The sequence below is a fragment of the Dipodomys spectabilis genome, unplaced genomic scaffold, assembly GCF_019054845.1.
Source record: "Dipodomys spectabilis isolate Male_0828 unplaced genomic scaffold, ASM1905484v1 ptg000002l, whole genome shotgun sequence".
Classification (NCBI taxonomy): Eukaryota; Metazoa; Chordata; class Mammalia; order Rodentia; family Heteromyidae; genus Dipodomys; species Dipodomys spectabilis.
The window spans coordinates 18,531,211-18,637,375 of NW_024870679.1; the positions used below are offsets into that span (position 1 = coordinate 18,531,211).

Consider the following 106,165-nt stretch of genomic DNA (forward strand, 5'->3'; position numbering starts at 1 on the left):
GCGTATTCCACTGCCTTCGTCCCCTAAGCCTCCTACGTGACTGTGTGTGTGTGTCTGTGTGTCTGTGTGTGTGTGTGCTGGTACTGGGTCTTGAACTCAGTGCCTGGGTGCTGTCCCTCAGCTCTTCAGCTCAAGGCTAGCGCCCTACCACTTGAGCCACAGCACCACTTCCGGCTTTTTTCTTTTTGCTTATGTGGTGCTGAGGAATCGAACTCAGGGCCTCAGGCATGCAAGGCAAGCGCTCTACCACTGAGCCACCTTCCCAACCCCCCTTAGCTATTCTTGCTCAAGGCTGGTGCTCCACAACTTGAGCCACTGCTCTACTTCCGGCTTTTGGGTGGTTAACCGGAAGAAAGAGACTCATGGACTTTTATATAGCCAGGCTGGTTTTGAACTATCATACTTTGATCTCAGCCTCCAGAGTAGTTAAGGTTACGAGTGCTAAGATTAGAGACATGAGCCACCTGTGCTTAGCTAAGGGGTCCAACAGAAACAAAGGAAGAGTTCAGAATGAGAGGCAATGTAGGTATCAGTCAAGAAGAATATTCCTCTACTCTGGGAGGCTGTAATAAATAGGTATAGGGACGTTTTGGGGATAGGAAAAAAAAATGTGTAGCTTTGGAGAACCTTCTTGAGGTTGTAACCTCATGCTACAAGAAAATAGTAACTGATGGGGCTGGGAAGGTGGCTCAGTGGTAGAGCGCTTGCCTTGCATGCATGAGGCCCTGGGTTCGATTCCTCAGCACCACATAATCAGAAAAAGTTGGAAATGGTGCTGTGGCTCAAGTGGTAGGGCACTAGCCTTGAGCTGAAGAGCTGAGGGACAGGGCCCAGGCCCAGAGTTCAGGCCCTATGACCAGCAAAAAAAAGAAAAAGAGAAAAGAAAATAGTAACTGAGTGTCGGTAGCTCATGCCTGTAATCTTAGAAATGCGGGGGACTGAAAACTGAGGATCTCTGCTCAAAACCAGCCTGGGCCAAAATGTTTGTGAGACTCTTATTCCTAATTAACCAGCAAAAAGCTGAACATGGAGCTGTGGCTCAAGAGATAGGGGCCAGCCTGTGAAACCTTTGGGTGAAAACGCTAAGAGATGGGGCCTAATAGCGTAGGCCCTGCATTTAAGCACCAGTACTAGCATGTGCATGTGCGTGCACGCACGCAAGCACGCACCCCCCCCCCACAAACACACACGCACACACAGGTTATGGTTCCTATCTTGTACAGCTGTGTGAGGATTAGCGATAATATATGTAAAGCACTAGGCTCATAATTGGCAGTAACTAGTAAAAATAGGTAGTTTCCCTGCAATATTTTCACTCTTCATTCCCCAGAAACATTATTTTTAGTATCTTGTGTCTGGCGGCCTACAGCCTCTGACTTATCTAGGAGCTTAGGTGAGCTTTCCAAATCCTGTTTTTGTGTGTGTGTGTGGTTTTTTTTTTCATCCCCCACTTTGCTTGGTGCCTTCCAGCTGGACACAGATTCACTTCTAAAATATGCAGATGGAATCTATGGTAACCATAGAGACAGGGCAGGTGACAAGAAGAGCCAGAGACAGTATGAGATACCAATAGGGACAGTACAGGAACAGAGAAGACAGAAGGAGTGATTCGGACAAGGACCTTCAAGCAAGACAGAGGATAAAAAGACAAGATAGAAAATGAGTTTCCGCAACAAAGAAGACTAAAGAAGCCAAGCATGGGGGTACATGCCTAGAATCCCAGCACTGAGGAGAGGGAGGCAGCAGGATCATGAGGTGGAGTGCTGCCTGGGCTATAGAGCTAGGCCTTGTTTGTATGTATGTATGTATGTATGTATTCATTGTCCCTTGTGGGCCTTGAACTCTGGGCCTAGGCACTGTCCCTCAGCTCTTTAGCTCAAGGCTAGAGCTTTACCACTGGAGTCACAGTGCCACTTCCGGCCTTTTCTGCTTATATGGTGCTGAGGAATCGAACCCAGGGCCTCATGCATGCAAGGCAAGCACTCTACCACTGAGCCACCTTCCCAGCCCGTAGGGCCTGGTTTATTTTTTGTTTTGTTTTGTTTTTGTTTTTGTTGTTGGTCATGGGGCCTGAACGCTGGACCTGGAGCTGTCTCTCAGCTCTTCAGCTCAAGGCTAGCACTCTACCACTTGAGCCACAGTGCCACTTCTGGCTTTTTCTGTTTATGTGGTACTGAGGAATCGAACCCAGGACCTCATACCTGCAAGGCAAGTATTCTACCACTGAGCCACCTTCCCAGTCCATTTATTTATTTATTTATTTGTCATGGGGCTTAAACTCTGGGTCTGGGCACTGTCTCTCAGCTCTTCAGCTCAAGGCTAGCGCTCTCCTATTTGAGCCACAGAACCACTTCCGGTTTCCTGAGTGGTTTATTGGAGATAAGTGTCTCATGGACTTTCCTGGCCTGGGCTGGCTTTGAACCATGATCCTCAGATCTCAGCCTCCTGAGTAGCTAAGATTACAGGTGTGAGCCATGGGTGCCTGGTTTAGGCCCTGTATTTATAAAGAAAAAGAATTAAAAAGGATGAAGAGAGATGAAATGAGAAAGAGTATATTACAAGGTTTGCTCATCTCTCTGCAGCTCTCCTAGCTCCTCCCTTCAGAAATAAGAGAAACTGCTGGAAATGTCCTTAGCCCTATCTAGAAAAATGCTCCTAGAAGTCGGGCACCAGTGGTTTACACCTGTAATCCTAACTACTCAGGAGGCTGAGATCTGAGGATCATGGTCAGTGAGACTCATCTCCAGAAAACTGGAAGTGGGTTTGTGTAAAAAAGTGGGCTTGAGTAAAAAAAAACAACTCAGGGACAGTGCTCAGGCCCTGGGTCTAAGGTCCACGACCTAACCCCTCCCATCACCGTCCCCCCCCCCCCCAAAATGCTCCCAGGATATCTACCTTCCTCACTCTTACCTAACAGGTTCAAATATGGGATCTCAGATCCAAGTTTCTCTGTGCTGTATGTTTGTTTTGGGAGAGGCAGGAGTGGAAGATGTATGGCTTTATCTGCTTCCACACTGGCTTGTGCTTTCCCTGACAGCTCGTATTTTATTTTGTGCCAGTCTTGGGGCTTGAACTCACTTTAGCACTCGAGCCACAGCTCCATTTCCGGCTCCCCGCCCCGCACACCACCCTGCCTGGTTAATTCGAGATGAGGCTCACAGACTTTTCTACTCAGGCTGGCTTCGAACCTCTTGAGCAATGAGGAGTGAGCCACCAGCTCCCAGCTCCCTGACATTTCAACCAGCAGCCGCATCATCTCTTGCTTCTCCCTGCCCAACGTGGACGCCGAAGTGGATCCAACCTTCTCCGGATGCCCCTCTCTACTAGCCAGCCATCTGCCGGGCGTGGCAGCCGGGTCTGGCTACTGGGGCTCGTAAACACGGCGAATGCGGGCCATGGGCTTCAGGAGCCCGGCGGAGCCCCCGCTGGTCCCCGATGGGTCTCCTAGGAGCCTGCTTAGATTTGATGGCGCTGCCGAAGGAGGTAGGTTAGGAAAGGGAAGTCGGGGTTTAAGCGCCTGGGTTTTTTAGGGTTTATGTGTGCACAGTTTGGTGCGGGACGCCCCCACCCCGCAGAGCCCGGACTATAAATAGCAACGCGAAGCTCCGCCTCTCCCCCCCCCTCCCCCCCGCCCCGCGCTTCTCTCCTCCGGAGCCGGCGCGGTGCCCAGGGCGCACCGGGAGGAGGAACCGGGATCCAGTACCGGGGCGCAGACACTGACACCAAGGGAATCTGGGTGCGCCCCCCACACCCCACACCCCCGACACGCCATGTGGGTCTCCAGGCATCCGGCTCCTCCACCCCGGCGGCTCCTCGGCCCGGGGCTCAATTCTGGCCAGCCGGAGATCCTGCGGATATTCAGGTATCTATTTGGGCTGACAGTCGGGGGGGGGGGGCTGGGGGGGCTGGGGTGGGGAGGATGGGGATCAAAGCAGAGAATATCGCAGGGGGGGGGGCAGATGAATCCCCCAATTCTTCCTCCGCTCCCTGGCAGGTTCCCCCAATGCGATCTGCTTCCTCCCCCCCACCCCGCCCCCGTACTCAATATTGGGGGTTGTGGCAATCTAAATGAGGTTAGGAATGAAAAAAAAAAATAACGTGTGACTGACGCGAAGAAGGGTGCATGTGGGTGGGTGGCATCCCGGCCCCTGGAGAAAGGGGGAGGTGGGGGAGGTCTGAGGAGCCGTGGGGTGGGGGTGGGGGTCGCGGGTCCCTGCGCGTGCAGGTCCGCCTGGGCAGGCGCGTTCCCTGCCCACCGCCTGGGGCGTGCGCTGGGGGGGGGGGGGAGGGAGGGAAGGGGCAGCTCACAGGCAGGGGCTCGAGGAAGGGCTGTGTGATGTTGGAGACCTTCCCCTTGCCACACGCCGGGCGCCTCCAGGCGTGCCTCAGTTTCCCCTGCTGCGTCCTTCCCTACGATCCCTCTCTCTCTCTCTCACTCTCTCTCTCTTGCAGGGATAGGCTTTCCCACTGAGACCTCAGGCCGGTGCCAGCCAGCACCCCCCCTCCCCACCGACCTTCCTCTCGCGGTCCCTGGCGGATCCCCCCACGGTGCTCCCGGCCCCAGCCGCAGCCATGCTGCATACCGAGGGCCACGCTCTTCTCCGGGCCGTGGGTCAGGGTAAACTGCGCCTGGCCCGCTTGCTTCTGGAGGGAGGCGCCTACGTGAACGAGGGGGATGCCCAGGGCGAGACCGCGCTCATGGCGGCCTGCCGGGCCCGCTACGACGACCCCCAGAACAAGGCGCGGATGGTCCGCTACCTCCTAGAGCAAGGCGCCGACCCCAACATCGCCGACCGCTTGGGGCGCACGGCGCTCATGCACGCCTGCGCCGGGGGCGGCGGCGCCGCGGTGGCCGCGCTGCTGCTGGCCCACGGCGCCGACCCCTCGGTCCGCGATCACGCGGGGGCCTCGGCGCTGGTGCACGCCCTCGACCGAGGGGATCGCGAGACCCTCGCCACGCTGCTGGACGCCTGCAAGGCCAAGGGCACGGAGGTCATCATTATCACGACCGACACATCGCCCTCGGGCACCAAGAAGACGCGGCAGTATCTCAACTCGCCGCCGTCGCCGGGGGTGGAGGACCCCGCACCCGCACCCCGGAGTCCGGGGGTCTGCACGTCGCCCTCGGAGATCCAGCTGCAGACGGCCGCCGGAGGCGGAGGCGGAGGCGGAGGAGGGAGAGTGGGACTGTTATCCCCTCGAGCTCAGGAAGAAGAGGAGAAGCGGGACATCTTTGAATTCCCGCTGCCCAAGCCCCCGGACGACCCTTCCCCTTCGGAGCCGCTCCCCAAGCCGCCTCGACACCCCCCCAAGCCGCTCAAGAGGCTCAACTCGGAGCCCTGGGGGCTCGTGGCGCCCCCCCAGCCGGTCCCCCCGGCCGAGGGCAGGCCGGGGGCAGAGCGCCTGGCGGCCGAATTCAACGGCCTGACGGTGGCCGGACGCCCGCGCCTCTCGCGGCGGCACAGCACCGAGGGCCCCGAGGATCCTCCCCCGTGGGCGGAGAGAGTGGCGGGCGGGGGTCCGCTGTCGCGCAGGAACACCGCCCCCGAGGCTCCGGAGGCCCCAGCCGGGTGGAGGCAGAAACTGAGCCGCCTGGAGCCGGTGGAGCCGGACGGCCCCGGGCACCTTGGCTCCGATTCGCCGGAGCCCGGCCGCCCGGCCCTGGAGCGCCGCCGCTACAGCGCCTCCCCGCTGACCCTGCCGCCCGCGGGCTCGGTCTCCTCGCCGCGCCAGTCCCAGGAAAGTCTGCCCGGGGCGGTGTCGCCCCTGAGCGGAAGGAGGCGGAGTCCCGGGCTGCTGGAGCGGAGGGGCTCGGGGACGTTGCTCCTGGACCACATCTCGCAAACCCGGCCGGGTTTCCTGCCCCCCCTCAACGTCAGCCCCCACCCTCCCATCCCCGACATTCGTCCCCAGCCCGGAGGTCGTGCGCCTTCCCTGCCCGCCCCTCCTCCTCCTCATGCCGGGGCGCCAGGCTCGCCCAGGACCAAGCGCAAGTTGGTGAGACGCCATTCCATGCAGACGGAGCAGATTCGCCTGTTGGGGGGCTTCCAGAGTCTCGGGGGGCCTGGGGAGCCGGGGCGCTGAGGGACTGGCTGGAGCCGACAGGACCTGGACCTCCTTGGGGGCAGGTGGGAGGAGCGCCAGCTCCAACCTCGGACCTGGGGACCGATTGCATGTGTTCATGGCACCGTGCGCGCGTACACACACACACACACACACACACACACACACACAAAGGGCAAACTTGTCCACACAAGCACGGTAGATTTTTTTTTGTGTGTGTGCCGGTACTGGGGCTTGAATTTAGGAGCCTGGGCGCTATCCTTTAGTTTCTTGCGCTCAAGGCTGCCTCTCTACTACTACTCGAGCCACAACTCCACTCCCTGCTTTTGGGTGGTTTATTAGAGATTAAAAAAAAAAAAAGTCTTAACAGATAGTTCCTGCGCCGGCAGGCTTCCAACCGGGATCCTGAGATCTCAGCCTCCTGAGTAGCCAGGGCAGCACAGGAGATTTTTGAGTAAGGAAAGATAAGCATTCCATTTTACTGGGTATAAAAGACGTGAGCATTCACGTCCTGGTCATTTCACATGTACGTGGGATTACTTGTGTACCCACAGACACAGCAGACCAGTAAACACAAGACCACTTCTGCTAGGGTCCCAGACTCAGAAGCAGGAGAAAGAGCCTCTAAAGAAGAGGTGTCCGCTATCTTTGCTCTCCTGCGGAAGCCAACCCTTGCTTTCCATGTGTTCCCTGCAACCCAGCCTATCATGATTCGGCACACTTGACTCCCTCTTCATGAAAAACTCACCCCATTCGGCAGGCCTTGCTTCTTTCTCCAGGCCTGGCTCCCTGTTCACACCCTGCTTACACCTGCAACCCACTTGTTCAGGATGTCTTCTTCAACTCCTAGTCTCAATTGTGCTGCTGCTCCTTCCTGCTCTCAACTTAATTTCTCAACTTCCTGATTTTTATTCCCACCTGGTTCCACTAAGCACTACAACAGGTTGTCTTGTGTTCTCAGGAGGTGGATCATGGGCTTTAAGCTGCTCTTCAGAGCTAAATGAACACCTCCATGGGGAGAAGCGAGGAGGAAATCTAAATCACTCCTCTCTCCACGTGACGTGTCAAATAAATGTGTTCAGAAGTCTTTGTTTGGTCACTTCTGCTTGGAGGTGTAGGATGATGGGAAAGAGGGATGGGGAGTGAGGGTCATACTAGGGTACCCCTATATAATGATCCATGGGAATGTGTGTGTGTGCTCATGCCAGTCCTGGGGTTTGGACTCATGGCCTGGATGCTTTCCCTAAGCTTTTTTGCTCAAGGCTGGCACTCTATTACATGAGTCACATCTCTACTTCTGGCTTTTTTGGGTGGTTAATTGGACATAGGAGTCTCATGGTCTTTCCTGCCCCAACTGGCTTTGAACCATGATCCACAGACCTCAGATTATAGTTGTGATCCACCAGCACCCAGACAGAGAATTCTTTTTTTTTTTCTTCCAGTTATGGGGCTTGCACTTAGGGCTTGGGCGCCATCCCTGAGCTTTTTTGGCTCAAGGATAGTACTCTACTACTTTTTTTTTTTTTTTTTTTTCTGGTTGTGGGGCCTGAACTCTGGGCCTGGGCACTGTCTCTCAGCTCTTCAGCTCAAGGCTAGCGCTCTACCACTTGAGCCACAGCGCCACTTCTGGCTTCTTCTGCTTATTGGTGTTGAGGAATCGAACTCAAGGCCTGATGCATGTAAGGCAAGCACTCTACCACTGAGCCACCTTCCCAGCCCAGCACTCTACCACTTGGAGGCATAGCTTCACTTTCAGTATTCTGGTGGTTAATTGGAGATAAGTCTCACAGACTTGCCTACCCTAGCTGGCTTTGAGCCACAAAACTTAGATGTCAGTCTCCTGAGTAACTAGGATTACAGGCGTGAGCCACCAGCGCCCGGCCCAGCTCGGAATTCTTATAGATAGCTGCCTGCTTTCCAAGTGGCCAACTGGCCACTGTAGTACTAGAAGAAGGCAAGTTGTCTGTGTTTTGAAGGTTTTTAGACATTTACTAGGCCTTATTTCCTCCAGCCCCCTTTATGTCCACCCTTAAATTCTTTACAATCCCTTAAAAAAAGTCTCTCCCTTCACCATCAGCAGATATCTCAGAAGATTAGCGGTTCTATTTTCAAACTTCTGATTTCTTGACCACTCACAGGTTTGTTTTTTTGTTGTTTCTTTCTTTCTTTCTTTCTTTTTTTATTGTGTGCTAGTACAGGAGCTTTAACTCAGGTCCTACAGCTTGCTCAGCTGATATCCTACCATTTGCAGCATGCCTCCACTCTTTTTACTGGGTCTTCTGAGGATCCATGATGATTTTTCTCCCCGTGCTGGCTCAGAACCACAACCCTCCCGATCTGAATCTCCTGAGGAGCTAGAATTACAGCTGTGAGCCACCAGCCAGCTTTGTTATCGTAATTATTAAATAGCACAACGCACTAAAGTCCACTGCATGTATGCTCACTTCAAGTCAGCCTCTTCCCTTGCTCCACTGCCGTTGATAGGTGATCTTGGACAAGTCACACCGCTTCTTTCTCATCCACGATCATAAAATGAAGCGGTCGGGCCCGTGATCTCAAGGATCACTCTGCCCACGGTTCTCAGCCTTTCATCCAGGCCTATTTTTCCGTTCAAGCCCCGCCCCCCCGGGGGTCTGGCCAGATTTCTAGTGTTCTCCCCAGGATCCCTAGGATTCTTAGAGGCGAACGCTTTTTTCCTTCGCAATTGGTTCTCAGAATCTCCACCTTCGTCCATTATTTGCCTACGGCGGCGAGGAAGCCCGCCCCTCCCCGCGCTCTCGTTGGTGATTGGGTCCGGGACCCGGCTCGGCCACGCCCCCGCGTGACTGATAGCTGGCTCCGGACCCCGCCCTCCGTCCCGGGGTGCTCCCGACGCGGTGGCGCGGACCGTTACTTGGCCGGCGGGGCTGGCGGCTCGGGGGGCCTCCGGACCGCGCCCGAGGCCGCCATGGAGACCCTGCGGGCGCAGCGGCTGCAGCCGGGAGTGGGCACCGGCGGAAGGGGCACGCTGCGGGCGCTGCGGCCCGGGGTAACCGGGGCGGCGGCCACACCCCCGGCGGGGCCCCCGCCCGCCCCGCCGCCCCCCGCCCCGCCCCCGCCGCCGCCGCTGCTGTCGTCGGGGGGCCCCGGGCTGCCGCTGCCCCCCGGCGCGGCCGGCAGCCCCGCCGTGCTTCGCGAGGCCGTGGAGGCCGTGGTGCGGAGCTTCGCCAAGCACACGCAGGGCTACGGCCGGGGTGAGTCTGGGGCGCGGCCGGGGCTGTGGGGAGCCTCGCCCCGCGGCCCTCCCTCCTCGGTCCTCCCTCTCCCCGGTCCTCCCTCCCTCCTCCTCGATCCTCCCTCCTCCTCCCCCTCGGTCCTCCTTTCTCCCTCCTCCTCGATCCTCCCTCCTCCCCCTCGGCCCTCCCTTCCTCCTCCTCTCCGGTCCTCCCGCTCTCCTCCTCCTCCTCCTCCTCTGTCCTCCCTCTTCCCTCCCTGGGCCTCCATCCTCCCTTCCTCCCTCCCACCGTCCTACCTCCCACAGTCCGCCCGATCGTTGTTTTCTTTTTTCCTGGCGAGGCGCCCTCGACAGGCATTTGTTCCCTTTTGGGGAGTCGACTTCTGGGCAGCGCAGCCGTTGGTCCCCACACGTCGACGTCCCCCCTCCCCTGTATTAAGTGCCTGTCCTCCCCTCCGGTGAGCCACCCCCGCCCCCAAGTGTCAGATCCAGTCTTCTTCCCTGTTCCCACCAGAACTGGAGTTCTTCCCATTGTGTGAATCCCGGCCTTAGATCCCAGGCAGTTCCCGTCCTTCCCCAGTAACTCTGGGACTTCTTCTTTACCCCATCTCCTTCACCTACCCCCCCCCCCCCCCCCGGCCACCTTTCATGCCAGTACTGGGACCGTCCCTCAGCTTTTTTCGTGCAAGGCTGGCGCTACCCTTTGAGCCACAGCTCTACTTCCGGCTTTTTTTTGCTGGTTAATTGGAGATCGGAGTCTCATGGATCTGTGTGTCCCATCTGGCTTCGAACCAGTATCCTCAGATCTGAGGTTCCTGAGGAGCTAGGATTACAGGCATGAGCCACCACCAGCACCTGGCTTTATTCACGAGGTAGGACAAGGGATGGAGGCAGGGTCTTGACTATATAGCCCGGGCTGGTTTCAAACTCAAGATCATCCCGACTGTGTCCTAAATGCAGGGATTACAGGCAGAAGTCACCATGTCTGACTTTCCAAACTCCTTTACTTATTGAAATGTCCAAGGCAACTTCAAACTTGCTGGGAATGAAGCAGGAGCCTTCACAAATCACTCAATAATTGTACCTTCAAATCTGGACTGAAACCACTGAGCTCATGCCAGCTTCCTGTGACTTAGTACTTCACATTGGTGTCTTTAAAAAAAAAAAAAACCAACTTTGGAGCCTTACAATTCCAGCCTCTGTCTGTCTGGCTCCGTTTTCCTGGCCCTTGCCCAGGAACTGAGGGTAAATCCCAGACCTTGGCTCTCTCAGTGTTGAATTCTGTGGCAGTGAGCCAGGTAGAAACCCTATTTGTTAGAATCTTCTGCTTAAAGATGCCTAATTTCCAGAAAGGGGGCTTGAAGACTTTGTTATTTTCTGTTTAACCAGTGTAAAATTTCCTGTCAGATTCAAATTTGTAGTTCAAGTAAACAAAAAAATCTGTAGTGAAGAATGTGAGATTCAGAATTTAAGTGTGGAGTTTGAAACACACCACTTCTGATGTTTGGTCAGTTCTGCTTGAGCTGAAAGTGACTCTATTTCTAACTTTTTAGTTTAGCAAACTAGAAAGTCTTCTAGTCTAGAAAAGTTGCAGGGTTTTCTCTGTGGACAATTGCTTGCCTGCCTGCCTGCCTGCTTTCGTTCCTTTGTTCCTTCCTTTCCTTCTTTCCTTCCTTCCTTTAATGTTAATAATACTGGGGCTTGAATTTAGGGCATTGTTCCTTAGTTTTTTCACTCAAGGCTGGGGCTCTGCCACTTGAGCTCCACATCCAGCTTCTTGCTGGTAAAGTGGATAAATCATGGATTTGTCTGCCTGGGCTAGATTTGAACTGGGATCCTCAAATCTCAGCCTCTTGAGCAGCTAGGATCACAGGCATGGAGCCTCTTTTGCCTGGCTGTCCCCCCCCCCCTTCCTCTCCTTCCCTCCCTCTCTCCCTCTCTCCTTCCCTCCCTCTCTCCCTCCCTCCCTCCCTCTCTCCTTCCCTCCCTCCCTGCCTTCCTTCCTTCCTTCCTTCCCTTCCCTTCCCTTCCCACACTCCCTTCCTCTTCTTTCTTTCAGAAAGTGTAGTGGAAAAAAAAAAGCATGTATAAGCTCTTGAGATCTGTCTCTTGCCAGCTTAGTCTTTGGAAAAGGGTCTTAATCTTACTGAGCGTAAGTTTCAAGGGTTATGAGATATTGCAATTAAGGCATAATATGTATTTCAAATTATTGTCATCAAATTAGTTGGCTTATGCTTTCTTTTTTTTTTTTTTTTGGGTCCGGTTGTGGGGCCTGAACTCTGGGCCTGGACGCTGTCCCTCAGCTCTTCAGCTCAAGGCTAGCGCTCTACCACTTGAGCCACAGCGCCACTTCTGGCTTTTTTTTTCTTTTTGCTTATGTGGTGCTGGGAATCGAACCCAGGGCCTCAGGCATGCAAGGCAAGCGCTCTACCACTGAGCCACCTTCCCAGCCCTGGCTTATGCTTTCTTAAGGAAGAATATAGGTTCCATTTTCTCCCATTGTCTTTCCTTTTTTGGCAATTCAGAGCCTCCATTGCAAGGCAAGTCTCTCCCCCTTTTTCCTTGGTTACTTTTGAGACAGGATCTTACTCTTGCCAAGGCCACCCTGAATTAGGGCTCTGCCATCCCCGTGGAGGCATGGTGACAGGTGTGTACCCTTGCACCCAGCCATTGAGACAGAACCTTGCTAACTTTTTGCCAGACGGTCCTGTAACTTTCCATCCCTGATCTCTGCTTCCCAAGTAGCTAGGTTATCAGCTTAAGCCACTGTTCCTGGCTTATTTCCACATATTATTAAATATTTATATCTCTAAATCCAAAGATTCTCTGAAAACAGACCTTCAGGGGACTTTGCTGTATGTGTCTAATGATGTACTTACCATTAATTTCATTTTTTCAAACAATTTGCATTCCTACCATGTATCAGGTGCTCTGCAGGGTGCTGAGGATACAAACACTAAGATTTAAAAACTCTTCATGAAGTTATTTTTTCAGTTTAATTTTTGTTGATTTTTGTCACTTTTTTTTTGGGGGGGGGTCTGGTCGTGGGGCCTGAACTCTGGGCCTGGGCACTGTCCCTCAGCTCTTCAGCTTAAGGCTAGTGCTCTACCACTTGAGCCACAGCACCACTTCCGGCTTTTTTTCTTATGTGGTGCTGAGGAATCGAACCCAGGGCCTCAGGCATGCTCTATCAATGAGCCACCTTCCCAGCCCCTTTTGTCACATTTTTATTACAACTTTCCATTGCTAACTCAGTTCAATTCTTAGATTTGTGTGTATGTGTGTATGTGTGTGTGTGTGTGTGTGTGTGTGTGTGTGTGTGTGTGTGTATCTGTGTGTGTACCAGGACTGGGGCTTGAACTCAGAGCTTGACACACTACCAATTGAACCACACTTCCACTTAGTATTTTTTACTGGTTAATTGAAGATGAGAGTCTTGCAGACTTTCCTTCCCTGGCTGGCTTTGAAACATGATCCTTACATGCAGCCTCCTGAGTAGCTAGGATGACAGGTGTGAGCCACCAGCACTAGGCTCAATTCTTAGATTTAGCAAGGTTATGTGATAAAATTGCCTTTAATTATTATCCTGCTGCTCTGAGTCTTTTTAAAGTCAATATCAAGGGAAACTGTCAGAAGTAGTCACCCTTCCTCTTGGAAACTTACATTTATTAAAATTATATGGAAATGGGACTGGAAATGTGGCTTAGTGGTAGAGTGCTTGTCTAGCATGCATGAAGCCCTGGGTTCAATTCCTTAGTACCACAATACAGAAAAAAGCCAGAAGTGGCACGGTGGCTCAAATGGTAGAGTGCTAGCCTTGAGCAAAAGAACTCAGGGACAGTGCTCAGGCCCTGAGTTGAAGTCCCAGGACTGGCAAAAACAAACAAACAAACCCAGAAATGTACTCTTCTTCTTGTCTGTGTTTCTTGGTCCTGACAGCCTCCATTATAGCTTCTAAATAAATACTTTTAGGGGCTGGGAAGGTGGCTCAGTGGTAGAGCGCTTGCCTTACATGCATGAGGCCCTGGGTTCGATTCCTCAGCACCACATAAGAAAAAAGAAAAAAGCCGGAAGCCCACTACCGGACCCCCCCCCCCCCAAAAAAAAAAAGAAATACTTTTAAATTTCCTTAGAAAAGATGAGGGAGGGGCTGGGAAGGTGGCTCAGTGGTAGAGCACTTGCCTTGCATGCCTGAGGCCCTGGGTTTGATTCCTCAGCACCACATAAGCAAAAAGAAAAAAGCCAGAAGTGGCGCTGTGGCTCAAGTGGTAGAACACTAGTTTTGAGCTGAAGAGCTGAGGGACAGCGCCCAGGCCCAGAGTTCAGGCCCCATGACTGGATCCCCCCCCCCCCCCAACAAAAAAGAGAAAAGATGAGGGAACAGAGCTGGGTACCGGTGGCTGAAGCCTGTAATACTAGCTACTCAGGAGGCTGAGATCTGAAGATCATGGTTCAAAGCCAGCCTGGCCAGGAAAAGCCGTGGACAGCACCCAGGCTCACAGTTCAAGCCCTATCACAGCAGAAAGAAAGAAAGAAAGAAAGAAAGAAAGAAAGAAAGAAAGAAAGAAAGAAAGAAAGAAAGAAAGAAAGAAAGAGGAAGGAAGGAAGGAAGGAAGGAAGGAAGGAAGGAAAGATGAGGGAACAAAGGGATCATGTTGACAAAGAGCAAAAGAGCAAGTAGTCCAGCTTCAGGCCTCGTGATGGCTCTTTCTGCCCCTCCCTTCCCAGCCCTCATTATTCTTGAGTTTCTTATTTCCAGTCTGGGTGTCCAGCCAGGACTTTGGGGGAGCTTGGCAGATAGCTCAGTTTCAGGCAAGCAGAATCTCTGCTGATTTGGCTCAGAAGGCCTTCACCACATGGACCAACTTATTCTGCTTTCATTAATAGGCAAAGCTGCCATTGGCATGTACCCACATAACCTTGTGACTGATGGCATGATGTTTGGGGGATGGCTCTATTCCCCTAAGTATGATTTACTTTGGTCTCTGTCCAGATCATTCCCCTTCTAGCAGTGTCTTTCACATTATCTTCAATTCACAATCTTTATGTACCTCCTGATAACTCCAAATGTACCATTTCTAGTATAGTCTTTAGATTTATCTTCCTTTCTTTTTTTTTTTTTTTTTGGGTCTGGTCGTGGGGCCTAACTCTGGGCCTGGGCGCTGTCCCTCAGCTCTTCAGCTCAAGGCTAGCGCTCTACCACTTGAGCCACAGCGCCACTTCCGGCTTTTTTCTTTTTGCTTATGTGGTGCTGAGGAATCGAACCCAGGGCCTCTGGCATGCAAGGCATGCGCTCTACCACTGAGCCACCTTCCAAGCCCCTCTTTAGATTTATCTTAACTAATGTTGGATTCAGACATTTGTGCTCAAAACTCTTTGTTTTGGTGCTAGTCCTGGAGTTTGAATTCAGGGCTCGCAAGGGCTGTCCCTGAGCTTTTTTTTTTTTGGGTCGGGTCGTGGGGCCTGAACTCTGGGCCTGGGCCTATCCCTCAGCTCTTCAGCTCAAGGCTAGCGCTCTACCACTTGAGCCACACTTGCCACTTCCGGCTTTTTTCTTTTTGTTTATGTGGTGCTAAGGAATCGAACCCAGGGCCTGAGGCATGCAAGGCAAGTGCTCCATCACTGAGCCACCTTCCCAACCCCCTGAGCTTTTTTTTTTTTTTGCTCAAGGCTAGTGCTCTACCATGTGAGCCAGCTCCACTTCCAGATTTTTGGTGAATAATCAAATAAGAGTCTTATGGACTTTCCTGTTCAGGCTGGCTTTGAACTGTGATCTGCAGATCTCAGCCTCCTGAGCAGTTGAATGACAGGCATGAACCTGGCTGTCTTGTCCTTCATCTTTACCCATCTTCTATCTTCCCCCATCCAAGAGACACAGTTTACTGTTGGATCCTAATCAGTTTATGATGTTTAGGATTTGGGATCAGAGGACTTGGCACTTTGGGCTGCCAAGTACTGGCTATGTGATTTTGAAGAAATTGCTTAATCTTTCTGTGCTTCATCTGTTTACTTAACTTTATTTATTTATTTATTTGGTGGCACTATGGAGTTTGAACTCAAGGAGGCCTCATGCTCCATCATTTGAGCCACTGTGATAGTCCCTTGGCCCTGTCTTTATGGAGCTCACATTAGTTTTATAGAACAAGTATGAAGATTAATGATGAAATACAGCAGGATAGTATAGCAGAGAGAGGACTGGCTTTGGAGCCAAATGAATATTGTTTCTAAGTCCTAATTCTAAGATTGGGTGCTGGTGTCCCAAACCTGTAATCCTAGCTACTCGGGAGGCTGAGATCTGAAGATCACAGTTCAAAACCAGCCTGGACAGGAAAGTCTGTGAGACTTAACTCCAATTAACCAGCAAAAAGCTGGAAGTGGAGCTGAGTTTCAAGTAACAAATGCCAGCCTTGAGAGAAAACAATTTAAAAAACCCTAGTTCTGCTACTTCTGTCCTGTTTCTTAACTTGTTTACTTTGTATGATACTCTGTATGATACTTTGTATCATACTCTGTATGATAGCTGTGTGGATTAAATGAGATAAAGAATATAAAGCTGGAGGCTGGGAAGGTGGCTCAGCGGTAGAGCGTTTGCCTTGCATGCCTGAGGCCCTGGGTTCGATTCCTCAGCACCACATAAGCAAAAAGAAAAAAGCCGGAAATGGCGCTGTGGCTCAAGTGGTAGAGCGCTAGCCTTGAGCTGAAGAGCTGAGGGACAGTGCCCAGGCCCAGAGTTCAGGCCCCACGACCGGACCCAAAAAAAAAAAAAAAAAAGAATATAAAGCTGGGGCTGGGAAGGTGGCTCAGTGGTAGAGCGCTTGCCTTGCATTCATGAGGCCCTGGGTTTGATTCCTCAGCATCACATAAGCAAAAAAAAAAAAAAAGCTGGAAGTGGTGCTGTGGCTCAAGTGGTAGAGCTCTAGCCTTGAGCTGAAGAGCTGATAGACAGCACCCACGCCCAGAGTTTAGGCCCCACGACTGGACCCAAAAAGAAAAAAAAAAAGAATATAGAGCATGTAATACATACTACTCACAATAGCAATGGGCGGTTGCTATTATTATACATTTAGAAATGCTTTGAAAGCAGTACATGCAATTGGCATTGTTACCATTACCTCTTTTTTCCACATGGCAATTAGATTCCCTCTCATGCTTGGCATCTGGCAATCCCTAAGCTTGTATAACCAAGAAGTCACTTGCCCATCTCCGTCACTGATATGTTTCCCTCTTACTCTATCAGGCTTAGCTTTTTTTTATTTCAATTTTTTGTTTTTTCTCCAGTCTGGTGTTCCATCATTTGAGCCACACTTCTACTTCTGACATTTGTTGTTGTTGTTGTTTGCTGGTTAATTAGAAATAAGAGTCTCATAGACATTCTTGACTTCAAATCTCAGTCCTCAGATCTCAGCCTCCTTGTGGTTAGTATTACCAGCACCCGACCCAAAGTATTCTCTTTTGTGTTTTCAACCGGGTGTAATAAGCACTTATATGTTCTTTGCTATCTTGGTCTTCCTTATCTAAGGCTGCCTCTGTCATGTGCCTCTGTCAGGGTCTTCCATGAAGCAACATCCAATACACATATTTTCCACATTCTTTTTTTTTTAATTTTATTTTTGTCAGTTGTGGGGCTTGTACTTTGAGCTGCTCTTCAGCTCAAAGCGAGTGCTCTACCACTTGAGCCACAGCACCACTTCTGGTTTTCTGGTGGTTTATTGGAGATGAGTCTCGCAGCCTTCCTGCCTGGGCTGGCTTTGAACCTTTTTTTTGGGGGGGGTCCAGTCGTGGGGCCTGAACTCTGGACCTGGGCGCTGTCCCTCAGCTCTTCAGCTCAACACTAGCGCTCTACCACTTGAGGCACAGCGCCACTTCCAGCTTTTTTCTTTTTGCTTATGTGGTGCTGAGGAATCGAACCCAGGGCCTCGGGCATGCAAGGCAAGCACTCTACCACTGAGCTACCTTCCCAGCCCCTGGCTTTGAACCTTGATCCTCAGATCTCAGCCGTTTAGGTAGCTGGGATTACAGGTGTGAGCCACCAATGTCTACCACATTTCTTTTTTTTTTTTTTTTTTTTGGGTCTGGTCGTGGGGCCTGAACTCTGGGCCTGGGCGCTGTCCCTCAGCTCTTCAGCTCAAGGCTAGCACTCTACCATTTGAGCCACAGTACCACTTCCGGCTTTTTTTTTTCTGTTTATGTGGTGCTGAGGAATCGAACCCAGGGCCTCATGCATGCAAGGCAAACGCTCTACCACTGAGCCACCTTCCCAGCCCTGTCTACCACATTTCTATTCCTTATATAAACCATAATGTTCAGGATCCTTCACTGAAAGTCTAGCTGAAACTATAGGTATCCATAACATATGTATGAACATGCATATGTGAACACATAACACATAACACCTTAACAGTTTTAGGGGCTTATGAGCCCTCACCAAGCCCAAATTTAGATTGGACCATAGACCTGTGGTTATAACTCCTAATTGGAAAGGACACTGACTTTGGAATGTCAGGATTCATGTTCCAGCTCTGTTGTGGCTTTGTGACCTGGAGCAAGTCATTTGCTCTTCATTAGAATAAGCTGGACAGCTTGATTTATAAAGTGTCCCCACCTCTAAAAATCATACTAAAGGTGGGCACCTGTGGCTCACACCTGTAATCCTAGCTACTCAGGAGGCTGAGAGCTGAGGATCGAGGTTCAAAGTCAGCTCAGGCAGGAAAGTCAGTGAGAGACTCTCATCTCCCATAAACCACTAGAAAACCGGAAGTGGCACTGTGGCTCAAGCAGTAGAGTGCTTGCCTTGAGCTGAAGAGTACAGGGACAGCGCCCAAGCCCAGAGTTCAAGCCCTACAACGGACCAAAAAAAAAAAAAGTCATACTAAGATGACCATTTCCTTTGATGTTGCATAATCATTAAATAGTCCTGAGTATGATAGCACACACCTGTAACCCCAACATTTGGGAGGCTGAGGCAAGAGGATTTTGAGTTCTAGGCCAGCCTGGCCTACATAGTGAGACTATTTCAGAAAACAAAACAAAAAGTCCATATTATATGCAAAAGAGATTTAACTGAAATAGAATGGATGTAAGCTTTCTGGTAGGGTCTTCTCTCTTATGTGTTATCTTCCCCTTTGCTTTATTCCACTGTCCTATTATTTGCATGTCAGGACGGCTGTCACCCAATGCATTGTGCTAAACTGTCTCAAAGAGGGAAGTGGGGCTGAAAAGATCTCAACGGAAAGAACAAAGATGGCAAAGAATTCAGGCAGTAGTGACCTTTCAGGAGCAATTGCCAAAAGTGAGGGTGGGAAAGAGTTTCTTTTTCATGCTGTCTTTTCTCAAGACCATCCTTTAAAAGTCAGTTAAATATAGCATGTTAGAAAAGAGCTTATGCTGCTTTGCAAACTCTAGCTGGTATCTGAGGTCCTTGTTTCAGCTACTGAGCAGGCCAGACAACTTATTATGGGCCACTAGATTTTGAGCCTCTTGATAGCAAGGACTGTGCTATTCTTTGTATTCCTAGTGACTAGAATGGAAGTACTTACTGAAGTTCAAATGCTTGCTTAATTAAAATGTACAGATCAGATGACTAGCTCTGGGAACCTGGCTGACTGACAACCTCCTAAGTAGCTAGGATTATAGGGTTTTTGTTTGTTTGTGGGTTTGGGGTTTTTGTTTTTGACAGTACTCAGGGCTTGAACTCAGGGCCTGGGCACTGTCTCTGAGCTTCTTTGCTCAAGGCAGGCACTCTACTACTTGAGCCATAGCACCACTTCAAGCTTTTTCTGTGTATGTGGTACTGAGGAATCAAACCCAAGGCTTCATGCATGCTAGGCAAACACTCTACCACTAAGCCACGTTCCCAGCCCAAGATTATAGGTTTGAACGACCTGTGCCCACCATCTTTTTTTTCTTCCAACTTTATATCCACTGCATAGTTCCACGTACAGGAAGCAGATTGTCATGGCTCTAAGCAGTTCATTAATTACTGTATCTGTGTAGTGTCTGGACTAATCAAAATGTGAATTAGAGGGTTGGAGGAGGGCAAGCATGGCCTTCCAATGTAAACTGACTTAAATCACTGTCTAGTTTTATTAAAACAAATGTTTTCAAATGGTGATAGGAAACCAAGGAGCTCTAAATGTAGGTATGGATTGTAGTACCGCGTTGAAATTCAGCACCACTTGGAGGTGATCTCACTGCCAATGGTAACTGTTTCTCTGTTCATAGTGAATGTGGTAGAGGCCCTCCAGGAATTCTGGCAGATGAAGCAATCCCGCGGGGCTGACTTGAAGAATGGGGCTCTAGTGGTGTATGAGATGGTTCCTTCCAACAGTCCCCCCTATGTCTGCTATGTCACCCTGCCTGGAGGAAGCTGCTTTGGGAGTTTCCAGGTGAGAGTGGAGGCAGCAAGGTGAAGATAAAGAACGTTATAACTTTGGCCATTAACTTTCTTTTCTTCTTCTTCTTCCTCTTCTTCTTCTCCTTCTCCTTCTTCTTTTTTTGTCAGTCCTGGGTCTTGAACTCTGGGCCTGGGCACTGTCCCTCAGCTCTTCAGCTTAAGACTTGCACTCTACCACTTGAGCAATAGCACCACTTCAGGTTTTCTGGTGGTTAATTGGAGATAAGAGTCTCCCAGACTTTCCTGCCTGGGCTGGCTTTGAACTGTGATCCTCAGATCTCAGCCTTTTGAGTAGCTAGGATTATGGGCATGACCACCGGTGCCTGGCTGGCCATTAAATTTCTGCTTGAACATTTCAGGACTAAATCAATTCCAGTAAATTATTTGGGCAAGCATCCGATGCTCAGTAGCTTACAAAATAATCTCAGTTGCATACTTTTCTTTCAACCTTCAAAATTTCAAACCCTTGCTGGCATTACAGGCTTATGTCTGTAATCTTAGCTACTTCATGATGTGAAGCTAGCCTAGGAAACAAATACAAGAGACTCTTATCTGCAATTAACCAGCAGAAACCTGAAAGAAGAGCTATGGCACAAGCTCTTTCTTAGCATTCTTGCTCAAAATGCTAAGGGGAGTTTGAGGCTCTGAGTTTCAAGCCCCAGTACCAGAAAACAAAACAACAACAAAACACAACCACCCTCAGATCTCAGCCTCCTGAGTAGCTAGGATTGCAGGTATGAGTCATAAGCATCCAGCCTTTTTTCTTGCTTCTACTGGGAAGAAATTTTAAAAGACTGTATGTTTGTTTTTAGTGTTAGATTCTATTCAGGAACAGCTCCTTAGGTACACAGTATTATTGGGGAAAATGCTATTTACAGCTAAATGTGAAGCCCAAGAATCTCAGAAATCCCTAGCAGAGGCAGCGTAGACACAGCTTTGTTCTAATCTTGACTGCCTAGAGGAATGGAAAATACCTTGCCTGTCCGGAGAACAAGAGAACCAAACCATGATTGATTTCTAAAATGCTAACTAGAATCTGGCTTTTGAGTGATCAGTTCTGTTGACAGTTTAAACCGAAGCATAAGCATTTTTTACGTCTAATGATTATATGCTGATGTCAGCAGGCTTCCTCATTCTGCATTCAATTTAGTATGTGTTACAAACCATGCCCAGTTCTTTAATGACTTCAGGATGGTGAATCAAAATTACATTTCCAAGCCTGGTGTTTGGGGCTCACGCCTGTAATCCTAGCTACTCAGGAGGCTGAGATCTGAGGATGGTCATTCAAAGCCAGCCTGGCCTATGAGACTCTTTTTTTGGTCCGGTCGTGGGGCCTGAACTCTGGGCCTGGGTGCTGTCCCTCAGCTCTTCAGCTCAAGGCTAGCGCTCTACCACTTGAGCCACAGCGCCACTTCTGGCTTTTTTCTTTTTGCTTGGGGTGCTGAGGAATCGAACTCAGGGCCTCAGGCATGCAAGGCAAGCGCTCTACCACTGAGCCACCTTCCCAGCCCCGAGACTCTTTTAATTACCAAAAAGTGGGAGTGAAGGTATGGCTCAAGTGGTAGAGTCAGTACTAGCTTGAGAAAAAGAAAAAAAAAGGAAAGAAAAGAAAATTAAAGACAGCACCCAGGTCCTGAGTTCAAGCCCCAGGACCAGCACAAACAAGTGGAAAGTGGAAGCACACAGGAGGATAAGGAAGGAGGAAGGATCTTGAATTCTAGGCTGACCCTGTCACAGACAAACAAATAATGGTGTAGGCAGCACAGGGAAAGAAAAGAGGTCAAGGTCAGCTCCCAAGTGGAGGGTCCAGAGGCCTGTGGACCAGAGCCATCCTGCTTGAGCTCTGAAGTGAGGAATACAACAAAGATGCTCAAGGGAAGACATAAACATTACACCTTCCAGTCCCAGAAGACTGAACCATGCTTGAGACTCCAGGAGGGGAAGAAGATTAGAAGGATGGAAGGAGACACCCTGGAAGACATAGCCAGTCTTCTGCTCCAGGGCCTCTTCTCAGAGAGTCTGTTCCTTCAGCTTCCAGCCAGTGCCACTCATAAATCTTATACTCCTATTCTTTGTTTTGTTTTTTTTATTTGGCATTCTTTAAACATCTCCTCTAGACTATTCAGGCCTCATAGAAGATAGGCGGCCCACCATGGCTCCAGCTGGGGATTTATACTGACCTGCCAGTTACCAAAGGGTAAACTGTCGGGGACTTTGCTTCTTGCTAAGCTCTCAGCTTCCTTAGCCTATCCTCCTGTGTCCTTTCCTTCAGTTCTTTGTTGGGTTGGAAACAAACCTGACCTGTAGACAATAACACAAAACAACGAAGCTACGCTTCCAAGCATCCCAGCTACTTACAATAAAAACTTTGGAAAATGTGTTGACCACAACTAGTTCATGCTGTTGTTTGTCAGTGTCTTTTACCTCAAGTGTTTCCTTCCCATGGTTTGTTCCTCTTTCTAAATGGACATATGCACATATGTCTCTTTCTCTTGTCCCTGCCTAGTTTTGCCCCACCAAAGCTGAGGCCCGGAGAAGTGCTGCAAAAATTGCATTGATGAACTCTGTGTTTAATGAGCATCCTTCCCGAAGAATCACCGATGAGTTCATTGAGAAGAGCGTCTCCGAGGCCCTGGCGTCATTCAATGTAAGGAAATGGGAATCGGAACAGAACTCTTTTGTCTGTCTACATTTCTGTTCTTCTGGTTTATTTTCTTTTACTTCTGGTTTACTTTTTTTTTTGGTCTGTGTGTCAATCTTTAATTCTAACTGGATGCTTATGTGGCTCAAGTGGTAAAGCACTAACCTTGAGCAAAAAAAAAAAAAAAGTAGGTCAGGGACTGGGAATGTGGCTTAGTGGCAGAGTGCTTTCCTACCTTGCATGAAGCCCTGAGTTTGATTCCTCAGTACCACATACACAGAAAAAGCAGGAAGTGGTGCTGTGGCTCAAGTGGTAGTGTGCTAGCCTTCAGCAAGAGCAGCTCAGGGACAGTGCCCAGGCCCTGAGTTCAAGCCCCAGGACTGCCAAAACAAAAACAAAAACAAACAAAAAGAAAGGAACAGTGCTTAGGCCCTAAATTCAAGCCCCAGGAATTGCGCACGCATGCGTGAGCGTGTGCACACACACACACACACACACACACACACACACGTTACCATTGCCTTTATCCTACTTCCCAACAAACTCATTGACAGAGTGATAAAGTCAGCCCAATTTTCTGTTTCTCTTCTCTTTGTACTAACATGTAATTATGTATACTATTCATTTATCTGCCTTGTGTATTAGATGTTGCACTTTTTAAAATCATAAAGTTGCTTCTCTTTGTTGCTTAGAACTCATTCTTCTTTGCCTTAATCAATATTCTGTGTGTGTGTGTGTGTGTGTGTGTGTGTGTGTGTGTGGTGTGTGTACTGGTCGTGGGGCTGGAATTCAGGACCTGGGTGCTGTCCATGAACAGTTTTGCTCAAAGTTAGCATTCTACTACTGAGCCACAAATCTGCTTCCACCTTTCTGGTGGTTAATTTGAGATAAGAGTCTCGGGGCGGGAAGGTGGCTCAGTGGTAGAGCACTTGCCTTGCATACTCGAGGCCCTGGGTTCAATTCCTCAGCACCACATAAGAAAAAAGCTGGAAGTGGTGCTGTGGGACCCCCCCCCCCCCAAAAAAAAAAAAGTCTCAAGGACTGGACTCCTGGGCTGACTTCAGCTACTCAGAATTTCCCATGCTTGCTTTTACCAGCTCCCTTTCAAGTATATTGTTTTGTTGTCCTTTTGGTTAGTGAAATAGAATCTTGAATTCTTACCTCATGCACTCACTGTTATTTTGGCTAAATCAGAGTACCTTTTATTCAGTATTCCCTCATTGTGAAACAGGGAAAATCAGATTAGTGTTTTCTTTATGAGCCAAGATAAAATGTGTGATGTCCTGTAGGCCTGTGATGACTAATAGAATTGCCACTAGCAACACAGAAATGTGGTTAGCATGATGCACTGACATGTGCTCTAATAGACCTCAAAACTTTAGTACACACATTTTTGTTAGTCTGTGTGTGTGTGTGTGTGTGTGTGTGTGTGCATGCACTCACGCATGTGCTAGAACTGGCTTGAACCCAGGGCCTGGGCACTGTCCCTTAGCTTCTTTGGCTCAAGGATGGCCCTCTACTATTTGAACCACAGCTAAACTTCCAGCTTTTTGATGGTTAATTGGAAATAAGAGTGTCATGGATTTTAATAGCTGTGCTGGATGTGAGCCATTGGTGCCCAGAATAAAATATTTTATTAATAATGTTTGCCGGGTGCCAGTGGCTCACGCCTGTAATCCTAGCTACTCAGGAGACTGAGTCTGAGGATCACGGTTCAAAGCCAGCCCTGGCAGGAAAGTCCGTGAGACTCTTATCTATAATAAAACACTAGAAAAGCAGAAGTGGTGCTGTGGCTCAAGTGGTAGAGCGCTCACGTTGAACTGAAGAGCGCAGGGATGGCACCTAGGCCCAGAGTTCAAGCCCCAAGACCAACAACAACAACAACACAAAGTTTATACTTACTATAATGAAGAACAATATTTTACATAAAATATTAAAACATACTACTTAAATAAAATACATTATTAGGGACTGGGAAGGTGGCTCAGTAATAGAGTGCTTGCCTTGCATGCATGAGACCTTGGGTTTGATTCCTTAGCACCATATAAGCAGAAAAAGCCAGAAGTGGCACTGTGGCTCAAGTGCTAGCCTTGATTTGAAGAGCTGAGAGACAGTGCCCAGGCTCAGAGTTCAAGCCCCACAACTGGCAAAAAATAAAAAATAAAAATATATATTAAATTTACCTGTTGATTTTTATTTTAAGGTGGCAACTGGAAATTTTGAAATTAAATATGTGGCTCACATTTTATTTCTGTTGGATAGTGCTGCCTAGAATGATAATTCTGTTTGGACAGCTATTTGTCTTTTCCTTTCCTCTTACCAGGGAAACAGGGAGGAAGCTGACAACCCCAATACAGGAATTGGTGCCTTCCGATTCATGTTGGAATCTAACAAGGGCAAGTCAATGTTGGAATTTCAGGTACTCTTATACTACTTCTCTGGCTCTGATAATAATAATATCTAATATCTAATAATATCTCTAATAATGGCATCATATGTATATATCCTCTTACAAACCTCAAATTTATTTATTTATTTATTTATTTATTTATTTTTTTGGGTTTGGTCGTGGGGCCTGAACTCTGGGCCTGGGCGCTGTCCCTCAGCTCTTTAGCTCAAGGCTAGAGCTCTACCACTTGAGCCACAGCGCCACTTCTGGCTTTTTTCTTTTTGCTTATGTGGTGCTGAGGAATCGAACCCAGGGCCTCATGCGTGCAAGGCAAGCGCTCTACCACTGAGCCACCTTCCCAGCCCAAACCTCAAATTTATTGATACTAAACAAGAAGGGAAAGAAAGTGATTAGAATACTTTTCCAAAGGCTGGGAAGGTGACTCAGTGGTAGAGCGCTTGCCTTGCATGCCTCAGGCCCTGGGTTCAATTCCTCAGCACCACATAAGCAAAAAGAAAAAAGCTGGAAGTGGCGCTGTGGCTCAAGTAGTAGAGTGTAAGCCTTGAGCTGAAGAGCTGAGGGACAGCGCCCAGGCCCAGAGTTCAGGCCCCACGACCGGACCCAAAAAGAAAAAAAAAAAAGAATACTTTCCCAAATATACCTTTGTTTCCCCAAGGTATATCAGAGTTCATGATTAGAGATGCTACCACAAATACATTTTGTATAAAGTTCCCCAGTGGGCTGGGAATGTGGCTTAGTGGTAGAGTGCTTGTCTAGCATGCATGAAGCCCTGGGTTCCATTCCTCAGTACCACATGAACAGAAAAAGCCAGAAGTGGCACTGTGGCTCAAGTGGTAGAGTGCTAGCCTTGAACAAAAAATTCTAGGGACAGTGCCCAGACTGTGAGTTCAAGCCCCAGGACTAGCAAAAAAAAAAAAAAGTTCCCCATGTAATTCTGATGCAACCTCCCAGTATAAAATTGTTGTGCTGGGGCTAGGAAGGTGGCTCAGTGGTAGAGGTCTTGCCTTGAGCTGAAGAGCTGAGGGACAGCGCCCAAGCCCAGAGTTCAGGCCTCACGACCGGACCCAAAAAAAAAAAAATTGTTGTGCTAGTATTTTATATATTCTCCCTCCAGGAACTAATGACAGTTTTCCAACTATTGCACTGGAATGGCAGCCTTAAGGCCATGAGGGAAAGACAGTGCTCTCGGCAGGTAAGAGATTTTATGAGAGAGGGGAATGGAGAAGAAGAACTATTTTAAGGTAGCTGCTTTGCTAGAAATAAGTTGTTCTATGTTACTGGCTGTGACTACTGAAAGCCTTATTTAAATACCACTTCATTCCTGTAATACTTCCTATTAAAATCTTCACAGTGATTCTTTTATATGCCAGGAGTCTCCCTTAAGATTCCCTTAGAATAGCCAGGTGCTGGTGGCTCATGCCTGTAATCCTAGCTACTCAGGAGGCTGAGATCAGAGGATCATGGATCAAAGCTAGCCCGAGCAGGAAAGACCGTGAGACTCCTATCTCCAATAAACCACTAGAAAACCGGAAGTGGTGCTGTGGCTCAAGTGGGTAGAGCACTGGCCTTGAGCTGAAGAGCTGAGGGACAATGCCCAGGCCCAGAGTTCAAGCCCCATGACAACAACAACAACAAAAAAAAAAAGAATTCCTTTAGAGTCAGGTGCTAGTGGCTCACCCCTATAATCCTAGCTATTCAGAAGGCTGAGATCTGAGGGAGAGCAGCTTGACGCCAGCCTGGTCAGACTAATCTGTGGTACCTTTTTCTCTAGATGACCAGCAAAAAGCCAGAACGGAAGGTGTGGCTTAAGTGGTAGAGCACCAACTCAAGGCTCTGAGTTCAAGTCCCAGTACCAACACACACACACACACAGACACACAGACACACAGACACACACACACACACACACACACACACACACACACCTTGGAAGGCAGGCACCAGGGGCTCATGTCTGTAAATCTGGCTATTTGAGAGGTAGATTAGGAAAATCATGATTCAAGGCCAGCCCTGACAAATACATTCATGAGACCTCCCATCTCAGCTAATAGCTGTGTGCAGTGGTGCACAACTGTTATGCCAGTAACCTGTTCATTTCAACAGACAGCTCGACAACTGTCATCCCAGCTACTAGAAATGTAAATACGAAGACTCATATGTCCAGGCTGGCATGAGCAAGGAGCAAGATCCTTTCTCTAAAATAGCCGAGTAAAGCTGGACACTGGTAGGTTACACCTGTAATCTTAGCTACTCAGGAGACTGAGATCTGAGGATCCTGGTTTGAAGCCATCTCATGCAGAAAAAGTGGGACTCATCTCTAATTAACCAACAAAAAATAGAGCTGTGGCTCAAGTGACAGAGCACTAGCCTTGAGCAAAAATGTTAAGTTACAGTGCCCAGGCCCTGAGTTCAAGTCCCGGTACCAGGTAGCACGCGTGCGTGCGAGAGTGTGTGTGCACGCGCACACATACACACAAAGCAAGAGTTCAAAGGATTGGAGGCATGACTCAAAGAGTGTCTGCCTAACAAGTTAGAAACCCCACAGTACCACTCTGTGTGGGAAGACCTTGGAGAGCCGAGACTGTGCCAGATAGTAAGACCTTGTTTCAGAAGGAAAAAGAAGAATCTTATTGGACTCAGGTGCTGACCTCAGACCTCAGTTAGGAAGTTAGGCTCCGAGGTTAGCCCCCAGCTGGGTGACTGTGGTTTGATCTGTGGTTTTACCTTTGCTGAGATCTATTTTCTCCTGATTAGGAGGTGTTGGCTCATTATTCACACCGGGCACTGGATGATGATATTCGCCACCAAATGGCCTTGGACTGGGTGAGCCGGGAGCAGACTGTGCCCGGGGCACTGTCTAGAGAGCTGGCCTCCACTGAACGGGAGCTGGATGAGGCCCGGCTCGCGGGCAAGGAACTGCGCTTCCACAAGGAAAAGAAAGATATTCTCATGCTGGCTGCTGGACAGTTGAGCAATATGCACCCCTCCAACTGCTAGGCCTCTCTCCTCACATGGCCTGTCCTCTTTAGCCCTTTTTTCTATGTCTCTTTCTAAGACTTAGGATAATTTCTGTATATACTTTCTCAGTTTTGTACTTTAAAAAATATATATGTATAAATTCTACACCTGGATTCCTATTTGCTAAATCTCTTTCTAACTTCTAGCTTTGGGTATCTTTTCATTTGAAACATCTCCTTTCAATTTGGATCTCTGGTGGTGTTTATACTTCCAGATCAACTCTGTGCAGTCCTCAGTTGCTCACTGTCATTGACTGTTGGTGTCTCCTTTAAAATAACAGGGAGACTAAGCAGGATCATATGCCCACTCTCACCCTCATTCTTGCTTTCTCCTGGACTCAAACAGGGTATGAGTAAGAAGCCTTTGGCTTTGGTTTATCTGGAGCCAGTACTGCTTAGTACTCCTCCTCGCCCCATCACTACCTTATTACTTCTTTGCCTCCAAACACCTTTTTGTGGGTTTTCTTTTTTTTTTTTTTGGTGGGTGGGGAGAGGAAAGGATTGTACAGGGGCTAGAATTTCAGTGCCTGGGCACTTTTTTGCTCAAGGCTAGTGCTTCATCACTTGAGCCACAGCTTCACTTCTAACTTTTTGCTGGTTAATTGGAAATAAGAGTCTCTTGGACTTTTTGCCCAGGCTGGCTTTGAACCTGGATCTTCATATCTCAGCCTCCTGAGTAGACAGGTTGACAGGCATGAGCCCAACCAACAGCCCCTGGCTAGTTTCTGATCTTTAAGTCACAACTAAAAAACTGCCCAGAAATGAGAGAAAAATTATAAACACAATTAATGGGCATAACTAACTAAGTTGATTCTGGGCCTAATCTCTACGCTTCTGCCAGTCCAGGTTTCTGGATGTACATAGGAAGAGCATCAGGGTTGAGACTGATTATTTTTCCCTTTCTTCTCTGTTCCTTTATCTTAGTTAAATACTAGATTAAAATCTTCCTGCCTACAAAGATTGGTAGAAGATAAAATTATTCCTTTCTATCCCCGTGCTTTTGCTCTGTGGAAGCAGTGGCTGTTCTATTTGGTGAGTCAGGAAGTGAATCCCTCTCACTTCCACTAAGTTGCTGTTGTTTATACTTTATATATATATTTTAGATTCTCATTTCTTTTTCTTTTCCTCCAAAGTATTGCAGTATGGATTGATCAGGAAAATTAGATGAAAATATAGTTTTATGGCACTTTCTAATTGGAACCTTGGGAAACTAAAGGAGAAGAAAGAAAACCAATAATCAGCTCTTTGTGTTTTTAATGAATAGTTTTCCTTCCTCACCTCTCTTGGGTGAAATTAGGGAGAAACAGTATGGAATACAGCCAGAGCATTTTCCTTTTGGACATTTTTTTGTTTTGAGATGAAAACACATTCTCCCTTGTTTCTGAAGTCTCCTTTATACTGCAGTGTTGTACAGTGCTCTTTCCTGAGTCTGCGTTTAATGTTCCATCAAGTGGAGCATTTCCATTTAACATAGGTTTGCTTTCACATGTAATTAGGAAACAGACTATAACTTGCTCTTTTGGATTAGATAAGAGCAAGATGACAAAGAGATTTCTTGACTTTGAAATCATCTTTGGGACCCATACCCATAGGTTCAGAGGTAATAATCCAGATACAATTGTATGAGCACTTGAATTTTTAAGCCCTTTCTTTGTATTCTATGCAACACATGTAGGGTTGGAGTAGACTTCCACACTAAATAATAGGTACATTTATTTTATTGATATTTATAATCCAAAACCATACATAAGTCTTCTATTTTCTCCTGCACTTCTTTCTTTGGGAAGAAGGATTAAGTGGTAGGAGTTGTAGGAAGAACTACCTTTGTATCTGTTGAATTCATTATTTTTCTGTTACCCAAGATCACAAAAAACTTGAGAAACTTTGTCCTCCAATTTGTCTACTTTTGGTATTAAAGATTTTAGTTATCTTCTTAATACTTGTATTTTATATATAATTTTATGCATTAAAATAGATTTTGTTGGTGCAGTGAGTCAGTAGGACTCTTTATTTATACATCAGAGGAACTCTAAAATGGTCCCATTCATTTATTCATATACTAAAAAAACTGTTTTGGTGCCAGTACTGGTGGTTGGATTTGAGCTCTTAGCATTTTTTTTTTCCAGTTGTGGGGCTTGAACTCTGGACCTGGGCACTGTCCCTCAGCTCTTCAGCTTAAGGCTAGCGCTCTACCACTTGAGCCACAGTGCCACTTCTGGTTTTCTGGTGGTTTACTGGAGATAAGAATCTCACGAACTAGCCGGGCGCTGGTGGCTCACGCCTGTAATCCTAGCTACTCAGGAGGCTGAGATCTGAGGATCGCGGTTCAAAGCCAGCCCGGGCAAGAGAGACTGTGAGACTCCTATCTCCAATAAACCATCAGAAAACCGGAAGTGGCGCTGTAGCTCAAGTGGTAGAGCTGAGGGATAGCGCCCAGGCCCAGAGTTCAAGCCCCACGACCGACAAAAAAAAAAAAAAGAATCTCACGAACTTTCCTGCCCAGACTGGCTTTGAACAACGATTCTCAGATCTCAGCCTCCTGAGTAGCTAGGATACAGGTGTGAGTCACCAGCACCCGCAGGCTCTTAGCGTTTTCTACTCACAGCAGGTGCTCTAGATAAGTGTCTTGGATTTGTCTGCCCAGGCTAGCACCAAAATACCATTCTCAGATCTCAGACTCTTAGGATTATAATCGTGAGGCACCAGTGCCCAGCTCTTAAAAAAAAAAAAAGTTTTATTATTTTGAGAGTGAAAGAAATAAGATTGCAGTGCATGGAAAGGCAGTCTGCCTCCACTCTGGACAGACAGTTCAGGAGCCTGGAATCTGCCCATGGCCCTTTAGCTCTTCAGTCTCCACTCATCCCCACTGCAATCTCACCTATTTTAATGGTTTCTACTCCTCCGTACACAGACGGACAACCCTTTCATCTATTTTTATACTGGACATCACGACCTGAATATGACAGAGCACTGTGAACTTACATATTCAAAATAAAACTCATTTCTCCATACTTGCTTCTCATGACTCCATTGTTGAATCCCCGTAATTACCTAAGCCAGAAACATAAGCTCCATCTTCACCAAATCTCTTATCATTACCAGAAATTATCTCCTACTCCAAGGGCTGCTGGGTGTGTGATTTTCGCTAGTACTGATGTTTATATTGCTGTGAAAAATGCTCTTTAGAATTTTGAGGCCTACCTGAAGTTGTTTTGATAGGGCTAAATCACATTAAATTTTGTGTGTGTGTGTGTCAGTACTGGGGCTTGAACTCAGGGTCTGGGTGCTATCCCTTAGCTTTTCTGCTCAAGATTAGCATCCTCCCACTTGAGCTATAGCTCCACTTCTGGTTCTCTGAGTGTTTTTTGGAGATAAGAATCTCACGGACTTTCCTGCCTGAGCTGGCTTTGAACCGCGATCTTCAGCTCTCCTGAATAGCTAGGATTACACATAAGCAGAGCCACCGGCGCCTGACTGACTTCCTGCTCCTAAACTTGGGTGGGGGTGTTTAGCCCAGCGAAAGGGCGCCCGCCCAGCACGCGCTGAGTAGCTAGGATTAAAGGCAGGCGCCTGACTAGCTTTTTGTCAATGAATCCTTGAGCTTAGAATGATGATTATGGCTTTTTTTTTCTTTTCCCGCCAGCCACAGTGCCACTTCTGGTTTTCTGGTGGTTCATTGGAGAGCTTAACAGATTTTCTTGCCCTGTCCCTCACCTCTTCACCTCTTCAGCTCAAGGCTAGCGCTCTACCATTCGACCACGGCGCCACTTCTGGCTTTTTCTGCTTATGTGGTGCTGAGGAATCGAACCCAGGGCCTCATGCATGCAAGGCAAGCGCTCTACCAATGAGCCACCTTCGCAGCCCAGCTAGCCATTCTTAATAAGGAACTTAGCTCGGGCTTCGCTTTGAGGGTTTTTAGACTCCGCCTTCTACCCTAGCTGGTCCCGCCCAGAGAGCCCTGGGTCAGCTCGAGACCTCCTCAAGATGGCTACAGAAGCACTTCCGCTTTCTTTCTAAACTAGTCCCGCCTTCGATAAATCCCACCTCCCGCGCGCCGAGGGCGGAGCTTAGGATTAGCCTCTGATTGGTCAGCTCGACTGGCGACCTTTCCTCTCTGCGACAGTTTCCCGAGGTTCTTAGCGCTTCAGTGGCGCCGACGGGAGCTGGAAGGCAGGCAAGATGGCGGACGTACTGGACCTTCACGAGGCTGGGGGCGAGGATTTCGCCATGGATGAGGATGGGGACGGTGAGGACGGTGGAGGCGGCTGCGGGAAGTGGGGAAGGTGCGAGGGGAGACTGTCACTGGAGACATTTCTGCGGGAGCGGGGCCCCAGGGTGCGGACACAGGGTCTCAGTAGGCCCCGCCCCCGTGGAGGGATGGGCGGGCCCGGGCCGAGCCTGGTAGTCGGGAGGAATGTGCTTCAGGGAGTGTCCTGGGGAGAAGGCGGTCGTGTCAATGACTTTCATACCTGTTCTTTGTTTTGGGGGCTCCAGAGAGCATCCACAAACTGAAAGAAAAGGCGAAGAAACGGAAGGGCCGCGGCTTTGGCTCGGGTGAGTGTGGGGGACGTGGGAGGCCGTGGGCCAATAGGACGGGAGCCCGACTCCCGAAAAACACTCGGGGAAAAGGAAGAGTTTTCGGTGATCTGGTGTGTGTTCCTTTCAGAAGAGGGGTCCCGGGCGCGTATGCGCGAGGATTACGACAGCGTGGAACAGGATGGAGATGAACCCGGACCGCAGCGCTGTGAGTTTCCTTGAGCCCATGGGGATCAGGAATTAGGCACGAATAAAACTGAGCCTAGTAGGGGTGAATCGGGCTAACCATGCTCTGGAGTCTATTGTCATTGTACCCTTGCGATCCCGCTTGAAGCTTGAAGTTTATCTCATGTGTTCGTACCACCACTGTACCCTTCCTCAACAGCTGTTGAAGGCTGGATTCTCTTTGTCACTGGAGTACATGAAGAAGCCACTGAAGAAGACATCCACGACAAATTCGCCGAATATGGGGAAATAAAAAATATCCACCTCAACTTGGACAGGCGGACAGGATACCTAAAGGTATTTTGGGTTGCACTTCTTTACTTCTTTTCCCCTTTAACTCTTAAATGGCATTGATGGCTCTCCTGTTTTTGCTGTGGTTTGCCAAGAATAAAATTGAAGTAAAATAACATTGGAGCCAGTTGCTTTTGACTCAGCACCCATAATCCCAGCTTCTCAGGATACTGAGATCTGAGGATCACAATTAGAAGGCAGCCCGTGCAAAAGTCTGAGAATCTTACCTCCAGGGAGCCACCAGAAAGCCTGAAGAGGATGTGTGCCTTACATGGTAGAGCACTAGCATTGAGCAGAACAGCTAAGAGAACACTCAGGCCCTGAGTACCCACACAGAAACAAAACAACACTGGAGATTGATATTGTTAGGCACAGAACAGAAATAAGTCAGACAAGTTGTACATGCAGTAGGAATATATGAGGTATGTTCATTGTGTAAAGTTTGTGTATTTTGCTGTTGAGTTTGGATTTGAGGAAAGAGGAAATGTGAAGTGATACCTGTCTTCATTTGTTCCAGGGGTATACTCTAGTTGAGTATGAAACATACAAAGAGGCCCAGGCTGCCATGGAGGGACTCAATGGCCAGGATTTGATGGGACAGCCAATCAGCGTGGACTGGTGTTTTGTTCGGGGTCCACCCAAGGGCAAGAGGAGGTACAGAAAAAGGGCATATGCTATCTTGTTAAAGGGAGCATGAGGAGAAAACAAAGACATTGATGAACTGCCCTTTCTCCTATTTGTCTTTAGAGGTGGCCGGAGACGGAGCAGGAGTCCAGACCGGAGACGACGCTGATAAGTTCTCTGTTCAAGTGGTCTTGAAGATTGCATTTGAACATTCAGCCTTGGAGATACAGGGCTGGGGCAGGACTGGGCTGTGTTTATATTTAATCTCTTACTCTTGATGCTTAGTGTTTCTTTTGGGTTATGAATAAATGTTGCATTTTTGTTTTCTATATGTAAGTTTTTCCTGTTCTAAAATAGCTGCTTTAAAGCACTATTCACAGTAAGGCATTATGGGTAATTGTGAAGATATTTCTTCTAGGGATGGAATTGTGTTTCTATTGGGTTATGATGAGAGATTTTGCTCAATATATATATATATATTTTGGGGGGGGGGGGTCCTGTCATGGGGCCTAAACTATGGGCCTGGGCGCTGTCCCTCAGCTCTTCAGCTCAAGGCTAGGGCTCTGCCACCTGAGCCACAGTGCCACTTCCAGCTTTTTTCTTTTTGCTTATGTGGTGCTGAGGAATGGAACCCAGGGCCTCAGGCATGCAAGGCAAGCGTTCTACCACTGAGCCACCTTCCCAGCCTCTCAGTATTTTTCTTGAAAGAATACAAGTGTAGCAGTGAGATATTCTTGGAGTATCAGAGAATAATTCTGTTCCTGTTTACTCTTATCAGGAGCTGATGGACTGCTATAAGAATGTCTCTTTTGCTTCTTCCTCTTTTGCTATCACATTTGCTTGTACTTCTAGCTGTGTGAGAGCTTGATCTGGTATTCTTCCGGACCCTCCTTCCTTGGAGGAGTCTATTCTTGGCTGGTGGCGTCCTTTTTGGCAGCCAAGGGTAAAGGCCCCATAGAGGAGAGGATCCAAAGGAGCATTTAGGAGGCCAAAGAGGAAAAGGATGTGGCTGAGGCTGGGAGGGACTTCACTTAGCATGGTGGGGGAGAACCAGTACCACAGACCCAGTAGGTAATAAGGTGTCCAGCAGAGGGTGAAGGTCAGCAAGACTAGTAGGGCCAGTCGCAGGGCCCGAAGACGAACACGAGGACGAGTGTCAAAGCTGCGGCGGAGGGCAAATTCACCATCGGGGGCTGGGAATTCAGAAAACACACTCATTCAAAACTGCTCAGCCTCTGCACTGAGAATCTTGAGAATTGATGAAGAGATAAAGATGAGATGGAGCCTCCCACTTTTCCCAAGGAGAAGAGGTCAGCAAACCCTCTTAACCTTTTCCCTGCCTGGGACTACATAACTCCTCTCCTACATCAGACATTTGACAGACATGTTGGGGAAAATGGTTTTGATTGAGAATGCTTTATCAGGTGAAGCCAGCACGTCTGCTTTAAGACTTGATGGTATTCTAGAGTAAAGAAGAATATTGACTGGCTGGGAAGGTGGCTTAGTGGTAGAGCACTTGCCTTGCATGCCTGAGGTCCTGGGTTTGATTCCTCAGCACCACATAAGCAAAAAGAAAAAAGCCGGGAGTGGTGCTGTGGCTCAAGTGGTAGAGCGCTAACCTTGCTGAAGAGCTGAGGGACAGTTCCCAGGCCCAGAGTTCAGGTCCCATGACCAGACCCAAAGGGAAAAAAAAAAGAATATTGATGATTTTTCCCCTTAATCCTTTTACGGCTTAGTTTCGCTAGAAACAGTTTACTTTTTTTTTTCTTTTCTGTTTTGGAGCTTGAAACTCAGAGCCTAGATGTTGTGCCTTAGTTTTTTTGCTAAAGGTTGATACTTTACCACTTGAACCACACCTCCAGTGTAGACTTTGTGCAGGTTAGTTAGAGATGAGACTCATAGACTTTCCCACGTGGGTTGGCTTCAAACTGCCAACCTCTAAACTCAGCCTTCTGAGTAGCTAGGATTACAGGCTGAGCCACCAGCACCTGACTAGAAAATAATGAGCACTTAGTCACTTTGGTTTAGTGCCATACTGTCATAGCAGATAAGTAAGTAATACTTTCAGGGTAAGGATTACAGTCTGGGAATTATTCTTACCATGACTCGCCTTTGTGGTCTGGGTACTGGACACACTGAGGACAATACGGCTATAGCAGACGGCCATGACAGTTAGTGGCAGCAGAAAGAGGCAGCAGAAGGTGAAGAGGTTATAGGTGGTCTCTTGCCATTGAGCCTTGAAACTCCCTTTGGTGACACACTGAGTGAAAGGGACTGGGCCAGCTCGCTGGACAGTGTGGAACAGGAACAGCTGGAGTGGAGTTGAGCTCTATTAGTACTACTTCCTATAGCATTCAAAACTATCCACCTGTGTTACAGGATCTCCCAGTTACCCCCTAACACCATGCAGAGCAGTGCAATGAAGTTTGTTGTACCTCAAATACTTTTTGTCCTGGGACTTGAACTCTGAGCCCGGATACTGTCTTTGAACTCTTAAGCTCAAGGCAAGCACTCTACCACTAGAGCCACAGTGCCACTTCCGGTTTTCTGGTGTTTTATTGGAGATAAGAATCTCAAGGAACGCTGGCTTTGAACCATGATCCTCAGATCTGAGCCTCCTGAATAGCTAGGATTATAGGCTTGAGGCACTGATGCCTAGCCCTGAGCCTCTTTGTGCTCAACCACTTGAGCCAAAGTACCACTTCCTGCTTGGCTTCTCAAATACTATTCTAATATTGCACTTTGTAACATAGTACCTACAACTTTGCCTATATTATTGTCTTAAATAGTTTTTCTGGTTATATCTTGTAAAATAAAAAAGCAAAAAAAAAAAAAATCAGCCAAAGACAAGTTTTTGTTGACTAGGCTGAGGAATAATTTTTGTTGTTGTTGTGAGGCTTGAACTCAGGGCCTGGGCACTGTCCCTGGCTCTTGCAAGACTAGCACTCATCACTTTGGACCACAGCACTGCTTCTGGTTTGTGAATGGTTAATTGGAGGTAATATTACAGGCATGAGCCACCCATGCTGGGTTCAGGAATAGTTTTTTTTGTTTCTTTTTTAGCCCCATGTCTGGACATACTTGAAAATGTGAGAAGTGTAAAAATAGTTCAAATTCTTGGACTTAAGAGTTCGGTCATATCCTTGCATCTGCCTCTCATTTCTATGTAACTTACATATAGTAGAAGCGTTTTTAACCATGGATTGCCTGGAACGAGTCTACAAAAGTCAGTAATTTTTTTTTTTTTTTTGGTGTTGGTCCTGGGGTTTGAATGCAGGGCCTGGGCATTGTCCCTGAGCTTTTTTCTCCTTTTTTTTTTTTTTTTTTTTTTTTAAATTTTATTTTATTTTATTTGAGAACATACTGTACAGAGGGGTTACAATTACATGGGCAGGATAATGCATACATTTCTTACCAAGCATTGCAGCCTCCTCCTTTGTTTACCCTTCACCTCCCTTCCCAGCCTCCCCCCCTGAGCTTTTTTCTCAAGATTAGCTCCCTACTATTTGAGCTACAGCTGCACTTCTGGCTTTTTTGGTCGTTAATTGGAGATGACAGTCTCACAGAAGCCTGCCACCGGTAGATCATGCCTGTAATCATAGCTACTCAGGAGGTTGAGATCTAAGGGTTGCAGTTTGAAGCTAACCTGGACAGGAAAGTCCATGAGACTCATATCACTTGAAAATTGGAAGTGGACCTGTGTCTCAAAGTTGTAGAGTGCTAACCTTGAGCCAAAAAAAGCTCAGGGACAGCCAGGCCTTAAGCTGAAACCTCATGACCGACAAAAATTAAAAAAAGATACATATGGGCTTTCTTGCCTAGACTGGCTTTGAACCGTAAACCTTAAATCTCAGCCTCCTGAAAGATTACAGGTATGATTCCCCCAATTCCTGGCTAAAAGTAAGTAATATCTAATGAATACCTATTACTTCTTTGTCATGCTCTTAAAAAAATCACTATAAATTTTGTATTAATAGCTAATCATTTCATCTTTTTTTTTTTTTTTTTTTTTTTGGTCAGTCGTGGGGCTTGAACTCGGCCTGGGCGCTGTCCCTCAGATCTTCAGCTCAAGGTTAGCTCTCTACCACTTGAGCCACAGCACCACTTCTGGCCTTTTCTGCTTATGTGGTGCTGAGGAATCGAACCCAGGGCTTCATGCATACAAGGCAAGCACTCTACCACTGAGAAACCTTCCCAACCCCAATCATTTCAGATTCATGACATGCTACAACACATGGGCAAGGCAGAGGCTATCTGAAAGACACAATTTGGAACCCAAAAATATATCAGCTTTTGCATATACATGTCAAGATCAGTATGCCATTGAAGCATTGCAATTATTAGACTGCAGTTATTGCCAGCTGTAAGAAAAATATTTCCTATTTCATCATCTTACGCCTCATAGGTTTCAAGTGACTCAGTGAAAGTCACAAGCTTGTGGTAGAGCCAAGTTTAACAGTCAAACAATGCAACAAAGATACTCAATTCCCAGTCCCTATCTAAGGTTTGTTTCATATAAACAGACTAAACAATTCCAGTTTCACTGTGGCAATAAGGTCCTAAGTGTGGGATGGTAGAGGTCCTGTTTGACATTGTAGGAAGTTTTTTTGTTTTTTGTTTTTGGCTGGTCGTGGGGCCTGAACTCTGGGCCTGGGTGCTGTGCTTCAGCTCTTTAGCTCAAGGCTAGCACTCTACCACTTGAGCCACAGCACCACTTCGTTTTTATCTGCATTTGTGGTGCTGAGGAATCGAACCCAGGGCCTCATGCATGCAAGGCAAGCCCTCTAGCACTGAGCCACCTTCCCAGCCCCAGAAGTAAATTTTTTTTTTTGTCCTTAGTACTTATCTCTTTTTTTGGCAGCTAATTATTTTAGGTTTTGAGGCTCACATCTTAAATCAACTAATATTCTGAAGACTGAAATTGCATGCCCTTCTTGGTTTCCTTGCAAACATAATCTTAATTCTGCAGTCTCAAGTGAAGGTAGTGGTTTTCATTTGGAAGAAAATTCTCCATATTTAACTTTTTCTAGACTTTGAGCTCCTTTTCAGAACAGATTTGGTTAACCAGAAACCAAGTTCAGATGTCTTTGTGTTTCTTTTTTTCTTTTCTTTTTTTCTGGTTGGTTGGTTGTGGGGCTTGAACTCTGGGCCTGGGTTCTGTCCCTGAACTCCTTAGCTCTAAGTTAGTGATATTATCACTTGAATCTCACCTACTTTCCTGCTTGGGCTGGCTTAGAACCTTGATCCTCAGATCTTAGCCTCTTGGGTAGTTAGGATTACAGGTATGAGTCACTTGCCCCAGCTATGTTCCTAATTTTTAATACCCATTCTTCAGTAAATCTAGCATAGAAAGGAAAAACCAGTAACACCACATCACTATTCATCCCTTACCTTAGTGTGTTCCACTGCCCTCAGGATAAAGTAAAACCTTAGTATTTCTTCTTTCCTCTCCTTCCTGATTATTCACTCATATCAAGTCCTTAGTTTTAGCAGCAACCTCTTTGAGATCCTTTACCTTCCATCCTCCTAGCCTTTCTCCTGCTTTAACTGGTTGTAAGAATTTATCGTTTTCTGTCTTTCAAGTTTTTTTTTTTTTGGGGGGGGGGGGGGAGTCCAGTTGTGGGGCTTGAACTCTGGGCCTGGGTGATGTCCCTCAGTTCTTCAGCTCCACGCTAGCATTCTATCACTTGAAAACTGTAGAACCACTTCCTGTTTTCTGGTGGTTTATCGGAGATAAGAATCTCACCGACTTTCCTGCCCCTCCTGCCTTTGAACTGTGATTCTCAAATCTCAGCCTCCTGAGTAGCTAGGATTACAAGTGTGACCCACTGGTGCCTGTCTGGTTTTTTGTTTGTTTTTTAATCATTTTTAGAAAGCCTTCCCTGACCTGAAGAATGGGTCAGAGATTCTGTTGATTTTGAACTCCTGAAGAGTAGAGTTGTTCTTGAACTCTTTACCTTTAGCATAACACTTTTTGTGATAAGGGGGCCTGAACTCAGAGCCTCTTGCTCTTGATTAATTTTTTTTGCTCTAGTGCTCATTAGCCGCGCCTCCATGTCCTGCTTTTTGTTCAGTAGTTGAAGAGTCTCACAAACTTTCCCACCCTGCTTAGTTTTAAGCCAGGGTCCTCACACTGGGCTCCTCAAATCTCAGCCTCCTGTGTAGCTATGTATAACTAGGATAACAGATGTGAGCCACCAGAGCCTAGAGATGACACACTTCATGTTTTGTACCACAAGGTATTAATCAAAGACGGTGACTTCACTCCTTCCTGCCCCAAAGGTTTTCTTTTTTCATTACCTGGGATTGAACCCAGAGCCTTGTGACTGCTAAGGAAGAACTCTACCACTGAGCTACACCCCCAACTCCTTATCCAGAGGTTTTCTGCATCATTATCAGAACGACTTAGTATGGGATGTTATGGGGAATTGGAAGCCAAACACTAGATCTAAAGAAGAGGGACAGATAATATAAGAGAACTGCTAGAGCCGGGTGCCGGTGGCTCACGCCTGTAATCCTAGCTACTAAGGAGGGTGAGATCGAGGATCACGGTTCAAAGCCAGCCCAGGCAGGAAAGTCTGTGAAACTCTTATCTCCTATAAACCACTCGAAAACCAGAAGTGGCGCTGTGGCTCAAGCGGTAGAGCACTCACCCAGGCCCAGAGTTCAAGCCCCACGACCAACCAAAAAAAGAAAAAAGAACTGCTACAAAGGATAGCAACCCTCAAATAACATGCAAATAATCTTAAAAGGACTACAAGCTAATGGCGTGTACATATGCACCTTAGCAATCCAAGTTCATATGGTGAAACCAAATTCCAAATTACTCACCTGGGGCACGGCCAGCAGGAAACTAAGTCCCCAAGCTGCCCCCAGAAGCTTCCTTCCACCAGAGCGGGGTCCCAGCGGGTTGAGTACTGCCGCCTGGCGGTCAAGCCCGATAACTACGGGCAAGAAAGCGGCGGCGTACATGGCCATTAGTTTTAGGAACATGAGTGTCCGACAGGCAATGTCCCCTGCCAACCACTGGACTGTAATGTTCCAGGTAGCATCTAGAGGCATTACCACGAAAGTGACTAGTAGGTCGGCAGCCGCTAAATGGGCGAAGAGTCGCCGGACCGGGGAGGGACGGGTCTGGCTGGGTCGCGGCCGGGTCACTGACCACAGCACGGCCAGGTTTCCTCCAGCCGAGGAAACAAACAGCACAATGGTCGCTCCCACTCGGACCTTGGCTGCGGCCGAGAAGGTGGGTAACTCTGAACCCTCCACCTCTACTCCTGATCCCGCCCAGACCTCCTGCCCTGCTGCTGACCCCCAGTCGGTGCCGTTGCCTGCAGACATGGAGGCCTGGAAGGGAGGAGGAGGAGAGGAGGGAGTGTGGATACGGAGCGGTTAACCCGGGCCGCTGATTCTTCGCTCTCCTTTTCAGGATCAGAAGGTGGTGATGGCGAATTGCGTCCCCTACAGTCTCTTGTCTCTCCATCTATGCTAAGGGAGGTCACCCCACAGAAATTAGGTGCTAATCATACCCGCTTCTCCCTTGATTTAGCCGGGACTTTGAACTTCTATTGCCTAAGATATCTTTGCAGCTAGAGCTTTGGATCGCGTCGGGGTGTGTGTGTGTGTGAGTGTGTGTGTGTGTGTGTGTGTGTGTGTGTGTGTGTGTGGCGGGGGTAGGGGTGGTGGCGGATGGTGGACCCTCTGCTGGCCCGCAGGGTCGGAAGATCTCTGCGGATCTTTAGCCCCGCCCTCAGGCCCCGCCCACCGCCCTTGCCCAGTAGGCCCGCTCCTCACAGGCCCCGCCCTGCAGGTCCCGCGGAGGCTCTCGTCATCCGGCCACGCCCCGCTCCGGCCCCGCCCCTGGATATTTAAAGTGTTCCCTGGGAGGCGTGCTACCCGGCCGGAGTGCTCTTTCGAGACCGCACGCACAGGAACACGCACGTGTAGAGGTAAGGACGAGCGCTTCGCGTCCTGAAATGCTGGCTCGAGGGCGGGCGCCGCTAGCTTTCCTTCCCGACGACGTTTGTCCCTCGCGGAGCGCCGTCGATCGCAGGGGGTGGGGCGGGGGCGGGGCCGGGGCGGGACTCGGCGACGCCGAGGAGCCGGGGTCGCCGCTGTCATGGACGCCTGGGTCCGCTTCGGCGCTCAGAGCCAGGCCCGGGAACGGCTGTGTAGGTGCGGCCGACAGAGGAATGGAGGGAGGGTGGGCTGAGGAAGGTTCTGATGAAGAGAGATTCCATCCCGGGCTACGGGTGTCCCAAAGGGTCAACTCGGGCTACGGGGGCCCAGACGGACCCCGAGGCACATATCGGAGCCGGTCGAGAGGTGGTGGATTCTTTTCTGCTCCCGGGAAAGATGGGGAAACTGAGGCATGAGTGGGGGTGGGGGCAGCGGGGAGGTCACTCCGTCCACATAAGACCCAACAGTGTCCTCGCCGGCGGGCTGCAGTGAGGAGCCCCGGGGGCCCGACTTCGCTCAGTCTCTGCCCCGCGCGCTGCGCCCGGCGGTGGGGAGCAGCTCCGCACCGTCCTCCCCTCCACCCCCGGCCCATCTCCATTCAGTCCGAGGGCCTCGCAGCCTCTTGGTCCACCTGTTCCGAGGAATGGCCCACCCTCCCCTCCCCCCCCCCCCCCCCCCCCCCCCCGTGTGTCATTACTGATGTGCTTGTGTTGCACTCCCACTGCCTCCTGACCTCCGGCCTCATCCGTGCCATAGCTTTAGTTTCGGAATCCCCTTCTAGGCCCCTTTACGCAAGCATCTTTCCCTGGCCTGGAGGAGAAGCAGTGAGATATAGGCCTAAAAAGGAGGAAAGGAGAAGTCTGTCCTCATTTGAAGGATAGTGTGCGTGTGCGTGCCAGTTAACTCAGGGCCTCCACTTCCAGCTTTTTGCTGATTAATTGGAGATAAGAAACTGGCTCACAGGCTTTGCAGTGCCAGCTAGCTTCAAACCTCAGTCCTCAGATCTCAGCCTCCTGAGTAGCTAGCCAGGATTACAGGTGTGAGGGGGAGGGTAGGAGGGTCTAACTTACTTTGTCCTCTCCTCCAGGGCTGCCCAGTATGCTTGCTCACTTCTTGGCCATGCATTGCAGAGACACGGGGCCAGTCCTGAGTTACAGAAACAGATCAGACAACTGGAGAGCCATTTGAGCCTTGGAAGAAAGCGTAAGTAATTGCAACTTTCCAACTATCCCAACTTTTCCTCCATCCCAAACTATTTGCCCATTTTACCCTCTTCCTAATTCCTGACCTCCCCTTTTCTCCCCCCATTTCTTCATCACTTGTTTTTTTTAATGCCTCCTGTTGAAAGAAAGTAAAGGTGCAAGTGTGGAGATGTGACAATGAACAACTTCCACCCCAATAGATATAAGCCAAATAAGGGGAAAAAATAAATAAGAAGCCTGGTGCCAGTAACTCACACTGTTGGTCCTCCCATTAACCAACAAAATGCATAAAGTGAAAGTGTGGCTCAAGTGGTAGAGTTCCAGCTTGGAGTGGAAAAAGTCAAACAAGAGCATAAGGCCCTGATTTCAAGTCCCAGTTCCAACACACACACACACACACACAAAAAGAACAGGTATAAGGAAGTAATGAGCGGGGCGCCGTGGCTCACACCTGTAATCCTAGCTACTCTTGAGGCTGAGATCTGAGGGTCCAATAAACCACCAGAAAACTGGAAGTGGTGTTGTGGCTCAAGGGGTAGAGCCACAACCCATAACCTGCCTTGAGCTGAAGAGCTGAGGGACAGTGCCCAGGCCCAGAGTTCAAGACCCATGACTGACCAAAAAAAGGAAGTAAATTGGGGTTAAGACTAATTAAAATCTGGGCTGGGAAGGTAGCTCAGTAGTAGAGTGCTTGTCTTGCATGCATGTGTCCCTAGGTTCTATTCCTCAGCACCACATAAGCAGAAAAAGCTGGAAGTGGCGCTGTAGCTCAAGTGGTAGAGCGCTAGCCTTGAGCTGAAGAGCTGAGGGACAGTGCCCAGGCCGAGTTCAGGCCCCAAGACCAAAAAAAAAAAAAAAAAAAAAAAACTAATTAAAATCTGAATAAAAAGTGAATTTTTTTGTGTCAGTTAGCTTTTTTTCTCAAGGCTGGTGCTCTACCACTTGATCCATACCGCTAGATGTTTGCTGGTTAATTGAAGATAAGTATCTTTTTTTGTGGGTCCTGGGGCTTGAACTCAGGGCCTGGGCACTGTGCTTGAGCTCTTGTGCTCTTGTGGAGCTTCAGCTCCACTTCTGGTTTTCTGGTGGTTAATTGGAGATAAGAGTCATGGACTTTTCTGCCTGTGTTATCTTCAAACTGGGATCCTCAGATCTCAGACCTCCTGAGTAGCTAGGATCACAAGTGTGAACTACCCAGCAAAGAAGATAAATGTCCTATGGACTTTCCTGTCTAGGTTGGTTCTGAACCTCAGTCCTCAAATTTCAGCCTCTTGCGTATCTAAGGCCACTGGTGCCTGGCAAAAGAATAAGTTTTTTTTTTTTTTTTTCTCAGCTCTATTTTTTGTAATGACTAAAATTGTTACCATCACTTATTCAACTTTCACTCTGCTGTTATCTCCCTTTTTTGTATGTCTTACTCTCTGTCACTCTACCTCACATCCTTGCTTTCTTTGATAACCTCCCAGTTCTGCGTCTGGGTAACTCAGCGGATGCCCTTGAATCGGCCAAAAGAGCTGTGCACCTATCAGATGTTGTCCTGAGATTCTGCATCACCGTTAGTCACCTCAATCGAGCCTTATACTTTGCCTGTGACAATGTCCTGTGGGCTGGAAAGTCTGGACTGGCTCCCGGTGTGGATCAGGAGAAGTGGGCCCAGCGGTCATTCAGGTTTGTTATTCTTTTATCCTATAAAGACCTTTTGGCCACTTTCACGCTGCATAATTTTTCATAAGAGAAAGATCGCTCAGGGCCTTTCCAAATATACAGTCAACTTCATATCTATTGGTTTCACATCTGTGGATTCAGCCAACTGTAGACTTAAAATATTAGGAAAATAAATATGTCTGTTTTGAACACGTATAAACTTTTTTTTTTCTTTCTTCTTTGTGTCAGTACTGGGACTTGAACAAAGAGTCTGGGCGCTGTCCCTTAGCTTTTGCATCAGGCTGGTGTTCTACCATTGGAGCCACAGCTCTACTTCTGGCTCTTTGGTGGTTGATTGGAGATAAAAATCTCATGGACTTTCCTGCCTGGGCTGACTTGGAACCACAATCCTCAGATCTCAACCTCCTGAGTAGCTAGGATTACAGGTGTAAGCCACTAGTGCCCAGCCTCTCTCTCTGCTTTTTTGAACCCTGCCAGCATCTACCACTTGAGCCATGCCTCCAGTTTCAGCTTTCATTGGTTAGTGGAAGATTAGAATCTCTTAGATATGTCTGCCTGATCTGACATTGAACTGAAATGCTCAGAAAATCAAGGATTATAGGTGTGAGCCACCAGTGTCCAACTTTTTTTTTCTTTTTTTTTTTTTTAGAGATGGGATCTTACTATGTACTCTGGGTTTAAATGATCTTCCTACCTTAACTTTGAAGTAGCTGGGACTCCATAGATATGTGCCACTGACATTGTGTTCATTTCTTCCAAAAACATTTATGAGCCAGAGAATAAAGCAAATAGCCAAAAAGATATGACACCTACTTCCATGAAGTTTATTGTCTAGTAGGGAAATCCAGTATTACACCGAGAGCTGGTGGAGCCCTGAGTTCCAGTCCCTGTACCTGCACAGGAAAAAGTGTACAAGGCAGTGTGATTAACTGTGGTCACCCTGGTGTATGTTAGGTTGTCAGAACTTGTTTATCTATATAACTAAAACTTTGTACTGTTTGACATCTTCCTTTTTCTCCCACCCCTGGCAAACACCACCAATCTATTTTGTGCCTTAAGAGTTAAGACTTGCTCAAAGCCAGTGCCAGTGCCAGTGCCGGCACGAAAGTCCATGAAAATCTTATCTCCAATAAGCCACTCAGAAAACCAGAAGTGGAGCTGTGGCTCAAGTGGTAGAGCACTAGCCTTGAGCTGAAGAACTCAGGGACAGTGCCCAGGCCCAGAGTTCAAGCCCCATGACTGACAAAAAAAAAGAGTTAAGACTCTTAGATTCCACATATAAGTGAAATCGTGAGATATTTTTCTTTCTGTGTCTGGTTCATTTTACTTGTCATAATCTTCTCAAGGGAGGATGTACCTCATAGGAGGTTATAGCATTCACTTGGGTTTTTTTTTGTTTTGTTTTGTTTTCTACATGGGATCAAACCCAGGGCATTGTACTTGCTAGGCAAGTGCTTTGCCATTGAGCTACATCTCAGCCATCTCCCATCTCTTTGCCATTTTTTGGTTTTTTTTTTTGGTTGGTCGTGTGAGTTGAACTCTGGGCCCTCAGCTCTTCAGCTTAAGGCAATTGTTCTACCACTTGAGCCACAGTGCCACTTCTGGCTTTCTGGTGGTTAATTGGAGATAAGAGTTTCACAGACTCCCCCCTCCCCCCTTTCAATCGCTATCTTCAGATCTCAGCCTCCTGAGTAGCTAGGATTACAGGCATGAGCCACCAGTCCTTTGCCTTTTTTTTGAGGGGGACAGGTAGTGGGTGCTGAACTTGGCCTGGGTACTGTCCCTGAGCTTTCTTGTTCAAAGCCAGTGTTCTACTCCTTGAGCCACACCTCAACTTCTGGCTTTTTTGCTGGCTAATTGAATATAAGAGTCTCACAGGATTTATCTGCCTGGGCTGGCTTCAAATGGTAATCTTCAGATCTCAGCCTCCTGAGTAGCTAGGACTATAGGTGTGAATGACTGGCACCCAACTATGAAGAGAAGATATTTGAGTGTTGTGTGGCTGTGTTTAGAATCTGTCCACGCCCGTTCTAATCTTCCTGTGTATCTCAGGTACTACCTCTTCTCCCTCATCATGAATTTGAGCCGTGATGCTTACGAGATACGTTTACTGATGGAACAAGAGTCTTCAGCTTGCAGCAGGCGGCTGAAGAGTTCTGGAGGTGGAGTCCCTGGAGGAAATGAAACTGGGGGGCCTGGGGGACTAGGGACTCCAGGAGGAGGCCTACCCCAGCTGGCGCTGAAGCTGCGGCTGCGAGTCCTGCTCTTGGCTCGGGTTCTTCAAGGCCATCCGCCTCTTCTGCTGGATGTAGTCAGAAACGCCTGTGATCTCTTCATTCCGCTGGACAAGCTCGGGCTCTGGCGTTGTGGCCCTGGGATTGTGGGGCTCTGTGGCTTCATATCCTCCATCCTGTCTATCCTCACTCTGGTCTACCCCTGGCTACGACTCAAGCCCTGACAGCCTGGCGGAGAATAAGGAGGGGATTTGTGAGATGGAATCTTAGACCATCCCTTGTGGACTATCTGAATTCTCATTCTAATTCTTTTCCTTGGTTCAAATGAAAAATCCAGAGGTTTAGGGGGTGGAGGGAAGACTGTTAGGAAAACATGAGGTCATGACAGATGGCTTGTCAATAGAGTCTGCTATCCAGATGTGCTAAGTCTTTGCTCTTTCCTCTTTCATGGTATGAGTCTGACTTTATCTGTCTTGTCTATGTCAAACTCTGTCTCTATGTCTTTCTTCCCTTTTCAGACTGCTGTACAAGAATTTCAACAATTAGTTTTTGTTGTTGTTCTTGTTAGTTTTTAAAAATTTCTGCCAGTTCTCGGGCTTGAATTCTGGGCTTGGGCACTGTCCCTGAGCTCCTTTTGCTCAAGGCTAGCACTCTACCTACTTGAGCCACCGTACCACTTTCAGCTTTTTCCCACTTTCAGCTTTTTCCGTGATTAATTGGAAATGAAAGTCTCACAGATTTTCCTGCCCTGGCTAGCATCAAACCTAGATCCTCAGATCTTAGCCTGCTGAATAGATAGGATTACAGGCATGAGCCACCAATGCCCAACAACAGTTACTTTTTGATAGGGGACATTATAAGGTTTGTGTTATAAAATTATAACTACCTTCTTGCTATTTTCTTTTTACACTTAGAGTTGCCACGAGGTTGTTTTATTTTTTTTTCTCCTTCAATCTCCAAATCATAATTTTTTACAAAATCATAATTTTTACGACTTTTGTCATGTCCCAGTGGTCTCCTTCCACATCTCTCTGTACCCCAGGTTGTTTGATGTTTCTTCTTCCTCCCTCAGGTCTACACCATGATTTAGCCCTTTTCCTTCCCTGTACCCATACTTTCAGATTTCTTCTTATACTTTAATCTCAGAATTTTGTTTCCTATCCTTCTTTACCTATCCAGATTGATGCTGTGCCTAGCATCTTGCTGTAATACTGTATAATGACTCTGTGTGAATAGGTTTGGTTCATATCCACAATGGAGAACAAACCTTTCAAGTCAGCAAATTAAAGATGTTTACTCATTTTCTCTCTCCCTCTCCCTCTCCTTCTCCCTCTCCCTCTCCCTGTCCCTTCCCTTCCCTCCTTCCCTCCCTCCCTCCCTCCCTCCCTCCTTCCCTCCCTCCCTTCCTTCCTTCCTTCCTTCCTTCCTTCCTTCTCTCCCTCCCCCCTCTTACTTTTTCCCCTCACACAGAGGTTCACTGTGTTGCCCAGGTTGGCTATAAACTTGCAATCTTCCTGCCTCAACTTTCTGAGTAGATAGGATTACAGGTATGTGCCACTGTACTCAACTGTTCATTGGCATTTGATGTGGTGTCCCTTTTGTTCTGGTCATTTGACAACCCCTATTCCTGTTATTATACTTTGGGTTTTCCATGGTATTGGCCACACATTTTCACATACAGTGTGCAGCGGGGAAATTCTACATGACAGACATGCTGAAAGCTAGGAAGATCTATGGTTCCCACAGCTGAGATGTTGATGCTCAGTGCCAGTGGCTTTGACTTGTAACCCTACCTAGTCAGGAGGTTGAGATCTGAGGATTGCAAAACACAGCTCATGCTCATTCATAGATATGTGAACTTGTTCCTCCAAACACCACAGGGCTGCACATGCTGGGAGCCATGAACTGCATGCAGTGCCCTGGGCTGCCAAGGTCTGGTTTGGGAATTGTGTCTTCAAACACTGTGATTCTTCTGGGTAGGGGGGAAATTATGCCACTGCTATCAGCTTTTATTTTGTATACCTAAAGTAGAGATAAATAAGAAAGTGAAAAGAATCTTGTCTCTCACTTCCAAATTTGAGGAAACCATTATGGACCTGTGGAAAAGAAAAAGAAGCAACAAAGATGGTGAGAACTGTTCTCAAGCCAGGCACCAGTGGCTCACGCCTAGAATCCTAGTTACTCAGGAGGCTGAGATCCGAGGAATGTGGTCTGAAGCCAGCCTGTGCAGGAAAGTCTGTGAGAATCTCATCTTCAATAAACTACTTTTAAAAAAAGTCAGAAGTGGAGCTGTGGCTCAAGAGGTAGAGCACTAGCCTTGAGCAAAAGAAGCTCAGGGACAGTGCACAGGCCCCCTGAGTTCACCCTCAGTACTGACTTTTAAAAAAAAGAAAAAGAAAAAAAAAGTGTTCTTTAGACACTGAAATGAGGCCTCCAGGGGGCAGCACAAAGGCAGAGAACTAGACAGAGCCCTCAGCCTTCCAGGCCCTGGGCTGGGGCTCCCCACAGTTTCCCGCCACCCCTCCTCCCATTCCTTCCAACTTTATTTTTAGCTGCCAGTGGGAGGGGGCAGGATAGGAGGGAAAGTAAAGAAAACAGAGAGGGAGAGGGACGCGGGCACAGAGGACTTCTCACGCAGGGCACAAGGACCCAGCATGGAGCTCACCCTCTTCCTTCACCTGTTCTTACCCCTGATGCTACTGACAGGTGAGGGAACGCAGTATCTTCGATTCTGTGGGAACGGAGAGGACATGGATTGTTTGGAATGGGGATCCCTGGGGAGTTAATATTCTTTGGGAGATAAGGTAGGAGGTTAATACTGATTGTGCAGGGGCTGGGAAGGTGGCTCAGTGGTAGAGCACTTGCCTTGCATGTATGAGGCCCTGGGTTCGATTCCTCAGCACCACATAAGCAGAAAAAAAAAGGCAGAAGTGGTGCTGTGTCTCAAGTGGTAGAAGAGCTGAGAGACAGCGCCCAAGCCCAGAGTTCAGGCCCACAACTGGACCAAAAAAAATAAATACTGATTGTACATTCCGTACCTTTGTGTATATTCCTGTGTCCCTACATGAGTCTCAGGAGCCTTGCATAAGATTTGTACCTAACAGCTGAGCAAGGTGGCTCAGCTGTCATCCTAGCTACTCAGGAGGCTGAGATCTGAAGATCCAGGTTCAAAGCCAGCTCGGGCAGGAAAGTCCCTGAGACTCTTCTCTCCAGTTAATCAGCAAAGAAGCTGTAAGCAGAAGGCATAGCTCAAGAGGTAGAGTGCCAGCCTTGAAAAGCAAAGGGATAGCACCTGAGTCCTGAGTTCAAGCCCTGGTACCCCACAAAGGCAAATTTGTACCTGATTCTCTAAAACCTTTGTCTTAAGTCCTATGGGAATGGGGAAGCAGAAGAGAAATGCAAGTGGCAAGTCTGATTCCTGCTCTCTCTCCCTCCCCTCGGTTATGCTTGGGGCGGAAGGCGTAACTGCCTCGCTATGTGGTCAGACCTGGTTCAGCTAACCCATGCGCTGTGGTTCCCTGTCGTACCACCCTGCCGGTCTCCTGAATGCAAAAAGGCTTGCATAGAAAATACCTTTTTGAAAGTGAGCATGTTTTGAGTTAGCGCCATAGCTCTTGTTATTTTATTGGTGGGATAAACTTGCTGACTGGCTTGCAAATAAAAAGCAAGACATAATTGAGAAGAGAACCTAGGGAGGAATGAGGCGTGGAATTTTTCCTTGTCCAGTGCCCTATAATCTTTGTTTCCTAAAATAACAGCTCTGATTTTAAGGGAATTGGGGTCAAAAGAGAAGAATCAGCCAGGACATAATTGCGGTGGTAGGGGTCTTTAAAGTGGGCAGAGTTGCAGGGAACTGTGGGAGGTAGGTAAGGGGCAATTTGGTGGGTGGAATTAAAAAGGAAGGGGATTGTGAGGAGCGTGGAGGGGTGATGAGCCTCTGGACTGGGCTGATGGCGAACTGTGTATGGGCAGTGCATGGCCCTGCCCAGTTAATTACCATTGAGGTTTCCAGGGCTGGAAGCAACCAGGGGCCTAGACATCGGGAGCAAGTGCCAGACTGACAATGCTACTAAAGACAAGAGACAGATGGAGAGCCCCCTTGTTCTGTCTTCTTATTATGTCTCTATGGTCCTGGGTTTGGGAGAAAAAAAAAATGGAAACCATGGTATTCAGGGGCTGGAGGAAGGTTTTCTTGGACCCTCACAATTTGAAGAGGATATGTAGGAGGACTAATGGGGAAAAGAGTAACTTGACCTTTCCAGACATGTCTGTGAATGAGATTTCAGGAGAGGGAATGAAAATACAGCTGTGCATCAGTGTGGCCAAGGGCCACAGACCCACACAGAGGCAGGATTCTTCCATGTCAGGCTCTGAGTATATGACAGAGACTGGAGAGTTCAGAAGAAATAGGCACACATTAAGAGTCGGATATTCCCAAGCTGGGTGCTGTGGCTCATGCCTGTAATCCTGAATACTCAAGAGGCTGACATCTGAAGATCACAGTTACAAGTCAGCCTGCACAGAAAAGACCATGAGACTTTGATTAACCAACAAAAAGCCAGAAGTAAGGGTTTAGCTCAAGAGGTAGAGTGCCAGCCTGGAGCACAAAAAAGCAAAGTGAGGGGCTGGGAAGGTGGCTCAGTGGTAGAGTGTTTGCCTTGCATGCCTGACGCCCTGGGTTTGATTCCTCAGCACCACATAACCAAAAAGAAAAAAGCCGGAAGTGGCGCTGTGGCTCAAGTGGTAGGGCACTAGTCTTGAGCTGAAGAGCTGAGGGACAGCGCCCAGGCCCAGAGTTCAGGCCCCACGACCGGACCAAAAAAAAAAAAAAGCGAAGTGAGAGCACAAGGTTCTGAGTTCAAGCCCCAGTATGACATGTGTACTCGCACGTGCATGTGTGCCCCCCACACACAGATATTTCCAAACCAGGCTGAGGTTCTAGCAATCTGACAAGCAGAGACAGGAAGATCCTGAGTTTGAGCCCAGCCAAGACTATATAGTAAGACTCTATATCAAAACCAAAATACAAACAAGCTGGGTGTCAGTGGCTCACATCTGTTGTAATCCTAGCTAGTCAGGAAGTTGAGATCTAAGGATCAAGGTTCAAAGGCATGAAAGTCTGTCACACTGTTATTTACAATTAACCACCAAAAAGCTGGAAGTGGAGGTGTGGCTCAAGTGGCAGAGTGTCAGCCTTGAGCAAAAAACCTAAATGAGATGGAGAGGTCCTGAGTTCAAGCCCCTATATGGACACACACACACACACACACACACACACACACACACACATACACACACACACAAAAGCATACCTCAAGTGGTAAAGCACTTGCCTAACCTGCCAAAGGCCTTGGGTACAAGAAAACAAAACAAACTCCAGACATTTCCACATGTCTTCTCTATGGCCTATGTCTGGTCCTTCCCTGACCAGCCATGCTAACTTTATTATCTTTTTTTTTTTTTTTTGGGTCCGGTCGTTGGGCCTGAACTCTGGGCCTGGGCACTGTCCCTCAGCTCTTCAGCTCAAGGCTAGCACTCTACCGCTTGAACCACAGCACCACTTCCGGCTTTTTTATTTTCTGCTTATGTGGTGCTGAGGAATCGAACCCAGGGCCTCATGCATGCAAGGCAAGCGCTCTACCACTGAGCCACCTTCCCAGCCCTAACCTTATTATCTTGGCCCAACAGCTCTCTGCACATCGTTTAACCTGGATGTGTATCACCCACGTCTGTTCACCGGGCCACCAGAAGCCGAATTTGGATACAGTGTCTTACAACATGTTGGAGGTGGACAGCGATGGTGAGGAAGAAACCAGAAGGCCATGGGATTGGGACATAGCTGAACAAGAGGAGGCAAGATAGATAGCTCTGTAGTCAGGTCCAGTGGCTCACGCCCATAATCCTAGTTTCTCAAGAGGCTGAGATCTGAGGACTGCAGTTCAAAGCAGTTAACAAAAACAGGGCTGGGAATGTGGCTTAGTGGTAGAGTGCTTGCCTAGCATGCATGAAGCCCTGGGTTCAATTCCTCCCTACCACACAAACTGAAATAGCCAGAAGTGGGACTGTGGCTTAAGTGGTAGAATGCTAGCCTTGAGCACAGAAAGGCTCAGGGACAGTACCCAGGCCTTGAAGTTCAAGCCCAGGACTGGCAAAAAAAAAAAAAGAATTGTGATGTTATGAGTTCTATCCCCAGTACCAAAACAGGAAAAAAAAAAAAGACAATTTAAAAAGAACCTAAAAAGCCGGGCACCAGTGGCTCATGCCTAGAATCCTAGCTACTCAGGAGGCTGAGATCTGAGGATCATGGTTCAAAGCCAGCCCAGGCAAGAAACTCCATGAGACTCTTATCTCCAATAAACCACTCAGAAAACTGGAAGTGGTGCTGTGACTCAAGTGGTAGAGCACTGGACTTGAGCTGAAGAGCTGAGGGACAGCACTCAGGCCCAGAGTTCAAACCCCATGACTGACAAAAACAAACAAACAAAAAAACTAAAGCTGGGCACTGGTGGCTCACACCTATAATCTTAGCTACTCAGGAGACTGAGATCTGAGGATGGTGGTTTCAAGCCAGAACAGACAGGAAAGTCCATGAGACTCTTATCTCCAAACCACCAGAAAACTGGAAGTGATGCTGTGGCTCATGGTAGAGTGCTAGCTTTGAGCAAAAAAGCTCATGGATGGTACCTAGGCTCTGAATTCAAACCTCATGACCAACTAAAAAAAGAAAAAGAAAAAAGAATCTAGCCTGGAAAGGCAAATCTACGAGATTGTGTGTGTGTGTGTGTGTGTGTGTGTGTGTGTGTGTGTGTGTGTGAATTGTATGTTGTATGTGCTGATCCTGGAGCTTGAACTCAGGGCCTGGGTGCTGCCCCTTAGCTTTTGTGTTTAAGGCTAGCACTCTACCACTTGAGTCATAGATCCACTTCTGGCTTTTTTGGTCTTTGGAGATGAGTCTCAAGGACATTCCTGCCCAAAATGGCTTTGGACCTGCATCCTCAGATCTTGGCCTCCTGAGTAGCTAATACTGTTAGGCTTGAACCACTGGCACCCAGACCAGACATTTTTTTTTTTGGGTCCGGTCGTGGGGCCTGAACTCTGGGCCTGGGCACTGTCCCTCAGCTCTTCAGCTCAAGGCTAGCGCTCTTCCACTTGAGCCACAGTGCCACTTCCGGCTTTTTTCTTTTTGCTTATGTGGTGCTGGGGAATCAAACCCAGGGCCTCAGGCATGCAAGGCAAGCGCTCTACCACTGAGCCACCTTCCCAGCCCCAGCCCATTTTTTTATCTCCAACTAACCACCAAAAATCCAGAAGTGGAAGTATGGCTCAAGTCAAAGTGACAGCCTTGAGCAGAAAAGGCTAAGCAAAAGCAGAGTTCAAGCCCCAGTACTAACACACACACACAAAACCAAAGCCAAAAAAGTGGCTGGGTGTACTCATACATGAAAATGAGACCCCCTTTACACACTAATTAAAGATAATTTTTTTGGGGGGGTCCAGTTGTGGGACCTGAATTCTGGGCCAGGGCGCTGTCCCTCAGCTCTTCAGCTCAAGGCTAGCACTCTACTGCTTGAACCACAGTCCCACTTCCGGCTTTTTTCTTTTTGCTTATGTGGTGCTGAGGAATCGAACCCAGGGCCTCAGGCATGCAAGGCAAGCGCTCTACCACTGAGCCACCTTCCCAGCCCAAGATAGTAACTTTTATAAGGTGATTGGGGTTCAAATCTTTGAACTTTCCCTTTGGCTTAGATAAATAAAGAGTTATGTCTATGACACTTTAAAGGGACTCCAAAAGAGTTACCCTATGCCCATATTTACATCCTTCCTTCCAGGATGCTTGTGGGCGCCCCCTGGGCTGGCCCGTCCGGTGACCGGACTGGGGATGTTTATCGCTGCTCTGTAGGGGTAACTCACAATGCTTCATGTGTCAAAAGCCACTTGGGTAAGAAGATGTCTGACCATCTCCCATTCTTGACCCCTATTGCCCTTGTAACTTTGACCCTGTATCCAGCATCTTCTTTGCCTCCATAACCCACCCCCTTCGGTCCTCACCTGGGTACTGATCCCCTCTCATTCCCTACCTAACCATCATGAAGTCAAGCACCAGCACCCATGTTCTCGTCTACTCCCCGCCTCCCAGGTCACTGTCCACTGGGAAATTCCTCTCATCCAGCTGTGAACATGCACTTAGGGATGTCTCTGCTCAGCACAGCTGATGATGGAGAGTTCCTGGTGAGCCACAGAGAGGGTGGTGGCTGGGTCTGTGGAGGCCCGCTAGGCAAAAGGTCTGGGAGAGGGCCGGTTGAGGAGAAGCTCAGCCAGCGGGCTAGAGGTCTCCTCTGTCTCCAGCATGTTCTGGGGTGCTCGAACCTGGGGGGGTCACTGTTTCCTCCTCCGACTCCAGGCCTGCGCCCCGCTCTGGTCTCGTGCCTGCGGCACCTCTGTCTTCAGTTCTGGACTGTGTGCCCTCGTGGATGCCTCCTTCCAGCCCCGGGAAACCCTGGCGCCCACTGCCCAGCGTGAGTCTGAGGAAAGGCCTGAGGACCAAGTGCCCAGAAAGGGGTCCTGGGCGGGGAAATATGGCTCAAAAAGGGTATGACTGCCAGGCACGGCGGCTCATGCCTGTAATCCTAGTTATACAGGAGGATGAGACTTGAGGATTGAGACTCAAAGCCAGCCTGGGCAGGAAAGGCTGTGAGATTCTTAGCTCCCGTTAGCTTGCAAAAAAGCTGGAAGTGGAGCTGTGGCTCAAATGGTGGAGCACTAACCTTGACCATAAAAGCTCAGGGACAGTGTCCAGGCCCTGAGTTCAAGCCCCAGGACTGGCATTAAAAAAAAAAAAAAGGGGGAGGTTGATAATTTGCAGGGGAATTTGCATGGCTATGTCTGTTGCTACCTATTGTTCCTGCAAACCACCACCCCTTGTTTCCTAACACATTATAGAGTTTAGACCCCTTACCAAGGCACCAAGACTTCCTGATCTGGTCTAATTAATTAAAAAACTCAACCCTCCACTCTGTATGCCTTTGCCATGACGTTCAAGTCTCCATTCTCCTATTTTCATACCTCTTTTTCCTTTTGTTTATTTTCCACCAACTAGCTTGGTGGTGCCAGTGGGGCATAATGGTAATCAACAAACTGAGGGGTGGGAATGTGGCTTAGTGGTAGAGTGCTTGCCTAGTATGCTTGAAGCCCTGGATTCCATTCCTCAGTACCACATACACAGAAAAAGCTGGAAGTGATGCTGTGGCTCAAGTGGTAGAGTGGTAGCCTTAAGCTAAAGAAGTTCAGGAACAGTGTCTAAGTCCTGAGTTAGGACTGGCAAAAAGAAAAAAAAAAAAGAGTTTAAAGCCCACCTACTGCTCTAATCCTAGCTACTCAGGAGGCTGAGGTCTGAGGATCATGGTTCAAAGTTAGACTGGGCAGAAAAGTCCCCAGGACCACTCAGAAAATGGAAGTGGAGCTTTGGCTCAAAGTGGTAAAGCACTAGCTTGTAACAAAAGAGCTCAGGGACAGTACCCAGGCTCTGAGTTCAAGCCCAGTGGCTGGCATAGTGACTCATGCATGAAATCCTAACTACTTAGGAAGCTGAGATCTGAAGATTGAAGTTCAAAGCCAGCATGGGTAGAAAAGTCCATGGAACTCTTACATCCAATTTATGACCAAAAGGCCAGAAATGGAGCTGCGGCTTGAGAGATAGAATACCAGTCTTGAATGAAAAAGCTAAGGGACAGTGTCTAGGCCCTGAGTTCAAGCCCAGGACACACACACACACACACACACACACACACACACACACACACACAAAGTACCTAATATAGGTTTGAACTGAGTCTCCTGTCCCAGGATTTCTGCCTCAGTCTGTGTTTCCCCTTACTGCACCCTTCCTCCTAGGCTGCCCCACATACATGGACGTTGTTATTGTCTTGGATGGCTCCAACAGCATCTACCCCTGGTCTGAAGTTCAGACTTTCCTGCGGAGGCTGGTAGGGAGACTGTTCATCGATCCTGAGCAGATACAGGTTAGTGCAGGCAATATGGACAGGCTTGGGGGAAGAGGGAAATGCAGGCCACACCTTCCATCGTATCCAGATGTTCATCTCCCTTCTCTCCCCTCTGTCTCTCCCTCCTCCACTCCCTTCCCACATTCATCCCACGGGGTGCACATGCTCTTGTCAGGTGGGGCTGGTGCAGTATGGGGAGAGCCCTGCCCATGAGTGGTCCCTCGGAGATTTTCGGACCAAGGAAGAAGTGGTGAGAGCAGCGAGGAACCTCAGTCGGCGGGAGGGCAGAGAAACCAAGACTGCTCAAGCAATAATGGTGGCCTGGTGAGGCTGTGGGAGGGGCATGTAGGAGGGCGGGGCCATGAAGGATGGAAAGGGGGTGGGGCCGCTTGGCAGGTAATGTGTATGTAGCAGGACACTGGCATGCTTGTCTCTGTGCACACCACATGTGCATGGAGGAAAGCTAAGTTGTGATTGCATTCCCTCTTGTATTTCTACACAGGGTCTAGGTTGGGTGTACGTGTGCACCTGTAGTGGGGCTTGAACAAGTTAAGGCCTGGGCTCTCCTTAAGGTTTTTGATCAAGGCTAGCACTTTACCACTTGAGCTATACTTCTACTTCTGACTTTTTGGTGGTTGGTAGGAGATAAAAGTCTCATGGACTTTTCTAGCCTTGCTGGCTTTGAACCATGATCCTCAGATCTCAGCCTCCTGAGTAGCTAGGATTTACAGGGGTGAGCTATTGTTTCTGACTTCCATGTCTTTATTTATCTCTGTAGACAGTACTCCAGCCCTCTACTCTAACTGGGACTGTGGCTCTCAGCTTCTTCCCCACTCATGCTCTAGCCTTCTTTGCAAGCCTGATCTAAAACTCATGCCTGGGAGACCCTCCTGACTTGATCCTGACTTGAAGACAGTTGTCTTCTCAAATCCAGTATTTGTTGAATGAATGCAGTTTGTGATCATTTGCACTTGTGTGGTGCATTCTTGATGTTCTGTGGCATTCAAATCTTGAGCTGTGCTTCATTGATTCTGTGCCTGTTTCCATGTTAGACATTGTTGGGAAATGGCTGGAAAGACAACATGCCTGACCTCAGTGAATTACTGATAGCATTACATTTTATGTGTGCCAGGTGCCAGTGACTCGTGTCTGTAATCCTAGCTACTCAGGGGGCTAAGATCTGAGGACCGAGGTTCGAAGCCAGCCAAAGGCAGAATAGTCTGTGAGACTCTTATTTCTAATTAACCACCAAAAAAAAAAAACAAACCAGAAGTGGAGCTGTGACTCAAGTGGTAGAATGCTAACACACACACACACACACACACACACACACACACACACACAGAGGAAATTGTATGTGTGTGTACGTGTGATTGTGCGTCATTCATTTCTCTCTCCTTTCAGCACCGAGGGATTCAGCCAGTCCCGGGGTGGCCGACCAGAAGCCGCCAGGCTACTGGTCGTTGTCACAGATGGAGAGTCACATGATGGGGAGGATCTTCCTGCAGCGCTGGAGGCCTGTGAGGCAGGCAGGGTGACCCGCTATGGAATTGCGGTGAGAACCACTCTGGATCTAGAAGGATTAAAGATTATGAACTTGAAGAATAGAGGCCTTAACTACCTCCCGGTCTTTAGCCCTGCCTCCCTCCCTTCCTTTTAGATGGTATTGTTCTGTCACTCCTTACTTCACAGAGAATGGGCACCATCCTTTTGTCTTTCTTGTATTTTCTTTTTCTTGTTTTCTTTATCATTAAGTAGTTGTACAAATAGGTTTCAATTCAATGTCATCCACATCACTTTGATCTTTCTCCCTCATCTCTCCCAATCCCACCCACCCCTTCAACTTTCCTGGTTCCATTTTCACATCATTTACATTGAACTTCCATATATGAGAGAAAGCATGTGTCCTTCATTTCTCTGAGCCTGAATTACTTCACTTAAAATAATTTTTTTTCCACTGGGCGCTGGTAGCTCGTGCCTGTAATCTTAGCTACTCAGGAGGCTGAGATCTGAGGATTGCAGTTCAAAGCCAGCCTGGGCAGGAAAGTCCATGAGACTCTTATCTCCAATAAACCACCAGAAAACCAGAAGTGGGGCTGTGGCTCAAGCGGTAGAGTGCTCGCCTTGAGCTGAAGAGTGCAGGGACAGCGCCCAGGCCCAGAGTTCAGGCCCCACAACCAAAAACAAAATAAATTTTTTCCAGACCTATCCATTTGTATGTAAATGATGGAATCTCATTCTTCCTGGTACATGAGTAAATTCCATTATGTAACAGATGCCATCTTGCTGTCTTGGCCTCAGGTCCTTGGTCATTACCTCCGACGGCAGCGAGACCCCAGCGCTTTCCTGCGAGAAATCAGAGCCATCGCCAGCGATCCAGACGAGCGTTTCTTCTTCAATGTCACTGATGAGGCTGCGCTAACAGACATTGTGGATGCCCTAGGAGACCGAATTTTTGGCCTTGAGGGTACTGCTTGCCCCAGAAAATGGGAGGTGGCAGTGTGTGTCGGGGATAGGGCTGGAGAATAAGTGGGGTTCCAGAATGAAATGTGTAGGTCAAAAGGGAACTGTCTTCTTCTGAATAGCATGCTGCTGTTTTCTCATTCACAAGGGTCCCATGGAGAAAATGAAAGTTCCTTTGGGCTGGAAATGTCTCAGATTGGCTTCTCCACTCATCGGCTAAAGGTTGGACAGACTCTGACCCCTCCATGCCAGCTCCCAGCCTCAGATTCACTTATGAGGAGTTGGAGGCATGGCTCTGTTGGTAGAGTGTCAGCCAATGAGCAAAAGCGTCAGGTACAGAGTGGAATCCTGGTTTCAGGCCTTAAAAAAAAGGATTCAGCGGGCTGGGATGTAGCTCAGTGGCAAAGCACTTGCCTAGCAAGTGCAACGTCCTGGATTCAATCCCCAGTACCAAAAAAGAAAAGACAAAAAAAAAAAAAAAAAAAAAAAAAGGATTCAGTTATGGGTCCCTCCAATTTTTTTCTTTTCTTTCCTTCCCTTCTTTCCTTCCTTCTACCCTCCCTCCTTCCTTCCCTCCCTCCCTCCTCTCTCCCTCCTTCCTTCCTTCCTTTCTTCTTTCCTTCCTTCCCTCCTCCTCCTCCTCCTCCACCTCCTCCTCTTCTTTCTCTACTTCCTCCTCACCCCCCTCTTCCCTCCTCTGTCAGTACTAGGGCTTGAACTTAAGGCCTCATGCTCTCATTCACCTTTTCCACTCAAGGCTGGCACTCTTTCACTTGAGCCACAACTCCACTTCTGGCTTTTGACTGGTTAATTGGAGATAAGGGTCTCTGGGATTTTTCTGCCCAGGCTGACTTTGAACCACAATCCTCAGACCTCAGCTTCCTATCTAGGATTACAGGTGTTAGCCACTAGTGTCCCAGCTGACTTTTTTCTCCTTATTCCAGACTGCCTTCTCAATAACTCCACCTGGTTCTTCCCTGCAGGATGGGATTCTTTTTGGGATGGTGGGCGCCTATGACTGGGGCGGCTCAGTGCTCTGGCTTGAAGAAGGTCGCCGCCTTTTCCCTCCACGTACAGCCCTGGAGGATGAGTTTCCCCCTGAATTTCAGAACCATGCAGCCTATTTGGGTGAGCAGAAGGGGACTGCGAGAGAGAGGGGACCTAGAGGGCCTGCCTCTCAGCTTGTGCTGTTATCCCCACATCTCCTGTGTCTTTGAGACGCCCCCTCCACTCTGAGCCTCCTTCCCCCCTTTTCTCTTGGATGCCTTGTTCTCTTCTAGGTTACTCTGTTTCCTCCATGCTTCTGCGGAGTGGACGCCGCCTCTTTCTCTCAGGGGCTCCTAGGTTCAGACATCGAGGAAAAGTGATTGCCTTCCAGCTGAAGAAAGATGGGGCTGTGCGGGTCTTCCAGAGCCTCCAGGGGGAACAGGTATGCCATCCTGAAGGGTTGGGGGTGGGGGGGGGGGGAGCGAGGGAAGGGATGACACTGTCCAAATACAAACGTGCTCTTTACCTGACTTACGTAACTGTAACCTCTCTGCACACCGCCTTTATAATAACAATATATATTTTTTTTTTTAAAGAAGGGTTGAGGAGCCAGGGCACGGGTGCCATTCAGTAAACCGAGATATAAGAATCATAGTTTAAAGCCAAGCCAAGCAGGAAAGTCCACTAGGCACTTACCTCCCATCACCCAAAAGCAGAGACAGAGACAGACAGACAGAGAGAGCCAAGAGAGAGAGAAAGCGCACAAATGGTAGAAAGTGTGAATTTTGGTGGGCAGAGTTTATTAGGGATGTGAGGATCATATTGGCAGATTGGTGCACGTTTCCTGCTGAGGCCGCTTGTCCATATTACCTTCCCTTTCCTCTGGGGTCACTACCACTCATCACTTCCCAGATTGGCTCCTACTTTGGCAGTGAACTTTGCCCTTTGGATACGGATAGCGATGGAACAACAGACGTCTTACTTGTGGCTGCTCCCATGTTCCTGGGACCCCAGAACAAGGAGACAGGACGTGTGTATGTGTATGCTGTGGGTCAGGTGAGACTTCCGGTATCACATAGGACTTGATGGATGGGGGTGGATGGAAAGAGGATGGCACATCCCTCCTGGAGGGGGCAGGAATGTCAAATGTGCGTTTCCTGTGCGCTCACTCCACCAGCAGTCTTTGCTGATGCTCCAAGAAACACTTGAGCCGGCAGTCTCCCAGGACGCTCGGTTTGGTTTTGCCATGGGAGCTCTTCCTGATCTGAACCAAGATGGTTTTGCCGATGTGGCTGTGGGAGCACCTCTGGAGGATGGACACCAAGGAGCGCTGTATCTCTACCATGGAACTAAGAGGGGAGTCAGACCTCATGCTGCCCAGGTCAGGAATGCCCAGAACAAGTGGGGGACACACCTGGACCCGTAGCTACTCAGAAGGTTGAGATCTAAGGATCAAGACTGGAAGTCAGGCCAGGCAAGAAAATGAGTCTGTTATTCCTAATGAACCATCAAAAAGCCTGCAGTGGAGATGTGACTTAAGCGCTAGAGCTCCAGCCTTGAGTGGAAAGAAACTCAGGAACAGTGCCTAGGCTCTGAGTTCAAGCCCTAGTACCTGCATAAGGAAAAAAAAATTAAGGGAAGGAAGGAAGGAAGGAAGGAAAGAAAGTAGGGAGGGAGGGAGGGAGGGCCTGGCAGAAAATCTAAGAAGCAGGTCTGTGAGTCCCTGCCTCAGTCTCCATTCTCTTCCACCCAGCGGATTGCTGCTGCCTCCATGCCACAGACCCTCAGCTACTTTGGCCGAAGTGTGGATGGGCGGTTAGATCTGGATGGAGACGATCTGGTAGACGTGGCTGTGGGTGCCCATGGGGCAGCCATCCTACTCAGGTGAGGGGCTCTGGTTCTGGTGTGGGGGGGGTTCTGGTTCTGGTTCTTGTAGTGGGGGGCAGGTGAGGGGGTCTGGTTCTGGTAGCAGGGGAAGCACTGCATAGAAGCACAGGACACATCTAAGTCAGAGACTTAGATTTGGGTTTCTTGGTCATCTTCTCCTACATCCCAAGTTTATAGGATGAAAACTTATGGTTTATTGTAAAAGTCAAATCAGTCAATCTAGGTGTTTACTTCATTGAATCTGTTATCTGACTCTGTGTGTGTGTGTGTGTGTGTGTGTGTGTGCTCACACGCGTACGCACATGCACACGCAGGTCCTGGGGCTTAAACCCAGGACCACATGCTCTTGCCTGGCTTTTTCTTTTAAGACCACTTGAATCACACCTCCACTTCCAGCTTTTTATTGGTTGACTTGAGATAAGAGTCTCTCAGATTTGCCTGCCTGGGTTGGCTTTGAACTGTGATCCTCAGATCTCAGCTTCCTGAGTGGCTAGATGACCAGCACCAGCACCCAACTCATTCTTTGTTCTGACCATAGGAAGGAAAGCACCAAGGTGGTACTTGTTTTTTCTTCTTTTTCTCCTGCTCCTACTCTTCCTTCTTTTGGTGCAGGGGTCCCTCCAGCGCCTCATGCACAGTCAGCAAATACATGAGTTCTATCCCCAGCCTGGGCTCATACCTTTCTCCCCCCTTTTCTTTGTGCCAGTAGTGGAGCTTGAACTCAGGCCTGTGATTTTTCTCTCAGGCCTGGCTCTCCCCTTGAAGTCACACCTCCATTTCCAGCTTTTATTTATTTTTTGGTGGCTCATTGAAAATAAGAGTCTCATGGACTTCCCTACCTGGGTTGGCTTCCACCTTTGAATCTCAGATCTCAGTCTCCTGAATGGCTAGGATTATAGGTGTGAGCCCCCAGACTCCGGCTGTCCAAAGGCTTCTCCTTTTGCGGCTAGAGTATCTTCCCTGCCCTGGTCCCAGCTCCAGACCCATTGTCCACTTGGCTCCATCACTCAATGTGACCCCGGCAGCCATCAGCGTGGTTCAGAGGGACTGTAGGCGGCGAGGCCAGGATGCTGCTTGCCTGACCGCAGTCCTTTGCTTCCAAGTGACGTCTGGCACCCCTGGCCGCTGGGATCGCCAATTCGGTGTGTGACTCAATCCTCAGCCCCTGCCCCACCCCTCTCGCAGAGCTCTGCATCCACCTCCATGCTCACCCTTGCCTCTTCCATTCAGACATAAGATTCACCGCATCGCTGGATGAATGGACAGCCGGGGTCCGGGCGGCTTTTGATGGCTCTGGCCAGCGGCTGTCTCCTCGACGGCTCCGACTCAGTGTGGGAAATGTCACCTGTGAGCAGCTCTGCTTCCACGTGCTGGTGAGCAGGGGGCGGGGCCTCACTGCAAAAGGAGCAGGCAGGTCCCAGCAAGGGTGAGAATCAGCAAGAACGCAGAAGCAGGGAATGGAAGATGATTCAGATGGGCATTTGAATCCTGCTGTTCATCACTGGCAACTCTCCCATGTCACTTCACATCCAACACTCAGTTTCCTTGTCTGCAATAATAGTAACTAGTTCACTGAAGTTGTATCACTGGTGGCTCACGCCTGTCATCCTAGCTACTTAAGAGGCTGAGATCTGAGGATCGTGGTTCAAAGCCAGCCCAGGCAGGAGACTCTTATTTACAATGAACCAGCAAAACAGCAGAAGTGTAGCTGTGGCTTGAGAGCACCAGCCTTGATCAAAAAAGCGAAGGGACAATGCCTAGGCTCTGAGTTCAAGCCCCAGTACTAGCACAAAGAACAAAGTAGGCAATTTCAGAAGTATTTTTAAAACCTTAGCACAGTGCCTAGTACACGGAAAGTTCTCCATTAATGATCATTTCAGCAGTACATTTTACCAGGGACTGGAGTTGTACCCAGAACCTGGTTCCTCACCATGTCTGACTTGGATCTCCCACAGGATACCTCAGATTATCTCCGGCCGGTGGCCTTGACTGTGACCTTTGCTGTGGACAACTCCACAAAGCCGGGGCCTGTGCTGGATGAAAGTTCACCCACCTTCATAGGAAAACTGGTTAGGAGTACTAAGCTCCACCTTGCCTCTGGGTTCCAGGACTACCTACCCAGTGATTTCAAGAGAGAGGGGTGGGGGAGTGAATGGAGATGGAGGGGCTGCCCTAATCGAAGTACACCTACTTTTTTCCTTCACTTTCCTCAAGTTCCATTCCTTTCTCCTTGCCTTCTCCTCAGCCCTCCTGACCCAACCTTGTCTCTCTTCCAGATCCCCTTCTCAAAAGACTGTGGTCCTGACAATGAATGTATCACTGACCTGGTGCTCCGAGCTAATATGGACATCAGAGGGTCCAGGTTGGATATAAACTGGGCAAATAGGGTAATCTGAGATAAGCCAGAGGAAACTTGAAAGGGTGTGTGTGTGTGTGTGTGTGTGTGTGTGTGTGTGTGGTTACTTTTCTTTCTGTGTGCTGGTTCTAGGACTTGAACTCAGAACCTTGTGCTCTTGCTTAGCTTTTCACTCAAGACTGTTTTCTCTACCACTTGAGCCACACTTTCACTTTCCACTTTTTGCTGGGTAAGTGGAGGTAAGAGTGTCTTAGATTTGTCTGCCCAGGCTGTCTCTGAGCTGCTGATCTCAGCCTCCTGAGCAGCAAGGATTACAGGCCTGCCCACCTTGGGGGAGGGGGGATTGTTTCTTTTTTTTTGGTTTTACTTAATGGCCAAGCATTTTTAATGTATACTCCTTTGCAATATCACTTTGCTTCTTCATGCCAATGAATCTTGGGACTCCTTTGGGTCCACAAAATGTGGCAGAAATAGCCTTGCCAAAGCTCAAGGATCAAAAGTCCCCACATTGCCTTTTTTTTTCCTATTCTTTTTATGCTATTTAGGTTTTTTTTTTAGGTTTTTTTTTTTAAATTTTTTATTGTAAAGATACTATATAGAGGGTTACAGTTACCTGAGTAAGGTAATGAGTACAATTCCTATTGAGCATTGTTACCCCCTCCATTGTTTTCCCCCTACCATCCCTTCCCTCCCTACCTTCCCTGAGGTTCTTTTTTTTTTTTTAATTGTGATTAAGTGATTACATAATTTCCCAAATTTCACAGTATTGTGGAATAATGATGCTCATTTAAAGTCACAAGTTCATTCTAACTTTCCTGGAGCAAATTGTCTATCACAGTCTATAATATATAACAGTGTACACATATACACCATACATACGATCAGCAGCATGGGGATATTTAGTAGTGGTTCGACCAGATGAGTGGGAGTTCTTTGTTTCTTAAGTCCCATTAGTTTTGTTGTATCACCTAACATTTTGGATTTAGCATCCACTCATCAGGGAGACCATGTACCGTTTGTCTCTTTGCTCTTGGCTTACCTCGCTCAACATGATTCCTTCTAGCTCCATCCATTTCCCTGCAAATGCCATTATTTTGTCATTTCTAATGGCTGCATAAATTCCATTGTGTATAGATACCACAATTTTTGGATCCATTCATCTGTGGTGGGGCATCTGGGTTGTTTCCATATCCTAGCTATTGTGAACAGTGGTGCAATAAACATGGAAGTGCACGTGTCCTTGTATATTGGTTCCTGTTGTTCAGGGTAGATGCCTAGAAGTGGTATGGCTGGGTTGTAAGGGAGGTCAATCTTTAGTTTTCTTTTTTTTTCTTTTTTTTGGGTCCAGTCGTGGGCCTGAACTCTGGGCCTGGGCACTGCCCTCAGCTCTTCAGCTCAAGGCTAGCGCTCTACCACTTGAGCCACAGCGCCACTTCCAGCTTTTTTCTTTTTGCTTATGTGGTGCTGAGGAATCGAGCCCAGGGCTTCATGCATGCAAGGCAAGTGCTCTACCACTGAGCCATCTCCCCAGCCCTCAATCTTTAGTTTTCTAAGGACCCTCCAGACTGCTTTCCAAAGTGGTTGTATAAGTGTACATTCCCACCAGCAGTGTAATAGGGTTCCTCTTTCTCCACATCCCCTCCAGCATTTGTCGTTGGCTGATTTGTGGATGTGGGACATTCTGACTGGGGTAAGGTGGTATCTCAGGGTTGTCTTTATTTGCATTTCCTTCACCACCAGGGATGATGAACATTTCCTCATGTGTTTCTTTGCCATTTTTATTTCTTCATCTGAGAAGTCTCTCTTTAGTTCCCTTGCCCATTTAGTAATTGGTTTGTTAGGTTTGGGAGGGATTAGTTTCTTGAGTTCTCTGTATATACAGGATGTTAACCCCTTGTCTGATATATTGCTGGTAAATATTTTTTCCCAATTAGTTGGTTGTCTTTCTAGCTTGGTTGCGATAGATTTAGCTGTGCAGAAGCTTTTTATTTTAAGGTAGTCCCATTTGTCAAGTCTCTCTCCAATTTGTTGTGACCCTGGGACTCTGTACAGGCCCGCCCACCTTGGGGGAGGGGGGATTGTTTCTTACCACAGATAACAGGAGTGTTGGGCATCACTGGGCATCTCCTGGTCTCTCCTTTGTCCATCGCTTCCAGGAAGGCTCCATTTGTAGTTCGAGGTGGCAGGCGGAAAGTACTGGTGTCAGCAAGTCTGGAGAACAGGAAAGAAAATGCCTACAACACTAGCCTAAATCTCAGCTTCTCGAGAAACCTCCACTTGGCAAGTCTCACTCCTCAGGTACCTTAGAGAAAGGGATTTGAGAGCAGGAGATAAGAAAGGGAAAATTAGAGTTTGACCTTGTTTGTAGTGTGTGTGTGTGTGTGTGTGTGTGTGTGTGTATGCATATGCCAATCCAGTGATACTCTGCCACTTGAGCCACACCCCCACTTTTGGCTTTTTGCTAATTGGAACTATATATAAGTCTCACAGACTTTCCTGCCCAGGCTGGCTTTGAATGGTGATCCTTAAATCTCAGCTACCTGAATAGTTGAGATTATAGGCGTGATTGCCTCAAAGAAAGGCTCAGTTTTTAAAGGCTGTAGGTAGGAGAGGGTACAGCCAAGCTGTAGCCCCACCCACACTCCTCTGCCTTTAGAGAGACAGCCCCATAAAAGTGGAGTGCACCACCGGTTCCCCTCATGCCCAGCTCTGCAGCATGGGGCATCCGGTCTTCCAGGCTGGAGCTAAGGTAAGTCGTGACTTGGGATGAAGAAAGGGCTCTGGACAACCGGTGGCTGGGAGCTGGGAGGCCTGGGTAATCATTCAGGCACACAAGGGTTCCTAAAGGAAGTAATCTCTGGTTTGCCCCTAGGTGACCTTTCTGCTGGAGTTTGAGTTTAGCTGTGTCTCCCTTCTGAACCAGGTCTGGGTGAGACTGACTGTCAGTAGGTGAGGACAGGGGAAGCTCCTCCCTCTCCTATTGAGTCTTGGCTAGAAGTTGGGGTCAGGGGTGTGCCCCCTGTGTCGGTAGCCGGGTATCTAAGGAGGGCCTGTGTGTGAACTGCCCCCCCCGCCCCATCCCTGGTTCTGCAGCAGCAGCCTGGAGAGAAATGGAACCCTGCAAGATAATACAGTGCAGACATCTGCCTACCTTCACTATGAGCCTCATCTGCTGTTCTCCAGGTATGGCCCAACTTCTGGCTGGGACACAGCTGGGGCACCAGACTCATTTCCTTTATGTTTCTCCCATTCTTCCAATGGGATGCAGTGTTCCCAGAAACACGAATGTCAAATCTTTTCGTCCTCATTCCTACTCATGATCAACTATCTATCTATCTATCTATCTATCTATCTATCTATCTATCTATCTATCTATCTATCTATCTATCTATCTTTCTATTTAATTTTTGTTGGTTGTTGGGCTTGAACTCTGGGCCTGGGCGCTGTCCCTGCGCTCTTCAGTTCAAGGCGAGCACTCTACCTCTTGAGCCACAGCACCACTTCCGGTTTTCTTGTGGTTTATTGGAGGTAAGAGTCTCATGGACTTTCTTGCCCGGACTGGCTTTGAACTGTGATCCTCAGATCTCAGCCTGCTGAGTAACTAGGATTACAGGAGTGTGCCACTGACACCCGACTTACATTCCATGTCTTATTTATTTATTTGCTTATTTATTTATTTTTGTCAGTCGTGGGGCCTGAACTCTGGGCCTGGGCGCTGTCCCTCAGATCTTCAGCTCAAGGCTAGTGCTCTACCACTTGAGCCATAGCACCACTTCCGGCTTTTTCTGCTATGTGGTGCTGAGGAATGAAACCCAGGGCCTCATGCATGCAAGGCAAGCGCTCTACCACTGAGCCACCTTCCCAGCCCTCCATGTGTTTTTAATCCTTGTACACTTTTCCCATGTGCTGTTCCTGCCTTCCCTGATCCTGTGTCCCTGTGTCCCTGCGTCCTGGCTGTCACCTTGTACTTCCTGACTTGGTGTCTACATAGTGAGTCCACTCTGCACCGCTATGAGGTTCACCCCTACCGGACTCTCCCAATGAATCCTGGCCCTGAATTCAAAACCACTCTCAGGGTGAGAAGCTGACAGTGGGGGTGAGGGTAGGGAGGAGCAATTGCTCTGTGGAGAAAGGATGGAGAGAATCTCTGATGGATTTCAATGGTGTCCCTTACCATTTCCAATTCTCCCAGGTTCAGAACCTCGGTTGTTATGTGGTCCGTGGCCTCATCCTCTCTGCCCTCCTTCCAGCTGCAGCCCATGGGGGCAATTACTTCCTGTCTCTATCCCAAGTCGTCACAAGCAATGTGAGTCTGGTGGGCTAGAGCATGTGGAACCTGGCTGCCTTGAGCTGGTGAACTCACTGAAGCCAGATTTTGTACTACTTCCCTAGGCTGGCTGCTCTCAGGGCTCCTCTTCCTGTGAGATCTTTCTTTTAATAGAATAATAATAATAATAACAACAACAACAACATCTATTTCTTGTGTATATGTGTGTGCTGGTCCTGGGGCTTGAACTCAGGGCCTGGGCACTGTCCCTGAGCTCCTTTTACTCAAGGCTATCACTTGAGCCACAGCTCCTACTTCCAGCTTTTTTGGTGGTTAATTAGAGGCAAGATTCTCATGAACTTTCCTGCCGCGGCTGGCTTTGAACCATGATCCTCAGGTCTCAGCTTCCTGAGTAGCTGGGATTACAGATGTGAGCCACCAGGCTCTGGCTCAGAAGGGTGTTTCAAGTTAGGTCTTCCATAGGCAAGCTGCATAGTCCAGAACCTGACGGAGCCACCAGGGTCCCTTGTGCATCCAGAGGACCTTCAGCACACGAACAGGCTGGTATGAATCAGGAGTGGGTGTCCAGAACAAGAATGCAAGCAGAGCAAGGTGTGGGGAGGGGAGTGTGGGAAGCTTTTTTTCAGGATCCTGATCTGGTCTCTCTTCTCATAGAATTTGAGCAACACGCAGTGTCAGGTGGTGAGATGCCACCTGGGGCAGCTGGCAAAGGGAGCTGAGGTCTCTGTTGAAGTTCTGAGGCTGATCCACAATGAGTTCTTCCGGAGGGTAAGCTTTCCCTTCTCTTCTCCCCTCCTGCTTCTGTCTGACACATTAACATCCATTTTGGAGGTAAACAAACCCATGTAAAAATTTCAGTTTTGCTTCTTGCTGGCTATTGGACCATGAACAAGTCATTCATCTCTCTAATCTTCTCTATGTTCTTCTTCCTAACGCGTGTGTGTGTGTGTGTGTGTGTGTGTGTGTGTGTGTGTGTGTGTGTGTGTATGTGTGCCTGCCTGCCTGCCTGCCTGCCACTCCTGGGGCTTGAATTCAAGGCCTTAAGCTCTCATTTAGCTTTTATGCTCAAGGTTGGCACTCTCCCACTTGACCCCACCCCTCCGCTTCAGCTCCTTGCTGGCCAATTGGCATCTCATAGCTTTCCTGCCCAGGTAGGCTTCAAGCGATAGTGCTTAGATCTCAGCCTCCTAAGCAGGTGGAATTACAGACACAAGCCTGATGGCTCTTTTCACATGTCCTCCCACCACTCTTCACAGGCCAAGTTCAAGTCTCTGACAGTGGTGAGCAGCTTTGAGCTGGGAACAGAGGAAGGCAGTGTCCTGAAGCTGACTGAAGCTTCCTGCAGGAGTGAGGTGGGCTGGAAAACAATGAGAGTGTGAAAACAATGGTGACGGGATGGGGTAAGAGAGGAGGCTTTTTCAGAGTCAAAATACCTCTGCTAAGAAGCAGCAGGTAAGTCAGAAATGATAAGCATTAGTATTCCTGTATTAAGGTTCCCTATGGGGGCAGGCTTTGCTATAATGTGGGGTTGAGAGAGCTGAATAGATGCTTCATGTGAAGAACAACTCCTACTGGGCGCTGGTGGCTCACCCCTGTAATCCTAGCTACTCAGGAGGCTGAGATCTGAGGATCATGGTTCCAAGCCATCTCAGGCTGAAAAGTCCATCAGACTCTTTTCTCCAATTCACAAGTTAAAAGAAAAACACAAAACAGAAGTGGTGCTCTATCAAATGATAGAGCACCAGCCCTAAGTGGAAAAAGCCAAGTAAGAACAAGAGGCCCTGAGTTCAGCATGCGCATGTGCAGACACAGACACCTGTGCATGTGTGCATGCACACACGCGTGCACATCCACACACACACACACACACACACACACAATTCTATTCCCATCAGAACTTCCTCGAGGTGATTCAGACTCGTCCTGTCCTCATCTCCCTGTGGATCCTTCTCGGCAGCATCCTGGGTGGGCTACTCCTGCTTGCTCTCCTTGTCTTCTGCCTGTGGAAGGTAGGCACGCGTGTAATGAGAAATGGGGAGCATGGCACCCACAGTTGGACAGGACTCGTGCCAGGTAGCTAGATAGTCTGTTGGTATCATGCCCAGATCTCTTGCACTGTACTACACAAATGTTGATTGAGTTAAACAAAGCCAAATAAAATAAATCTGAACCCCATATTTTTGAAGAACAAAAGTGAAGACTGCAGATCAGTCTGTGGGCTGCGGGCAAGAGTCCCAATCAGGGTACGTGCCAAGGGCTCTTCTCTCTTCTTCTATAGCTTGGCTTCTTTGCCCGTAAGAAAGTACCAGGGGAGGAAAAAAGAAAAGAGAACATGGAGCAATGAATGTACAATAAGGCTCCAAAACCCCATTCCTGGCAGCTTCTTCAAGAGCCTTGTGAAAAGAGAAGAGCGGTTTGAGAAGTCAGCAGGGACAAGAAGAAGCTTCTGGACTCTCTCCCCAGACCTGCAGTCTTACTTGGTGATACTCTTGGCAAGAGATGAGACTTTACCTCAGACAAGAAGGGCTGGCACAAAACGCTGCTGTCCTTCCACCCCGGGCTTCCCTCCTTGCGATCCCATTCCCTAGTCAACATTGGGGTCTTTGTTTTCCGGGGCCTATTTGTTCCCATCTCCAGTAATCAAAAGAATGTTTGCCTGTGTCCCTGACTCCTTTCACAATCCCTTATCCTGTCTTATACTTTGTTAAGGAGGAGTCCTCCAGGTTATCTTCCTCCATTCCCCTGCTGTGTGTGTGTGTGTGTGTGTGTGTGTGTGTGTGTGTGTGTGTGTGTGTGTGTGTGTGTGTTTTACCTTCCTGCCTCCTCCTCACTCTACAGGAGGGAGCTGACATTGGCTTGAAAGAAGTAAAGTCAACATCTGCTGCTTTCCTGTGGAGCCTAAGTGATTCATAGAGCGGATGGGGAGAGTCCACAGGAAAAAAGGAGGGAGGAGGAAAAGCCACAAGAGACATTCTGTACAATCCCAAGGAACAGAGGGGCTTTTAGACAGGCAACTGCCATCCACGCCTGAAACCTGAGACTCCGTGGTACACTTGCCTGCCCTCAGGTGCTGGGGAAACAGAGCTGCCTCTAGGCTTGCTGGCACCACCTTCCCAAGCCTCGGCCTTCCTTGGAAGATCTGATTTTTTTTTTCCTGGAGCCAAGGGTCCCCCAAGTGGCTAAAGCTAAAATAGCAGAGAAGACAGGATACCCTAGGCAGTGTGTGTGCATGTGCCTCTGTGTGTGTGTGGTATATGTGCGTGTGTGCGTGTGTGTGTGTGTGTGTATACTAGGGCTTGAACTCAGGGCCTGACACTCTTGCTTATTTTTTTCACTTAAGGTTAGCATTCTACCACGTGAGCCACAGCTCCACTTCAGCTTTTCTGGTGGTTAACTGGAGATTAGACAGACCTTCCGACACAGGCTAGTTTTACACCATGATTCACAGATCTTAGCCTCCTGAATAGCTAGGACTATAAGAACTAGCTTCTGGTGTCCAGTTATCCCGGGCCTCCCTCTTTAACTGTACCAAGACTGAAGCGTGAGGATTACTACTTGATCATGGGAAGAACCTTTTCCTTGTCCGTCCATGAGATTGACATTTAAAAGCCAGACACTAGGCTGAGCTCTCAGAAACAAGCCCTCACCTGTCCATCTTCGACTGTATAGCATTATAGCATGCATAGTTCCTAGGGCAATGTTTCTGGAGCAACCTTGGTCATTTTTTTTGGGGGGGGGGTCCGGTCGTGGGGCCTGAATTCTGGGCCTGGGGGCTGTCCCTTAGCTCTTCAGCTCAAAGCTAACGCTCTACCACTTGAGCCACAGCACCACTTCCGGCTTTTTTTCTTTTTGCTTATGTGGTGCTGAGGAATCGAACCCAGGGCCTCATGCATGCAAGGCAAGCGCTCTACCACTGAGCCACCTTCCCAGCCCCACCTTGGTCATTTTTTAAAAGGGTTTTTATGATAGAATCAGTTTGTCAGCTCTTATGTGATGTTTACTGGAAACCCCCAAAGTAAATTCTATATTTAAACCACCAGTCTTGCTTCTATCTTGGTCACAACCAGCAAAGAAAATTGGATTTTCTCCCTTTTTTTCCCAAAATTATTTTTTTAGTTTTTTTTTTTTTTTTAAATGTGCTGATGGGCTTGAACTTGGGGCCTTTCACTCTTGCTTAGTTTTTTTTTTTTTTTTTTTGCTCAAGGTGGCATTCTACCACTTGAGACACAGTTCTACTTCTGGTTTTTTGTTGGTTAATTGAAGATAAGAGTCTCATGGCCTTTCCTGCCCAAGCTGGCTTCCTCAGATCTCAGACTCTCAAGTAGCTAGGTTTATGGTCATGAGCACTCAGCCAGCAATTTGATTTTCAGATATACTGAGAAACTTGGTTTCTTTTTGTGTCATCAGGATTTTGGATACCAAAATCAGTAATTGGTCTCCACAGTGAAACTCTGATTTAGCATTGGAAGAATCAGCGCTCATTTCAAGTTAGACAGAGCAAAGATTCAGTTGCATAAGGGGAATATTGGCCAGAGAACCTGTCTTTCCAGGCTGTTCTTGAGGCCTGGATGAATGTTTATTTTGGTATGCATCTGACCTTCGGCAGAGGGCTACCTCCCTGGGCATTGTCTGTTTCCCAGCAGAGTAGACAATATATCAGATGGTGAGGACAAATAAAGTTCAGTGTCAAATGACTTCTGACTCTGTTTGAGTTTCCTAGGATATAGCCTGCTCAAAAATGGTGAGTAAATGGTGGGCAAATTTTTACTTTATCTGATTCTTTTTGTTTGTGCTGGTACCAGAGTTTGAATTCAAGGCCTAGACACTATCTCTTAGCTTTTATGTTAAAAGCTTTTATGTTAAAAGCTCTACCAGTCGAACCACACCTCCACTTCCAGCTTTTTTGGTGGTTATTTGGAGATAAAAGTTTCATGAACTTTACTGCCCGGGCTGGCTTTGAACCATATTCCTCAGATCTCAGTTGGGATTATAGGCATGAGCCACCAGCACCCAGCTTGCCTGTGTCTTTATATTGTAGATTTCCTAGGGCTGGGAAGGTGGCTCAGTGGTAGAGTGCTTGCCTTGCATGCAGGAGGCCCTGGGTTTGATTCCTCAGCATGCACCACATAAGCAGAAAAGGCTGGAAGTGGTGCTGTGGCTCAAGTGCTAGAGCACTAGCCTTGAGCTGAGGAGCTGAGGGACAGTGCCCAGACCCAGAGTTCAAGCTCCACAATGGACAAAAAAAAAAAAAAAGTAGATTTCCTAGAAGAGAAAGTTATAAAGTATATTTTGATTATTTTCTGTGATTCTCCCATGTGAAATGTGCTATAGCCTCCTGTAATTCTCATTTACTTATAGAACTATAGAGTATAAGGTGTGTAGGTTCAGGAAGTACAGAAGGCTGGGAAGGTGGCTTAGTGGTAGAGTGCTTGCCTAGCATGCATGAAGCCCTGGGTTTGATTCCTCAGTATCACATACACAGAAAAAGCCGGAAGTGGTGCTGTGTCTCAAGTGATAGAGTGTTAACTTTGAGCAAAAGAAGCTCAGGGAGAGTGCCCAAGCCCTGAGTTCAAGCCCTAGGACTGGCAAAAAACAAAAAAACCCAAAGAGGCCTATATTGAAATCACCCATCTTTTATTTATTAGCCTTAAATAAACATCACTGAGGCTCAGATGACTGTAAGATGCTATTCAGTACAGTTGTTAATAATGAAAACAGTTTTGGAGTTAAATGTAGGCTATACTGCTTCAAACCTGTTTGACCTCAGACAGATTTAACTTTTCTAGGGGTAGTTTTCTTGTCTGTAAATCTATTAGAACCTGGTGCTGGTGGCTCCAGCCTGTAATCCTAGCTACTCAGAAGGCTAAGATCTGAAGTTCTCAGTTTGAAATCAGCCTGGGCAGAAAAGTCCCGGAGACTCTTTATCTCTGGCTAACCAGAAAAGCAAAGGGTGGAGCATCAGCCTCAAGTGGAACAGCACCCAGGCCCTGAGTTCAAGCCCTTGTACTCTCCATCCTCCCCCACCCCCAACCAAAAGTCTCAACTTAAAAGGGAGTGAAGACAGGAAAGATCGGGTTTGTATTTTGTTGTTGCTGCTGTTTTTTTCAGAGAGGGAATGCTAAGATAAAAATCCTCTCTTTGCCCCTTCCTAAGTCAAAGTTGGGTTAGAAAATTGGTCTTGACCCCCTTTCCCTCAGGTTTTGTTCCCCAGGTAGCAGCGGGGGCCCGGTCTTATCTATGTTCAGGGCACAGCGACCTCCTCCTGGTTCCCAAAGCTCTCTTTTAAGTCCTCTTGAGTGCTTGGGGTTTGTTCCCATGGGGCGGGGATGCTGGAGGAGGGGAAGAAGCAGAGGCCCCTGGGTGTAATGAAGTGTCCTCACCGCCTGTAAGAGCCCTCCCTGGGAAGCCGGGGTTCGCCTGCCTCCTCACCGTTCTGGGAGGGGCGGGAATGAGGCGAGCTTCGGGAGAGGCCGGTGCACACTGCGAGGCGGGGCCCAGGACCCGGCCCCGAAAGAGGGGAGGTGCACACTGCAGGGCGGACTGCGGGGTTTGGTGGGTGGGGCGGAGCTTCAGGCCCAGCCCTCGCCTTCTCGTCCCTGATTGGGTAGTGTGGGGGTCTGGGCGGGGCCTGAGGCGGGGCCGCTCTCTGCTTTTTGACAGCCGTCTCCGCCCCGGCTGGCGCAGAGTCCCCGGGTCTGGGCAGCGGTGCCCGGCTCTCCACGCGTCCCCGTCCTCCCGCGGCCCTGGCTCCGGCCATGAAGCGCATCTTCTCCTGCTCCAGCTCGCAAGTGGCGGTAGGTGCCAGCGTGTGTGGCCCGGGTCTGGGTTCGAGACCTCTGCTGGCAGAAATCTCGAGTCCCAGCTTCGTGCACCACGGCGGCCTTCAGCTCCCGTGGTCTGCCCAGCGCTTCCGCAGGGCAGCCGGCCAGCCTCGCTGACCTGACGCCGCTGTCCCCCAGACCGGACCCCCAGCCTCCGACCCGCTTCGGAGCGTCCTCCTTCCCCACCGTCTTGTGCTTCGCTGCTGCTTTCTTGTCCCACTCAGCATCTCCCCCTACTCCCAACTTCTGGAAGGTTCTCTGCAGCCCTGTCATCATCCCAAGGCCCTCCCTGTTCTCTACTGCTGTGTCTGTCAGTCCCAAAAGGCCACCAGCATCTGCCCGGCCCCTCCTCGGGCTTTGGCTCTGTTCGCCCCCCTATCTTCGGTTCCTTACGCACTGCCTCACTTCCACCCTGCCTTCTCCTCCCACCTGGCCCCATCCTTCCCATTTGTTCCCGCCCAGCAGGTACTACACTCAGCCCCACAGCCTCTCATAACCTTCCTTCACAGTCTGCTCTGTCCATCTCACCAACCCTCACCTACACTACTGAACCTCGGGCATCACCCAAAACTCTTTCCAAATGAGCTCTCAAAACAGCAGTTTTGGGCTGTGTGTGTGTGTGTGTGTGTGTGTGTGTGTGTGTGTGTGTGTGTGTGTGTGTGTGTGTACAGGGGCTGGAACTCTGGGCTTGGGCACTACCTCTTAGCTTTTGTTTTGCTCAAGGCTGGCACTCCACCACTTGAGCCACAACTCTATTTTCAGCTTTTTGGTGTTTAAGTGAAGATAAGAGTCTCATGGACTCCCCTTCCCCGGCTGGCTTTGAAACCATGATCCTCAGATCTCAGCCCCCTGAGCAGCTAGATGACAGGCATAAGCCATTGGCACTCGGCTGCACTTTCTGTTCTTTCCTTCAATCTGTGTTCCACTCAGCCCAATGGGCACTCATTTCTACCCAACCTACTCTTTGCTCTGGATCTCCTTTTTGCTTGCTCACTGTGGGTCAGTCTTTCAGGCTAGCTAGCCTGACAGGGACTGCCAAAGGATGCACAACTGTGCCTGGCTGCTTCTCAAAGGATGGTGTGATTCTCCTGCAGAATCTACTCTGGCCAGTTCAGTGCAGTATGCTCATCAGACTGGTATGTGGGCTAGTCAAGGCTTTCTGTCTGTTTCTCTCCAGACTCTTACTCTGAACCCATACCCAGTTGTTAATGACTTAATTTGCTGTTTTCTTTGATTGAAGAAAAGGGAAGATGCTAGAGCAGACACATCATGAGAGTTCCTAGCAGGCCACACTAGTTTCTAGCTTCTGCTGGAACAAAACAGAAGGTTAATGAAGATACCGTATTGTAGTAACTTAGATACTATCTAGTATTTAAGCTAGGTGCTGGGGGCTCTAGCCTGTAATCCTAACTATTCAGGAGGCTAAGATATGAGGATCTCAGTTCAAAGCCAGCCTGAACAAGAAAGTAGACTCTTAATTCCAATTTATCACCAAAAGCCAGGAGTGGACCTGTGGTTCAGGTGGTAGAGCACCACCTTTGAGCAAAAAAAGCTAAGTGACAGTGCCCAGGCCCTGAGTTCAAGACCCAGTGCTGGCACAGAAACAATAAATAAAGAAGATAGTAACTCAGAAAGGATATAGCTTCTCCTTCTCTGAAAATCTCTTATAGACAGACCCTCGCCTTCCTTTCTCCCAATCTGGGAATAGAATTTTCTCTGGAGGTTGGGATTAGAGATCATTCAGAAGTGAATGAACCAGCTACTCATAGTAACATTGCTTGGTTGGCATGACTTAGTGGTGTCATTTATTTGTAAGCAAATATGAGGAATGCTCAGTTAGCTTACTTTGCATGGGCAGGTCACAGAAACTAGGAAGAAAGTTGTGAGGCAAGAGTAGGAACGCTGTTGAGACCTGTCCTGTCCTATTTCCATTTGTTCCTCCATTTAGTTTCTTTACATTGACCAACTTGTCAAAAGAAATTTTAATTATGGGTGCCAGAGACTGTGTCTTCCCTCCCTAGATCCTGTCATAATTTATAATGATTTTCCTATTCATTGATACGGACTATCTAATTAAAATCCCCAACATTCCTTCCTTCTCAGGTTTGTGCTTGGGAATGAGGAACTATTTCATTCTTCCTGATTTTCCAGTCTCTGGGCAGGGCCTCCTCTCAAGTACAGAGTAATGGCTGGATCTTGGAGTTTTAGAACCATTTTTGTGTATTTCTTGACTCTAGATGTCCTGAGGTGTTTTCTTTTTTGTCCTGAAATTTGATCATTAGAAAAGCCCATTCTAAATTTTTTGTGTGTGCATATGCTAGTACTGGGCTTTGAAGTCAGAGCCTAAATACTGTCCCTTAGCTTTTTCCCAAAAGGCCAATACTCTACCACTACTTCTGACTTTTTGGTGGTTAATTGGAAATAAGAATCTCACAAACTTTCTTGACAGGGCTGATTTCAAACTTCAGTCCTCAGATCTCAGCCTCCTGAGTACCTAGGATTACAAGTGTGAGCTACCAGCACTCAAACATTTGTCTTTCTTGGGTCTAGCTGGCCTGAGGTTTGATCACCAGGAGAATCTAAACTCTTCTTAGTATAACAAGATTTTAGGGTGGTGAGGGTCTGAAAGTAGAGAATGGATTTAGAGCAATCTAAAAATGAAACCTATTGCTCAGTCTTGGGTATGCAGTCATAAATAAAAATAAAAATTTTAAAATAAAATATAATAGGTCAGGGTCTGCTATAAGTTGTTTCTTCATGAAATCTTCCCACATGTCCGATGATCATTTCCTCCACTTCTTTGGGGGTTAACAACATTGGGCCCACTTGTCAGAGGAATGCTATGAGTTTTTTCTGGCAACTATAACAACCTAACCTCTTGCTGGTGCCAGGAGTTACCTCACTCTATCCCAGCTCAGATCCCTGAGTCCAACTCAAAGTCCTGCGCCCTCTGGTTGAGGGAAGGACAAAAAGAGCAGTGATTATTCTAAAATTAGTCTATGCAGCCAGGTGCTGGTGGCTCATGCTTCTCAGCGTCTCAGAGGGCTGAGATATGAGGATGGAAGCAGACAAATTCGAAAGAGTTTTGTCTCCAATTAACTAGCAAAAAGCCAGAAATGGAGCTAGGTTCAAGTGGCAAAGTGCCAGCTATGAGTGAAAAATCCAAAACAGGAGCTCAAAGCCAAGTTTAAGCATACATACAGACACAGACACAGACACACACAGACACACACACAGATACAGACACACACACACATCTCCTAAAATCTCATTTTATTTTATTAAAGTACAGAATATCTTCATAAGCATCTTACATATGAGCTTACTCTACCTAGGTAGGTAATAGACCAAAAAGCAGATCACTGAATAGCTTTAAATATTGATGCCAGATCAGTTTCATTTGAAGTGTTGTGAGATCCTGCCTGGATCCTCAGGGCAGCTTTTCTATTTCCATTCAACTGTTCTGCAAGAGTAGCCCTTGTGTCCTTCACTACCTTCCATCTTGATAGGATGCTGACAGATACCACAGCCACAGCTAGGAAAGGGTACACTTACTTCAACAAAGGCCTCCTAATCTCAGCTATGGGAATAATGCACTTGTTGATGATTGCTTTGGTGATTGCTCCCTGGGAGTTATGATGGCTATCCAATTTCTATCCAATGTGCTAAGGGATGAATTGGATCTTGGAATCTGAAAGCAATCTCTTATTCTTCTGGTTTGTTTTTTGTCAGTCATGATGCTTGAACTTTGGGTGCTGTCCCTCAGCTCTTCAGCTCAAGGCAAGCACTCTACCACTACAGCCACAGTGCCACTTCCAGTTTTCTTGTGGTTAATTGGAGATAAGTCTCATGGACTTTCCTGCCCAGGCTGGCTTTGAACCATGATCCTCAGGTCTCAGCCTCCTGAGCCACTGGCATCAGCTGTTTCTTGTTCTTGTTTGTTTGTTTATTACTGTTTTTCCTTTTTGTGTGTGCTGGTTCTAGGGCTTGAACTCAAGTCTTCTCACTTTCACTTGACTTCTTTTGCTTGTATCTGGTACTCTATCACTTGAGCCACACCTCTACTTCCTGCTTTTTACTGATTAATTGAGTCTCTTGGATTTATTTGCCCAGACTGACTTTGAACTGTCATCCTCAGATCTCAGCCTCAGTACCAGCACAGAAAAAAGGAAAAAGGAGAGAAAGAGAGAGAGAGAGAGAGAGAGAGAGAGAAGAAAGAAAGAAGAAAGAAAGAAAGAAAGAGAGAAAGAAAGAAAGAAAGAGAAAGAAAGGAAAGAAAGAAAAAAAGACTTTAGAGCCTGGTGTGGTGGCACACATCTGTAATCCTAGCACTCATGAAGTGGAGAAAGGAGGATTGCAAGTTCCACCAATCTGGGTTATATAGCATGAGCCCCTGTCTACAGAAGGAAAAAAAAATGGCTTGAGCCAGAGAACTTCAAGCTGAGGTCATTTGATGGCAGTGCTGTGTGGCGGAGGCCTCTGTGTTCCCGAGTGTGACCTGGTTCCCAGGGTACAGCGTTGTTACATGTCAGAGTCTGTTAGTATGGGGAGTTATTTTGCTTACTTTGTCCTTTGAGAAAGAACCTGTTTGGAGACATCTCCCCAGGGAGTAGCAACTGAGGGTGGGCGGCTGCACCCTAAGGCAAGCTGAGAAGTGTGTGCATCTGGAAACAAGTAACCCTTTTTCTTTTTTTCTTTTTCTTTTTGTCAGTCGTGGGGCTTGAACTCTGGGCCTGGGCGCTGTCCCTCAGCTCTTCAGCTCAAGGCGAGGGCTCTTTAGCTTGAGCCACAGTGCCACTTCCAGTTTTCTCATGGTTTATTGGAGATAAAAGTCTCATGGACGCTGGGCGCTGGTGGCTCACGCCTGTAATCCTAGCTACTCAGGAGGCTGAGATCTGAGGATCTTGGTTCAAAGCCAGCCCGGGCAGGAGAGATCGTGAGACTCCTATCTCCAATAAACCACCACAAAACCGAAAGTGGCGCTGTAGCTCAAGTGGTAGAGAGCTCGCCTTGAGCTAAAGAGCTGAGGGACAGCGCCCAGGCCCAGAGTTCAAGCCCCACAACCGACCAAAAAAAAAAAAAAAAAGAGTCTCATGGACTTTCCTGCCCGGGCTGGCTTTGACCGGTGATCCTCAGATCTCAGCCTCCAGAGTAGCTAGGATTATAGGCGTGAGTCACCAGCATCCAGCTAACCCTTTTTCTTTGTAATAGCCAGAAATAGGACTGGGGATCAGCTAGCCTGGGTTCTAATTCCAATGTGACCACTCTTTTCTTCTTCCTTTTTTTTGGGGGGGGGGTGGAGGGTCTGTCATGGGGCTTGAACTCAGGGCCTGGGCGCTGTCCCTCAGCTCTTTTGCTGAAGGCTAGTGCTCTCTACCACTTTGAACTATAACACCACTTCTGGGTTTCTGATGGTTAATTGGAGATAAGAGTCTCCCAAACTTTCCTGCCTTGGCTGACTTTGAACCACAATCCTCAGATCATGCCTACTCTTTCTATATGATCCTGGACCATGCTCTAATATCAGTGTGTTTCTGATTTCTTTTCTCTCTCCAAGACATAAGGTGATATCACCCTTAATTATTTTCCAATGATATGGAGAAGCTAATTGAAAAGACCACAAAGTTTTACAAGTTTTACTTTTTTTTTTTGGTGGTGGTGATACAGATTGAACTGAAGAATTTGTGCTTGCTATCACTTAAACAACACTTCCAGTTGCTATAAGTTCTGCATAGAAATATTACTTTAGGGGGCTGGAAAGATGGCTCAGTGGTAGAGCGCTTGCCTTGCATGCATGAGTCCCTGGGTTCGATTCCTCAGCACCATATAAGCAAAATGAAAAAAGCCGGAAGTGGCGCTGTGGCTCAAGTGGTAGAGTGCTAGCCTTGAGCTGAAGAGCTGAGGGACAGCGCCCAGGCCCAGAGTTCAGGTCTCAAGACCCGACCCCCCCCCCCCCAAAAAAAAAAAAAGAGAGAGAAAGAAATATTACTTTAGCACCCAGGCCTTGATTTCTAGCCCTAGGACTGGGGGAAAAAAAAAAAAAGATTAGATTCAAGCTGGGCTCCAGTGGCATGCCTATATCTTAGCTACTCAGGAGGCTGAAACCTAAGGGAGCACAGATCAAAGCCAGCTCAGGTAGAAAAGTCTGAAAAACTCCATCCCCAATTAACCAGCAAAAAGCTATGCTCAGGTGGTAAAAACGTATGAAGGAGCAAAATAAGCAAGCTCTAAGTTCTTTTCCTTTTTTTTTTTTTTTTCTTTTTTCTTTTGGTTGGTCCTGGGGCTTGAACTGTGGGCCTGGGTGCTGTCTTTGAGCTCTTCAGTTCAAGGCTAGCACACTACCACTTGAGCCACAGCACCACTTCCGGTTTTCTGATGGTTAACTGGAGATAAGAGTCTCACAGACTTTCCTGCCTAGGCTGGCTTTGAACCTTGCTTCTCAGATCTCAGCCTCCTGAGTAGCTAGGATCACAGGTGTAAGCCACTGATGCCCAGCTTGTAAGCTCTAAATTCTGAGCCAAGCTCAGCTATCAAACTGAAGTCCTGAGGTCAGCCCCAGGTACCAGAAAAACAAATCTGCCCTGTCATTGGTTAATAGCTTATCCTGCCTATAAAACAGTATTTGAAAATGAATTATTGGGCTTCCATGGGCACTAATTTTCTTCACCTCTTTTTATAGCCTCTTTTTTTGTTGTTGAGATTATACTCCATAAAACATAATGTGCCACCACCAATTTCTCATTCCTTCCTGTCTTAGTATAAGGATGTCATACATTTATATGACTCTATGGTTTATGAAGAGATTATGTACATATTAGCTTGTTTAATATGCACAGACTGATGAGGTAGTTATTATTACCCATATTTTATAGATGAAGAAACAGGGTCGAGGTGTTTGATGGCTGGCTTTAAGTCACCTAGCTGAGAATGTAGTCAAACCAGGTTCTAAACCCAGCTCAGCTGACAATATATTTATCTGGGGTCCTTTTCACCATATCAAAGATCATGGCAGAAAAGAAAGCAAAGAATTCTGGGCCCAACCAGGCTTCTCTGTGCTTTCCGACCTATGTGCTTCTAACAGCTCTCTCTCTTTCACGCCCTGGAGTACTTCAATTATTATAATTACTCCTCCATAGCAGAACTCAAGCTGGAGTGAGAGGACAATGTATGACGTGTGGCTTTTGTAGGAGACACCTGCTCCCTGTCAGGGAACTGAGGAGGGAGGAGAGGAAGAGGGCAGTTCTCCACTGCCTCTGCCCTTCTAGGCTTCCTCATCACAGCTAGAGACCAATCTTTTGTCTTTTTTTTCCGTGTGTGTGTGTGTGTGTGTGTGTGTGTGTGTGTGTGTGTGTGTGTGTGTGTGTGTGTACTGGGGCTTGATCTCAGGGCCAAAATGTTCTTCCTTATCTTTTTCACTCAAGGCTGGTACTTTGCCACTTCAGCCATACCTTCACTTCTAGCTTTTTGCTGGTTAGTTAGAGATAAGAGTCTCAGACCTTTTCTATTCAAGCTAGTTTCAAATTCTGATCCTCAGATTTCAGCCTCCTGGGTAGATAGGTGTGAGCCACCAGCCCCCTGCTTCTTTGTCTTTTGCTTGTTGTTTCTTTAAGAAAGGAAATAGGCACCGTGGCTCATGCCTGTAATCCTAGCTACTCAGAAGGCTGAGATCTGAGGATTGCTGTTCAAAACCAGCCTGGGCAGGAAAGTCCGTGAAACTTTTTTTTTTTTTTTTTTTTGGGTCCCGTCGTGGGGCCTGAACTCTGGGCCTGGGCACTGTCCCTCAGCTCTTCAGCTCAAGGCTAGCGCTCTACCACTTGAGCCACAGCGCCACTTCTGGCTTTTTTCTTTTTGCTGATGTGGTGCTGAGGAATCGAACCCCGGGGCTCAGGCATAAAAGGCAAGCGCTCTACCACTGAGCCACCTTCCCAGCCCCTCCATGAAACTCTTATCTCCAATAAACCACCAGAAATCTGGAAGTGGCACTGTGGCTCAAGTGGTAGAGCGCTTACCTTGAGCTGAAGAACTGAGGGACAGTGCCCAGGCCCAGAGTTCAAGCACCATGACCAAAAAAAAAAGAAAGAAAGGAAATAGGGTAGTTAGGTATGATACAGGAAAACAGAAACCTAGACGCTCCAATCAATTGTGAGATGCAAAGCTGATGGTGGTAGAGTCAGTATGGCTAAGGATTTGGACTTCACACTGTGATGTAAAGTTAGATACCTTGATTTCCTTCTCTAAGGACAAAAACAAAAAAAAAACAAAAAAAAACCATGATGGACAAGTTGGGTACCAGTGGCTCACGCCTGTGATCCTAGCTACCCAGGAGGCTCAAATCTGAGGATCAAGGTTTGAAGCCAGCCCAGGCCAGAAAGTCCATGAGACTCTTATGTCTAATTAACTACCTGAAGCTAAGAGCTTCAGGCCCTGAGTTCAAGCCCCAGTACTAGCCCAGTACTGGGACTTGAATTCAGGGCCAAGACACTCTCCCTTAGCTCTTTCACTAGGGGCTGGTGCTCTACCACTTGAGCCACACCTCCACTTCTAGCCCAAAATGTATTCGAAACAGCATTTCCATATGTGACAATAATGCTATATTTTTGTTTGGTTTTTGATACCAAGTCTCCCTGTATAGCCCAGATTGGCCTTGAAATCAGGATTCTCCTGCTTTAGCCTGTAGGGTGTTGGGATTACAGGCATGCACCATACTTCCTGGCCAATAATTTTTTTTTTCTTGTTGGTCATGGGGCTTGAACTCTGGGCCTGTCCTACAGCTCTTCAGCTCAAGGCTGTCACTTGGGCCACAGAGCCACTTCCGGTTTTCTGGTGGTTTATTGGAGATAAGAGTCTCACAGACTTTCTTGCCCCAGCTGGCTTTGAACCATGATCCTCAGATCTCAGCTACCTGAATAGCTAGGATTACAGGCGTGAGCCACTGGCACCCGGCTATGGCCAATAATTTTTTTTTTTTTTTTTAATTTTGTTTTTGGGTCCGGTCGTGGGGCCTGAACTCTGGGCCTGGGTGCTGTCCCTCAGCTCTTCAGCTCAAGGCTAGCGCTCTACCACTTGAGCCACAGCGCCACTTCCGGCTTTTTTCTTTTTGCTTATGTGGTGCTGAGGAATCGAACTCAGGGCCTCAGGCATGCAAGGCAAGCGCTCTACCACTGAGCCACCCTCCCAGCCCTGGCCAATAATTTTTTATTTTTTTTTATTTTTTATTTTTTTTTTTATTTTTTTTTTATTGTAAAGCTACTATACAGAGGGTTACAGTTACATGAGTGAGGTTATGAGTACACTTCCTCTTGAACATTGTTACCCCCTCCATTGTTTTCCCCCTACCATCCCCTCCCTCCCTCCCTTCCCCGAGGTTCTTTTTTTTTTTTTTGATTGTGATTAAATGATTACATAATTTCAAAGTCACAAGTTCATTCTAACTTCCCTGGAGCAAATTGTCTACCACAGTCTGTAATATATAACAGTGTTCACATGTTATATACCATATTTGTGATCAGCAGCATGAGGATATTTAGTAGTGGTTCAACCAGATGAGCGGGAGTTCTTTGTTTCTTAAGTCCTGTTAGTTTTGTCGTATCACCTAACCTTTTGGATTTAGCATCCACTTATGAGGGAGACCATGTACCGTTTGTCTCTTCGTTCTTGGCTTACCTCGCTCAACATGATTCCTTCTAGCTCCATCCATTTCCCTGCAAATGCCATTATTTTGTCATTTCTAATGGCTGCATAATATTCCATTGTGTATAGATACCACAATTTTTGGATCCATTCATCTGTGGTGGGGCACCTAGGTTGTTTCCATATCCTAGCTATTGCGAACAGTGCTGCAATAAACATGGAGGTGCACGTGTCCTTGTATATTGGTTCCTGTTGTTCAGGGCCTGGCCAATAATTTTTAATCTTGTGGTCCAGTTCTCATTAGGTCCCTGGCTGGTAGTGTAAATGGGTTAATATTTTGCTATCAATGACCAAGTGAGCCAGGCTGAGTGGCTTATGCAGACATGAAGGGACCTTGAGGATGTCCCTTCTCCTTGGGATGGACTCTCGCCATCCCCTTCTGTATTCACATGGTTTGTGGCTGGCTGCCTAGGTGGAGAGATGGAACCGCCGTGATCAGAAACTGCTGGAGGCTGTGCAGCGGGGGGACGTGGGGCGCGTGGCCGCCCTGGCCTCCAGGAAGTCTGCCCGACCCACTAAGCTAGACTCCAGCGGCCAGTCCCCGTAAGTAAGTCCTTTTGGCCCCAAAATGCTATGTCCTTATGTGAAGTCCTTTCAACTCCATCCATTTGAAAAATTTTAACTCTAATATGACCAGGAAATGCTTTCAATTAGCTCCAGTCATGTTTGTTGTAACTAACAAGCATATTGCCTGGTCACTGGTGGCTCATGCTTGTAATCCCAGGGACTCAGGAGGCTGAGATCTGAGGATCACCTTTGGAAGCCAAGCCACACAAAAACAAAAGAAAAACCGTGAGACTCATCTCTAATTAACCAGCAAAAAAGCTAGAAGTATAGAAGTAGAGATGTAGCTCAAGGGGTTGAGCACCAGCCTTGAGTTGAAAAAGTCAAGGGTGAGTGAAAGGACCTGAGCCCTAGTACCAGCACACACACACACACACACACATTGATAAACCTGTGCCGTGTGTCACCGAATAAAGTGAGAGTGAAGAGGTTACTATTCCTGAGTGCCATCCATTTCCCATCCCTCATTAACAACGCTGACTGGAGGAGTAAAGCTCATTAAATAAACAGCAAGCTCATATGCTAAGAGGCATTTCACGATGATGAGGGTGCATATGCCTGGGAAATTCAGAGTGAAATGGACGCCATGAGAAATGCCAGGCAAGAGGGATGGATTAGAATAAGGGAAATACTATCTCTCATCTCTGTCTAAATCAGCCTCCAAATGGCCAGTCTAGCACTGGGACACCTTTTGTTCTGCTAAGTGAACTGGGTTCTGGACTCAGAAAGGTAAAGGTGTACCCAGACCACTCTCATGGGTATAAAATTCCAAGTCCTGAGGTTCCCATGTGTACTTTTCCTCCAGCTTCCTCTGACTTCCAGACTGCAAATCGTATGGCCTTCCTTTTTTTAGGAAGTCAGGCTTTCTAAGAAAAGCTTCCTCTCTGCTTTTGGGATAGGATATGACAGAGGCATAGCAAGCAATGCTTATTAAATATTCTCTACTGCTGGGCACTGGTGGCTCACACCTGTAATCCTAGCTACTTAGGAGGCTGAGATTTGAGGATAAAGGTTCAAAGCCAATGGGAGCAGAAAAATCTTTAACCAGCAAAAAGCTGCAAATGGATCTGTGGCTCAAATGGTAGAGTGCCAGCTTTGAGTGGAGAAAACTAAGCAAAAGCATGAGAATCTGAGTTCAAGCCCCAGTACTGGTAAAAAATAAATAATAAATAAAGCAAGAACACAAACAAATAACAAAACTCCCCACTAGAACTGCTGCCTAACACATGTGAGTTCATATCCAGCACACACACATTCTCCCCTTTATTGGCTGTGGTACTGCATGCCTGTAATTCCAGCACTCCAGAAGCTAAGTGAAAAGACTGGAAGAATTTGAGGCCAGTCTGGACTATTTAATAAGACCTTGTCTCCAACAGAAAAACAAAACATAGATGGGAATAACTGTGGGGAAAATAGACATGAAAAGAAGAGGGGAGGGGTCTCCTGCCCTGCTTCCTTCATCTGTAGGTGTCTTGGCTTTGATTCTGACAGCTTCCATCTGGCAGCCTCTAAGGGGCTGACTGAGTGTCTGACCGTATTACTCGCAAATGGGGCGGACATCAACAGCAGAAACGAGGATGGTGAGTTGGACAGTACTGACCTCTGCTGGGGGTCAGGACGGGGCCCTGCGACCTATTCCAATGGTAGCCCCTCATCTCCATCCTCAGTAAGTCCTGCCTAGTATCCCTCCACAGGTTTCCCTACCTGTAAGCTGGGCACACCCCACCCTCACCCTCTCCTCTGCCCTGGAGTCCCTAATGCTTGGGGAACAGGAATTTCTGGCCCTATGTGTCTCAGAGCTTCTCTCTGTAATCTCTGATTACTGTGCGTCTCTCCCTTTCCCTCCCCGGTGAGTCACGGGGCATGCATGGGCCCGCCCCCCCCCCAACCCCCTCACTCCCTCTTTCTCTTTCCAGGAAGCACCGCCCTGCACCTGGCCACCATCTCCTGCCAACCACAGTGTGTAAAGGTCTTGCTTCAGGTGTGAGCCAGACCCTCCCCCCGCCCCCGCCCCCCCCCCACTATTCCACCCAAGGAACAAGTGGATCCCTGCTCTTTTTCTTTGCTTTTCCATTTTTTTTTTTTTAATGTTGGTGCCATTACTGGGACTTGAACTCAGGGCCTGGGCTCTGTCTACTTGAGCCACATCTCCACTTCCAGCTTTGTTGTTGTTAGTTAAAAGGAGATAAGAGTCTCACAGATCTTCCTTCCCAGGCTGGCTTTGAACTTCAAACTTCGGATCTCAGCCTGATAAGTGGCTAGGATTAAAGGTGTGAGCCACTGGTGCAAGCTTTTGTTGTTGTTGTTTTGTTACTTCTGGGGCTTGAACTCAGGGCCTGGGTGCTATCCTTGAGCATTTTTACTCGATTGGTGCTTGAGCCACAATACCACTTCTTGTTTTTTCTGAGTAGTTTATTGGAGAGTCTCATGGACTTTCTTGCCTAGGATGGTCTCGAATCCTGATAATCTTATATCAGCCTCCTGATTACAGGCTTGACCCACCAGTGTCAAAGCTGGGTTTTTTTTTGATACTTCCTTAGAGAGATAAGAATCTCACTCAATTTTTTTCTACTTGGGTTGGCTTTGAACTGTGATCCTCAGATCTTAACCTCCTGAGTAGCTAGGATTACAGGTATGAGCCACCAGCGCTGGCTATTCAGAATCTTAATTTGGTTTTATAGTTAGGAGCATTAGTTAGTCAGATGTACCCTTCTCCTCCCCAGTAAGAGAGCTAATAACCATTTATTCACACAAAAATTTTTATTTAGCACTTACTTTTTTTTTTTTTTTTTTGGGTCCGGTCATGGGGCCTGAACTCTGGGCCTGGGCGCTGTCCCTCAGCTCTTCAGCTCAAGGCTAGTACTCTACCACTTGAGCCACAGTGCCACTTCCAGCTTTTTTCTTTTTGCTTATGTGGTACTGAGGAATCGAACCCAGGGCCTCATGCATGCAAGGCAAGCGCTCTACCACTGAGCCACCTTCCCAGCCCCTATTTAGCACTTTTTTTAGGTAGGCACCACACTCAATACTGCCCTAGAGGGGACTTCACATAGCCAGCTCACAAGTTTACTATTGAGCGATACCATTGGCCCAGCCACACACAAGACTACATGCTGTGAGGATGAGCAGAGGCCTTTACTTAACCCAAAGCCCTTCTCAGCCTATTCTGAGGCTGTTTCTAGACAAGGAGCGTAAGTACATGTGCTAGGCACCATCTATGCTCACGCCCCAAATCCTAGCTAGTCAGAAGGCTGAGATCTTGAAGATCTCATTTCAGAGCCAGTCTGGGCAGATGAATCTTCAAGATTCCTATCTCCAATTAACCAGCAAAAAACTGGAACTGGAGGTATGGCTCAAATGGTAAAGAACAAGGCGAAACACATGTGAAATGACCTGTGTGCAATGTAAATAAGTCTCTAAAGTACACACTGCACAATTCCTTCAGTAGGTCATTGAGTATGTTGCAGGTCTGTTTCTGTTCTTCTTGTTTGTTTGTTTTTGGGTCCAGTCATGGGGCCTGAACTCTGGGGCCTGGGCACTTCCCTCAGCTCTTCAGCTCAAGGCTAGCACTCTACCACTTGAGCCACAGCACCACTTCTGGCTTTTTTCTTTTTTGTTTATGTGGTACTGAGGAATTGAACCCAGGGCCTCATGCATGCAAGGCAAGCGCTCTACCACTGGGCCACCTTCCCAGCCCTGTTTTTGTTCTTCTTGATCTTTCCCAAATCTCACAAATACCCTGAGAAGCCTACAGTACCAGCCATGGAGTCAGGTGGCATTTCCACCTAACACGTTTATTCCTTTGATTTTTGTCTTACACTCTAGGTTTAGGAACCAAGGCTGAAATTCAAGTATACCTATCGACTGCCAGGAATGGACCAGGCTTACCAAGTAGTCTGGCTCCCCTCAAACCACAATCCTAGCCAGGCTCTGGTGGCTGATGCCTATAATCCTAGCTATTCAGGAGGCTGAGATGGGAAGATGACAGTTCACAGCCAGCCTGGGCAGAAAGGTCTGTGAGACTTTTATCTCCAATTAATCATAAAAAAGCCAGAAGTAGAGTTGTGGCTCAAGTAGTAGAGTGGCAGCACTGAGTAAAAAAGCCAAATGAGACAGTGAGGCCCATGCTGGGATATAGCTTAGTAAAGCACTTGCCCAGCATGCCTAAAACTCTGAGTTCAATCCCCAGCACACACAGACACACAAAGAAAACACCCCAAATCAAACAGATAATAAAGAACCACAGCCCTTCTGCACTGTCCTTGAGCTTTTGTGCCCAAGACTAGTGCTCTACCACTTAAGCCACAGCTCAATTTCCAGCTTTTTGGATAGTTAATTGGAAATAAGAGTCTCAGGGATTTTCCTGCCTGGGTTAGCTCTGAACTTCGGTCTTTAGATCTCAGTCTCCTGAGTAGCTAGGACTACAGGCAGGAGCCACCAGGCCCCTACCTCTTTCACCATGGAAGCTGACAAGCCAGCAGGGGTACTGGATGAGGACCTTCGCACTAAACTCCACGTTGCTTCCTTTTGTGGCTCTTTGCAGCATGGTGCTAATGAAGATGCGGTGGATATGGAGAACCGCAGTCCACTGCACTGGGCAGGTGTGTGCCTGGTCAGTGGGGTGGGGCTGGAAGGACGGAGGGGGAGAGAAGGAAGGGGGAAAGCAACCTTTGTGGGAAGGGCAGTCAGGGCAAACCACTGAACTGGCAGGAGGGGATGTTGGGGCATGTTCACGGGCCAGGTGGCTTTCATTCTTCTCCTTCACCCTTCCCCAGCCTCCTCTGGCTGTGCCTCGAGTGTCCTCCTGTTGTGTGACCACGAAGCCTTCTTGGATGTATTGGATAATGTGAGTAACTGATGGATGAATGGGAAATGCCCACCCAGGGAGCGGTATCAAGCATGATATCTGCATAGAGCAGGCATTAAATAAATGCTTGTGACTGACAAATGATTATCAGCTGTTTTTCTTTCTTCTTTTGGTGAGGGTACTGGGGCTTGATCTCAGCATCTAAGCATCATCCCTTAGCTTTTTTGCTCATTTATTGGACTGGCTTCAAACTGTGATCCTTGGATTTCAGTTTCCTGAGTAACAAGGATTAGAGAGGCCTAAGGCACTAGTGCCCCCCGCTGGTTGTCAGCTCTTTTATGGAGGATGAGAGAAGTCCTTTTGGTCAAATATTATTGCCAATAAGTACAACCACTTTCTTTCTTTCTTTCTTTCTTTTTTTTTTTTTTTGGTTGGTCATGGGGCTTGAACTCTGGGCTTAGGCACTGTCCTTGAGCTCTTCAGCTCAAGACTAATGCTCTACCACTGAGCCACAGCACCACTTCCTTTTTTTTTCTTTTTGCCAGTGCTGGTGCTTGAACTCAGGGCCTGACCGCTATACCTGAGCTTTCTTTGCTCATAGCTAGCACTCTACTGCTTGAGCTACAGCTCCATGTCTGGCTTTTTGGTGATTAATTGGAGATAAGAGTTTCATGGACTTTCCTGCCTGAGCTGGCTTCCCATCTCAATCCTCAGCTTTCAGCCTCCCGAGTAGCTAGGCATGAGCTACCTCCTGTATTGTTTTTTTTTTGTTGTTGTTGTTTTGGTTGTGGGACCTGAACTCTGTCCCTCAGCTCTTTAGTTCAAGGCTAGTGCTCTACCACTTGAGCCACAATGGAACTTCCTGCTTTTTTTGTGTATGTGGTGCTGAGGAATCGAACCCAAGGCCTCATGCATGCAAGGCAAGCACTCTACACTGAGCCACCTTCCCAGCTGGTGTATTATTATTATTTGCCAGTCCTGGGGCTTGAAATCAGGGCCTGAGCACTGTCTCTGAGCTGCTTTTGCTCAAGGCTAGCACTCTACCACTTGAACCAAGTGCTACTTACAGCTTTTTCTGTGTTTGTGGTACTGAGGAATCAAACCTGGGCCTTCATGTGTGCTAGGCAAGCACTCTACTACTGAGCCATATTCCTAGCCTACCTCCTGTATTTTGTCCCCCCTTCTCATGAAGAATTAAACCTAGTCTTTTAGAGAGCTTGTAATCTTACCTATAGGATCTGAGCTTGCTTGCTTCCTTTTCTCCTTCCTTCCTTCCTTCCTTTCTTTCTTTCTTTGCTCCAAGTGACCCTCCTTCTTCCCGTGATCTGTGTAGGATGGCCGCACACCTCTGATGATCGCATCGCTGGGAGGCCATGCAGCGATCTGCTCCCAGCTGCTGCAGAGGGGCGCGCGAGTCAACGTCACGGACAAAGATGACAAGTAAGACATCCCACCCCGTCCCCCACTTGTGTCCAGACCCACAACGGAGACAGAGGGTACTGTGTGTGTGTGTGTGTGTGTGTGTGTGTATGTATAGGAAGAGGGCAGACCGGTCTCTGTCATGGGATCCTCCCGCCAGCCCAGGGATGACTCAGAAGAACCTGGTCTGCTGCCACGAATGGCTTCCGGTAGACCATCCCAGAGATGGAACAGACCTGTCACGGGATCACTGGCTTAATTTCCTTGTTTTCAAGCTGTCTTCTAAACAATGGCATCTCTTTTGGGGAAGAGGGATTACAAAGGGTATTTTATTGGGCACAAGTTTTGGATAATAGTACTTCTTGCTCCAGACAGGCAAAACCTGGTGTAGCCAAGCAAGAGTGCCAGGAAAAATCACTGAGTTCTGGGATCCTTTTCTTTTTCTTCCCCTATCAATGAAAAATTTATGCAGAAGCCAGGTGTGGTAGTGCAGTTTTGTAATTCCAACCCTGAGAGGCTGAGTCAGATTTGAGTTCAAAGCTAGCCTGGGCTACACAGAGACTCTGTCTTAAAAAAACAAATTTATGCAGAAACTTAATCTTAGGAGTCCTTTTAGTTGGCCCTTGTTTTTGTTTTTGTGCTAGTCTTGGGACATGAACCCAAGGCCTGGATGCTGTCCCTTGGTTCTCTCACTAAAGTTAGTACTCTACCATTTGAGACACAGCTCCACTGCCAGCTTTTTGCTAATCCTCAGATCTCAGCCTCTTAAGAAGCTAGGATTATAGGCATGAGCCACCAATCACTTCTAGCCTTTGGCTGGTTTATTGGAGATAAGAGTCTCCTCAACTTTTCTGCCTGGCTATCTTCTAAGGGTGATCCTCAGATCTTAGCCTCCTGAATACCTTGGATTACAAGCATGAACCACCAGCATCCAGCATGATCTGTGGTAATGCCGTCTTTGATTGGTGATAGACTTACTGTCTTGACCTTGTTGAGTGAGAGCTGCTTCTGTGAATGGCATTTCTGGAACCAGGACTCCTGGCTTCTGTGAGGGAAAGCCTATACTCACATTGATCTCTACGCTCAGGTCAGCTCTGATCCTGGCCTGTGAGAAAGGCAGTGCGGAGGTGGCAGAACTTCTCCTGAGCCATGGAGCAGATGCAGGGGCGGTGGACAGCCTGGGCCACAATGCTCTGTATTACGCTCTGCAAACACAAGACAAGGCCTTGTGCGGGCTGTTGAGGCAGGCCTTGAACCGGCGGCGGCGAGGAGGTAAATCCAAGCATTTCATACGCTCTATCAAAGGAGAAGCATGACATCTGTTTAAAAAAAAAAAAAAGAATCTGGGGCTGGGAAGGTGGCTCAGTGGTAGAGTGCTTGCTTAGCATGCATAAAGCCCTGGGTTCCATTCCTCAGTACCACATACACAGAAAAAGCCAGAAGTGGTGCTATGGCTCAAGTGGTAGAGTGCTAGCCTTGAGCAAAAGAAGTTCAGGGATAGCAGTCCTCAGGCCCTGAGTTCAAGCCCCAGGATGGGCCAAAAAAATAAAAAAATCTGTAAGAGCTGGGTGTTGGTGCCTGTAATCCTAGATACTCAGGAGGCTGAGATCTAAGAATCATGGTTTGATTCCAGCTTGAGCAGGAAAGTCCATGAGACTCTCATCGCTAATTAACTACTCAAAAACAGAAGTGGAGCTGTGGCTCAAAGTGATAGAGCTCTAGCCTTGAGCAAGAGCTCAGGGTCAGCACCCAGGCTCTGAATTCAAGCCCCACAACTGATGAGAGAGAGAAAGAGACAGAGAGAGAGACAGAGAGAGAGAGACAGAGAGAGAGAGAGAGAGAGGAGGCCCTGAGTTTGTGCACACGTGCACACACATACACAGACAATCGGTGTGCAATCAAAGCACACAGACCTATCTTTTCTCTTATTTGCTGTCTTTTCTTTATAGGTCAGAAGCTGGTTCAACATCCAGATCTTGCATCCCAGGTACCTCCCTCTTTTTGTCTCTGACCCTCCCCACGTTTACTGGGGCCATCCTTGGGGGTCCTCCTTCCTGCCCTCACTTGGCTGTTGTGGTTTTGATCTAGGCCTCTCCATCTGAGCTCCAGATGGGTTTTCCACCCACCAGCCCATGGAAAGCAGAGCCTGAGAAGGAGCAGGAGGAAGAGGAGGAGGAAGACCAGTGCTCAGCAGAGTGGCGGCTAAAATATGAAGAGGAGCAGAAGAAAGTGTCTCAGTTGGAGCGGGAGTTGGTACTAAAGACAGAAGAGTGTAAGGCTCAAGCTACAGCTTACTTGGGCCTGGAAAACCAGATTCGAGAGCAGGTACAGGAGCTAGGGCGACTTCTAGTCCAAGAGCCTGGAGCTCCAGGAGAGCAGGGCTCTAGTTTCCGGCCTGGAGGTGACGGTATGGAGCAGGGCTGTCCTCTGGATCTGCTGGTGGAACATATACTAGAGCTGAAGAGGCAGCAGCAGAGGACTACAGGGAAGTCATCGTTAGGTCCTAAGCTGGAGGAGCCTGGCTCAGCAGACATCCAGCGAGGAGTCCATGGAACGTCCAGGGAGGAAGAGGGGCCATCCCAAATCCCAAGGAAGGACACAGGACAGCCACTGACCAGCCATGGGAGGCAGACCCTTGGCCCTGATCACAAGGACCAGCTCTGTGCTTCCCAGCAGGAGAGGCCGCAGGCCCTGGGGGTGGAACCAGCAGGCCCGGTGGAAAAAGTAGCAGCAGGCACAGCCGCCATGAACCAGCTACTGCTACAGCTCAGAGAGGAGCTGGCTGCAGTGTGGAGAGACAAGGACACGGCCAGAGGGGCTCTCTCCAGACCCATCCTGGAGGGCGCCCTGGGGACGCCCCGGGCTGAGGCTGCAGCCGCCGCCTGGGAGAAGATGGAGGCCCGTTTAGAGCGCGTGCTGGTGAGGCTGGATCAAGCCAAGGCGGGGCTGCAGGGGAAAACGGAGATCGCGGGCCAGGGACAGGCTCACCCAGAGAGCCAGGAAACCCCTAAAGAGAAGCCAAGGGTTCCTTGGGCCCGGGGAGAGCCTCAGGGGGCTCCAGGAAAAGAACAGAGCCCCGGAGGGGCGAAGGGACTGCTGGAGAAGGAGGTGTCGGCGCTGAGGAGGAGCAACAGCCACCTGCTGGAGGAGTTGGGGGAGCTGGGTCGCGAGCGGCAGCGGCTGCAGGGGGAGCTGCAGGCGCTGGGCCTGAGGCTCCAGAGGGAGTTCGTGCCCCGGCCCGAGGCGCAGGTCCAGCTGCAGCAGCTGCGGCGCAGCGTGGGGCTGCTGGCCGACGAGCTGGCCGCGGAGAAGGAGGCCGCGGAGAAGCTGCGCCAGCGCCTGGCCTCGCACAGCGGCGGCGTCCGCGCGCTGTGGGACTGCCTGCCCGCCGACCTGGCGGGCCGCCGGGGGGGAGCCGAACCCCTGGAGGAGCTCCAGGGGTGCGTCCGCGCCCTGGTGGACCGGCTCCGCCAGGCCCAGGGGGCGGTGGCCCGGCTGGAGGAGGAGAACCAGCGGCTGCGGGGCTCGACGTCCCCGCGCGGGGATCCGGCCGCGTCCCCACAGGTGGCCGCCCTGGAGCGGGACCTGGGGGCGCTGGAGGCGGAGCTGCGCGCCGTGCAGGCCACCATGGGCGCCAAGAGCCAGGAGATGGCGAAGCTGAAACAGCTGCTCTACCAGGCCACGGAGGAGGTGGCGGAGCTGCGGGCGCGCGAGGCGGCCAGCCTGCGGCGGCACGAGCAGGCGCGGGAGGCGCCGGCGGCGCAGGCGCAGGCGCGGGGCCCCGAGCTGCACGCGGCGCCGGAGCCGCACCGCGCGGCGGGCGCGGAGCTGCGGCGGCGGCGGCGGGACGCAGCGGCGGTGGCCGAGCGGGGTCGCGCCGAAGCCCTGGAGAGGCGCCTGGACGACCGGACCGAGCGCCTCGCCGCCGCCGCCCGGGACAAGGAGGCCAAGGTGGGACCCCCCCCCCCAGCCCTTCCACCGGCTGCTCGGAGGAGCGGCGGGTGGGGTGCGCCTGGGCTTGGCGGCTTCCACGCCCCCCTCCGCTGCAATCTCTTGCGAGCTGGCGGGGAAACTGAGGAACTGGGAAAGGGAGGAGGAGGGGGATAGGGAGGAAAGGCTGGAGAGGGGGAAGGGAGAGGAAGGAAGGGAGGGAGAGAGGAAGGAAGGAAGGGAAGGAGGGAGCTAGAGGGACAAAGGGAGAGAGGGTCACCGGTTCCAGGTGAGGGTTCCTGAAGGTTCTCTCCGGAACTAGGGACCCTGCACTCAGGGTTTTAGCCAAATACGAATTTCCAGCCAAGTCACAATGGTAAGAAAACCATGGAGTAAGCAAGCAAGCAGAACGGAAGTGTGGGTGCTCAAAGAGAGACACCCTGAGCTGGGCGCCCAAGGCTCACGCCTGTAATCCTAGCTACTCAGGAGGCTGAGATCTGAGGATCATGGTTCAAAGCCAGCCCGGGCAGGAAAGTCTGTGAGACTATCTCTATGAACCACCAGAAAACCAGAAGTGGTGTTGTGGCCCAAAGTGGTGGAGCGCTAGCCTCGAGCTGAAGAGCTGAGGGACAGCATGCCTTATGACCAACCAAAAAAAAGGGGGGGGGAGGGCAGGCACCCCGAGCTGTTTGACATCAGGGGTGTATTTAACAAATGGAAAGGTTTGAGTTAAAATTGTTCTAGGATAAGTGTTTTTTGTTGTTGTTCTCAAACTTGACACATTGAATCACTCTTGGTGTTCCACTTGGGCTCAGGACTGGTGCTGCTCATTGAACTTTTCTTTTCTGCTAGTCCTGGGGCTTGAACTCAGGGCCTGGGTACTGTCCCTCAGCTTCTTTTGCTCAAGGCTAGCACTCTATCACTTGAGCCACAGCTCTACTTGCAGCCTTTTCTGTGTATGTAGTACTGAGGAATCGAACCCAGGTCTTCATGCATGCTAGACAAGCACTCTACCACTAAGCCACATTCCCAGCCCTCTCATTGAAGTTTGATCATTATGTTTGGGCATCCCTCCAAAGAAAGGGTGCATTCTGTCCTACATATTTCAAGACAGATGTCCATCCTTGACATAAGTACTTTGTGCCAGGAGTCATTTCCCAAGTATTTGCTTTTTCAGGATACATGTCCTTCCTTCCTTCCCTCCCCATCCCCCTCTTTTTTTCTTCCTTTCTTTGTGCTGGTCCTGGGGCTTGAACTCAGGGCTTGGGCACTATCTCTGAACTTCTTTTGTTCAAGACTAGCACTCTTGGGCCACAGCGCCACTTGTGGCTTTTTGGTAGTTGATTGGAGTTAAGAATCTCATGGGCTTTTCTGCTGGGGCTGGCTTCAAACTGTGATCCTCAGATTGTAGCTTCTTGAGTAGCTAGGATTACAAGTGTGAGCCACCGCACTGGGCTTGATACATGTCTTTATTTATGTTGCTGTTGCTCAGTTTTCAGAGCATATTCTTTTGGTCCAGCAGGCAAGATCAGATGTAGATGCTGTTCTTTTTCCTTTCACTAATACAGCAGTTAATAAAGGAGTGTAAGGGTTAAAGCAAAGAAGATAGCACTTCTGTGTTTCCCATAGAACAACTCATTAAATACAGCATAGGTTTCTGAATTCCTGGCTGGTGTTTACCATGCCTCATTTTCTCTAATCTACGCTCAGAAAGAGGGAGGGAGAGAAGAGGGAAAGGAGGGAGAGAGGAAGGAACAAGAGGTAAGCAGGCTTTCACCTCCCTCAGGCTCCTACCAATGGAGCACCAGGGCTCATACCATTTCAGCCTGGCAAGAGGCCTAATGGTGTCTTTTTCTTTTCTTTCTTTTTAGTCATGGAGCTTGAACTCAGGGCCTGTGAACTGTCTCTGAGCTTTTCTGCTCAAGACTAGTGCTCTACCACTTTGAGGCACAGTGTCACTTTTGGTTTTCTGGTGGTTTATTGGAGATAAGAGTCTCATGGACTTTCTTGCATGTGCTGGCTTTAAATCGTGATCCTCAGAGTTCAGCCTCCTGAGTAGCTAGGATTACTGGTGTGAGCCACCAGTGCCCAGCTTACTGGTGTCATGTGTTGCTATGGTTCAGCTGACCTTCTGAGATGGCTCATGGTCTGATGAGGTTAAGTAGACACAGTTATAGTTCTCTTCTACCCTCTCTTTTAGAATGGGCTCTGTGAGTGATTTCCATTGGAAAGACAGACCAAAGTAAAGGAAAAACAACAGAAAAGATTTGGATACTAATGTTTTCTGTTGTTAAATAGAATGGGATTGGAACTGGGGTGTGGAAGTTGACTCACTGATAAGTTGATGTACTACTGCTTGAACCATAGCGCTAGTCCTGCTTTCTACTGGTTATTTGGATGTTTTTGTTCTGACTAGCTTTGAATCTCCAGACCCCAGCTTCCTGAGTAGCTAGGGTTTCAGGTATGAGTCCCATCACTCAGCTAACTACTGCTTTCTAGAATTCTCACTTGATAGTGACTTGACTGGACATGTTTCTATGAGAAATATTATATATATATATATATATATATATATATATATATGTGGTTTTTTTGGTGCAGTCTTGGGGCTTGAACTTGGGGTTTAGATACTGTCCCTAAGCTTTTTTACTCAAGGCTAGTGCTCTACCATTTGAACTACAGCTCCACTTCTGGCTTTTTGGTGGCTAATTGGAGCTAAGAGTGTCACAGACTTTCTTGCTTGGGCTGGCTTTGAGCCTTGATCTTCATATCTCAGCCTCCTGAGTAGCTAGAATTACAGGCATGAGCCACTAATGCCTGGCAGATTTTTTACTTTTATTAGCTTATATATTAGCTATACAGAGGGGGATTTCATTGTTACATTTTGACACACATTTACAATATGTTCCACCAATCTCTTCTCTATCACTGTTCCTTCTTTTCTTCTCTATTTTTTTTTGTGTTTGTGTTTGTTTTCTTTTTTTTTTTTTTTGGGTCCGGTCGTGGGGCCTGAACTCTGGGCCTGGGCGCTGTCCCTCAGCTCTTCAGCTCAAGGCTAGCGCTCTACCACTTGAACCACAGTGCCACTTCCGGCTTTTTTCTATTTGTTTATGTGGTGCTGAGGAATCAAACCCAGGGCCTCAGGCATGCAAGGCAAGCGCTCTGCCACTGAGCCACCTTCCCAGCCCCTGTTTTTATTTTCTGTTGTTTTGAACTCAGTGCCTTGGGGCTGTCCCTTAGCTCTTTCACTCAAGGTTGGCACTCTACTACATGAGCCACAGCTCCATATCTAGCCTTTTGGTGCCTACTGGAGATATCAGTCTTTCAGATTTGTCTGCCTTGGCTGGCTTCAAACAGGATCCTCTGATCTCAGGCTTGTTAAGACTAAAGGCATGAACCAAGGCGACATCTCAGTTTTCAAATATTATTACAAAATATTTCTTTAGGAAGAAATAGGTAAGATAATAGCACTTTTCAGATTTATAAGAACAAAGTTATGTTTCTGATAGGACCTTCAGAAATAAAGATAGTTACAGCTGTGTATGAAAGTAGCCTCATGGGCTGGAAAGGTGGCTCAGTGGTAGAGTGCTTGCCTTGCATGCATGAGGCCCTGGGTTCGATTCATCAGCACCACATAAGCAGAAAAAAAAAGCCAGAAGTGGCGCTGTGGCTCAAGTGGTAGAGTGCTAGCCTTGAGCTGAAGGGCTGAGGGACAGCGCCCAGGCCCAGAGTTCAGGTCCCATCGGACCAAAAAAAAAAAAAAAAAGAAAAGAAAATAGCCTCAGTATCACAAAAGAAAATCTAGTATTTCCGTTATCTACATTTTCTAGAATAGCAACATTTCTTTATTGCCACGTTATTCTAGCATGAGCTACTGAGTGCTCTGATGTCTTCAGGTACTTGTTTGCACAGTGAGCCATGTACCCCAACAACAAAGTTGTATTGCCCCTAAGCACCATCATTTTTTGTTGTTTTGTAAATGAGTTATAACCAGTGTCGGTCCTCATTGAATCTTGCTGTGTTCAGCTATGGTGTAAACTTGCACTGTCACAGTATCTGTCCGTATTAACAATACATTTGCTTAGCCTGTCATTCCCCTTTCTTTTTACAGTCTAAGAAACAAAAATGTAAAGAGAAGCAAATAAACAAGGAATCTTTTCTAGATTAAAAAAAAAAAAAGCCAGGCACCAATGGCATATGCCTGTAATCCTAGCTACTCAGGAGGCTGAGATCTGAGGATTGAGGTTCAAAGCTAGCTAGGGATGAAAAGTCCTGAGAGACTCTTATTTCCAATTAACTACTCAAAAACAGGAAGTGCTGCTGTGGCTCAAAGTGATAGAACGCTAGCCTTGGGCAAAAGAACTCAGAGACAGTGCCCAGGCCCTGAGCTCAAGGCCCACAGCTGACCAAAAACAAAACAAATGAGCCAGGCACTGGTGGCTCATGCCTATAATCCTAGCTCTTCAGGAGGCTGAGATGTGACTATCAAGGGTCAAAGCCAGGCAGGGCTGATAAATCCAAAAGACTCTTATCTCCAATTAACCAGCAATTGCCCCTTATCTCCATCACTGTCAGCAGCCAGAAGGGTGGTTAGGATGCAGTACTGAATTCATAGTATGCACTGTGGAGTCAAAGACAACTTGGTTCAAATGATGATTTTCCTTCTTCTAAGTTGTATGCTTTAGACAAATTAATAAACTCAGGCTCCCGACTTGCAAACTATGGCTAATAGTTCCTTTAGTATTGTTCTCAGAAAAAACGCTGGTTTACACCAGATGTGTGCAAAAATACCTGGCTAGGGCTGGGAATGTGGCTTAGTGGTAAAATGCTTGTCTAGCATGTATGAAGCCCTGGGTTCCATTCCTCAGTACCATATAAGCAGAAAAAGCCAGAAGTGGCGCTGTGCCTCAAGTGGTAGAGTTCTAGCCTTGAGCAAAAAGCTCAGGGACAGGGCTGGGAAGGTGGCTCAGTGGTAGAGCGCTTGCCTTGCATGCATGAGGCCCTGGGTTCGATTCTTCAGCACCACATAAGCAAAAAGAAAAAAGCTGGAAGTGGGACTGTGGCTCAAGTGGTAGAGTGCTAGCTTTGAGCTGAAGAGCTGAGGGACAGCGCCCAGGCCCAGAGTTCAGGCCCCACGACCAGACCCCAAAAAAAAGAAGCTCAGGGACAGTGCCCAGGCCCTGAGTTCAGGCCCTAGGACTGGCAAACAAACAAAAACCCCACCTGGCTAATATCGCATTAAATACCTAATAAAAGGAAGCTGACTTTGCCCATGAGTGGTATTGGTGGCAGGGAAGACTGGATTTCACTGATCTCGTGTTTCTTTTTGGCCTTAGATCAAGGAATTGTTGAAGAAGCTGGAGCAGCTTTCCGAGGAGGTCCTAGCAGTCCGGGGAGAAAATGCTCGCCTTACCCTTCAGCTGCAGGTATGATGTGACCTAGGGTATGGAGGGTGGGAAATGGACATGGGTAGAGAGGAGGGTAGACGTGATGAATAAGTGGGAGACATTCTGTGAGGAACAAGAGGCCTAACCAGTGAGGTCCAGTCTGAGCCAGGGATGGACCATGGGAGGCTGGTTAATAAAGTCACCACTTCAACTTCTTGCTTCTACTTGGGTGCTCACAGCTCATGCTTTCACTCTAGCTACTCAGGAGGCTAAGATCTGAGGATTGCAGTTCCAAGCCAGCCTGGGCAAGAAAGTCCATGATACTTTTTTTCTTTTTGGTCGGTTGTGGAGCTTGAACTCTGGGCCTGGTCCCTGTCCCTCAGCTCTTCAGCTCAAGGCAAGTGCTCTACCACTTGAGCCACAGTACCACTTCCAGTTTTCTGATGGTTAATTGGAGATAAAAGTCTCATAGACTTTCCTGCCCTGGCTGGCTTTGAACTGCGATCCTCAGATCTCAGCCTCCTGAGTAGCTAGGATTACAGGTATTGAGCCACCAGTGCCCAGCCCCATGATACTCTTATCTCCAAGAAGTAGAGGTTTCTCAAGTGGTAGAGTGCCAGCCTTTAGCAGAAAAAACTAAGGGACAAATGCCATAGGTCTTGAGTTCAAGCCTCAGCACTGGCACAAACAAGACAAAACACATCCCTTCCTGTTCTTTATGCTTGGTGAGTATGGGGAGGGTAAGCATACACCTTTACGTAACTTTCATATTCTCCTTCTCTCTCTTTCTCTGTCAGGATTCCCAGAAAAACCACGAGGAGATCATCTCCACTTACAGGAATCACCTGCTGAATGCGGCCCAGGTCAGCACAGTCCTGTCCAGGTTTGGGGGACAGAAATTCAGAGAGGAAAGGGTATTATCTTTTCTTTTTTTTTTTTTACCAGTCTGGGGCTTGAACTCAGGGCTTGGGCACTGTCCCTAAGATTTTTTTTGCTCAAAGCTAGCACTTTGCCACTTGAGCCACAGCACTACTTCCAGCTTTTCCTGTCTATGTGGGACTGAGGAATCGAACCCAGGGCTTCATGCATGCTAGGTAAGCACTCAACCAGTAAGCCACATTCCCAGCCCATCTTTTTCTTTGCTTTTCTCTTTTCTTCTATGCCAGTCTTGGGCTTGAACTCAGAGCCTGGGTGCTGTCTCTGCGCTTTTTTGATCCAGGATAGCACCCTATCATTTGAGCCACAGCTGCACTTCCAGCTTTTTGCCTTTTCTTTTTTATCCATGCTGGTCAGTTCCAGGTCTCTGGATGTCACTGGTAGATGCAGAGAGGTTGGGCATGAGTGTGAAAGTAGAGAGAGATGTTTGTGCCTCCTTTTCAATTCTCTGGCCCATCATAACGGCTCTTTCTGTCCCTTCAACTTTCTTAGTTTCTTCCTGAGCCAGTGGTAGCCCCAAAGGGGCTAAGAGTTGGAAGAAAAGATGGGTGGCTTGGTTCTTTAAGGGCAAAGAGTGGAACAGTAGCTGTGTTCCATTTGTAGCCCTTGCAATCTTGAAAAGTAAGCACTGTAGCCAGATGCAGGCAGCTCACTCCAGCTATTCCAGACTGAGATCCGAGGATCAAGGTTTAAAGCCAAGCTTGGAGCTGGTGGCTCACGCCTGTAATCTAGCTACTCACGAGGCTGAGATCTGAGGATCAAGGTACAAAGCCAGCTTCAGCAGGAAAGACTGTGAGACTATTATCTCCAGTTAGCTAGCAAAAAAACTGAAAGTGGAAGCGTGTCTCAAGTGACAGAGCAACAGCCTTAAGTGAAGAAGCCAATCAAGAGTATGAGGTCGGGGCTGGGAAGGGGCCCAGTGGTAGAGCGCTTGCCTTGCATGCACGGGGCCCTGGGTTCCATTTCTTAGTACTGCACAAGCAGAAAATGCCAGAAGTGGCACTGTGGCTCAAGTGGTAGAGTGCTAGCCTTGAGCTGAAGAGCTCAGGGACAGCGCCCAGGCCAGAGTTCAGGCCCCACGACCACAACAACAACAACAAAAAAGTGTGAGGTCCTGAATTCAAATCCCAGTATTGGTGTGCATGTGCGTGCACGCACACACACACACACACACACACACACAGAGTGAAGATAGGAAAACAACCAAGAAAAAATTAAATAGTAATAAGTGAGAGCTTGGGAAATAGCTTAGTGGTCGAGGACTTGCACCTAGTATATGTGAAGTCCTGGGTTCTATCCTCAGCACACCAATAAATCCAACAAAATTTGCTAAAGTGATAAGTGAGAATAAGTACTGAATAGTGTTTCATGTCACAGAATCTGTCTCCCCCCCTCCCATGTGTGTGTGTGTACACAACAGTACTGGGGCTTAAAATCAGAGCATGGGCACTGCACTGTCTCTTAAGTTTTTGCTCAAGTCTGGCACTCTACACTTGAGGCACACCTCCACTTCTGGTTTTTTGCTGGTTAACTGAAGATAAGAATCTCATAGACATTCCTGCAGAAGCTGATTTTCAACCATGATCCTCAGATATCAGCCTCTTGAGTAGCTAGGACTACAGGCGTGAGCCACACCGATGCTGCTCTCATTTTACATTCTTCATCTTCTTCTGTCTTTTCTGTTGCCTCTAGGGCTACATGGAACAGAATGTGTACAATATCCTACTTCGGATCCTCAGTGTGCAGGAGCAGTGATGGCCTCCTGGGCCCCTTCAGACCATGTGACAGTTCTGTGCTGTGAGTTGTAATGAAGGAGGGAGCTTGGGGGGAAGGCTTGGGACAGGACGCTTGTAGAAAGGTATAGAGTGCCCTTTTTAGCCAGGCACAAGTGGCTCACACTTGTAAATCTAACTGCTCAGAAGAATGAGGTCTGAAGATCATGGTTCAAAGCCAGTCTGGGCAGGAAAGTCCATGAAGACTCTTATCTTCAATTAGCCACCAAATAAGCCAGAAGTGGAACTGTGGCTCAAGTGGTAGAGCACCAACCATGAGGAGAAAAAAAATAAGGGACAGAGCCCAGGCCCTGAGTTCAAGCCCTGGGACTGGCGTGTGCATGCGTGCATGTGCGCGCGCACACGCACACACACACACACACACACACACACACTACTTCTAATGGTGGGTGACACTGGAGTCATGGCTTCGAGCATTTGAGGTGAGGTCAGTTGGGGAGTATGGGAAAATCACTGAGTTGAGTCGAATCCATAAACAGGTAAGTCTGTGGGTGATGATGATGTGTGTGTGCACTAGGGCTTGAACGCAGGGTCTTGTGCTCTTGCTTAGTTTTTTCTGCTCAAGACTGCCTCTCTACCACTTGAGGCATACTTCCACTTCTAGCTTTTTGCTGGTTAACTGGAGATGAGTCTTCTGGAGTCTGGATAAGTTGTTTTCTTGGCAGCCTGGCTCAGAGTGCCTTGCATCATGAATGATGACTTACAGAATGGTCTTCCCCCTAGACCCTTTGCATCTGGTTCTCTTCCTCAGTCTAGAAAGATGAGGGTCCTTGCTGGTGTGTTGACATAGGTGAGAAGACGGTGGAAATGAAGGTTTGTGCATTTCACTGTCAACTTCTTTCTTTCAGGCAATCAGAGCGCCCCTGGCTGACACACGCTCCTCAAGCTGTGGCGAGTGGGGATTGTGGACATTTGGTGGGGGCTGGGGGTGGTGGTTACACTTGATCCATGGACCCCAGACCTGATGGTCTGTATTCTACATCCATTCGGATGGAACCAGAGGTGTGGATGAAAAGCAGTTCTGTGGGAATAAAGCAGAAGGCAGGACGGTCCTGCGTGTCATTGTGTGTTCTGTCTAAAGTGTGGGGTGGGGAGGAAGTCTGGTTCATTCGCTTTTCCTTTCTAAAAATGGAGCTCAAGCCTGTAATCCTAGCTACTCAAGAAGCAGAGATCTGAGGATCCTGGTTCGAAACTGTCCTAGACAGAAAAGTCTATGAAACTCTTATTGCCAATTAACCAGCAAAATGCTGCAAATGAAAGTGTGGTTCAAGTGATAGAATATATATATATATACACACACACACATATATACATATATATACATACATATATATATACACACACGTATATATACAACAAGAATTTTAAAAGTTTATTTTAGACCATTTTTAGGTTGATAGCAAAGCTGAACAGAGAATCTGCTTTCCCTATCTCAATTTTGAAATTTCTCTATACTGAGATTTCCAGTGTATTCCATCCCCATATATACACATACTCCTTATCCATGACCCTCACTGGAATAGTCCATATGATATAATTGATGGATTTAAGAACATGACCATCACCCAGAGCATATAGTTTACATTAGGGCTCACGTTTTATATGTGTGTTGGTACTGGGGCTTGACCTCAGGGCCTGGGCTCTGTCCCTAAGCTTTTTGCTCAAGGCTGGTGCTTTACTACTTGAGACACAGCTCAAGTTCTGGCCTTTTGATGGCAAGTAAAAGAGCCTCTTGGATTCAAGTCTCGGCCTCTTGAGTTGCCAGGATTACAGGCATGTGCTACAGGTGCTTGGCTCAATCCCTTTAATTACCACTTATCGGTACCCAACTCCCTCTTCCTCCTGAATCCATGCTTTTTGTATATTAATTTTTTTTCTGGTGCCCATTTGGGCTAGTTCAAGGCCTGACCCTGAACATTATCCCTGAGCTTTTTTTTTTTTTTTTTTTTGTCGGTCGTGGGGCTTGAACTCTGGGCCTGGGCGCTGTCCCTCAGCTCTTCAGCTCAAGGTGAGCACTCTACCACTTGAGCTACAGCGCCACTTCCGGTTTTCTGGTGGTTTATTGGAGATAGGAGTCTCACAGTCTCTCCTGCCGGGGCTGGCTTTGAACCGCGATCCTCAGATCTCAGCCTCCTGAGTAGCTAGGATTACAGGCGTGAGCCACCAGCTCCCGGCTATCCCTGAGCTTTTACACACAAGATTGGTGCTCTACCACTTGAGCCACATCTCTACTTCTGGCTTTTTGGTGGTTCATTGGAGGTAAGAGTCTCATGGACTTTCCTGCCCTGGCTGGCTTTGAACAAAGATCCTGTGATCTTAGCTTCTAAAGCAGTTAGGACTACAGGCATGAACCACCTGTGCC

At 48.1% G+C, this 106,165-nt stretch overlaps 7 protein-coding genes across 10 annotated transcripts; 6 read left to right on the forward strand and 1 right to left on the reverse strand.

Moving 5' to 3' along the window:
- Positions 1-4,572: 4,572 nt before the first annotated feature.
- On the forward strand, positions 4,573-6,189 carry Ankrd34a (ankyrin repeat domain 34A). The gene has a single exon (XM_042684135.1). It carries the CDS (start codon positions 4,573-4,575, stop codon positions 6,082-6,084), a length of 1,512 nt encoding a protein of 503 aa, XP_042540069.1. The 3' UTR covers positions 6,085-6,189.
- A 2,748-nt stretch (positions 6,190-8,937) lies between these two features.
- Lix1l (limb and CNS expressed 1 like) lies at positions 8,938-27,844 on the forward strand. The gene is made up of 6 exons (XM_042683417.1): positions 8,938-9,296; positions 19,499-19,662; positions 22,177-22,317; positions 24,635-24,730; positions 25,836-25,913; positions 27,476-27,844. Exons 1-6 carry the CDS (start codon positions 9,011-9,013, stop codon positions 27,716-27,718), a joined length of 1,008 nt encoding a protein of 335 aa, XP_042539351.1. The 5' UTR covers positions 8,938-9,010; the 3' UTR covers positions 27,719-27,844.
- A 4,017-nt stretch (positions 27,845-31,861) lies between these two features.
- Positions 31,862-33,743, forward strand: Rbm8a (RNA binding motif protein 8A). Of its 2 annotated transcripts, none has more exons than XM_042677790.1 (6): positions 31,862-31,984; positions 32,233-32,292; positions 32,405-32,482; positions 32,660-32,796; positions 33,308-33,444; positions 33,538-33,743. In XM_042677790.1, the coding sequence occupies exons 1-6, from the start codon at positions 31,918-31,920 to the stop codon at positions 33,581-33,583; spliced, it is 525 nt and encodes a 174-aa protein (XP_042533724.1). In that variant the 5' UTR covers positions 31,862-31,917; the 3' UTR covers positions 33,584-33,743. The 2 variants fall into 2 exon arrangements, with proteins under 2 accessions (XP_042533724.1, XP_042533733.1); XM_042677799.1 differs by having other exon boundaries at positions 32,408-32,482.
- Positions 33,744-34,108: 365 nt separating this feature from the next.
- LOC122106447 (gonadotropin-releasing hormone II receptor-like) lies at positions 34,109-40,895 on the reverse strand. Its single transcript, XM_042677777.1, has 3 exons — positions 40,246-40,895; positions 35,515-35,725; positions 34,109-34,607 (listed from the first exon to the last, which is right to left on the reverse strand). The coding sequence occupies exons 1-3, from the start codon at positions 40,753-40,755 to the stop codon at positions 34,207-34,209; spliced, it is 1,122 nt and encodes a 373-aa protein (XP_042533711.1). The 5' UTR covers positions 40,756-40,895; the 3' UTR covers positions 34,109-34,206.
- A 597-nt stretch (positions 40,896-41,492) lies between these two features.
- Positions 41,493-46,890, forward strand: Pex11b (peroxisomal biogenesis factor 11 beta). The gene is made up of 4 exons (XM_042678645.1): positions 41,493-41,589; positions 42,461-42,576; positions 44,042-44,243; positions 46,293-46,890. The coding sequence occupies exons 1-4, from the start codon at positions 41,534-41,536 to the stop codon at positions 46,696-46,698; spliced, it is 780 nt and encodes a 259-aa protein (XP_042534579.1). The 5' UTR covers positions 41,493-41,533; the 3' UTR covers positions 46,699-46,890.
- Positions 46,891-48,776: 1,886 nt separating this feature from the next.
- Positions 48,777-70,800, forward strand: Itga10 (integrin subunit alpha 10). 3 transcript variants are annotated; one of them, XM_042681234.1, is made up of 30 exons: positions 48,777-49,180; positions 52,163-52,274; positions 54,304-54,413; positions 54,612-54,703; positions 54,876-54,990; positions 56,366-56,493; positions 56,651-56,799; positions 57,880-58,030; positions 58,777-58,942; positions 59,087-59,160; positions 59,922-60,066; positions 60,219-60,367; positions 60,838-60,981; positions 61,103-61,306; positions 61,679-61,809; positions 62,788-62,954; positions 63,043-63,185; positions 63,768-63,881; positions 64,089-64,174; positions 66,325-66,466; positions 66,825-66,917; positions 67,041-67,117; positions 67,262-67,351; positions 68,160-68,244; positions 68,361-68,474; positions 68,919-68,999; positions 69,111-69,224; positions 69,713-69,808; positions 70,352-70,465; positions 70,735-70,800. In XM_042681234.1, the coding sequence occupies exons 1-30, from the start codon at positions 49,129-49,131 to the stop codon at positions 70,798-70,800; spliced, it is 3,504 nt and encodes a 1,167-aa protein (XP_042537168.1). In that variant the 5' UTR covers positions 48,777-49,128. The 3 variants fall into 3 exon arrangements, with proteins under 3 accessions (XP_042537168.1, XP_042537185.1, XP_042537177.1); XM_042681251.1 differs by lacking the exons at positions 52,163-52,274; positions 54,304-54,413; positions 54,612-54,703; positions 54,876-54,990; XM_042681243.1 differs by lacking the exons at positions 48,777-49,180; positions 54,304-54,413; positions 54,612-54,703; positions 54,876-54,990 and having other exon boundaries at positions 52,166-52,274.
- A 4,383-nt stretch (positions 70,801-75,183) lies between these two features.
- Positions 75,184-104,821, forward strand: Ankrd35 (ankyrin repeat domain 35). Its single transcript, XM_042682635.1, has 14 exons — positions 75,184-75,250; positions 85,380-85,510; positions 87,023-87,111; positions 87,448-87,512; positions 90,075-90,132; positions 90,307-90,377; positions 91,672-91,778; positions 92,845-93,029; positions 93,707-93,744; positions 93,846-95,708; positions 101,024-101,113; positions 101,872-101,937; positions 103,703-103,807; positions 104,652-104,821. Exons 1-13 carry the CDS (start codon positions 75,212-75,214, stop codon positions 103,763-103,765), a joined length of 2,865 nt encoding a protein of 954 aa, XP_042538569.1. The 5' UTR covers positions 75,184-75,211; the 3' UTR covers positions 103,766-103,807; positions 104,652-104,821.
- The last annotated feature ends 1,344 nt before the right edge of the window (positions 104,822-106,165 follow it).

Bases quoted from the DNA above. Each gene is read 5' to 3' on its own strand.
- Ankrd34a (XM_042684135.1), top strand. From the start codon at position 4,573: ATGCTGCATACCGAGGGCCACGCTCTTCTCCGGGCCGTGGGTCAGGGT.
- Lix1l (XM_042683417.1), top strand. From the start codon at position 9,011: ATGGAGACCCTGCGGGCGCAGCGGCTGCAGCCGGGAGTGGGCACCGGC. The intron at 19,663-22,176 runs GTGAGAGTGGAG...GTCCCTGCCTAG, and splicing joins GCTGCTTTGGGAGTTTCCAG to TTTTGCCCCACCAAAGCTGA. The intron at 24,731-25,835 runs GTACTCTTATAC...TTCTCCCTCCAG, and splicing joins AGTCAATGTTGGAATTTCAG to GAACTAATGACAGTTTTCCA.
- Rbm8a (XM_042677790.1), top strand. From the start codon at position 31,918: ATGGCGGACGTACTGGACCTTCACGAGGCTGGGGGCGAGGATTTCGCC. The intron at 31,985-32,232 runs GTGAGGACGGTG...TGGGGGCTCCAG, and splicing joins CATGGATGAGGATGGGGACG to AGAGCATCCACAAACTGAAA. The intron at 33,445-33,537 runs GTACAGAAAAAG...ATTTGTCTTTAG, and splicing joins CCACCCAAGGGCAAGAGGAG to AGGTGGCCGGAGACGGAGCA.
- LOC122106447 (XM_042677777.1), bottom strand. From the start codon at position 40,755: ATGTCTGCAGGCAACGGCACCGACTGGGGGTCAGCAGCAGGGCAGGAG. The intron at 35,726-40,245 runs GTGAGTAATTTG...ACTCCACTCCAG, and splicing joins TCCTGCTGGCCGTGCCCCAG to CTGTTCCTGTTCCACACTGT. The intron at 34,608-35,514 runs GTAAGAATAATT...CTGAATTCCCAG, and splicing joins GACCACAAAGGCGAGTCATG to CCCCCGATGGTGAATTTGCC.
- Pex11b (XM_042678645.1), top strand. From the start codon at position 41,534: ATGGACGCCTGGGTCCGCTTCGGCGCTCAGAGCCAGGCCCGGGAACGG. The intron at 42,577-44,041 runs GTAAGTAATTGC...ATAACCTCCCAG, and splicing joins TTTGAGCCTTGGAAGAAAGC to TTCTGCGTCTGGGTAACTCA. The intron at 44,244-46,292 runs GTTTGTTATTCT...TGTGTATCTCAG, and splicing joins TGGGCCCAGCGGTCATTCAG to GTACTACCTCTTCTCCCTCA.
- Itga10 (XM_042681234.1), top strand. From the start codon at position 49,129: ATGGAGCTCACCCTCTTCCTTCACCTGTTCTTACCCCTGATGCTACTG. The intron at 52,275-54,303 runs GTGAGGAAGAAA...CCTTCCTTCCAG, and splicing joins GTTGGAGGTGGACAGCGATG to GATGCTTGTGGGCGCCCCCT. The intron at 54,991-56,365 runs GTGAGTCTGAGG...CCTTCCTCCTAG, and splicing joins CCTGGCGCCCACTGCCCAGC to GCTGCCCCACATACATGGAC.
- Ankrd35 (XM_042682635.1), top strand. From the start codon at position 75,212: ATGAAGCGCATCTTCTCCTGCTCCAGCTCGCAAGTGGCG. The intron at 75,251-85,379 runs GTAGGTGCCAGC...CTGGCTGCCTAG, and splicing joins GCTCCAGCTCGCAAGTGGCG to GTGGAGAGATGGAACCGCCG. The intron at 101,938-103,702 runs GTCAGCACAGTC...TGTTGCCTCTAG, and splicing joins ACCTGCTGAATGCGGCCCAG to GGCTACATGGAACAGAATGT.